The 139,244-nt window shown below is 39.9% G+C and overlaps 16 protein-coding genes, 1 long non-coding RNA gene and 1 other non-coding gene across 26 annotated transcripts in view; 9 read left to right on the plus strand and 9 right to left on the minus strand.

Annotated features, from left to right (window-relative positions):
* The first annotated feature begins 17,497 nt into the window (after nt 1-17,497).
* On the plus strand, nt 17,498-19,584 carry LOC115737852 (L-type lectin-domain containing receptor kinase V.9-like). The gene has a single exon (XM_030670220.2). The coding sequence runs from the start codon at nt 17,580-17,582 to the stop codon at nt 19,473-19,475; it is 1,896 nt and encodes a 631-aa protein (XP_030526080.2). The 5' UTR covers nt 17,498-17,579; the 3' UTR covers nt 19,476-19,584.
* A 13,067-nt stretch (nt 19,585-32,651) lies between these two features.
* On the plus strand, nt 32,652-34,873 carry LOC115737656 (two-component response regulator ORR3-like). The gene is made up of 5 exons (XM_030669884.2): nt 32,652-33,084; nt 33,267-33,373; nt 33,505-33,582; nt 33,995-34,065; nt 34,171-34,873. Exons 1-5 carry the CDS (start codon nt 32,979-32,981, stop codon nt 34,487-34,489), a joined length of 681 nt encoding a protein of 226 aa, XP_030525744.1. The 5' UTR covers nt 32,652-32,978; the 3' UTR covers nt 34,490-34,873.
* A 3,101-nt stretch (nt 34,874-37,974) lies between these two features.
* On the plus strand, nt 37,975-42,384 carry LOC115737654 (tubulin-folding cofactor B-like). Its single transcript, XM_030669878.2, has 9 exons — nt 37,975-38,199; nt 38,388-38,539; nt 38,897-39,015; nt 39,460-39,521; nt 39,742-39,783; nt 40,456-40,589; nt 41,296-41,365; nt 41,803-41,907; nt 42,049-42,384. Exons 1-8 carry the CDS (start codon nt 38,095-38,097, stop codon nt 41,848-41,850), a joined length of 732 nt encoding a protein of 243 aa, XP_030525738.1. The 5' UTR covers nt 37,975-38,094; the 3' UTR covers nt 41,851-41,907; nt 42,049-42,384.
* On the minus strand, nt 42,299-47,218 carry LOC115737653 (pyruvate kinase 1, cytosolic-like). Of its 3 annotated transcripts, none has more exons than XM_030669877.2 (16): nt 47,017-47,216; nt 46,628-46,724; nt 46,433-46,530; nt 45,976-46,131; nt 45,697-45,774; nt 45,465-45,596; nt 44,728-44,808; nt 44,476-44,544; nt 44,184-44,273; nt 43,773-43,917; nt 43,588-43,676; nt 43,361-43,456; nt 43,192-43,259; nt 42,984-43,083; nt 42,837-42,893; nt 42,299-42,673 (listed from the first exon to the last, which is right to left on the minus strand). In XM_030669877.2, the coding sequence occupies exons 1-16, from the start codon at nt 47,062-47,064 to the stop codon at nt 42,515-42,517; spliced, it is 1,563 nt and encodes a 520-aa protein (XP_030525737.1). In that variant the 5' UTR covers nt 47,065-47,216; the 3' UTR covers nt 42,299-42,514. The 3 variants fall into 3 exon arrangements, with proteins under 3 accessions (XP_030525737.1, XP_030525736.1, XP_048138183.1); XM_030669876.2 differs by having other exon boundaries at nt 46,996-47,216; XM_048282226.1 differs by lacking the exons at nt 42,299-42,673; nt 42,837-42,893; nt 43,192-43,259 and having other exon boundaries at nt 43,260-43,456; nt 46,996-47,218.
* A 2,418-nt stretch (nt 47,219-49,636) lies between these two features.
* Nucleotides 49,637-54,214, plus strand: LOC115737655 (DNA-directed RNA polymerase V subunit 5A). Its single transcript, XM_030669881.2, has 4 exons — nt 49,637-50,017; nt 50,791-50,967; nt 52,555-52,668; nt 53,715-54,214. Exons 1-4 carry the CDS (start codon nt 49,745-49,747, stop codon nt 53,838-53,840), a joined length of 690 nt encoding a protein of 229 aa, XP_030525741.1. The 5' UTR covers nt 49,637-49,744; the 3' UTR covers nt 53,841-54,214.
* Nucleotides 54,215-59,434: 5,220 nt separating this feature from the next.
* Nucleotides 59,435-61,679, plus strand: LOC115737784 (pentatricopeptide repeat-containing protein At2g35030, mitochondrial). Its single transcript, XM_030670131.2, has one exon. It carries the CDS (start codon nt 59,738-59,740, stop codon nt 61,655-61,657), a length of 1,920 nt encoding a protein of 639 aa, XP_030525991.1. The 5' UTR covers nt 59,435-59,737; the 3' UTR covers nt 61,658-61,679.
* A 231-nt stretch (nt 61,680-61,910) lies between these two features.
* LOC115737785 (mitochondrial fission 1 protein A-like) lies at nt 61,911-66,074 on the minus strand. Its single transcript, XM_030670132.2, has 5 exons — nt 65,868-66,074; nt 63,989-64,127; nt 62,978-63,099; nt 62,340-62,403; nt 61,911-62,249 (listed from the first exon to the last, which is right to left on the minus strand). Exons 1-5 carry the CDS (start codon nt 65,958-65,960, stop codon nt 62,164-62,166), a joined length of 504 nt encoding a protein of 167 aa, XP_030525992.1. The 5' UTR covers nt 65,961-66,074; the 3' UTR covers nt 61,911-62,163.
* Nucleotides 66,075-68,453: 2,379 nt separating this feature from the next.
* LOC115737814 (probable mediator of RNA polymerase II transcription subunit 26b) lies at nt 68,454-70,725 on the plus strand. Its single transcript, XM_030670167.2, has 7 exons — nt 68,454-68,958; nt 69,154-69,222; nt 69,355-69,440; nt 69,862-69,893; nt 69,968-70,104; nt 70,237-70,305; nt 70,561-70,725. Exons 1-7 carry the CDS (start codon nt 68,566-68,568, stop codon nt 70,723-70,725), a joined length of 951 nt encoding a protein of 316 aa, XP_030526027.2. The 5' UTR covers nt 68,454-68,565.
* Nucleotides 70,726-71,224: 499 nt separating this feature from the next.
* On the minus strand, nt 71,225-74,897 carry LOC115737780 (GPN-loop GTPase QQT2). 2 transcript variants are annotated; one of them, XM_030670118.1, is made up of 7 exons: nt 74,819-74,897; nt 74,255-74,407; nt 73,794-73,923; nt 73,474-73,700; nt 73,068-73,358; nt 71,847-72,052; nt 71,225-71,762 (listed from the first exon to the last, which is right to left on the minus strand). In XM_030670118.1, the coding sequence occupies exons 2-7, from the start codon at nt 74,348-74,350 to the stop codon at nt 71,480-71,482; spliced, it is 1,233 nt and encodes a 410-aa protein (XP_030525978.1). In that variant the 5' UTR covers nt 74,351-74,407; nt 74,819-74,897; the 3' UTR covers nt 71,225-71,479. The 2 variants fall into 2 exon arrangements, with proteins under 2 accessions (XP_030525978.1, XP_030525981.1); XM_030670121.2 differs by lacking the exon at nt 74,819-74,897 and having other exon boundaries at nt 73,794-73,917.
* Nucleotides 74,898-76,249: 1,352 nt separating this feature from the next.
* LOC115737668 (putative methyltransferase DDB_G0268948) lies at nt 76,250-77,669 on the minus strand. 2 transcript variants are annotated; one of them, XM_048282045.1, is made up of 3 exons: nt 77,356-77,669; nt 76,557-77,215; nt 76,250-76,444 (listed from the first exon to the last, which is right to left on the minus strand). In XM_048282045.1, exons 1-2 carry the CDS (start codon nt 77,518-77,520, stop codon nt 76,565-76,567), a joined length of 816 nt encoding a protein of 271 aa, XP_048138002.1. In that variant the 5' UTR covers nt 77,521-77,669; the 3' UTR covers nt 76,250-76,444; nt 76,557-76,564. The 2 variants fall into 2 exon arrangements, with proteins under 2 accessions (XP_048138002.1, XP_048138001.1); XM_048282044.1 differs by having other exon boundaries at nt 76,250-76,513; nt 76,550-77,215.
* Nucleotides 77,670-77,755: 86 nt separating this feature from the next.
* On the minus strand, nt 77,756-84,749 carry LOC115737669 (putative methyltransferase DDB_G0268948). Of its 3 annotated transcripts, none has more exons than XM_030669919.2 (3): nt 84,715-84,749; nt 78,646-78,797; nt 77,756-78,537 (listed from the first exon to the last, which is right to left on the minus strand). In XM_030669919.2, exons 2-3 carry the CDS (start codon nt 78,793-78,795, stop codon nt 77,896-77,898), a joined length of 792 nt encoding a protein of 263 aa, XP_030525779.1. In that variant the 5' UTR covers nt 78,796-78,797; nt 84,715-84,749; the 3' UTR covers nt 77,756-77,895. The 3 variants fall into 3 exon arrangements, with proteins under 3 accessions (XP_030525779.1, XP_030525781.1, XP_030525778.1); XM_030669921.2 differs by having other exon boundaries at nt 84,719-84,738; XM_030669918.2 differs by lacking the exon at nt 84,715-84,749 and having other exon boundaries at nt 78,646-78,820.
* LOC115737667 (pyrroline-5-carboxylate reductase) lies at nt 84,351-90,228 on the plus strand. The gene is made up of 7 exons (XM_030669914.2): nt 84,351-84,704; nt 85,384-85,432; nt 85,972-86,063; nt 86,787-86,859; nt 87,734-87,854; nt 87,972-88,077; nt 89,728-90,228. Exons 1-7 carry the CDS (start codon nt 84,360-84,362, stop codon nt 89,914-89,916), a joined length of 975 nt encoding a protein of 324 aa, XP_030525774.2. The 5' UTR covers nt 84,351-84,359; the 3' UTR covers nt 89,917-90,228.
* A 1,890-nt stretch (nt 90,229-92,118) lies between these two features.
* LOC125315896 lies at nt 92,119-92,972 on the minus strand. Its single transcript, XR_007199166.1, has 2 exons — nt 92,509-92,972; nt 92,119-92,320 (listed from the first exon to the last, which is right to left on the minus strand). It is a non-coding gene; the product is annotated as an uncharacterized LOC125315896 (long non-coding RNA).
* Nucleotides 92,973-102,289: 9,317 nt separating this feature from the next.
* LOC115737670 (BTB/POZ domain and ankyrin repeat-containing protein NOOT2-like) lies at nt 102,290-105,023 on the minus strand. Its single transcript, XM_048282042.1, has 2 exons — nt 104,473-105,023; nt 102,290-103,664 (listed from the first exon to the last, which is right to left on the minus strand). The coding sequence occupies exons 1-2, from the start codon at nt 104,965-104,967 to the stop codon at nt 102,687-102,689; spliced, it is 1,473 nt and encodes a 490-aa protein (XP_048137999.1). The 5' UTR covers nt 104,968-105,023; the 3' UTR covers nt 102,290-102,686.
* A 19,363-nt stretch (nt 105,024-124,386) lies between these two features.
* Nucleotides 124,387-124,609, plus strand: LOC115737857. Its single transcript, XR_004015067.1, has one exon. It is a non-coding gene; the product is annotated as a small nucleolar RNA U3 (small nucleolar RNA).
* A 2,147-nt stretch (nt 124,610-126,756) lies between these two features.
* Nucleotides 126,757-130,681, minus strand: LOC115737791 (nuclear intron maturase 3, mitochondrial). 3 transcript variants are annotated; one of them, XM_048282428.1, is made up of 5 exons: nt 128,198-130,681; nt 127,459-127,622; nt 127,080-127,199; nt 126,921-126,966; nt 126,757-126,789 (listed from the first exon to the last, which is right to left on the minus strand). In XM_048282428.1, exon 1 carries the CDS (start codon nt 130,592-130,594, stop codon nt 128,279-128,281), a length of 2,316 nt encoding a protein of 771 aa, XP_048138385.1. In that variant the 5' UTR covers nt 130,595-130,681; the 3' UTR covers nt 126,757-126,789; nt 126,921-126,966; nt 127,080-127,199; nt 127,459-127,622; nt 128,198-128,278. The 3 variants fall into 3 exon arrangements, with proteins under 3 accessions (XP_048138385.1, XP_030526001.1, XP_030526000.1); XM_030670141.2 differs by having other exon boundaries at nt 126,757-126,966; XM_030670140.2 differs by having other exon boundaries at nt 126,757-126,966; nt 127,080-127,384.
* Nucleotides 130,682-131,798: 1,117 nt separating this feature from the next.
* Nucleotides 131,799-133,442, plus strand: LOC115737813 (BRASSINOSTEROID INSENSITIVE 1-associated receptor kinase 1-like). The gene has a single exon (XM_030670166.2). It carries the CDS (start codon nt 131,863-131,865, stop codon nt 133,282-133,284), a length of 1,422 nt encoding a protein of 473 aa, XP_030526026.1. The 5' UTR covers nt 131,799-131,862; the 3' UTR covers nt 133,285-133,442.
* A 5,653-nt stretch (nt 133,443-139,095) lies between these two features.
* Nucleotides 139,096-139,244, minus strand: part of LOC115737812 (BRASSINOSTEROID INSENSITIVE 1-associated receptor kinase 1-like) — a 963-nt gene continuing 814 nt past the window's right edge. The window contains exon 1 of the mRNA XM_030670165.1: nt 139,096-139,244. This exon is cut by the window's right edge and continues 814 nt beyond it. Within this exon, the coding sequence (XP_030526025.1) occupies nt 139,096-139,244 (149 nt within the window).

The raw sequence follows: 139,244 nt of genomic DNA on the forward strand, positions 1-139,244 counted from the left end.
TCTTTCGATGGGGCTATTGTAAGGGCTATGAAAGTGTATTCCTACCTTGGTAGTGAAGCCGGAGGACAAGAGAATGTTTGTTTTACTTTTCATGATTGTCAAAATTACTTCCAATCAAAGAAAAGGGACCCGATTAGTGCGGGTGATTATCAAAGGCTGATTAACTATCTTAATTGCTTATAATCAGATGTAAGCAATTTTTCTTATACTTTTCAATTGGATGAGGACCAAAGACTGATCAATGTTTCTTTGTATAATGGTGTATCCAAGCTGGATTATGAAGCTTTTGGAGGTGATGTGGTATTTGATACTACTTATCGTATAGAAAAATACAATATGATATGTGCACCTTTTGTTGACTTGGATCGTCATTCGAAAAATGTTCTTTTTGGATGCATCTCTACTAGATGAAAATATTGCTTCTTTTGTGTGGGCATTTCAATCCTTTGTAAGGGCAATGGGTAATAAAGCCCCAAGACTATTTTCACTTATCAAGATCATGCAATGACAAATGCCATTAAAAATGTTCTTCTGAACACTAATTATCATTTACGTACATGATACATTGGGAAAAATGCAACGATCGCACATTTTCTTAGAAAGCCAGGCTTTTACGATAAATATTGGCATAAGCTTTTATATCAATGCGAATCTAAACTCGAAATGGAGAATGGGTTGAAAGCTATGTGTCACGAGTAAAACTTGGGGGACAACAAATGGTTGGATAATTTGTATCGCTTGTGTCATAAATGGTGTCCCGCATTTAGTTGGGATACTTTTTTTGCGGGAATTAAAAAAGAAGTGAGAGCACTAATAGTATCTTTTAAGATATGGCATGTAAGACAATGACTTTGTCCAAATTTGTTAGTCATTATGAGAAGCAAGAGAAAAAATGCACAACGCTGAAGTTATTGATAATTTTGAGTGTGCTCGAGAAAAGTCGCAAATTATGGTTGAAAATAGTAGAATATCGAAACATGCTACACATGTCTATAGTCATGTCATTTATAGAAAATTCTAGACTGAGTTCTTGTATGTTTTGTCTAAATATATTCTGAGATTAGCTATTAATAGGCCGTTGCACACTTATATACTGGGAGTTGAAAGTAGTGAAAGAAAGCATATTATCCTCTCTCTTTTTCCAAGCGATTCTTCCATTACATGTAGCTGCAAGTTATTTGAGATGCAAGGATGGTTGTACAAGCATACTTTATGTACCATAACACATGTTATAAATGTTACCAGCATTCCATCACAATACATTTTGGAGATATGGACAAAAGCTACAAAAGAAAATAGTTAACATCTTACGTAGCTGCAAAAGCTGTAGAAGATGTTGGAGTGAGCTTGCATGATTTGACAAAGTTAAAGACATTGCGCTTGAAGAGGTTGATCCAAATGGCTTTCAATGTTATAAGTATCGGTGTGGATCATGATATCACGGAGAAGATCGCCACCACAACCTTGTTGCCTCTCCATCCTCATATCACGAACAAAATGCAATCTCTCACAAGTAAAGATTATGTTAATTTCTTGCGAAAAAATGATGAATCTAAATATGCAAAAAATTATGGAATTCAAATACTCAATCCCCTTTAGAGAAGGCCAAAAGGTGTATTAAATACTCAGTTAAAGGGCTTTAGTGAGAAACAAAAGAGAAATGAATCTTCATACATAGGAAGCACTTGATCTCAAGTGCATGATGTGAGAAAAGCCCTTTCTTTCCTATTTGTGATTCGTTGATGTATAATTATGTGTTGTTGGGTTCTGTTTTTCCTGTTATGATTAAAGCGCCACTAGTTTGATGGTTAGTTTTGCATAAATGGTTTTGCTACTTCATTTCGTAGGTTGTTTAGATTGTGAAAAGTGTATGCATACTATCCGTTTGATGCAAATACTGCTTTGACATAGTATGGTTGCTGAAAAAAACTGTCTTTTGTCCACTTTTCAAAGAATTCCTTTTTTTTTTAGATGAAGACAGCAGTAGACGTTAATGGTGTTTTATGACATCAACAGCAAAGAAGATTCTTAGTTAATGGGAGAAGCTTCCTACAGATTATTCTTGATGGATGCTTAATTTTTACCCATTTGAGAGCAAATTTGTTACTATTATTTATCTTTATGCTTCAGAAGCACAATTCCCTCATAATATGACCTTTCTCTTATAACCAATAGCCTGGTAAATTGCTAGCATTTTTTTTTATTGGAATTGCAAGCAACTTGACAATGTCATTTTTGTAAATACCGAGGTTGCATGTTGCTTTCTTTTTGGAAGAGCATGCTATTTCCACTTCCTTTTGAGTTCTTTGTATTTCGTTGTCCTTTATTTTCATTTCATGATGTCAAACTAAAAATTTCGGCATTTTGATTGAGTTAGGAAGATGCTGTTCATGGCCAAGTTATTCCGGCTTTGAAGCTCTTGAATCAACTCGGATGTTAGTGATCTTGCCTAAGCATTACAACCGTGACTTGCGAGAGCTCAATTTATCGTGGAAATTATTGATAGTGATGAAACCATCTTTAGCAATTCTTTGGAATCGAGTCAAGTTGCTAGTTTAAACGACCGGTGTTTTCTCGAAGAATAGTTAGTTGTGGGGGGCACTGTCAAGCCATTAGGATATGTTCTGATAAGTTGACTAGTGAGGGCCTGGCTTGCAAATCAATTGCTAAAGATAGATTAACTTAATTTGATTATCAAACTTGGTTTCATCTTTTAATTGCATGTGAACTTATCTTTGTCAAGCGTTTCTTTGCTTGGCTCTTTCCTGTTTCAAATCCTCTTTTTTGGCATAGTAGTAATAGGGTAATCAAATTGAGTCGACCCAATATAGTACCAATTTTGAACGCGAGTTCAATTCAATTAGATTATGGAAAATCAAATGAGCCTATGTCGAATAATCATCATTCACCTCTACATGCTCTGTTGTGACAATAACGCAGAAGCACTAACGGATCTTGCAAATGAGTCGATACAAAATCACCAGAGAAATAAACGATGAATAATGAAGGACACCAGAGATTTACGTGGTTGGTCCGAATGTCGGTACATACGTCCATGGGAAGAGCCAGTAATAATAATCCCTTATAATAGAAGAATCAGAGCTGCAATTGCTCATATGCTCAAATATTTCCCACACCTAAATTAAGTACAAAGCAAACCCGCAAGTAATAGCTCACAATCTCTTACGGAAAACTCACTCGGAAAACTCACAGAGAGCATTTGATATTCTTCTTGTTTGCTCATGTTTGACTGAACTAAGTACATTGTTCACGTTATGCTTTTCTTCTCCATGGGACATGGCTCTTTCTGTGCGGCCTTGTGGTTTACTGAAATAATTAACCCTTGCATTGTGTGCCCTTCTTCTTCCTCTTTTATTTTCACTTCTTTTTAAAGGACAAAGAAGCCCACCAAATCTGAAGCCCACCAAATCTACTAGATTTGACTTGGGCTCATCAAATACTTAATTTCCTTCTAGGTTGAGACATCTAATGTACCTCTTGTTTAGTAAAAGATAAAGACCACAATAATAGTTCTTCAACAACAAGGATTTGGTCAGTATCCTTCAATCGGATGGGTCTCGTACACGGTTCAAACTTGAAACATAAATTTAACAATCTCCATCTTTACTCGACATTTGAAGCCAACTCATAGTACTATCATCCATACCTGCTCTCCCGACGCTGCGACGGGTATTTAACCATCGTAAACATCTATGAAGCTTAAGCAGAGCTTGAACTTGTCCAAAAAAATGAACTCGTCCACATGTCCGTAGGATTCTCCATCGCAAGAAACTTATTCACAATCACATCTTCCCTCATAACATGTTATATCCGACGCAGAAATTTCGATCACCAATGAACTTGATCCTCAAGTGACATATTTAAATTTTATCAATATTAACCGGATGTCCCATGTCAACATCACTAACAAGTCATTAGACCACACCGCCTCTTCAACTCTTTCTATTGTTACCATGTTTCCACTCTCAACCGTCAACGAAACCATTATGTCTCCCAACGACGCCTTCTAACTCATAGCACAACTAACAAAAATAAAGGCATAACTACTTAGAAGTCGACCATCTTTCGGGTTCCTTACGTGACCCAAGTTCAAAAACCTAGTTACCGCCATACTACATAATCTACATTTTGTGAAAAATACCCCAACATCTGTCATCTCCAACAAAATCAGGAGGATCCACTTCATAGCATCACAATGAATACCGAGATTAATTGCATATATTTTTGTACCTGCATATGATAGATCAAGCCTAGCACTATCTATGGCATAATTCATACAACCAACAATACTAGAATGTGAAGTATAAGATAAAAGCTCTACCTCCATTCAAGTACACGGTGACAAACTAGATAATTATAATATGCATCAAGCGAGGTACTTATAGAATATCTCAAGTGCATGTCAAAATGCCTTGACGGTTTTCGGACGAAACTCTTTTGAGCCTCTCGCAACATTTCAGCAGTCTCTCTGCATTTCCAATTCCGAAGTTGTCTCTATTGCACCCAAATTATCTATTTGAGTATCTATATATAACCGCTGCTCTATCTCATCTACCTCCGTTGACCACCTTGAAACTTCATCAACTGTGACCTCAAAGCAACCGTTAGCTGTTGTGGAATTTATCGATTCTACAGATATTATCGCATTCACCGCACTCTAAACATCTCTACGCTCTCCCCGAAGCTCCACTTATTTCTGAACACCATCCAGATCTTTCTCCCCAATTGATCTCTCGCTCCTCATTTGAAACATAAAATCGGGTGAATCTTTCTCGGTGCACCACAGCTTGTATCCCTTGACCCCATGTTCTTACACAAGAAATATGCACTTGCCTCCGACTCCAGCGCACCATCACTCGCACGAGCTTAAGCAAGGTAACCAAACACTCTCGGTTCGATGTAATTAGCAAACTTACCTAACCACGTTTCCTCGGGAACTTTCCAATCAATTTCTAGTGATGATGATCTATTTACTAAGCAACAAGTGGTATTCACCGCTTCAGCTCAGAAATCTTCACCTAATCCAGCATTAGAGAGTAGAGAGCTAGCTCTCTCCAATATAATTCTATTCATCGGTTCCGCAACTCTGTTAAGTTGTGATGTGTCAATAACGGTGCGGCGTCTCACCATACCCTCCTTTGCGCAAAACCGACCGAGTTCATCAGAACATAATTCTAACCTTTTATCGGTTCTTAGGCACATGATCTTTCTTCCCATCCGCTTTTCGATCATTGCTTTCCATAACTTGAACCGACCAAGGAGCTTGCTCTTATGCTTAAGAAGACAAATTCAGACTTTCTTTGAAACATCATCAACAAACGACAATACATACCCGGCACGTCCCTTGGTTGGAATGTGAGAAGGTCCCTATGAGTCCGAATATACACAGCCTACAATATCCGAGATCCGGTGAACTGTCATACTGAACTTCACTTTCCGCTAACTACCCATGTTGCGGTGATCACAAATGTCCAGCTTCTCAATTTGATGACCCCCTAATAGACCCCTCTGACTCAGAACAATCATCTCTCTCTCACTCATGTGTCCAAGTCTCATATGTCATAACCGTGTTGTATTCTGATCCGAAGTATTGTAGGATCTAGCAAACGAGCCAATCACTATCTTTCCCTAAAGGAGACATAATCTGTATTCTATCTTTCTCTTCATAGTAGTAAGCACACCTCAAGAGATCTTTATAAATCCACCTTCAGCGGAAATCCGAGATCCAAACATGTCAAGAGCACTCAACGAGATAAGGTTCTTTCTCAATTTTGACACATGCTTTACATCTGTCAACATTCGCACCACGCTATTGTGCATCTTAATTTGAGCTGTTCCGATCCCCATTACTTCACAAGCAGCATCATTTTTCATAAGCACTCGATAAGCCTCCATGCATTGATAGGTAGTAAATCACTATTTATGAGAAGTCACCCGATAAAAACATCCATAGTCAAGCACCTAATTATCATCTGATGAATTCATGATGACTGTTAATATGACATCAACAATAACATCAACATCACTAAAACTATTATCCGCTATGGTAACAATATTACCATCGCCTGCAGACTCCATCTTAACTTCTTTACCTTATACTTCGAACAAACTCTTCTATAGTGCCCCACCTAATTTCAATGATAACATCGACGATTCCGAACATTGGTTCTCGTTTAAAACGTCTCTTCCATCTATTACCTCTAGACTCTCTTCGTTCGTCACTACCTTGAATAACCAAACCTTGTACAGTATTTTACACTAAGTTATGTGCTCGTAACTTCTTTTGCCACTCTTTATAAAATAGTAGTGTGCCCCTACAACAATGAATTCATAAAGTGCTTAAAAGAATTTTGTAGAGATGCTAATAATATCATACCTTGTTTCTTATCATGCAAGACCTCATTAACGTTCTTCAAATCGATCATGGGTTTATTAAACTCATCTAAGTGGACTCTGATAGATGTGCCTTCGACCATCCGAAGCTAAAATATACTTTTCAGCATATACAAGTGATTATTTAAACCCCGTATTACATTGAAGTTGAGCCCACAATGCTATGACATTCTTCTCCTTGACCACTTCAATCAATACCTCATCCGATAAAATCAATTGGATTATGCTCTTTACCTTCTCTATCAACTCTGCTTTATCGGTCTCGTTCGTCATTTCTGGCAATTTACCCTTGTCATCCAATGCCTTCGCCAAATGTTGGGCTGTTAATAGAGCACACATATTAATTCTCCAAGACTCATAGTTGTACCACCTGTTAAATTTATCAATCTCAAATTTTGCTCCGGACATAATTACAACAATAGAATATCCAGAAAATAATTAAACTAGCAAAAACCCCAAATCAAAATTCAGAATATCCGATCTCAAGCTCCGATACCAATTATTGTGCTAATAACGCGAAAACACTAATAGATCGTGCAAATAAGTCAAAACAAAATCACACAATAAAGGACATCAGAAATTTACGTGGTTCGGTCCAAATGTCGGTACCTACATCCACAACGAGAGCCAGTAATAATAATAAACTATAATAAGAGAATCAGAGTTACAATCGCTTATATGCTCAAGTATTTCCCACATCTAAATTAAGTCCAAAGCAAATCCACAAGTAATAGCTCACAATCTCTCACAAAGAACTCGTTCGGAAAACTCATGGAGAGAATTTGATATTCTTCTTGTTTGACATGCTAGACTGGACCAAGTACGCCGTTCACATGCTGTTTTTCTTCTCCGTGCAATGTGGCTCTTGCTATGCAGCTATGTAGTTTACCAAAGGAATCAACCCCTGCATTGTGTGCCCTTCTTCTTTCCCTTTTATTTTCACTTTGTTAAAGCACAAAAGGACAAAGCAATTCGACAAATCTACTAGATTTTACTTGGGGCCACCAAATACTCAATTTCCTTCTAGGTGGAGATGTTTGTATGTCTTGTTCAGTAAAAGATAAAGACCAAAATAATAGTTCTTCAACAGCAAATATTCAGTTGCTATCCTTTAATCGGGTTAGGTCCTGTACGTGGCTCAAACTTAGACATAAATTTAACATATTTGCCTCAAGAAAGGCAAAAACTCATTATCTTCTAAGTTTCTTTAAAATCATAGTAAAGCAAGCTCTATATAACCATCAAGATTGACTACAATAATTACCTACTATAGTAACATAGAAATTACAATTCCAAAAAGGAAAGGTATGATGACTCCATATAATATTGTTAGTGGCATAATAATGCCTATTATTCTTCTAACTAACTTCAAATCTCCATTTATGATTGTTCATTCTTCATTTTTGCTTGATGCCTCTCCAGAATTGATTGCGTACACATTTTTAGTTGAATAGATCCTACATTCCTCAATATAACCTTCAACTCATTGCACGAACCCCCGATAATTATCTGTCTAAACAAAAAAAAAACTAATGTAAAGCAATATTAAGTATTACATATGTCACTACATGCTCAATATACTAAATTGAAACACTTACATTACAAATTGAGGCATAATATAATCTTCTTCGATTAATCAGATTTTTTTGCATTTTTTTATCGTGAATAATTTCTCTTGAGGACATGGACATATCTTAGATGGAAAATCAACTGACCAATTTGTATATCTTTGTGATGTCATACTAAAATGATAATATCCTATAATCAATCTTAGATTAGATTTAATCATCAAAAGTAATCGAAGCAATAGTTTTAGAATAACATATAAATGTAATATATAAGCAACAAGCTTCGTAACAAGACCAGCAACAACCTTTTTTAGTTTATTTAGCAAAGCTACTTCTTTGCAAAGTGTAGTGTTTTCATTGTTACGCAACCTACATCCATGACATTTGGCATAAATAGTTCGTTAGATTATCAAACTACACCTACCTATATCAATGGAGATGGAAATGGCTTCCGTAACAAACGGCCTACATATGCGTTGTACAACATAAAAATGCAATGTAAAATGCCAGAATTTCCATAATGGCTAATTTGCAACACTAAAATTCATTAAAACTCGTGGTATATTCTTTTTTTGTCGCATTAATTTCATGATGTTGAACGAAGCAAGGACAACATTCTAATTAGAAGCAAAATTAGTGGAGAATATAAGAAAAGGTACTCCTCAAAAGGAGAAAGAATCAACCCTTACATAAGAAGTCCATAAATCAATCATCACGAGGGAGCCCACCAATGATTTTTCGTGAAATTAGCTAATTGTGCAGATAGATATAGATATGGATATATAGATATAAACAAATCATGACTCCGTCGATGTTTCTTACCGCCGAATTAATCGGGGGCATGCCTTACGATGTGCTTGTCACGGATTATCACTCAAAATTAAAAGAAAAGCTTAGTGTGTGCTTATTACACAACATTAATCTATTTAGTTTAGCTGTTTGATGTTGGGCTCTGGCCAGGCTCCCTCTTAGCACACCGGTCCTCGGCATCGCTAGATCGACGATGGCCGATCTCTATCTTTACCGACCCAAACTCTATTGACACCTCATGAAAAAGACAAAATAGAGTAAACCCATAATCGACGAAAACTCAAGCAAACCCGATTTAAACATTTCATCAAACAGATGGTGGACGACTTGGCTAGATCATTTAGACTCAAAACGTAGGCAACAATTCAAACTGGATTACCATTACTAGCGCAGCACATCAATTCCTCTAAAAAACAACACAAACATCACAGATTTCCAAAAACACTTTTGGTTTTCTCCCCGAACAAGAGTAGAACGGGGATTCTTACCTTGCGTGGAAGAGATTCCAATTGTAAACGTATCCCGACACTAGAGACGAAACTTCTAGCGGGACGAGTTCACTTCTAGTACGAGCAGGAAGAGTTTGCTTCCAATCTCTTCAAGCCATGGATGAGCAAAGAGTGACCAACATGCGGTGTTTAGTAGTGATGGTGCGGTGCGCTCTCTCACTTAGTTTTCTCTCGATGGTAAAGCAAGTGAAGAAGTAAGAAAGGCTTACCATAAAAAAACGAAATTCAAAAGAGGAGAGAGAGTGATAGCATTTAATATTTGCTTGTTGAAGGTGTTTTGGCAGAGCAAGGTAGATCATAGAGGAGAGAGAGAAAAGAGGCCGATTTTATTTTTAATAATCGGCTTTGCCAAGTCACCGCCACGTGTCGATTTTCTAGTGGTGCCACATGGGCTCATATATGCCACATGGGCTGATGATGTGGCAATTGATAACCACCGAATATTTTGTCGTTGTGCATTATCTTCTATTCTATACTGGCATCTATTTGCTATCCGATAGAAGCACCGCACAATTCAGTTCTACATTTTCCCTCCTATCAGACTTGGAGTTTTTATTTTTGCATTATTTTATCATGATTAATTATAATCACCTACTCACTCCCTCTAGGTTATAATATTAGCAAAGATCACCGGTTTCCACGGAATTCTTCCTCGAGATTTAAACTTCAATTTGATTGAAATGAAGATGAAACTTGGTTTGCACAACAAATTGAAAGGAGCAATCGAAGTAGTCAATTATACTTTAGACATGATGTGCACAAAACATTACCAGTATTATCTAGTTTGACAATTGCGTCGTAAGATTTGTGACTTCATAACATGTATATTAGGACAAATTGAAGTGAGTTGCAATGTAGGTACAACTTTCTATACATTTGTGGATTCAATTGGGTCTAGGGATTCACCATGGCTCCTCTTGTTCTCCGGAATTAATCCAAACTAGATCTAATGTTAGGAAGAAGTAATGGTTGAGTAGTGTACCGATATAAAATAGTTGCCCTAGCTATAACATTTAGTCAAGGTTGATTATGTCGGAGGTGCAAAGTGTTAGTTTTAAATTAGCATCCCTCCAGTATAATGTCATTAATTAACGGAGTGCCTCTTCAACCTGGGCTGATAATTCCAAACCAAAATAAGGGATATCAAACAAACGAATTGGAGAGTAAGATTATTCGTTCGATGAGGCACCGATTAATTCACAATAAGCATGGATAAATTCAATCGAAACTCCGATACAATGTCAAATAATTCCAACCTAGAAGCTCAATCTATTAGCGGAGATCATAACGATCTTGATGATGGTCTACTACTAGGATGAGTGGTGTAGTATTTGGGCCTTTCTTTAAGGTGGAGATGATTAACATGAACTCAGCAGCGTGATTAGGTTAGAGGTTTGTTTAATTTAATTCCAAATGTTTGAATTTTCTCCAAATTAATTTTTTATAATACTAAGCTTATGTTGTTCAACAATAATTCACCAGTAGGCAGAATGGAGGAGGAAGAATTGCCCTCATGATCGATGTGAATAGGCCCGATGAGTTCAATAGGCCCGCCAATCACATGGGTGTGCATGCAAAGAGAAAATGATCCAAATGGTCCCCGAACTTGGATTCAATGTGCAATGTCTTTTCTAAACTTTAGTGCGATATGTAATATCATTTATGAACTTTTAATTTGTTGAATGCGATACTGAAGTTTTGGCGCATGTTCAATTTAGTCCTTGATTTGAGTTGAATATCTTATGCGGATACTCCATGTGTAACATTATTTTTTTGTCCACCATTCAAACTTACCGGATTGAAAGTTAAATCAGCAAATTCCGTTAATTTGAATTAATGGAAAAATGATATTAAATAATTTCATAGAGTCTAAGAATTAGATTGAACATTTACCAAAACTTTAGGGACCACATGAAATAAACTAAAATTCATGGATGATATTACACATTACGTTAAAGTTTAGAGATCGTAATGAATGAATTAAAATTTTAGGACCGACATTGTACATCGGGTCAAAGTTCATGGACCATTTGTGTAATTATTCCAGCCTGAAAATGATGGTTTTCTTTCATTTTAGGATATTTAGGTCCGGGTAGATTAATCGATCCTAGTTTATATCTTTGAGATTGTCTATCTAGTGCCCTAAACAAACGATTCTCTATTTAATCGATCCCAATTCATATATCAAGATATTCTCGGACAAGGGGATTTATAAGGTAGAATAATGTACTGTATGACTTGTTCTTTTGCGATTTTTATTCCCACCCAATTTGCCTAAGCTTTCTGACCAAAAAAAAAAAAAATTTGCCTATGCTTGTATCGTAGGGTCATAGAATGAGTATCTCAATTAAATATTTATATGCTTGGTATGATAAAAAAAAAACTAACTAGTTTTCATATATAATAACCTTTGAGTATATCTAATTAGTATCTATAATAAAGTATAGTTGCAAGGGATGGAGGGTTAAATATATCAAAGTTCTTCTTCTTTATCTTCCCAAAATGGAGTATACCCGTGATAATCTATTGTCTTAAGGCGCGTTTATTTCACGGAAAAGTAACAATTTGAACATATTTCCCAAAAAATGATAATTTATATTATTTTCCCTCCCCAATTTCCAGTGTTTTGGAGGCGAAAAATGAGTAGTCAATGGAAAATATTTTCAGCCAACAGAAAAACCTTCTAAAACCGAGGAAAATAATTTCCTTTTTATGAGAAAGGGAAATCATTTTCCTCTATATCTTAGGTTTATCTCTTGTGTAACCTTCCGAAATAGAAAATTTTCCTTTTTCTGTCTCCTATGTCACCGTTTCTCCATCTCTCTTCCTCCATCCTCGTACTCTCTCTCTCCCCCTTTCAATCGCCGTTTCTCTCTCTTCCTCCATTCCTGTTCTCTCTTCTCCTCCATCACAGTCTCTCTCTTCCTTGGGTATCCTCTCCGTCGACAACAAGCTTGCCGATGCCGATTTCTTCAACTCCGTCGAGGACAACTTCGACGATTCCGACATCAACTGATTTGATTCCGTAGGCTCCTCGGTTATCACTCTCTTCTATCACCCTCCGCGCTTTGCATCTTTCTGTCCTAGGTTGATTCGCCCTTTCCCCCGAAAGAAGAAAGAAAGAAACTCATCAATCTTGCAATCTAGGGATCTCCCCTAGCTCGGCCGACCCCCACGGCCTCGCCACCTCGAGTTCGCCGGCCGTTTCAACCCCCGTGGCCTCGGCGATGGCGAGGCTCGGCAACCGGTAGCCATGATCGCTTGACAGCTATATAAACGATAAAAATAAGAAAGAAAAAGAAAATATAAAAAATAAAAGAAAACAATTAAAATGCAATTTTAAAAAAAATCGATAAAATACGTATTTGGTGAAAATTGATTTCCCTTACCAAACGGTGGAAAATATTTTCTGGTTTTCAAATTTCAGCCAAACACCAGAAAATATTGTCATTTTCCTAGAAATCGACTATTTTCCAAAAATACCATATTTTCCCCAAAACAAAAGGAGCCTTAGAGAAAGAGGATGAAGAAAAAAAGTATCTCTTTGACTAAATTTTCCAAACTACATAAATAATCATATTTAGAAAAATGTTTTCCATTGCATAAATCAAATGTGTCCTTAATGTTAAAAAAAATGTCAATCTTTATTATCTAATATGCCATTAAATTTGAGTGCACAACCATTGGTAGAGCTAAAAAGGGATGTTCCATTATTCTTTACTTGAATTTTTAGAACGGTTGATAGTGATCCCATAAAATTTTACATATCATAACAACAAGAAATCTTATCTAATTCTTCCTATACTCTTATTTGCCTCCCCAGTTAACAATGCATATAATGCAATTGCAAGCAACATCCCAGCTTGAACACGAGGGGTGTTACCACATTCAAATCAAACCACATCTTCATCAAACGCCGATTAGAAGAATGTGATCCCTCAAGTATTTTACGGGAACCGCCTATGAAACTCGCAATTTTGAGCAATCCTGTTTCTTATGAATAAAGAAATCGCGCAATGCACCGTAGTCGCTCGAATGAAAATCGAAACCCAAATAACGATATTGATATTATCCAAACTCGTTCTAATAGATGGATTGGATCACCCATCAAGAAATAGCGAGACCCATCTCTAATCCTCAAACTATTCGAAAGGATATGCATGTTACATGTTTCATACACTACTCAACTTTTTCTGCATTTCAAATCTTTTTCCATCATGCTTATTCATCTCCATTGTGTCAAGGCATTTTGACATTTTCAATTTCTTTCATTTCAGAATGCTTGGGCATTTACTTTCTTAACATAGGCCCGGCTCGACCTGATGGATCAAAAAACTCTTATGTAAGCCGGAATGATTCGTTAACCTAAGACATAATTCTTACTTACCATTTTTGTATTGGTAAGCAAATATCATGAAACGGTTTATTGCGGAGATTCAGTTGCCTGCTGCTATGTTTGCTTTATCAGCACCTACAAAAGAATCTCCATTTTCTTCATTGACTCCTTTTAATTAAGACCTCAATGAAGGATTTTCCCTTTTTTATAATATTTTTTGGATGGATGCATCAATGGCCGCAAAGTATGTTGCGGAAGTATGATTGAGCCCCAAAATTTCGCTAGCATAATCAAGTCTTAAAACTTATAAAGTTGGCGCAATTAAGTTTTTTCATTAGCTCTGTCCAAGTTGGATAGTAAATGATGGGGAAAATATTATCGATCAGTCATAACCCTGTCGCACATACATCTATTTAGCCTTAAACTTTTTCAATTTTGTCAATTTAGTCCTAAACCTCACACGAAATTCCAATGTAGTCTTTCCAATCAATTTTCATTGAAAATCACTAGCGTTGAGGTCCAATAATCGGTGGTCGTCCTACCCGGTACATAGTCGCATTAGCAATTTGCAATAGAAATTGATTGAAAGGATTATGTTTAAATTTCACTCAAAGGTTTGAACCAAATTTGCAAAAATTGGGGCTAAATTAGCATCTATATAATAAGTTTAAGATTGATTGTTTCCCCAAAATGATGACGAACTACTTCTATCTTTGAGAGTACTACTTTCAAGTTTCAAGACTTTGTCACAGAGTTTGGCTATTCACACCCAACCTCACCCACAATAGTGCTTAGTTATATGCGAGAGAGAACACTTTCGCAAGTCTATATAATTGATGACGGCGACCCTTCCACCTACGTATTCAAAGGGCAGTCCAACTTGAAAGCTACCTCCAAAGAAAATAATGAAAACAATCTTCTTGTCGGCCATTGTATTTGAAGTGAATGCATTTAGGGATGATCAATTCCCAAACCGATCCGGTCCGGTTCCCCTCAAGAACCCCAATTTCCATTTTCCGGAACTTGGGAGCGGACCGGTCACCCTCGGGACTGGGAACCGGACTGGACCGTCAGTCCAATCCGGTTCCGGAATAGTTCCAAGGAACCAATAACATGACAAATTTCTGCACGCGCCCACAGTAACATTGAAAGCTCAACAACAATTCAATATCCCCTTCCTCCATTGTAACCAAAGGGCTTTCTAGGAGTTGCTCCCACAACATTGTTGCAATCCCTAGTTCAACATAAGAGATGGACTAAAGGTGACCTCCAAGTCAGTGGAGCTTCCCATTCATCTATACCATTATCGCGACTAGTGCATATAGTGCTGGAGAATTCGTATGGTGTGGAGGCACTCTTCGTGGTTGGTGGAATGACCAAAGACTGTGGGTCTATAAGAGAACAACTTCCTATTTCTTTGGCTTCTTGGACTACATTCTGATGCTGCTGGGTATTACCAAGTCTGCCTTTATCGTCACTGCAAAAGTGGCAGACGATGATGTATCAAAGAGGTACAAGCAAGAGCTCATGGAGTATGGTGCACCCTCTCCCATGTTCACAATTCCTACAACCGTTGCTTGGCTCAATGCGTTAAGCTTCATTGGAGTTTTACTGAAATTCGCAATGCATGATGAGTCTCTAGGCCAGCTGGTATGCAAAAAAACGAAGCAAATCCTAAATAAGTAAACATTACAGTTACTTTTTAAAAACTTAACAAAAAATTCGACTGGTCCAATCCTATGGCCCTAGAACTGGGAACCGGACCTCCCGGCCACCGGTTCTAATTTTAAGAACCGAGAGCCAGACCGAATCCATCTAGAACCGGGAACCGAAACATCAGTCCGATCGGTCCGATTTGCTCACTCCTAAATGCATTAGATGAAGGAACCTACGTACAGGTAACGAGGTTTTTCCCTCCAATTGTTAATTCTCTCGTCTGCAAGTTAGATCTCGCAAGAAGAAGATGAGTTAGACGCCCTACTTGGAGAAGCAATTACAAAAATTTTGAAGCATTGAAGAGGGAAGAAACGGATTGTTTCGATCGATCGTGGACGACTCAGTTAAGTAAACAGCTACTTGGGACAGAGAAATTAGTAAATAAAGCCAGGCCGTCATCTTTTGTACATCAATTTGGATGGAGATAATGGAGGAATATAGATGCATCGATGCTACTTGATTGAACCATCTCAAAATTTTAGAGCAAGGATTGTACTTTTGTAATAAATTTTGAGACTTTTGGGAAACATACTCTTGGGGTGGGAATGGCATCAGGGGATGGGGACAAGAAAGTTGTGCATAATATTACGAACATGTTTCACTTTTGTCGGTTCTATCATAAATCTTGTAATTTTGCCAATTGAGTCCACCGACTAATTTTGATCTGAAATCGGTGATATGAACGCAGTCTGTCCTATGTGACATGATCGATGCTGACGTGAATAATTTTTATTAATATTTACTATTTTTTCGAACTTTATATTCATTTTTTTATACTTTCATTCTTTATTAATTATCAAGGATTCAAACTCGTCACTTTTTTGAAACGGGAGGCCAAGTTTGTAGCCATTTAGCTAATTTTATGTAGTCGATAAACTAAGAGGTCGGTGATTGTTACAACATAATGCGTAGAAACTAATCATGATCTTACAAATTAAGTCAATATAAAAAGCTCAGAAAAAATAACGAGGAACAATATAGAACACTAGAAATTACGTGGTTCAATCCGAATATCGGTCTTGGAGAATCAAAGTTACAATCGCTTAATATGCTCGTGTTTTCTTGGATCTAGATTACATCCAAATTCAAAATGTTTATAGATAAAATAATTCAATTAGATATAATAATAATAATACCCACGGACACAAATCAACTTGTTTACAACTCATTCGCACGCGATCGAAGAAGAATTCACAGTGTTCTCTCTTCTCTTCCTTCGCGTCGTCCTTTCTTGGAGTCTCGGTACAGGGCTTTTACTTTTCGTGCGGCTACTGCAGGGGTTGAGGAAAACAGAAAAGGAAAAACCCTTGCTTTTGACTTTTCCTGCTTTCCTCATATACCCCTGGGTCCCACTTGCTTTTGTACGGTCAAAAGTCTTCCTTTCTATTTTCAATAAAAGACAGAGAAGTTTCTGCCAGCATATAATAACATGTGCCCCTTTTGTGTTTTTTGTCCTATAGTGCCAATATGAAATCTGCAGAAGAAGTTGACAGTGCAGGCCTAGGTCCAACTCTTGATTCGTTAAAAAGATTTTCTTTTTCACAAATCAATTTAACAAATCAATATATATTCATAGACAATTTAAATTCGAGACATAAATTTAATAGTGACCCTAGAAACATCTCTCTCTATATGGGTGCTTAGGAAGCAAATTAAAGATGGCCAAAATGAACCGTGGGCCCGGAATCGGCCCGTTGACCGAGCACACGGTTCCAACCCGGAACCGGAACCGGCTCTCAAGGGCCGGTTCCGACCCGGTTTAAAAAAAAAAAAAAAAAAAAAAAAAAAGGAGGCCTGGAGAAAAATAACCATTGGGCCTAGGAACCGGGGGTTTCACCTTTTTCAGGAACCGGAACCGCCGGTTCCTGAACCGGAACGGGCGGTTCCAAGGAACCTGCCACCTATAAAGCAAATCCACGTTCGACTTGCTTTGGTCAAACCTGCTATAATCCATGAGGCATTTTGAACGGAGAGAAAAGCACGGTTTATATAAATTATATTTCTTCTGGAAGCCCACCAAAGTAAACCTTAGATTGGTCAGAGAAATCAATTTTTGTTTGTCGGAAGGTATAATGACTTTTGAACCAGCTTAACGTTCTTTTAAGAAATTTGCAGGTGTTTCTTTCCCACTGACCTGTCTGGTAATTCAAGAAAAAAGAGACTGTTAATCCTTTGCCGGTCGAGCAATCTTGGGCTCTTCCTAGATTGAGGACTCCGTCTTTGGCCATGCCGTTCTCGATTTTCATGGCGTTCTTGCTTCTGAAGGTGGCATGTTCAGAAACCGTTCCGGGGAATTTCAGCTTCTATGGGCTGTTGAAGCTCGAAGGCGTCCTGGAGGTAGATTCCAATGGCGCAACCGTCGTTACAAACTCGACGGCACAAGACGCGGGCTACGCGTATTACAGCAGTCCCCTCCAGTTCAAGAATTCCTCGGCTGGTGATGCCTTCTCTTTCTCTACGACTTTTGCCTTCGCCGTTCCTTCCACGGACCTTGCGGATGGGAGTGGATTTTACTTCGTCATTTCGCCCTCTAAGGGGGCTTTTGGAATCTCGCCAAACAACAGTGGCTTGTCACTGAACAATTCCGATGGAAACAGTCCAAACCACACGATCGTAGTTGAACTGGACCAGATCTTCACCAACAATCAATATGGCGGGAAGAATCTCATGTTCCATGCAGGTGACCCGATCCAATCTCGGGTGGAATACAACAGCACCAACAACAAAGCCACGGTCACCTTATCTCCGGTCGGTAAGCCGAGACCTAGCGTCCTGCTACTGACCTTGACGCAAGATATTTCTTCTGACTTGTACGAGTACATGTATGTCGGCTTTTCATCGCTCTCAGAAACATCTTCAGCATCTCATTACATATTGGCCTGGAACTTCAAAATGAACGGTGAAGCCGAAGACATCGAAGCGTCTCGGCTTCCTAAACTTCCTGAAAGCCCTGAAGGAAAAGGAGGATACGGAAAAATAAAGAAGATCTTAGCAGTAGTTCTGTCCCTAGCGGCAGCTACTTTTGTCCTAGTTTTAGTTTTCGGTGCGATCTTGCTTTCGAGGAAGAGGAGGTCTAGGGAAGTGTTGGAAGATTGGGAAGTCCAGTATGGACCGCATAAGTTCACCTACAAGGAACTCTTCGCTGCCACAAAAGGCTTCAAGGACAGAGAGATTCTTGGGAAAGGAGGGTTCGGCCGAGTGTACAGAGGGCTCTTGCTGGCGTCGAACATGCAGATTGCGGTGAAGAGGGTCGCCCACGATTCCAACCAAGGGATGAGGGAATTCGTGGCAGAAATCGCCACAATTGGCCGCCTTCGGCACCCAAACCTCGCCAGGCTCCTCGGTTATTGCAGGCACAAGCAAGAACTGTTCCTGGTCTATGATTACATGCCCAATGGAAGCCTAGACAAGTATCTGTACGGGCAACCAAAGTCGACGCTCGATTGGGGAATGCGATACAAGATCCTGAAAGATGTGGCGGCCGCGCTCTTCTATTTGCACCAGCAATGGACACAAGTGGTCATACACAGGGATATCAAAGCCAGCAATGTCCTGATAGACGGCGACATGAATGGGAGATTAGGAGATTTCGGCCTGGCCAAGTTAGTCGAACATGGGACTGACCCCCAAACATCGGTCTTGGCGGGTACACTGGGCTACATCGCACCTGAACTTGCCCGGACTGGCAAAGCCAACACGAGCACCGACTTGTTCGCATTTGGGGTTTTCATGTTGGAGGTTGTTTGTGGCAGGAGGCCGCTGGACCCACGAGCGCCAGAAGATCAAACTCTTCTCGCCGAGTGGGTGCTAAACTGCTGGGACAGGGGAGACCTTCTGGAGACCGTGGATGGCAGGCTTCAGAACGATTACGCGGCCGAAGAAGCTGAAGTGGCATTGAAGCTCGGGCTCTACTGCTCGCACGTGGTGGCAGCCGCCAGGCCCAGCATGTCTAGCGTGGTTCAGTACTTGACCGGAGTCTCGAAATTGCCCGACAACTTGAGGGACATAATTGAAGCCCGGGACTTCCCCGGAAGCACCAGCGCGACCAGCTCGGACGTGCCTCAGAACATTTCGTTCTCTTCGTTGACAATCTCGGCATCTCTGGTCACCGAAGGGCGGTAAAGATTGCTGGGTTTTGTTTCGAGTTGTCTGTCTCTCAGCTTAGTATGGACCGTCGGCATCTTAACCAGGTGACAAGCTTTTGCTCTGCGTAGCAAGCATGGAACGGCCATGTAGCAAAGAATTTCTCGTGTCCTTTTAGCAGAATTCTATTGTTCCCTCCACAAGAATACATATTTTTTTCCCGTTGGAAATATATTATTCACTCAAATAAAGTGTTAGAATATGTTTCGAGTTTGAGCCCGAAACAAAAATATGAATTGTAAAAATAAAGCATACTCGATTAAAAGAAAGTAAGATATTTGGATATTTTGCGGATATCCGAGAATTGTTTCTTCGTTGGCATTGGCTTTTGACATTTTGGCGTGGAACTCCTAGCTTGGAAATTATCGTGGAAGGCAAATCTGTTGTTGATAATGTCAGGGAAAGAAGAAGCAAAACAATACGTGTTGGATTCACTTCCGAATCTCCTAACATTGCCAAGAGTGACATTGATCAAATCGGACCTTCCAAATCAATTTGAAATTTGGACGGTCCGATTCGATTAATGTCACCTTTTCAAAATTTTTAAAAGTTCTCACTCAAAATTTTTCCTCCTTTTCAAGAGATGACATAGATTAAATCAGGCTTTCTATTTTAATTTGAATGGCTCGATTTGATCAACATCACTCTTAATATTCAATTGGCAATGTTAGGAGATCCATTTCTCCTGACGCAAGCTGTAGTCACAGTCAAGAAAAGAAAAGTCCACGTGGAACTTTGTTGACCGAATCCTATTTCTAATACTCTGGGCGGTGGCTAAGGACTCGATAGGAGAAAATATGATAGAGATGGATTCGTCTTTTTGTGCCTAGCTTGCATGTGTGTGTATGTATATATAAAACGACGTCACGAAGTAAGGAGTCTTGAAGCGCCGTTCTTGAGTGCTTGGTAGCGGGTGCTTTCTTACTCGTGAATTACATCCCGACGAAGATCCATGAGTGTTTGATAGCCGATTAAATCTTGTTATCAGATTTGTGTAACTTTTTTATAAAATTGAGAGATTATTTCGCTAGGAATTATGGGCTAAATACTGTATGCTTCTTAAATGTAATTGTGGCGGGAAAACACCAAAAGTGTTTGAACGACTAGAGTGTAGCTTGTAATCTCCTGTGTATCGCTTGATTTATAATGAAATTCGTTGCTGTTCTCCCCGTGAACGTAGGTCTCTACGATCGAACCGCGTACGTCCGGTGTCCGATTTATTTTCTTGTTCTGTCTATTTATTGATCGATCGCTTGTTCCGCGCAACATAAAGATTGGTAAATTCATTGATTGTGGAATGTCAAGACCACGTTCATCGGAATTTTCTTGCGATTGGTTGAAATTTTCAGACTCTGGTTGTTTCGACTGAGTTGTTTTCATAACGAAAGTACATCCCAAAAAATAAGCTATTGGGCCGTGCACAAGAGAAAATCTTGACACTATTGAAAGGTATGGCCAACAAGGCCAACAAGGCTCAGAGTCCGGCTGCCGGCCGTGCAGGTCTCCGGTCCGACTGCCGGGGATTTTTGGCGGGGAAAATATAATCGGACAATGAAGGCCGGTATAGGTAGCTCAAGCCCTGTGACCTTGTTAAAACATTGTTAACCACCATTGGGCCTTAAAGGCAGATCTTACAGCAAAACAATTTCTCGCAAGGCGCATTGCGTCTATACTTTCCACAACTCGTCGTGACAAAACAGTTTGACCAAAATTAGATGCTTGGACGTCGAAGTAGGGTGCCATGGAAATTCCGATGTGGTTAGAAAAAGCAAAAATGCCTGCGCTACTAATGAGATTTCACCATCTAAGTCGAAGGGAAAAAGATAAACATTAGGAAAAAAAAAAAAGAGAAAATCGTAGCATTTTCGATAGGTGGGATATGAGAAAGTATTCACGTGATGTGTCCATCACATGACGTGATGTAACTAATCGATTGCCATTATCCACTTGACCTCACATGTGCATAAGTCACGGATCGACTTCTCTCGTGCCCCTTTTTAGTGGAGCTAGTGAAAACGGGATTGATCTTCCATACATAAGTCACTCATCGAAAGCTGATGCCGCTCTCTTAATGGGATCATGGCAGGCCGAATCCAATTATTGTATCGAATTGGATTGGACGTCTCGCTCAAGGCATTGAATGCTCGAGCCAAACTGGGCGTGGCATAATCCAACAGGAGAATGATATTCGCCGTACGAGGAACAACACTAGAAATGAAAATTGGCCCGATCTTCTTAGCTCGCTAACCACCGCACGTGGCTATTCCGCAAACAAGGATTTGTCGGCCCGTGACATATGTATATCACTTAATTGGCAGGCTTAAGCCACGTGGCAGCGTCGCCCGGAAGAATCGAGGGGCCTGGGAAGACTCATGACTCGAGAAAAATCACCCAAAAAGGGAAAAAGAAAAGGCTCCTCCTTTCGTAAAGTTCCATTTGTTCCGCGTGGCCAATCTTTTTCTAGGAAAGAAAGAGAGAGAGAGAGAGAGAGAGATTAAATGGCCCAACATCTTATTCAAATGGCAAAATTAACCGGGGCTTTGTCTTTCGACCTTTGCACTATTTGATGATAAGAAAGGATCTAATTGCAAATCATGGAGCTGTTTGATGCCTTTTCCGTTGATTGTTGGAGACGGGTTGGGGTTGGAAGTCAAAAGCTTTGTGGCCTTGGTAAGTGGGATTGAAGCTTAGCTTATGGGATGATTTTAATTTGAATATTTATGCACATTAAAACCATAATGGGAAAGGTGAACTAAAAGTGGAAACGGATCTTTTGGGGGGTCATATAGTCAACAGCCTCCTCATTTCCATTGGTCTTGCAAATATTTTATTTTATTTTATTTTATTTTTCGGCATATTTATCTTATTTTATACGAATATAATTGACCCCTCTGCATGAAAAGTGAAGCATTAGCTGTTTTATTTTCAAAAAATTACCAAGAAAGTCCTTAACCTATTTGCCGGATGGACTGAATTGAAGGTTTAGAATTGAATCGGTAAAAAAAGAAAAAAAATTTAAAAAAATTAAAATATTATATTGTCCGCCGGGCGCTGTCTATGTCAGCACTCGTTAGCCAAAATTCTGTGGATGGACTGAATTGACACAATTGCAAAATGTTTAGGACTGAATCGGGAAAAAAAGAAATTTAAGACTAAATTGACACAATTACAATAGTTTTAGGATTTTGGTAATTTCCCCGATTTAATTTCCTCCCGTAATTAGCTGAAATGTGAATATTAGAAATTTGTCTTTCTTTTCTTAGGAAAGCGAAAGAAATCGACCAATACCCGATAGATCTATACACACACATATCAAGTGGTTGAATATTTAATCACTTTTTTCCAAATGGCTAATTTTTTGAATACTTTAATACTACCTACTAAGATTGCCACTTGTTTGAGTAAGACCACCTTAAAGTTGTAGTATATTTTGCAAGAAGAACTCTCTTGAGAGCCTTTTTCTTTCCAATAATGGCAGGGACCGTTTCGAGGAGTTTCCGCAAGCTACCTAGGTTTCGATTCCCAATTGGGTCTCTCAATAAAATATGTAATCCACTTGGTTGTGGTTCACTTTGGTTTGGACCTATTGGTTTTGTCCAACCTACTATAGAGCTTGTTTAGGTTGTAAAGTATGATTTTAAGATGCCACAGAAGAGAACTTCGGCTAAAATAAGTAAATCAATGAACATACAAATAAAATAAAGTAACTACTCATTCGATGGCATATCCAGTTGTGATATAAACCCCTTAAATAATTGTCCAAACCTTTTGAAAAAAAAAAAAAAATATGGGTGGAAAATATAACGATTTTGAGTTTCTTTTATCGTACCCCCTTTTTTTTGGTTTAGTAATTAGGTGACGCTCGGATCAGCTCTCGAGTTTTCCGAAACAAAAGAAACAATTTTCTCATAAAGATGTGTTGCTTGGAAATTTGACCAAATAGGGTCGTCCACGTCCATTTTTGAAACCCTATCACATCCCGGATACGATGAAATAGGACGGGCATCATTGATTAGTACAATAAGATCTCGTATGTTAAACCCTTTTTTTTTTTTTAAAAGTCCTTGCATTTTAAGCTGCCATGCAGGATTATTGAACTTAATTTCCAGCTTACAAAAGACATACGAAAAGGTCAAAGTCTCTTTCGACGCCTACGTTCAAAATCTCTCCCTCCAAGTTGCAATTTTTCTATTTAAATCCAAAGTAATCGCCTAGATGAGCCATGACACTTAGCTTGTATGAAAATAGAAAGGACAGATCCTTCGTTGTAATTAAAGTATGTTATCAAAGAAGATCTCATAGTCCCAAGCATATCTCTTAAATTAAAACGAGCCAGGTTGTGGGGTTCATTGCATCAAGCCGCCAGCTTCAATATAATTATATATCTTGCCATAACGATAACAACCGGTGCATTTTTCCAGCTCCCCAAACAATAAAAATTTCACGTCTTGGCATATACAACTTGAATTGACCTAGAATTAATATCCTCAAGTGTGATTGCTACATGATTCTGATGTTTGGTCAGAAAGATCATATGCCGGAAATTTCCTATTTGTCACCTTCTTCTGGGAGTATATTTCCAAAGATCGGACTAGGGTCTACATATCTAACCGCCTGTTGGACTTCATCGTTTAATTATCTATTTATATATTGTATTTATCCAATGTGAAATTTCATAGACATAGGCCTATTATACATTAGATATTCTAGTTAAAAGTCAAATGATAATTTTCGCGATCGGTTCCACACTCTCGTTCGCGTGGTATGCGGAATCGGGAACCTTTTCTTTTCTTTTCATTTCTTTCTATGAACATGAACTACACCAAGGGAAGTTATGAAATAAGCATATGACTCGATTTGACTTCAGATCTAATTAAATGGGAGAGAAGATATTAGCACGACACAGATAATTTCATTGACATTTTCACAAATTTCAATTAAGATCCGTTTGTTTCGCTAAAAATGAATGATTTGAGAAATATTTTCCTAAAAATAACAGCTTGTGTCGCTTACAAAAGTAAACAAATGAAGAACGTTTTTATCGTCTACAAAAATGTATAGACATATAATGTAGTCCATGATGAAAACATTTTTAGTTAACTAATTATTTCAGGCGATACAAGTGATTATATCTAAAAAAATAATTTTCAAATCATTCATTTTTCGCGAAACGAACGGAGCTAAATTTGATATTTCCCTAGTGCTCACTTGACAAAATTCAAAACTAGTGTGCATAAATTTTCGTAGGGTATTTAAGCTCTACCTTTCTTGATTGGACGAGACGAATATGTATATTCAAGAAACTAAAGCTAATAAATGTCACTGCTTTATTTGGGTGGCAAAAGAACACCATAAGTATCAAAGTTTGTGTACGACACTTACATTGGTACCAAAATATTTCGTCGGCTCGCATAATTGCTAAATTGAAGAAAAAATAATCACTTAAATACCAATGGCGAGAGATTTCAGTCAAATGATTACGTGTCATTTATTTTTAATTTTCTAATATTCTATGGCAATTTTTTTTTATATAAAAAATCAGTTCACGTGGACTTTTAAACTTCAAAATAAGCTAATTTTATTTAAATATTAAATTAAACAGAAAATTAAGCTAAAAAATAAAAATAAAAATAAAAATTTTTGGATTGTTTGCAGAAGCGAAGGCTTGCAATGGCTGGCGAGAGTGGGGGATGGTCGTCGATCGTAGGCGAGGGCTTGACCTCTCGGATCTAGGTGAGCTCAAGCCTCGCCGTAGGGTCGCAAGGCCTCGCCCACCCATGGCTAGGCTTCACCGACCCCGACGAACCCTTACTCGCCGTCAGGGAGGGTCGTTGGTCACTAGCCAGGGCTCGGCAACACCCGCAAACCATTGCGGGCGATGGAGGGGCGATGGCGACAAGGGCAATCCCTCGCCGTGCCGCCGCAACCCCTCTATTTTATTTATTTATTTATTTATATTTTATCTTTTAAAAAAAATTAGCTTTTTTATATTGTTGATTGAAATCTTCCGGCGAGCCACATAAGATTCCTAGCAAAACTCAATGGAGTTGGCATTAAAATAATCGTTTTTCAAAAAAATTGACATTTAAGTAATCCAAAATAAATTTGTCATCAAAGTGAATGTCGTACATAAACTTTGGCACTTCTAATATTTTTCTGTCTTATTTGGATAGACCTAATATTTTCGGTTAATCATCCACCAAAATCCTAACTTCTCTCGTCCGGTTGCCATCACTTCAGCACCACCACCAATTCGTTGACGTAGATAAAAGTTGTGCTATTACAAGAGCCGCCTCTTTTAACTTGTTTGGAGATGAAGTGGTACGAAAAATAAGCCACCTCTTGTGTTGTTAGAGCCATCTTTAGAATTCTACTTGTTCGCTATAATTCTTCGATACGTAGGCCGACGATCGCAAAGGACACGAGGCTAGTGGACTTTAGAGGTGCCCCCTTTTAGCATTTCCCAAACAGAGTTTAGAAACCGACGCTCATAGCGTCGCACTTCATCTCATGTGATACTTAATTCGCACACTTCTGATTAGAGACTGTTGACATCGAAAATCGTCGTCGCGGATAGTTCCGGCGAAACAAGGACTTTGTGAAGTGATTCGTGCGTAACGACCAAACACATTTCACTTGGGTCAAGCCTAAAAAAGAGTTGTTAATGGTAACTACTCACCACCCAAGGTGATGACTGCTTGAGGGTGGATCACATTGTGAAACAGGTTGGACCAAATGCTCGTGATAGCCAAAAAAAAAATTATCAAAAAATTTCCACACCACGTATATTGAATATGTCTAGAACATTAGGTCACAAATCTCCTTTATAGTCCCGATAGATAGTGCTCTATCTCGTATAATCTAGCTGAGTGCTCTTGCTCGACAGAATCTAAGCACACGATGTAACTTTCGACATTGCATTATGGTATAAGCAAATGATTCATCTTTAAAGTGTCAAATACGAAAGCGGGATTTTTGTTAATGGCGACAGGGACCATGGAACGAGATGGCCTTATTAAGGGGGAAAATTATTCACCGTCGCCCGATTCATACGAGCTCGGTGCACAAGATCCGTCCGATCACGCGAATCCCACGTCGAACCCACGTGATCCGACGGATCGAATGAATCGGGTCGATCGTGCCGAGTGCAAGAAATCGAGGGGTGGCTCGTGGGGGGACCATACGAAAAGCCAACTGGTCATTATTAGTGGTCAAGTTTCAGCGTGACACGCCATGTTAGGCATGACCAGAGATGATGCCCTTCCCCCCTCAACTTTCTTCCAAATCTCACAGTACTCCAAAATCCAACACCAAATCTTTTCTCTCTCTCTTTCCTTCCATCTTCTTTCTCAGTCTCTTCCCCACACCTTTCCTGGTAAAATTGCTCGGGCAATTGTCTGGATACATACAGAAACCGAATGATGGAGGAGCACCCAGCTTTGAAAAGCCGTGTCCAGCGGCCTTGCCGCGTCGTACTCGTGCGTGCTCAAACGGGCAAAACGAGTTGGAGATCTAGGGCAAGAAGGGTGTGAAATGGGAGAATTGCCGAAAAAAAGTCATAAACATATTATAATTATGCCGATTCTATCCTAAACTTTTTATTTTGTTGATTCGGTCGTAAACCTTTTGTATTTATTTCAATTCAGTCTATTTGACCAATCGGCATTGATGTAGCTAATTTTTAATTTTTATTTATTTATTTATTTATTTCTTCCTTCTACCTCTAGCCGGCCACCGAAGCGCAACCTTGCCCCAAATCTAGCGAGGGCTGGGCGAGGCTCGACCTCGCATGGCTCAGCCACCAAATGGAGGTAGAAGGAAGAAAAAAGGAAATAAAAATAAAAATAAAAAAATTGAAAAAATATGGCAATATTTTTAAAATTGGCCACATCCATGCTGACCGGCCAAATAAACTAAATTGACACAAATGCAAAAGGTTTAAGACTAACTTGGCAAAAAAAATTCATGAATGAATTGGCACAATTATAATAGATTTAGAACTTTTTTGATAATTTTTTCAAAGGGACCATTAATCTCGTGGTTATTACGTCACAATTTTATCGATCTTAACTCGCAAAAATAAGTACCTTTTACGTCATTTTCCATCATCTAGTAGCTATTACAGCACAAACAATACTAGCCGTTTTCAAACTACGCTTTATCTCTTTTGTTCATCTCGTGGTACAGGGATTAAATAATTTAATTACATTCGTTAAGCAACCGACATATACCTAATGGTACGATTGGAGTAATGGAATACTGTGATAAATAACTACGATTAATGTGATGCTCAAACACCCTATCATAATTACGAAAGTTCTGTGAATCATATGAATAGCAATAGTATTATAATTGACGTCATATATGATTGCGAAAATTTCCATGATTAAGTACAGCAGTATTCATGGGTACCCTAACATTAATTGTCTAATCGACATCATGTATGCCTAAGCAAAATTCAACAAATTTTCCATACGTAATTTCTCTCCAGTGCAAATCCACAGTATTATTTTGACCGGAGGAATCCATGATGATGGCATAAAAGGAAAAAAGAACAAGAAGAATACAAATAAATGGGCAAGATCCCGAGATAGATTCGATTGGTTGAGGGAAGGAGGCAAGACTCCAAAGAGAAAAAGGCATACTTGGTGGGGTCAAAAGTGATGATGGAGGGAAAAATTCTTGGGGGTGGGGGGGAGAAGAGAGAGCATGTGCGAGGCTGTGCCGGTGCCCTGGTCACGACCACAAAAACACTGTCGTCTGAAAACGTGGGGAACCTCATTGGCCACGAACCGTCCTAACCTCCTCTCCCCTCTCCCAAACTGACTAGTCTCCATCTCTTAGGCCCAACTAGATTATGTTGCGTTTCCATTGGCTGTCTCTAGCTAACCCTAGATACTTCACAGTGCCTTGTGTTGTGTGCGCCTACTGAGGTTGATGTTGTTGATGATGATGATATTTGTCACTGTTCCAGTTGCATGCTCACCGTATGGAAAATGATTCAAAGCCTCGGTTCAATCTTCAGCTAGTTGGGAAATTTGGGGATTGCTTGGGAAGAAAAAGGATGATCAATTTCAATGAGGATAGGAAATATAGATGGGGAGATATATCTTTACGTCGGTGGACGACTTAGGTCTACTCCGCGGTACAGAGCGACACATCAAATCCCTTATAAATCAATCCAACATTACTACACCGTTGAACTTGAACGCTAGGGGTGTACACATTTAGCTATGGTCAACTCGTCTAGAAATGCTGACCAATCAATCTACACGCTAGATCTATCCTCGACTTGATCGCTCCACCAATTTCAAACCGGCCCACCAAGACCCCAACCACAGCCACGACCAACACGAGATGAACTGATAGATCCACGCAAAATCTAAACATTCGATCCTCACAAGGTCAAGAAAATCACATCAACCTACTCAATATTGATCACCACCTGCCACGGAAACCCAATTTGTGCCACACCTAGCAGCAAACATATCAAAGGTCTGTCCACATCGATTATCTATGTGCATGCCATGGTTGTCATTGGATCCTAAATTTATACAACCTTGCTCCAATATTAGTTTATTTGGAAACACAACGATCGTGCGGATGAAAAGAGCACATAATACAACCAAAAAAAAAAAAAAAATGAGACGCACTCACGTAAATGCTATGTGATTCTACTCACACGGACCTAGTTTATAGGGAGACCATATCATTGAATCCACTAAAATGTGTATAGGCAATTGCGTCGGTTCAAATGTTCTTTGTTAGATTAGTCCCTACGAGGAGACTCTAGAAGGGAAAGAACGTTTCCACTAGATCGCTATGCAAATACCAAACAACTATTACACGCGTTAATTTTTCTTGACATCACAAACTTATCTCCTTCCTGCTCTACTCGAAATCACATCGCCCAATGTGGAAAATTCAATAATTTCGTCGCGTGGCGGCACTGACAAGATTTCCTTTGACGTCGAACTTTCAAAAACACATGATTTTGACTGAGATCACTCCGATCTCCCGAATTAAAAAGAAACTTCACAACAATAGCCAGACGTGGCATGCGCTCTGAGTTCGGATTGGTCCGATTAGCCACCATCGGACCGTTCGGATCACGTCAAATTGGTGGGTCGCGTCGGGCCCATAAGATAAGATTTGAAAATCTTAGAAAGGGTGGATTTATATGGGGGCAACATGTGGGGGGGAGGGAGGGGGCTACACTGAATTATAGTCTGTCGGGGAATCTTTGCCGAGAAAAGAAACCATCGTACCCCGATTCTCTGTTTCCTGTCACATTCTTTTGTTCCTCAATTTCCCCCCGCTTTACTAATTTTTTTTCCCACTCTTTTCCGTGTGAATATGTTATCAATACACTAGTTTAAATTTTTTAAAAAATGAATGCCGTTGGAAATTCCAAATTGTTACTCCACGACATATTCACTTCGATCCGATTTTCATTTCGTGAAAGACCATTTCCGAGAGCGCCATGACACATTGATCCCGAGCCATCATAAAAAAACTTCAAACCGACCCCACGACACACTTGCCTCCAAACCAATTTTCATCTCGTAAGAGATCTCGAACTGGTACCCCGACCCCAGTATACTCTCCATTGAAGTATGTGAATGGTGGCAACATGCTCGAATTTTTCGCGTCGGATATGTCGCTCTCCAATTTTAGATCGGTGTTGCAACTGTCTACTATGTGCATCGGCATATATGCAGTTTAACAAGGTATTGATTTGAATTCTAACGGATGGTAGATTTAGATTAGCAAGTATTGATTTGAGTGTTTTTTTGAAAGAAGAAAGTCATTTTTTAGTAAACCTATCGTGGCTTGCCAATTTGGATTTTCAATGGTATTGACCCATAAATATGTTCAACGATTAATTAGGTGCATCCTGAAGATTTTACAATGGCACGCTCCACGTGGACAAAATTAAAAATGAAACGGAATTAGCTAGCGAGCGAATCAATAAATGAAAATCCAATAGAAAGTGTTGTAATTTAAAGGTGATATATAAAGTGATTTGTTGCTATTTTACTACCAAGAAATCAATCTCAACTTCGTTATTCCTTAACCTTGAAGTTCTTACTGTGGAGATTCTCGAAATAATGAGAACAAGAGCAATAGATTTGCATGTCGCTTTGAAGCTAATCAATCAAACCGAAAGTGTGCAAAATTGAAGAACCACCATCTGCTTTTCAAAGTAATCGATGATTGATTCAATTGAACTTTGAACAGATTCACTCATATGAAAGAGGGAAAAAGTAAGCCAATTCATCATAAATTTCATGTCCGAATCTCAATTTAGTTCAAAATTTTTCAGTTTTTTTTCAATTCAATCACGAGCTTTTGAGTAAATTTTCAATGTAGTCCTTCCGGCAAATTTTCAATAGAAATCGCTGACATGCAAATGTGCCAATTAGGATGACCGGCGATGACCGAACCGTCACGTCGGCGATTTTCGATGAAAATTGGTCGAAATGACAATATTGAAATTTCACGCAAAAGTTCAAGATTAAATTGGCAAAATTAAAATATTTATAATTGAGTTAATATCCTAGGTTTATGACTAATTAGATAATTTTCCCGATAAAAGAGAATTACGACCTGTGGCGATTTAATTATTTTCTTTCCAAAATTCTTAAATATGTACGTCGATCATATGCTCTTGTTTGACGATGAGAGCAATATTTTTTCAGCAGACCATTGACTCCATATGAACATATGTATAATTAAATTTTAGGGTTTTTATTCGACAATAACTTCTGATCGTGGGGATTGCTACTGTCTCGTGAAATAAACCGGCTGAATTTCTTCGTTAAAGCTCCTCGATCGAGTATTGCGTTGACCAAGACTAAGACTCAGGTCAACCCTCCTTTCCACATGAAGTTTGAGGCATATTTCATGGATTTTGCCCTAAATTGCACCAAGCTTGTTGATAAACAGGAAATTAAAGAGTCGCCCAAAATTCTATATCTTGTTTATGAAATGTAATCAAGCTCTAAACTTCTAAAATTGGTTCCATCAAGTCCTAAACCTTTTTTCAAAACTTGCAACCAAGCCTTTCGGATGAATTACCTAAATTGCATCCAATTTTCGATAAAAGCTTTGATCGTAATCTAACCTATTGAGAAGTTTAGCGCGTGATTCCACTTTTTGGTGAAAGTTTATAATTCGGTTGAACCGATCAAGAATTTTAGGATGCAGTAATGTTCCCGAAGAATGCCATGAGAATTTTAGGATGCAATAGAGGGTTTGGTTCGTAAAAGTACCAGGTTTTTCCTTGAACTAGATAACATCAATCAAAAACTCGAGTCAGAGCATGTCGCAACATGTCATTTTCACTATCCCTTGCGCCAGTAAATCAAGGAGTCGAGATATCGACTTGATTTTGCTCCACTTCTTTTGTTTTCCCTTGTTCTATAAAAGATCTTATTCTTATCCGTAAAGTCCGGTATTCGAGTCACTCGGTACCCAATTAATCACAATTTTGTTTTATGGGATATGATCGGTTTCAGAGCATATAGGAGGATATGAATATATATGTGCGCGTGTGTATAAATTAAGGAGAAGGTAAGCCGTGGGAAGCAAATCTTACAAGGGGAATCAAGAGAAATTGCCCCTCTCTTTGAACTGCTGCCCCCACCTGCCTCCAAAGATAATTCTAAGCTCCCACATGATCCCAAATTTTCTTCCAACCCCATTTGACAGAAAAGGAAAAGAATTTGGAAAAAGAAAAAGTGGCACCAACTTGCTGACATCACCCGTATCTCTTCGGAGGATTTCATGTGGGGCCCTCTCCCACCTCCCCCCCCATAATCTTCCTTTGGCCCCCCCTTGCTTTCCTCCAAATCTAATGAAGGAAAACAACTTCCAAACTCCCCAATTTTTTTTTTTGACCCCACCCCAAAAAAAAAAAAAAAAAAACTCCCCAATTTCACATTCTCCAAACTTCAATTTTCTCTCAAATTTTTTGTTAAAATTTACCCTTCCTTCCTTGTTCTTTAGTGGCCAAAATCTTATGTCTCATAAAATATGTAAATCATGGTCCACCCCTCCACCTCACCTTTCTTTAAAAAACAAAACAGCCCCTTGAAATTCACTCCCTCAAATGACCCATGTATCTCTCTCTCTCTCTCTCTTTTGTTGTTTTGTTTGATTTTGCATTGCTTGTCCTGTAATTGAAAATCAAGTTGGAAGATTTGGGATGAAAATCTGGTCAGATCTTGCTTTGTGGGGGGTGGTGTGGATTTTGGTGGGTCTTGCTTTTTTTTTTTTTTTTTCCCAATACAAAGCCTCTTCTCTCCTCCCTTGCTCCTTCCATAATAAGTACACAACAAAGAAACAAACCACCAAACAACCACCAAAGGAAAAATAAACTCTCCTTCACCTCCTCCTCCTCCTCCTCCTCCTCCTCCTTCTCCTCCTCCTCCTCCTTCTGAATCTCATCTTGTTTCAGATCTTCTTGCATTGGTCCCAATGGGCATGGCCGCAGCAGAGTCACGGTTTCATGTTTTAGCTGTTGATGACAACGTCATAGACAGGAAGCTGATCGAGAGGCTCCTCAAGACCTCCTCATATCAAGGTGATTTGATTTTTTCTTTTTAAGTTTTATTTGATTTGTTCTTTCCAAACCCAGATCCATTTTCCGCCTGGAAAAATGGGGGAATTCAGTGATGGCGATTGCTCCTTCTTGAAGTTTCCTCCTGTTACTTCCTGGATATTTCGGTTCTTTGCTCTCAAATGCTTGTTCTCTCTCAATGGCAGTTACTACAGTTGATTCTGGCAGCAAAGCTCTAGAATTTCTGGGCTTGCATGAGGATGATGAAAGCAACTCTGATTCACCATCCATTTTGAGGAACAATCATCATCAGGCATGTGTTTTTTTCTTTTGGAGATCCTGGGTTGCTCCTTAGCATGGTCCTGCTCTCAACTTTTTCTTTTGTGGGTTGTGATTCTGACCCCGTTCTTGTTTGTGTGTTTTTTTAAAAAAAAAATTTTGCAGGAATTGGAAGTGAATCTCATCATAACAGACTACTGTATGCCTGGAATGACAGGCTATGACTTGCTAAAGAAAATCAAGGTACAATCTTTTTTTTCCCTCCACCCATCTGAATCACTTTCTTTTCCTGGAAAGTTTTTGGTCTGCCAACAATTGGTAGGACTTTCAAAAAATGATTTTTCATGCGGATTCCACGTTCCAAAATAGATATTGGTTGAGAAAAGGTGTGTACTTTCAGCTGCCCCTTGCTTGGGAATATCAATGATTAATCTCTTGGAGCGAATTATTTGTGAAACCCATTGCCGGACCTGTGATCCCACTGATGCATATAAGTTTCGAGATCTGCACTTTCCTTTCTTTGGTTAACTTCACCTGCACTTTTTGTGGCTGATTCCTATTTACACTCAGTGCCCCTGAGGACAATCTTGTAATACTTTGATTTCAAGTTTGGAAAAAAGGAAAAAATATTTACAGGAGTTTCTTGACTGTGCAGGAATCATCATCTTTAAAAAACATCCCAGTGGTCATCATGTCATCTGAAAATGATCCTTTAAGGATCGGCAGGTAAAAAACAGAGAACCCGTTTTCTCAATGTTCTCAAGAAAGCATAGGGAATCTAGGAGGCTAACTAATCTTCTTCATTTGGTATGATTGCTGTTTTAATTCCAGATGCTTAAAAGAAGGAGCAGAAGAATTTTTCTTGAAGCCAGTGAGGCCATCAGATCTGAAAAGGCTTAGACCCCACATGATGAAAGCCGTATCTAAGGATCAGGAACAAGAGAAACATGAAGACGAAGAAGATGATGAAGAAGGGATTAAGTCACAAAAGCATCAACAACAGCAACAACAGCAGCAAGAACAGGTTGAACACTATCAACAACAATCATCACCAAGACCATCAGGCAATAGCAAGAGAAAGGCCATGGAAGAGAGCCTTTCCCCCGACAGAACAAGGCCCAGATACAGCGACATTGCCGCTGTGGTCTGATCAAGCCGCCCCCGGAAATTCTTTCTCTGTTTTTTTTTTTCGAGGAAAATAGTATACACAAAGGAAGGGCTTTGGATGCTGGATCACGTATACACGGTTGGACAAAAGATGGAGAGACAGCTGCTTCGTGTACACACATTCGACATGGAGATGGGTTGCTGCCAATTTTGCTTCTGACGATATGGAGGATGATCATCAGCACTCATCAGAAAAAGAGGAAAACAAAAGACAGAGAGCGAGAGAGAACAAAAGAGATGAGATACTGTACTCGAGAGAAATTTGACAGATAGCTTGTAGAAAAGATCAGAATCACGAATCATGAACCAATATGTTGTAAATCAAACGGTTTTGAAATCTCTAAGTCTTTGGTTTGATCTGCTCTATCAGTTAAAACTAGGCTTGGTCCATCTATTGCTTGATAGAGCAGTTCGAAAGAAAGGTTAAAGACAATTTTTTTTTTCTGCTGCTGACATTGGTGGCAATATAATTTTGCACATTCATTAGCATTTTCCGATAATCTTTTTTCCCAAACCGACTCTGATAAAAAAAAGAGATTAATTCCTTTTTTAGCTAACCCAACATGTTCATGTGAATTTACAGGGAGTTTCTTTAAAAAAATGTTTCGATTTGCTCATTGAGAAGTACATCTTTTGTAGTTGATTCGAGGCCTCTTCAGGTTTTGACAGTATGGGACCACAGTGTTCCTTTCTTAGGCCAGAGATGGCGTATAGCGATAGCCGCCTCAATGGTCCTTAACCCATACTTCCATCTTTTGACCACGTGTGAAATGAGCCCAATGTGGACCATAGCTTCCATTCATGTACACTAATCATAGTCGGGCCCTCGATGGTTCGGCCGATCGATCAATAGCGATAACCAACAGTGTTGTGTAGATGAATGCGTGACTTGATATTTCTAACTATTCCCGCACTTTTGTTCACGTATATATTAGATTTCGGTCTAAGAGTGAAGCATGGAAACATCTGATTGGAGAGGCAAACAAGAGGTCCGTAGAGATGTGAGTTCGTGACCCGCTGCTCTAATAATGTGAAAAAAAATTATGTGATACATCCGGACGTCTTAAAAATTTAAGTTTTTAGAGAAAGGCATGGACCAACCTTTAAAATTTTAACACATGCGGCCCTAAAATAGCATGAAAGACCGAGAAACTCGTAATCTCATCGTGAAAATGTTAGGGACGATTGGTTTTGAGATGAGGTCCATTCTCTAGATGGAACTAGAAACATACCTAATGAGGGCAAGGTCCTCGAACTAGGAACATACTTTTATCTTTTGAGAGTGTGAAATGAGCCCAAAATGGACCATAGCTTCCATTCATGTGCACTAATCATGGTCTGGTCCTTGATGGTTCGACCGATGGACCAATACCGATAACCTAAGAATTTAAGCTCTTATAAGAATGCGTGACTTGATGTCTAATAATTCCTGCATTCTTCTTTATGTATACATTAGATTTTGGTCTACAAATGGAGTGTGGAAACATCTGATTGGAAACGCAAATAAAAGGTATGTAAATATTTGAGTTTAGGACTTTCTGCTCTAATAATATGGGAAAAAAAAATGTGTTTTTAGAGAAAGAAATAGATGAACATTTAAAATTTTAAGCCAATGAGGCCTTGGATGAGTTGGTCGAGCTTCCTAGGCCTTAGACAGTTAAAGCGATGAGGTTCCAGGTTTAACTTCCAACGACCATGTCTTGAGGACTTACCCGGTGGCATTGACATACCCTCACAACTCCGAGGAATAGTCCATTACACATGGAAAACCTCGATTGTAAAAAAAAAACACCATTAAAATTTTAACATGTGCAGCCCTAAAATCTCAAAAAAGACCTAGATACTTATAATCTTGCCATGGAGAGATGTTAGAGGTGATCGGTTCTAAGATAAAATCCATTTCTAATCAAAAACCGAACCGGCCGAGGCCGGTTTTAACTTTTAAGCGGCGCTCCCCGCCAAGCTACTAGGTTCCCATGCAAAGAGTTTGGGCCTATTTTGACATCAAGGCCTGCCACAATACCTTCCATTTTTTTTTTCCATAATAGAAGTTGAATGAACTAATGCTCTGTTTGTATGATGGAAAACAATTTCGTGAAAAAGTTTTTCCAATTTTTCAATATTTAATTCACCGAAAATAAAGTAGTTAAGAAAAATATTTTTCACCAATAGAAAAAAATACATTACAAAATGGAGAAAATCTAGAAAGGAATAAATTATTTTCCCTTTTCTTTCCATTCCTTTTAATTAATGGTAATAACATTTTTCAATAATCTTTTTATATTTTATACTTTCTTTTTTCATCTTTCTTCTAGTTGCTGGCCACAGGCGAAGGACAAGCTCATCGACTTTGGGCTAGTTCACTACAGTAATTTTCGACCAAACGACGCCGTAGAAAATTAAATGTAATTTTTCCTTATCAAACGATAGAAAATATTTTTGGTTCGTTTTCAGGTCTTATTCATACATCCAAAAATATTAGAAAATGACTTTTTGAAAGATATTTTCTAAAAAGTCACATTTTCTGCTAAAAAAACAGAACCTAAGAGGAAACTCGAGCACATAACTATTGTTGAAAATCAACGATTTGAAAAACTTTATCCAAAAATGATCTTTTATATCAATTATAAAAATAAATAAACGAAAAATGCATTTATCATCGGTGTAAATATTTAAATATAACTTTTTATTGCTAATGAAATATTTACTGAGGGTTGATTTTTCCTAATCGATAACACATTCTTTTCTAAAAAATGTTTTTCAAAAAATGTTATTTTTTCTACGAACGGGAAATGGTTGTGGCAAAGCCATCCCAATGAAGTTTTCGTGGATCGATTTCCCCGCGAAAGGTAGAGAAGTAGGAAAAGTGAAACCAAATGTCTAAAATTTGGAGAAAAATGAAGGACTCTGAATCAAAAAGTCTTTTTTTTTATTAATACCATAAAAAAATCCAAATTAATATGCCTATGATAAATTTATCAAAAATTATTTTTTTAATTACGAAAAATTCTAAACCGATACGATTATGACAAATTTATCCCAAACTTTGACCACTAAAAACCCTAAATTGATATATATGTGATAGATTTACCATAAACTAACTTTTTTTATCACGAAAAATTCAAAACTGATATACTTGTGACAAATTTACCTTCCGTTAAATTGTGTTAATATCACAAAAAATTTCAAACCGATCAATTGATATGTATTATATAACTTAGCACTTTAACGGTTATATTTAACGAAAATTAACAATAAATTTGTCACAGATGTATCAGTTTGGGGTGAAATTATACTTTGAAATTTTTTGTGTTTAAAAAATAATTTGGAATAAATTTATTACAGGTATATTAGTTGGGTTTTTTGTGCAATTAATTTTTTTTCCACTGTGCAGAGGCGTGTTCGCCCATTGAACGGGCCTGTTCCCCATCAAAACTCGAGCGAGCGAGCGAGCGAGCGAGAGACTCTCTGGGTTCAGCACTGTCATTTGGCGAACTCGCTTCTCCATTCGTTGAGAGAGTCCAGATCGAGCATTTTCGATCTTTCTTGATCTGGGTGATTCAGCAGGAGCAGAGCAACGCACAGGGGATGGCGACCCGCCTACAGCAGCGTCCGGGGGACGAGTCCGTGCTTCTCCGACTCTCTCACTCCAACCTCAAGACCTTCTCTTCCGAAATCCGGCTCTCGCTTCAGGTAACTGGGCCATCGGGTCCTCGTTTTTTTTGGTTGGTGATGGCAGGGATTTTAGCTTCAGGGTTTGATTCGCAGTTTCGATGTTGGTGCTTTCTTTCTATGGAGGGAAGCTGACGAGTGTTGAATCTGATGAAGCTGCATTTTTTTTTTTTCTCTTCTTGTTCCTTTATTTTCCTGTTAATGGGCAGACGCCGGTGGAGTCTGTGAAAGAGAAGCTCTGGAGGAAATGCGGGACGTCTATGGATTCTATGTGCCTCGAGCTCTATGATGACACTGGCTCCAAAGTTTCCAACTTGGATGATAACTCCAGGCCGCTTGGTTTCTATTCTCCACTTGATGGGTCAGTTCCCATTTCTGTGATTTGATGTATGCTGGTTGTGCATTTCGGAATGCTTGAGGTTTTCTGGAGTCCCTGTTTGATTGTGGCATGTGGCATGCTAAATCGCCAGCTTTCGTAGCAGTAGGGTAATACTTTTCTGCCCCTCTGTTTACATGGTTAACCAGATCATGTTTTAGGGAAGGAATAAAGCCGCGTTGGTTACTTGTGATTTGTGATTTAGTGAATGTTCTCTTTGTCTCCTAGTTTATCAACTACAAACCAGCAATTTTTCGCTTGAAATTCTTCTTACGTTGGACCCCTGTCTTGTTTGTTTATTATTACTGTATAATAGCTTGGTGTTCTTTTTTTCTTAAAAAGGTATCGGTTGCATATTATAGATCTTGATCCATCATCTGTCACCTCTGGTGGCTGGCTAGAAGATACTTCACTGGTGGAAAAATATCAAATTTCAGATGAAGCTTATGACAAACGCGATGGTGAGTTCTTAGCATGATGTTTTCCCATCCGTTTGTTGAAGTATATTTATCATAAAGCTCATCTAATCATTTTGCATTCACTTTACTCGTATCATACTTTTAATCATGGAGGCTGAAAAAAATATTTAATCAGCTTCTCATATACAAAAGTTATCAAGAACAAGTTGGTGCAAATGCATAACAATCTGTGCTACTACTACTAAATAAAAATGGATATTCTATCGGCCTATACCGTCCTGCCTGGGAAAATGGATGATAGTATTAAGAGCGCAAATGAAGAAGAAGTTGATGATGGCTGATGTTGAAGGATTAATCACAACGGTGCTTGTTTGGGGGACGTATGTACCCTACAGTTCATTGCTTATTGTGCGCATTTGTGTTTTCTGATTTTACTGCTTCATCTTGTCATTGAATGGTTTTGAAGATGCATTTTTTCTTTTCCAGGAACTTTCAAAAAATTTAAGGAAAAAATCGCAACCCAAAATGCATCAGCTTTTGAACCGAAGGTAACCTTTCGAGTTTGACTTAGCTTAAAGGTATCACCTCCTAAGTCGTGTTTCTGAAGAAAATTGATTTTTCCCCTCATCAAATGTACTTTTTATGCCAGTCATGGAAGTTTTTTTTTACTGTTTCCGCATCATGCTTGTCCAATCAATGATCCCTTGTCCTTATTCAACAATATTTCTTGATCAAGCATTTGAAGTTTTCTACTACCGTTATCTACAGATAACAGACAACTACATGGGAGATCTCTGCATGAGTGTCAAGGTCAGTTAGTTTGGTTACTTCTCCTTTGGTGATCAACTGTCTCTTATATGATGCCATTCATATATCTCAGAAAAATATGGTTACAAGTAGGGGAAGCTTTCTTAGTAGAAAGTAGGTGTGGAGTGAATAGAAAATAAAATCAAAGAGCAGTGATCACACTGAGTGCTCTGACAGCAGTATATTAAAAAACCATAATAGCGTCTTATTTTACATCACTAAGAGATCAATGAATCTGGGCTCCTTTTTAAAGCGTTCCTTCATCATACGAAATATTGCATGCAATAGTTATCATCTGCTTTGGTTAGGATAATTCCATATCCAAGAGAAACTAAAACTAGAGAACTTTTTGGCAGTCTTAACTGTTAGTCAATAGTTGCTGCCCATGTTTCTTTTTGTTAGTGTGGTTGATGCAAATTACTTCAATAGGATTGATTGCTGTAAAGGTCATTTCCAGTATAAGATCTGTATTTTGGCCTGTTATTTGGAAGTGAAGTGGAACATATACATTTGTGCTGAAGTTTTCTTATTACAGGCGCAGAGGGCATTTCTTGACTTGTTCCATATCTCTTCTTTGTCTTGTTTCTTGCTGTCTTTCTGTCATATTTTGGACTGTTTGTGCTTTTTGTTAACAGGATGCACATAATTTGTGGTTTGTCTTCTTTGATTGTTAAGGTAGGAGATAGATGTGAAGTTGAGCCAGGGGCTAAAAGAGGAGTAGTAAAATTTGTGGGTAAAGCAGAATCTCTTGCCCCTGGTTTCTGGATTGGAGTTCAATATGATGAACCATTGGGAAAGCATGATGGCATGTATGTACCTCGTAACAATTTTTTGCTTTTGGCATTTACTTGAGTTGTTATGTATACTTGTCACTGTTAATGACCCACTGTCAGTCTGATTAAAACTCTAGCGTTCATTGGTGGAGAAAAGGAGTTATTATAGTAATGACATTGCTAACAAAGTCAATACTGTGCTTGTATTGATAGATAGATGAAAGGATCGATGAACGCTATTAAGCAGCATATCATATCTTGAAGCTTGTTCTGTTATGCCAAAATCTTTGTCCCAAATTGGAAAACATATGATATACTTCTCTTCTTGCTCTCTGTTTTCCACCAAACAAAGCCTTCCTAAAGAGCAAGGCCTGGCTCAATTCACAGGCCGCACCTATGCCCTGCTTGCTTTATTCTGAAAAATGGTTGAATTTCGCAATAAGCTGAAAGCACCTGTTAAAAACAGGAGGAAAAATAAAGGCTCAAGGGTATAATTTTACCCTTGAGGTGTGCCAACTCTATTTTCTTAGATCTCCGAAACTCTGGGTTCTCAGGTCGCAATGATTGATAGACTGAAAGGCATATAAATGCTGTTCCTGCAAAGATTCTCAAGAATAACATGCTATTTTCTGCTCTTCCCTTGCGTGCTTGCTGCCATCTGCTTGTGCTAGCATGAGTAAGTTCTTTTCCTCATGGATGTCCCTGCGCATTTAGATATTTACCGGACATTTTGATGTTGCAGGGTAAAAGGGGCACGCTACTTCGAGTGTCCTCCACTTCACGGTGCAATGGTCAGACCAGACAAAGTCAAGGTCAGGAGACAACTGTAGTTTGATGATGCTATTATATATAATACTTAAAACGTGCTACTACTGCTACTGCTAGATGTGTGAATTATGAGCCAATTGCCGAGCTGTAAAAATTGCCAAAAGTGGGGCATCATTTTCTAAGGATGTGCCCCCATCTCTCTCGAAACATACTTTTTACTTTGAAATTTATTGTTCGTGTGCTGGCCAAAAAAAAAAAAAAAAGAAAGAAAATTCATGTTCACGCGAAGAGACATGTATAAAATGTGAGATGCAATTACTTTCATGTGTTGAATTTTTCTTCATTTAGGGATTAATAGAAATGCTTGCAAATATTCCAAATGAAATTCTCCTTGTTAACTAGAGTTGGGTTCTGTGGCCTTTGCTTGTCGAACTGCCACTGTCCTTAACTTGAATTTTCTCATCGTTATGTGGTGTTCCAGGTTGGGGACTACCCTGAACGAGATATTTTCGAGGAAGACGAGATATGAGCAAGCAAATGCAGTGGTTATTTCTGTTTCTACATAGCACTTTGCAGTTTGCATATTGTAAGATTTCTTTCATTTTTGCCGGTGCTGATTCCCAATTTATATTCTTTGCAGACGTGCTCTTATGTACACAAACATTCTGTTTGTCTGCAATTAGTATTTCGAATCCATTACTTAAGCAATTGTGCTCACATTTTGCAGCAAGTGTGGAGTGTCTGCAACAAGGGGTGAATAGCATACGCTGACCGGCGCTGGACACCGTGGAAAGAAGAGGGTAGGTTGTGATTTATTACTGTCAAAGGCGTTCAATTCGAAAATAGTAGCTATTATTAGGCTTTATAATTTGCTGTTTGAAAGATGCCAGATTTGAAGCTTGAAATAGCTTCAAGATGCTTGTGTATCTCCTCCATATGTTTGAATTCCCTTGATCTCTCCTATTCGGGGTCCTTCGTTCACGATAAAAGTTTTACTCGGCAAATATTCCACAGCATCCATCCAATTCATTGCCCAGTAAATGAACAGAAACTGGGGATAATTCAATAGAGGGGAATAAGAGTGAAACGACGATGAGATCGCGAGGGAGATGCAGATAATGAGGACTTATAGAATCGAAGTGAGACCCCGGGTGGGCAGCAGTGAAACGTCTGGGCTGTGATCTCGACATGTCTCATACCAAGAGCTGGCCTTGAACCTCAACGATCTTCACCACTGCCGAGTCTCCAATTTTCTGGAAGACGACAATGCGGTCGTTAGATTTGAGCAATCCGACCGATCTACCATGTTCAATAGCTAGTCTCAGTCCAGGTTCTTCACCGCCTGAAGTCGCCTGCATCGATGTGCAATCAAGAAAACAATTGACTGCTGCAAGTGTTCCAAATTATGTGCCAAGTGCACCAAGAGATAGACCAATACAAACTATTCAAGTGAAAAGAAAGATGTTCTTTGCACACATTGAAACATATAGAGGAAGAAGAAAGAAAAGCTCTTACAGCATCTGGGCTACCCAAAATTGGGTAAACACCTCTCACTCCAAGCAACTGCCTAACCTGTTTCATCGAAAGCTCATCGGATAAGAGATGTTTCGAAAACCGAACACAGGATCAAACCAGCTTAGGCTGGGAGAACTTATCCATTACCTGCGCAGCGCCAGAGAGAGTCCATTTCAGTGAATTCGCCCGGAGACGAGGGATCACGATCGCAACTACAGGCACAGATGGCCTGTATTTTGCAATTAGCCTACAAATAATGTCACGCCACATTTAATCGTCACATCATCTTTTATATACTGGAAGTCTTGATCCAAGTGAGATATGAAAACTGAAACATAAGCATTTGTTTAAACACCTTGCCGCTCTGCCGGAAGATGTGAAAACAACAATTAGTGCAGCCTTGACCTTAACAGCTGAACGTACCTTCAGACATACCAAACAAGATAATTAGAGCGGCTTTTATGGGTCCAAGTCGACCTGTAAAAATCATCTTTAGACAGCTGGTACATGAAGAAGTTTAGTACCGCTGATGAGGCGACGGATTCTGCATAGGACATGGGTTCTTCAACACATCTGATGATTCTCTTGAAATGGAGGGAATGGTTGTACACATTCTCAGCCTGCAATATCACCTAAGCCCCGTCAAGTAACATTCGTCGGCGTGAGAAAACATAGACCTAGAGGTATAATACCATCCCAGCGACTGCTACTGTTTCGAATGAAACATTCCTCCTATCACTTAGCCACTTACTTCAGCACAAATCTTGCCCACAATTGTTATGGACTCCACTGGATAGAGACCCCGAAGGGTCTCTGCACCTAGCATTATCCCGTCGGCACCTGTTTAATTACACAAAAAAGAAAATTACTGAAGTTTGCAGAGGAGTCATGCATGTGAAAAAATGTTGTACCGTCAGAGTTCACTGTGACACAAACCATCAAGAACAGCATTAGCAACATCAGTTGCTTCTGCCCGAGTTGGACGCAGGTTTCCAGTCATGCTATCAACCACTCGAGTAATTACGACCGGTTTGCCCATGAGGTTGCATTTACTCACGGCATATTTCTGAAACAAGAAGACCTAGGAAACGAGGAGCTGACATTGATCAGCTAGGATAATCGTACTATAGAAGTGAAGAGCATTTCATACATCTGATATACAGTATTGGGAAGTAAATCTCTTATGAAGTCAGATTAATGACTATACTAATAACTCCATCATGGACCCTTTGATATTAATTTTAGCGTCATAAAGAGAATTCATTGACTCATGTATCAATTTCTAGATAAGCAAGAGAAGAGTGTATTTGGTACTGATTAGAAGTATCTACAAATGACTGCCCTGACCTTTTCTGGGGGTAAGTCAATTCCTAAGTTTCCCCGACCAAAGATTATGCCATCTGCTTCCCGCAGTATCTCGTCGAAATGTTTCAAGCCCTGGCATGATTGTAGACAAGTGACACAGGTCAGAGGAAAGGGCTGAATCGAAATGAAGCCATGGTTAACACAAGAACTATTCTTCAAACTCCGCACTAAAAGGAAATGTGAATGCTAAACCTGAATTATAGATACCACAAGGATCATGATTACGGGAAAAACAGAGATTGTAATCATTTATCCTGTCAAAATGTCAGCTCACCTCCACGGTTTCAACTTTCGCGTATATTTGAGTCTCGCTGAGATTCTGCTTCTTAAGGAACTCCCTAAGCTGTAGAAAAGAACTCATTTAAGGCCAGTGCCTAACATAAACAATTCTACAATATGCTGTCTGCTTGTAAATCCTTCCTGTATATGGTTTCTTACTTCGATAAAAACCAAATTTTACCTAGGAGTGACTCCAATATGATACCCGACGAGAAAAAGATAAAGCAAAGGTTGTGATCTAACAGACCTCCTTTACATCTTCCCCGTGACAGGCGTATGAAAGAGAGATAAAATCAACATTGTTGCGTGAGCCCCACTTTGATATAACCTGTCAAGCATGGAAAATAGCAGCAGCGAGATCACTTCAAATGATTTTGGCAGAATTGCAATAGAAAGATATATGGCAACAAACAGTGAAGTCCATAAGTGATCCTGAGGTTATCAAAGTCTCACTCATCTACTGTGGTGTGTGTGTTTTATACTATCTTAAGCCTTGAAGGAAAAGGAACTGGACACTCATAAATCCAGCAAAAACTGAACTGAGACAGAGTGATTTCTATGGTTGATGTAGTCCAACCAGAAGACATAACTAAACAAATCACGGCAAAGAAACTATGATTATGGCGGCAAAATTTGCTGCTGTTTCAGTATAAAAATATCTGCAAATGGACAATGCAATACAGCTTCCATAGGAGCAACTAGGAATTTGCGTTCCCCTTACAAACTGCTAGTTATTTTCTATAAATAAATGAGGCAAAAATTAAGCAGCATTGATTAAATGGTAGACCACCTTGTTCCCGTCAATTCTGTTTCTTATGTAAACAGTATAAACAAGCTTTCTAGTCGTTGAGAAAGAAAATCTCTCAGGAGGCAATCTATACTTGAACAATGGCTAATATTTGGCTGACTAGTACATCGTCCTATACACGAGAAAACTGAAAGTCCAGATCGCAAAGTTGGAAGTTGTAAAGATGTGAGCAGTACCTGCTTGTCATGTTCAGTTAATGTGGGCAAGTTGATCGGGACATTGGATACGTAGACAGTGAACATAGAGCCTGCGAGAGTGGCACTGTTTCTCACAAGGCAAATGACATCTTGACCTTTTGTCTCCATGACCTGCAAAGTTCGTCAACAGAACTAGCATACAAGATTAAGCTACGCAATCACTCTGTAATTTGGAGGGACGGCGAAGAAACTTTCAAAGTTACTAAGCTACCTCGAGCCAGACAGATGCAGTCTCATGCCCTGTGAAGAGATGCTGTCCAAGATAAACCGTGTCACCCTTCCGAACCATCTGCATTGAAGAGGCATATAGAAGATTTATCTAGGCTAGGCATATCCAGGAGAATTACTCTTAGCATTTGCAGTACTACACAGAGTCTAATCCTGTTTAGTGTTTGTCCTCTTGCAGTCTATTTCATGATTACATCCTATTAAAGAGAAAATGACAATCTTCATGTTTAACATATTAATATAGTGCAGAAGAAAAACATACCTTTGCTAACTCTGCATAGTCAACTGGTAAGACTTCAGCAGATAGTTCTTTAGAAAGGTCTGAAGTTACGGTTACATGACTATCAGCCTTAAAATCAATTGGATTCCCAGTTTTGTTGCATACTTGCATCTCTGGACCCGTCGTGTCCAGCATAATCTGACAATAAATCAATACTTGCAATTTTTCAGACAAGGTACCTTCAAACACCTAAGATGTTTAATAAAATACGACAGACTATGCCTTTTATCTTTTGAAACAGGAAACAAACACTAGAGATAACTTATAAGCTTTAAAAAGGGTTGTTGAAACTTGAAAGCGGAGATGCACTTGTGGCGTCATAATGCCCGGTGTGAGAGGACTGCAGTGAACACTTTGAAGGTTAACTACCGTGAAGTGATGGAGTCCCTATTCAGCAGATTACTGTGAGGAAACACAAATGCCAGAACAGGTTACTCACTGCACAAAGCTTCTTAGTGTTTTTCATAGCCATCCTCAAATTCTCAAGAGTTTCCTGATGGTAGTCTCCATCAAGCCAAGAAAAATCGAAACGCGCAACTAACCAAACGAAAATTCGAAATTAGTATCTGTGGACACATTGGGGACTATCTTTAGGTAAATCAAAATCTCTCAATGAGCAGCGGTTAGAACGTACCTGACATTCCCGCCTTGAGGCATGCCTCGATTACTTCCATGGATCGCGAATTAGGTCCGAGAGTGCCGACTATCTTGGTGAGTGATTGTATATAGCTCTGCAAGGATAGAAATCAACAAAGTGAATATTACCCCAAGCATATGTTTGGACGAGATAACTAATAATATAGCAATTTATGGTTTGCATGATATATATGTAAATTCCCTCAACAAATCTATTTCTCAATACACCGAAGCACATGATCGAGGAAGAACAAAGCTGACTGTAAGCACACAATTCACAGAATTTAAGTAACAAAAAGCACATTTGCTATGGATGGAACTTGGAAAGGAGAGAGAGAGAGAGAGAGAGAGACAAAGAAGATGTACAGGTTTAGAAGGAGTTAGAACTGATGAGAGCTTGGTATTCTCTTCAACTATCATTTGGCCTCCCTGCATTTTTTCCTGTTTGGGAGACTCTTTGCCTGTGGAAGTCTTGAACGTCAGAGAGAGAGAGAGAGAGAGAGAGAGAGAGAGATGTTAATGTGGAGTTAGTCTGTGACTTCACCCAGAAATGGAAAATGTGAGTTCGTGACAAGATTTTGGCGGGTTAGAGAGAGAGAGAGAGAGAGAGAGAGAGAGAGAGAGGAAGGTAGCAACTTGGCGCCTACTGGGTAGGTAGGAATTATATATGAGTTTTACCAAATATTCAATGCTCTACCATTCCTTTAATCCTTTCCATTGCCACTGCATAAAGGATTTTGTAAATAATGCCTAACCAGTATCCTGTACACTCTTCAACATGTATTAAATCACTAAATACTAATGAGAAATTTCTCCATCTCCACTAACTTTCTTGTCCTGTATCTCCTTTTTCTTCCCCTCATCAAATCCTCTGTATTCACTTTCTTTATCTACCAAAAAGTTGGCAGATCCTTTCTGGGATTATAAACAAATCTAAGATAACATCACAAAGTCCTTAAAGTTGCAATCTTTTTCCCAGAAATCAAATTTTTAGAACATAAATCTGAAGCATGAAATTGTCGTTAAGGAGAATTCTTGCATCGCCAAGGTAGTTGACCCAACTGTAAAAAGGCCACGTGAGGACCCCTTTTCCAATTTCTCAAGCCAACAACCTCCCATCACCAACTGACCCCACGAAAGTCCAAGCTTTCCTAATTGATGGGAGATGGAACCTTTATCTGATATCTCCCACCTGCTCACTCACTCACTCACTCACTCCATCCAAAAACGACGTCTCTTTGCCCTGCTTGTGCCCCCACATTACCATTGATTGCAATGTGACAAATTGCGGTTGGTGGCTTCGTTCGCTCATGTCATGCTGAATCCCACTGAAAGACTCTGGAAATTCGCCATTTTTACAGCACCAACTAAAAGAATCTGACAGGAGCACTTGTCCGGAGCTGCAGGGAAGACCCTTTTTTCGGGTCACTTCCAACAAGTTTCGAGTTACCAGTGAATGAGAGAAGGGTGGACAGGACGAGAGGAGAGACTACTGCTGAACAGGAGAAGAACAGAACAACAGTGACGATGTGAAGACTGACTTTGAGTCTCTGTCGTGTAAATCCGAGCGGTCACGAGATGAGCAAAAACAGAGAGTGGCCAAAGACCCTAAAGCCAAAGCCATTTCTATCTGCTGTGAGTGGCGAAATGAAAGGGGAGAAAACTGCCAAAAAACAGAGGCTTCCTCATGAAAAAGTCATTTGCTTTTCATATCCAAATTCTTTTAATTGAATGTCAAAACCTTGAATTTTTAGAATGCATAGAAGCGTTACGAAATTTTTCAAGCACATGTATTTATGATCAAGCGAAAGTCAGAACTTACAAATCTCGTTCGAAATTCTAAAAGTGATGAACAATCCTGTCAAAATTCGTATATATTACGAAAGTTTCAGGAGTTAAGAAAAAATTAAAACGGGTTCATTGGTATAGTGTAACAAACTCCTTTTGTTCCGGTGAAAGTAGTAAAAAATACTCTTGCGTCTTCGACTCATCATTAACCCCGAAACAAACTCCAGCTCTTCTAATATGGGCATGTTTGGATAGATTTTTACATTTTTGCTCTTTTTACTTTCTACTTTATTTAAATCTTATCACGATGCACCTTGCCTTTTTTTTAGCCTGAAACACTCTGGAGTTTCACCAAATACAAATATTGACTCGTAAATTTGCAATAATTTTCTTAAAATACTCTGAAATTTGAAGAACATTTTGAATTTTGATGGGAAAAAAACACTTTTTTTTTAAAAAGAAAGTGCTCAGCTCATCAACCTCTTTTTCTTTTTCTTTTTTCTTCCAATCATAGTTGCTCAAGTTTCACCCTCTAGCTGCTTAGCTAACAACTGAAGTTTTGCTTTAGTGAAATCCATTTGGGCGGACCGCACAAGTCTAGAGGATGACAGGCGATCTCTTTAGCTTCTTCTTCTTCTTCTTCTTCTTCTTCTTCTTCTTCCATGTTGTGAACTTGCTAGTTGCAGACAATCGGCGTGCATGTTGCCTTTTCTGTAGGCAAGAATGAAGCAATGATGCGTTGATATAAGTCCTCAATAGTAGGGCTGTCAACTGTTCGGGCCAAAAAAAAAAAAGCTGCTCGGGTCATGCCAGACCCGAACGTCAAGAAAGCGTGTTCATTGTGATCCGACCTGAGTACAACCTTAATCGAAAACATGAGTTTAATTAGTCAATTTATTAGTGAACAAGAAAAAATATTTAAGAAAGCGTGTTCATTGTGACCCCAGCTGAGTACAACCCTAATCGAAGACCTGATTACAACCTTAATCGAAAACACGGTTCGGGTCCGTCGCGTGACGGGAGCAGTTCTCGTATTTGCTTTTAGAATCAAACTCAAGCCAGATTCCAGGGAAATCCAACTGGGGCCAATTCTTTCGGCCGGGTCAATGTACGGGCCCCGGCCTGGTTAATATTGTGAACCGGCCCATCTAGGTCCGGTTCGGCCCGCCAATCAGAGTGTCGCTTCACCGTCCACCGTTCTTCTTAGTCGAGTCGGCCACACTCTCCAAGTCACTCTCCCGCACGCGGCGAGCCACGCACAGCGTACCTCGGTGCCAAAAGGGTTTCCCCTTCTGCTTCGGAGGGAGAGGGCATAGCCGCAAGCGCAATGGAGGTCGACGGCCCGGAAGTGGCGGCGGCGGCGAACGGACAGACGCGGCCGCGGTGCATGAGCAGCTACGTCGACGAGGGCAGCACGGAGAGCCACCGCTACTACCTGGCCCGCAGGACCCTCCTCGAGATGCTCCGGGACAGGGGCTACGCAATTGCCTCCTCCGAGATCGATCTTTCTCTCGCGGAGTTCCGGGCCTCCCATGGCCAGAGCCCCGACATTGACCGCCTCCGCATTTCCAACTCTCTCCGCTCCGACCCTTCTAAGCGAGTAAGCCTTCGATTCCAACTTCTTTTTGATAGGTTCTAACGTGATGGTCTCCCGATATGGGTGTACTCTTAGGCGTCGGGTGCTTTAATGGAGCGAGGTGAAATGTTGCTTTTCAAATGTGAGAGTGGCGTCTGAGACGGTTCGATCGATCGTGCGTTTTGATTGTCAAATTTGATACTTCTCTGTGCAGTGATGAAATTCTTTGCTTGCGTGCCTTCTCAAGTCAGCAAAAAATGGAGATGCTCTGCTTTTTTGGGTTTTGAATCCTTTTCGCATGTTGTGTGATTAATTGATTCCCACTAAGAGCTACCTTTGCTCATAGAGCCTCCTTCTTGTTGGTTTTATTAACATTTACCGCCATCTCTCTTGTTTCTTTACACTGTGTTATAAGCATTTCGCATACTATTTTGTGGCGGGGTCATCTTGTAGTTTTGGTGGAGTCACTCAGCTGTTCCAGAACTTCAAGTTGATCAGCATTGTGCTTTAAAGTTCCCCACCATAGCGTAGTGTTTCGAGTTGTGTCAAAAGCCTTGTCTCTTGAGCATTTCTGCTTCAGTCTTGGGAAACCATCAGAAAATTGACAGCTCTCTCTGGAAGAAGAAATGCGTCATGTAGTTAATTTTTTCCTTTAACAAGAAAACTGAATCATATCTTGTGGCATGTGGTAGCTTCTTTCGCTCTTTCAGTTGGCATTTTCGATTACTTCTACTTTTCATATACTCATTTATTAGAAAATTGTTGTTTCGGTGAATTGAAAAGTGCTCTGACTGCAGGTGTTGGCGTATTTTTGCAATCCTGGTCCTGTAAAAGTCAATAGTATCCGTTATATTAGTGGGCAAATTGCTAACAAAGAAGGTTTGAGCGGGTTGATATTGGTCTTGCAAGGTGAAATGACCAATCAAGCTCTTAAATCACTGGATCTTTTCTCGTTTAAAGTTGAAGTATTCCAGGTATCACGCTGTTCTATTCACTTCTTTTGCCCCCTCGTTTCCGTGCGTTAGACTGTAGATCATATGTTGGCTGCAGCTTGCAGTTTATGTTGATTGGAACCAAGATTTTTTATTCTTTTTCCGAAGTTGATTAAATGTAAGCTTCAGTTCTTTTTAGAGGTAAAGGTGCTACACAGATCACTAAATCTTGTTGGTGCTTGAGGTGGTTGTTGCAAAAAGAAGGCTCATACGTTGAAGTAAAGTTGCGAGATCCAAATGTAGCCCTAATGTTCCTGAAGCCTCTTTATGTTACTTGTTGGAGTAAGATGTGAAGGCGTTGAGTAAATAAAGCATAGAATGTGCCAAGACACCTTATAAGAACTTCTTCCCTTAGATAATGTATGCAGTTGTGTGTTCTAACAAGTAAGTCAGTATTTTTATTAATTGTGATGTTTAGGGATATTCATATTGAAAGGGGAGGAATATGATTTTGAAAAGAGAAAGATGGAGGGAGGAAGGAATGCAGGTGCCTGTTGGAATGGTGCAGGAAACTTAATATTTGATTATAAAATTCAATAAGCAATGTGGATTTTCCTCACCTTGTACCTGAAGCTTTGGCACCTCGCCTAGTCTTAGGCAAGGTGACTTCACCTAGCCATCGCTTACTCGAGCAGCTCACGGCGTCTGGAAGAACTTTAGCAAAGATTTAATTGTGTCTTAGTCTATTACGTGCTTATCCCTACCAGATAAAGGTAAGTATAAGTATGGAAAGATATTTTGGAATCAAAAGGAGAAATAAGGAAGAAAAAGTGACAAACAATGGCTTGTGCTGTCAGAATTAGATTCAACTTTTTTAGCCTCTTTTACATTAGTGACTCCCTTCGCTCAGCAACTTTTAGCGCCTCCCTTCGCTTGTGCAAGTGTCTAGCGCCTTAATTATTGGGGGACTGTCTGCATCTTGAGGGCTCTTGACGTTTTTAAAAACACTGATTGAGATGGCTTCAATTGAGAGGGGATGGGATGGCTGAGAAGCCATGGATGAGAACGGTTACAGCCTATATGGTGAATGAGAACCAATGTGGCCGGCCTGTGATAGGAAGAGAAGGTTATTTTTGCTTTTGCTGCTGGTTGAGTTTGATAAAAACTTACATAGTATTCTGGTATGTGAGTGAAGATATTAGATGGTTAGATTGGTGTGCAAAGCGAAGGAGTAGAAGACTCTAAAGAATAGACATACTCGTCTTCTTTTCTACTCGAATTACTTTTGGGCTGCTAATGCTTTCATGCTTTTGGAGCCTGGCTTTTTCCTCCCCTTTTCATGGAGTCACTTATGTTGCCTGTGTTTGCTTGCTCTTACGCTCACTTGGAGCATTTTCCTATCAATTCCTGATGTTGGCACGACTTCAAGTTTTATTTCATGAATCTATTCTCCTTTAGGTCCAATATTATGTGGATTTATGCTCCTTATAAATCTGCTTTATGATCAAAAGGTTTTGTCATCTGGTGCTGTCTATTATTTAATGTGAGACTCAGGTTTCATCTTTATGTGTATCTTAACTAGTTTGTCGCCTGATGCTCCTATCATCCATTATTTTCTGTTCATGTCAGATAACCGACTTGCTTGTGAATATAACTAAGCATGTCCTCAAGCCTAAACATCGTGTTCTAACGGATCAAGAAAAGCAAAGTCTTTTAAAGAAGTACAGTATACAGGAGAAGCAGGTTAGTGGACTGTCATCTCTTCCAACATACATATAACATATCTTGTCTCATGCTGACATTTTAGCTGTAATATTCAGTTCCATTGCATAAAGCTTCTTTCTGGAAAAGAACACTAGTTGTAGTTCTTGACACTCCAGTTGACCATAGTTTAGACTTTAAGGTACTTAGAGAACTAAATATATGGCTGTGAATGTGGTCATGTGCGAATTTAGGTAAGTCCATCAAGTTGTACAGGGAGGAAACTGTCTGTTTAACTCTGTTTTAATGGTGGTTTTCTTGTTGCTTTAGTTTTCATAAATTGGAGACTGGGAAATAGAGAAATTAAAGGATGTACAATATGTACATCTAGGTGCAGAGAAAATGCATTGATATGTCAGTTTGGATGGAATTTCATCCAATTTTTTTTTAATCTGTTTGAGCTCTTGTGGTTTAGAATTTTATAGCTGCAAAGCATTAGAGTAGCCGCTAGTTTGTGAATGATTTTCCATTTACTTAATGCATGAAGGTGCATTATAACCGATGCATAATTTGATTAACTCTGTTATATGGCCTTATAGGTTATTTTGTTGTGCTTCAAAGATCTAGTAGATCATAATATTGGTGTCATTGATGAAACAGCTTCGGATTTTTTTTTTTGTAGCTGTCATTTTGAGTATTCTAAGTACCCTAATGAGTTTCCAGTTTAGGTCATTACTTGCTGGTCATTGGTCACACACCACATATCTAATAATGGAAAATGACATGATCCAAGTAATAACTGTCTGTCGGCTTTCTAGAAGTTGCCCAACACACAGTATTGTCCTATGAATTGTGTGCTTTATTTAGATTACATAGTTTCTGCATCCACTACTTGCATTCATAGTTACGTGATCCAAGCTTGAACCGTGGAATGTAGCACCACTAGTAAAATGAATTTCCTTATCTGGAATCACCAGCATGTGCTTTTTGAATTCTTGTGGTGGTATAGGAAAAAAGCTTGTGTACTCTCTTTGGTTTGGTGATTGGAGATCGTGCTGATTGTGTGTGGTTATTTTGTTTCTCACCAGCTTCCAAGGATGCTGAAGAACGATGCAATCGCAAGGTATTACGGACTTGAGAAGGGTCAGGTTGTAAAAGTTACCTACAGTGGTGACGTAACTGGCACGCATGTTACGTACCGCTGTATCTGGTGATTCTATGTTCTCCAGAGATTGGTTTCTTTGGTATCGATAAGTAATAGGAGTTTCCTAGCATGGTCACTAGTGGGCAGAGTCAGTCAGCTTTCTGCAGTCATGGTCCCGTCCTGTTTTGAATGATGGTTCGCTCATGGTACCATCCATTGTGGATAATTTTGCATGGTCGAGCTGGTTCTACAGGCCTCTGGCTAGGAGTTGAATTTCAGTTTTACGCGGTAGGTTCCCCTGTAAGTAGCGGCGGCAATTTAAGAATCGCCTGTTTGATCCTGTCTGGTTGTTCTGAAGTTATGTGGCGAATTGACGGAAAGCATGTCCGAGGAAGTTTTACCGATGGTTCTGTTGTGATCTTATGTCTCACCACATTGCTGGCTGACTGCGGTATTACTGTTGGCCAAATACACCATAGCATTCTTCTTTCTTCCTCTAGTCATTATCTATCTATTACCAATCAAGTCAAATCTATTGATTTTCGCTTCTTAGAACAAACAAAGCCAAATCCATAAATTGATAAATCAAATTTTTTTTTCTTTTCTAAGAATGTCTTGATTTAGTTCAATCTAGCAACTTTGATGTCTCTTCGAACCCCACTGCCCTACAAATGCCGACTTCTTTCTACATTGGTAGAAATCATTAGATAGACCAAATGCAATAGCCCCTTAGTCCATTTAAATTGAAATGAAATGCAAAATATGATGTTAAAGAATACTCTATGCGAATCCTTTTTCCTAATCAATGAAAGTCATTTCTTTGTGTATATATCCATGTGTGTATGTCCCGTAGGTTCCCAATTACCTACTAGAAAAAAAAACAGATGCAAGTTCTTCTCGTCAAGCAGTACGTTAGGGTGCATTTGCAACAACTTTTGCCTTGATAATTTTTCAGTAAAAAGTTCCAAAATAGCCGTAAATCTATTGCATTTGTTTCAATCTAGTTCTAAACTTTTTAATTTGTCCGATTTAGTCCTAGACGATTTTGCTAATTTAGTTCTTCTAGCCAAATTTTGTCGGAAATTGTCAATGTGGACACTGTCTATGCCCCGTAGAACGGCAAATGCTGTCGTGAAATTTTTATAATTTTTTTCTTAAATTTTATAAATTTTTTATAATCTTTTATTTTTCTTTCTTCTCCTTTTGTTTTTCCTACAAAGACCGGCAAGGGTCAGCGGGCAAAGGTTGCGGCCCTCGCCTATTGGCCGTTTGGGCAAGGGTCTTAGAAGAAAAATAACTAAAAAAAAAAAATAAAAGAAAAAAATAAAAAAGAGAAGAAAACATGAAAACAATAATAAAAAGTTCAAATTTTTTTAAAAAAATTAATCACGTCGGCGTCGATCATGGCATGTAGAATGGGTGACTTCACGATTTCCTATCAAAATTGATCGGAATTACTAAATTGTCAAATCATCAAAAGGTCTTTCGGTTAAATTAGCCAATTGAAAAATTTAAGATAGAAGTAAAATAAGTGTAATAGATTTAAGACTTTTTTTTTATATAATTTTTCCAACTTCTTATGTATGTCAAATTTTGTGGCTAACGTAGACCAATTTTTTTTTTTTTTTTGTTATGTTGATGATTTTTCATATTTAAAGAAATGTGGGGTGTCGTTTTGAATTTGGAGTGAGAAAATAGAACTATTTGCTTACGTGAAAGGAAAAAACAAAAAATATAAGAAGTTGGAATCCCGTGGGCGCCGGCAGGCGACTTAACGGCTTAACCGGTGGCACGTGTGTGGTGGCTAGCGCATGTTGCTCCCGGGGTTTACCCCGTACTGCCAGCCGTGCGGGGGTTCCCTGGGTCACCTATATATATATATATATATATAAAGAATCGCCTGTGCATCAATTTATTCTTGCGCACCAAGCACTCTGTTGAAGAGCACCTTGTAATTTCGAAAGCACACAAATAAAGACAACTGGTAATTTTCCCTCTTAAACAGACGTTTGTATCGTCGCAGTTTCTTTGATAGTTTCTTGCGCACCAAGCACTGTGTTCAAAGTCATTGCCACAGTGGGGGAATCGCCTAATGACTGGAGAGAATTCGTTAGAACAACGAGTTCGGATTTACTCGAATTCGTCGATGCCGCGATCGCGCTAGCCGCGCTGGATCGCCCCGAGAGATTTTCGGGAACAAAGGGACCGGATTGCGGAGCAGCTGCTCACAATCAAAACGACCCAGATTCCGCGCCCAAGGTGCGATGCTGATCTGCCCATGTCGCGCGACGGTGGAGATTGTTGTGTAAGAGCGGGTAAAGAAAGGAAAAGGAGCAGGGACAACGGTAGGGGTGATGTCGGGTGCGATGGGGTGGACAAGAACCCGGAAAGCTGTCGCGATTTTGGAGGCGCCGAGGCTTTCGGTGATGAGATTGATGAAGAGTCTCAAGTTATTGGTGAAGTTCTAAGGATCAAGCAAGTTTTGGACGCCCGTCGCCTACTTCTCGCAGAAAACTAAGATTGGGATAGCTGTCAACAATCTCCAGAGGAAAAGGTGGATCGAGGCAAATTGCTCGGCTTGCACACGACATCACTATGTATAGAGTAACGTATTTCAGTTCTGTCAGTCTCATTCATTTCACAGCTTCTAAAAAGATAGGACACTTTCACATAATGTGGTGTTTGTGTTGGAACATCAAGCAATCGAACAAAGTTTTTGTTAGTAACTACTTAGGCCAACTAACAAGCACCTCAAACTTGATTAGATCCATCCAACTTTATAGAACACTTGGATCTTCGGAAAAAATTGTAGAAGTACTTCAACCTGTAATTGCCAGCTTCTTCTATAATCCAAGCAATGACATCCGACAAGCATAGATTTTCATAAATATTTCCAGTGCAATTACTTGTAAATTGGATTGTTTTTCTTAATGCAGGGGATGGAAGGCTTTGGTCAAAGAGATTCGCCACAACACGAAGGATGTTGCTGGTAATTATAAAAAAATTAAAAAAAAATTAAACTATTCGGTTGCCGACCGACCGACATCCATATTAGTGCCAGAAGGCCAAAATTCATCGGATGGACTGAAATGACATAATTACAAAAGGTTTAGGACTGAGTCGTCCAAAAAAAAAAAGTTTATGACTGAATTGGCACAATTGCAATATGTTTAGAACTTTTTTGGTAATTTCCCCTATTTATTACTCATCTTTCTTCTCTTTTTCACTTCATTGTTTGTCCATTTAAGATGTAACTCTTTTATACAAAGAAAACTGTCCAAAACATCATAAATCTGTTATACGGCAGTCAATTCAGTTATAAATTTTTAATTGTATCAATTTAGTCATAAACCTTTTGCCAATCTTATAATCTTAAAACTTTTAAGGATTTGTCAATTTGATCATGAACCTTTTAACGATTTGTCAATATAGCTTTTTCGGCAATATTAGCCGAAAATTGCTAATATGACAATTTTGTCGTGGTGCCCATCCTAGGTGGCATGGATAGCGCTAACGTGAAATTTTTTTTAACAAAAATTTTAAGTTTTTTTGAACTTTTTTTTAAATTTTTTGAAACCTTTTCTTTTCTTTCTTTTCTTTTTCCTTCTTCTATTGGCTGGTCAACCTCACCCGTGGCCTCGCCGGCCTCGAGCTAGGCTAGTCCTCACCATATCCGGCAAGGTCAACTTCACTAGTGGCCTCGCCGGTCTTGGGCCGACCAAGCCTAGTGACGGCGAGATCGAGCCTCGCCGGTGGTCGGTCGTCGACCATTGCCAAGGCCCGGTGATCGGCTAGAGCAAGAAGGAAAGAAAAAAAGGAAAGAAAGGAAAAGAGAAAAAAAATCAATTTATAAAATATAATTCGAACTTTTATTAAAAAAATATAAAATGTTATTCTCATCTGCGTGCTCGTCTTGAGCCATGTTAATTAGAACGGTTGACGTTGATTAATCATCCTATCGCCTATTTCTAACTAAAATTGACTGGAAGAACTTAATTGTTAAATCGTTAAAAGATATAAAACTAAATTGACAAATTTTCAAAAGATTAGGACTAAATTGATACGGTTGAAAGGTTTAGGTTAAACCGACAAGTTATCAAAAGGTTTAAGATTAAATTGGCACAATTGAAAGGTTCGGGACCGACCGGCCACTTGTACAATAGGTTTGAGACTTGTTGGACAATTTTCTCTCTTTATTTACGTTGAAAAATCATCTTTATCTTTACTTCAACAATATATTATTATTAATTTATTTCTTAAAACCGCGGTTAACGTCAACTATATAGTGATTCTAGTATTTATATTGATGGAAAAGGGCCATGAGATTTGATTTAGTGGTTTAAGAGGGGCTTGTGTCCAGGGATAAGGAAAAAAATACTTTGGGGGGGCCAACAAATGCATATGGAATATTCATATGAAGGGAATTTCTCTATGTCGTGTCAATAAAAATTATATTAAAAAGTATGGTTAGGAAATATTTAGGACCAAACAAATCATATCATGAAGTAGCGCTATTCCTTTTGGCTAATTAGATTAAAAATCCGTATAGATCCAGTTCGATTTCTATATAAAAAAAAATGACAAATTTCTCGAGATCTAACCCGTGGTTGAAAGTTGCTAATATATCGTGGGACTGTGGTAGCATGACCGTGAGAACAACAGTATCTTGTGAGTTACAAAGTATAAAAAGAATGAACCCACAATAATTTTAAATTTTTTTTTTTTTGTGATCCAAAAGAACCTGTTAGCCTAATTATATAATCAATTCCATATCTCGTAACCTAACCATCAAGTTTAGGTTAATCGTATACCATTGGATAACCGTCATCCGTCTCCGAAGGGAAGAAGGATCGATTGCTCAACTTGCACACAACATCATTAAGTATGGAGTGATATTTTTCGGTTCCATAAATTCTCATCAATTTCATAGCTTCTTCAAAAATAGGACACTTGCACTTAGGCTCCATAATGTTTTTCAAAAAGTTCTTTTTAAAAAAAATGAGGATATTTTTCGGTATTTTGCTAAACTTGAAAACGAACCGTAAAATATTTTCCACCGTTTGACGAGAAAAATCAATTTTCATTGTACCCGCCTTTCAATAATGTATCCTTTCTTTTTTGGCTGGCAACCAGCCACGGTGACGGCCTCCGGTGAGGCTCGAGCCTCGGCCTCGTAGGATCTGGCAAACTCGAGGCTCGCCTCACCGCCTTGACGGCTCGCTGCCGGATATACTACTAGTCCTCCCACGTTCAAAGGCTTTTTGGTCAATAACAAATGAATCAACTCATGAAAAGTTCGCTTCGCAAATTCAGTCTAAATTTGTAACGAAGAAGAGCAGAGTTCTAATGGAAAGAAAGAGGTGCCGTTTTGATGCTTGGAACTTGCTTTTGCTCTGTTTTAGGCCCATCCTTTGAGAGCATCGTCCGAGACGAAAAAAATGGTGTCTTCCGTGATTGTTCGTAAAGGACACGATGATGATGCGATTCCATTCAACATTTGCCAATTCTACGTTATCATGTTGCGGAGAGCAAAACCCATGTCGGATAAACTTCATCCCCGACCGACCTTTGCAGGTGGCGGGGCAACGGAGTAGCGCGGAATGAATTTGAATTCCCTCCCATTTCGCTTTCGCTTTCGCTTCCTTTGATTCGTTTTCCTTATTCTTCCCTCGCTGGCGTGTTGTAAATTGCTCTATTCCATCAGTGAAGTCGTGGGTAATAGTTGAAGGTATCCATGGTTTTTTTGTGGAAACTCGGGGTTGGCTTCTCGGGAGATCAGGCTCGTAGCAGATTGAGATTGCTCCATATGACCTTTCGAGAGTTCATCTGAATTGGTCGTGACCAGGGAAGCGAATGCGGACACTCCTAAATGAGTGGGGGATTTACAGGTGGGTGAAATACTATGATAGCGAAAGGTGATCCCATGGTGTTGGTCGAGTTGTTGCTGTGAACTTGGAAGGGGTTGAAATGTTGGGGTTATGGAGATCGTCACTCTGCTCCAACAAGGCCGCCAAGAGAATCATCCCTGTTCTGGGTGTTTTCAGGGTTTATCACTCCACAAACGATTCTGCCGGTCTCAGAGTTCGTTTGCAGGATACTAGTTTTCAGGGTGTCAAATCGAGCATTGCTGGGTCTACTTGGCTGATGACGAAGCTCGGTAAGGAAGGGCGGATCTTGGAAGCACGCAAGGTGTTCGATGAAATGGCTGTGAGAGACGAGATGGCGTGGACCACTCTGATATCTGCTTATATCAAGTGTGGGTTGATTGAAGAGGCACGTAAGCTGTTTGATAGGGCAGATGCCAAGAAAAATGTGGTGACTTGGACGGCCATGCTTGGTGGGTACGTGAAGTTGGGTAGAATACGTGAAGCGGAGACTTTGTTTGATGAAATGCCCCATAGAAATGCTGTCTCGTGGAACACTATGATTGACGGGTACGCACGAAACAATCAAGTTGACTCGGCCTTGAAGTTGTTTGAGAGCATGCCGGGGAGGAATGTGGTTTCATGGAATACAGTTATCGCTGCTTTGGTAAAGCGTGGGAGGATTGTGGAGGCAAAGACGCTTTTTGATCAGATGCCGAGAAGGGATGTAATTTCCTGGACAGCAATGGTGGCAGGTTTGTCTAAAAGTGGAATGATCGATGAGGCAAGAGAGTTGTTTGATAAAATGCCAGAACGTAATGTCGTCTCATGGAACGCAATGATCACTGGTTATGCACAGAATAAGAGGTCAAAGGATGCTCTTGATTTGTTCGAGAGAATGCCAGAGAGGGATGTGCCATCATGGAATACGATGGTCACGGGGCTTATTCACAATGGAGACATAGAGAGGGCCAGGGATTTGTTCAATGAGATGACCCAGAGGAATGTTGTCTCTTGGACTACCATGATCACAGGGTATGTTCAGGATGGGCAAAATGAAGAAGCGCTGAAGATATTATTGAAGATGATGGCTGATGATGAGATAAAGCCTAATCAAGCAACCTTCGTGAGCATTTTGGGCGCTTGCAGTGACTCGGCGGGTCTTGGGGAAGGAAAGCAAATTCATCAGGTAATTTGTAAAACACCATATCATGATGATAGGTTTGTGGCATCGGCTCTCATAAACATGTATTCAAAATGTGGGGAGTTAGTCACTGCAAGGAAGATGTTTGACGATGGTTTGTGGAGCCAAAGGGATTTAATATCATGGAACTGTATGATTGCAGCTTACGCTCATCATGGATGTGGAAGAGAGGCGATCACTCTGTTCAACCAAATGACAGATTTGGGTTTTAAACCCGACGACTCCACCTTTGTGGGGTTGCTCTCCGCATGTAGCCATGCTGGTTTAGTGGAGGAGGGCCTAGAGTACTTCAGCAGGCTTGTGCGGGACGGATCCGTGCAGTTGAAAGAAGATCACTTTGCATGTTTGATTGATCTGTGCAGTCGAGCGGGTAGGCTGGAGGAAGCTTTCGATTGCATTGAGCAAGTTGCGGACAAGCCATCTGCATGTCTTTGGGGAGCCCTTCTAGCGGGATGCAACTATCACGGGAATGCAGAAATCGGCAAGGTGGCTGCAGAGAAGCTTTTCGAGTTGGAACCAGACAACGCTGGTACATATTCATTGCTGTCTAATATATACGCATCGATGGGTAAATGGAGAGACGCTGCAAGAGTGAGGTTGGAAATGAAGGAGGGGGAGTTAAAGAAGCAGCCGGGTTGTAGTTGGATTGAGGTGGGGAATACGTTTCATGTGTTTGTGGTTGGCGACAAGTCTCATCGTCAAAAGGAGCTTATCTATCCTTTTCTCCTCGATCTTCACTCGAAAATGAAAATGAAGAGGTCTAGTTCTGTACAAAATGATGTTGATCGAGCAGAGGACGATGACTTTTCGGAAGCATGAAAGTCTAGATACTTGCCCTCTCTGTCCAATTGCCACTCTTATGATCTTTGTTTGCTCAGGTTTGGGAAATGGATGGCACTCTCTTTGGTGATTGCATGTCTTTAGCAGTCAGCTGTGTCCAGTCTAAGCTTGATTGCCATTAGAGAAGTAATTTGGAAACCATTGCGTTCACTCCAGCAAATCATACAACATCCCGATTTCTGCTCTATCTAAAAACTATCGAAGTTGCACAGATAGAAGATGCTGACTCTTTTCAAATTTTCTGCTTGATCAAGGCTTTGCACAAAAACAGTTATTAAACACTTCAAGTAGGTAACTCTAACAATGAAGACTGAGACCCTCTAGCAAGAACGTTTTGGAGCATACGTACAAACTATGGAGCATCCAAATCTTGTTTCATAATGCTTCGCTAAAAAACATAAAAAGAGCAACAATAACCCAGTTTCAGAATCCAGGTAAGACCGACTTTTTTCCGGACCGAAGGTTCCACAGATAAATTGGATCGATCACTTCTTGCGAGCCAAAGCTGCTGCGATACCGCCAGCTACAAGTCCGACGGCAGTTGCAGTGATGCCTATTCCGATTACACCATCTGTATTCCGATGGAAGTTATCAGCAAACCCTCCCATATTTTGATGCACTACAACAATTATCAGGACTAGGTAAATATTTTTATTCATACCCTTAGTGATTCGACTTTCAACATTCTTTTTGAGCGTCAAGGCTTGCCTCCAATCAGGTGCAATCTACGTACTCAAAGATATAAAGGAATCAAGACAAGAAGAGAAGCATGTGAATATAGCTTCGTCAAAGAAGAGGGAGCATTTGACAGATGATCATCTGAAGGAGAAGTGCAGTGACCATCCCACATCAATATGAAGCTAAGAACCCTCGACTTTTAAGCACCAGTAGAACTGGAACAATCCTCATAAAAAAATTATCCACGAAAAAAAAAAAAGAAGGGAAAGGCCATGTAGAAGGGAATAGAAATTTTAAGTCCACAAGTTTGCCGTTTAAGTGAGTCAAACCACATTATCAAGGAAAAGCCCAACAGCGAAATCCTTTCAAAGAGGCTGTTGGTGATGATAATTGACAATATAATAATGAGTACTAGCTAGTAATTGACAGATTGATGATGCTAATTCATCTGTATCTCACAATCTCTTACTGAGAAATGTTTAAGGATCCCATAATAAAATGTGTTCATAAGTTTAAGATCCAATAAGCCACAAAAAACAGCTTATTTCAAGCAAGAAACATGAAGCATGCTTGGTACAGAAGACAAGAAACGCAAACAACTGAATCAAATGGTCAACTAACCTCCAAACATCGCTGCAGAAGCTGCAAGCTTTTGGAAAACTCACCACTTCTGTAATATCCAACAGCCAGAAGATACAGCTTCTCCCTCTGTTGTAAAGGGGTATTTGCGTTGGTTAAGGAAGCTGAAAACAGATGTCACCCAATTCAGCAGTTAAACATGCAAGCATTTTATGTATGGTCAGTTTAATTTCTAACATCTTCCCAAGTTTGAAAGTAGCCTAAAAAAAATAGGCAGATTCAACCAACATCAAGGTCAAAGGTTATAGGAATCACCAAAATATACATCTGGCCGACCAGCCCAGGTTTCCTCCTTCAAGAAATTGTTACGTTTTATTTCTTATTTAAACAAAATTCATGAGGTGGACGCAGTAGAATAGGACAGATCTCAATAGATCAATCATCAGGATGGCTTATATAATGCAACCTAAGACATGTGACATCGTCCTACTGGGAGGAAAAGGCCAGACCACCAGAGTAAAGAATTCCAATAAAGAGACATGATTGGAAGTTTCTTTGCCAATGTCATCCAGAGATCATGCAAAGAACATGGTAAAATACAATATTTTTCCTGGGCTGATCATGAAATTCTTGCACAAATTGCTGTGACTTCCAGGAAACAAATTATGATAACAAGACAAAATAGAAAAGACAGTCATGGCACACGTCATTAGATAAATTTTGCATGAAGACTCATGAATGATCTTGGTTAGCCCAAGATACTTCAGCATGAGCTGATTTTTTTTTTTTTTTTTGGTAAGGTGCATGAGCTGATTTTTCATATACTGAAAAACCAAGAAAGGAACAATATATATTCTAGAATGCCATGTGCCATAAGTGAGCTAACTGATGAAAGATACTATTGAACAACAAATTAGTGAATGGAAATTAGAACAGATAACCTAGTCACTTGACTATCACACTAAACAATTGCTGCTGCATAAAAAATACAATAGATGAGAACATTGAGCTAAGAGAAACAAAAAAACCGAAACAGCAAAGACGGAAAACTACCTTCAAGCATGGCTATCCCTCGCTGCACATCTTCTTGTTGTCTAGAATGAACAAGGGCCCATGATAACCTCATTATGCTATCACTTTTGAGCTCATCTGAACCATCATTGGCAGCATCTGCAACGCCTCTCTCACAATCCTGCCAAAGTATAATAAATTGATTCAAACTAGAAAAGCTGCGATAGGCAATAATATCAATCTCACAATAGAGGAGTGTAAAAGTAAAATGAGTTTGGAAGTGCATTTAAGGGGGAGGTTTTATGATAAACCAAGCCACACAGAGATGCATTTTTGAGTCAAAACATTAGGATGCATAAGTGAAGACAAGTTGTGGATCTCAATGACAATCCTAACAAGATGAAAGTAAACTTGTATGAGGAAAACAATCCCCAATATCCATGTACCCAATAGAAGGCAGGCAAACCATAATCACTTATACAAGCGACTCGGCTCCATGTAGCCCAAAATGAAAAGAGACATAGGAAGCTTTCTTGTGGATAATAATCTAAAGAACTTGTTCCCCTGTTCAAGACGACCACCGGTACAACAATGATATAGTGTGCATTCTTTTAATTAGATACCCAAGAAAAATAGTAAACCATGAAGGCTTGGAATATCAACCAAGTTGTCTGATCAATCAAATGCTGAAATTCCGATTTCCATCATTAATTTCAAATTAGTTGGCAGAGAAGGAATCTCTATGTAATAGCATGATAGAGGTTCCAATGAAGTTCACTCAAAAAAATCTTCCAAGAGCTATATCAAAAATGGTGTATCATCCAACTAGCCAAGTTTTTGAATGAGTACATTTATACGTTTTAGACAGTGGGCAGTAATTTTCAGCATGAGATAGCTATTCTCCTTATTTCTATGACTAATTGGACAGTCACCACAAAGACCAAGATGATCACCAACTCAATGTTACCATCCAAGAACCTTCACTGTATAAGATAGTAGAAGGCTTCACCCAATTCAGCTCATACAACAAAATAAGTGCCAGTAATAGTAAATACTAAATTTCTGGACTAGTTTACCAAAACTGAATAAATTAACTGCTACAAAAATTTCTATTTTCTACCATGAGAAGCAACCATCAATTGGAAAATTGATATCCAGGATGGGGAGTGGCTTCAGTTTTTTTTTTTTTTTTCTTATAACATTTGAAATTGCATTTTGATTCACGGTCGAATACCTGAAAGCTTTTAAATTTACAAGTATTGAGATGTATAGTCATCTGGAATTTCTCCTTAATGTTTTAATAATAATAACTTTTGGAGGCAAAAGTACTTAAAATAAGCCAAACAGACTTTTCCCTGCAGCCAGAGTAGGAGGCATTGCTTGAAGGCACTATAAATTCACAAAGAATCAGATCATGGATTCTTCATCGCGCATACCTACGACCGTGTCATAAATCTTCTGAAAACGTCAAGTAGCAGCCCCATTAGGATGTTTAGCTGTGATGCTATCTGGTGATGCATGTTAAATATGGTTAATCATTTCCTAGACATCTATAAATTACCTGAGTTTGACTTTCCTAAATTCTATCAACAGCCATTTGTTACATACCTAGAATCAACCAGCCCCCCAAGTCCAACACAAATCCACGAGGGGACATCGTTCCTCCCTCCAGTTCAAATGAATGAGACACACACACACACACACGGATAAGTCGTTAAACAAAATGAAATCAACAGACGAACCAATCACCGGCTCGAAGCCTGTGTGGGACCACGACCGAGAACAGATAGAACAGTAACACTTGCACCGATTACTGAAAGCCGGAGACCCACCCATTCGAATGCACGAACAATCGAAATGAGGGGGAAAAAAAGAAAAAAACGCAAGCGCGACTTCACAAACGGGGCGAGAGAATGCTTACGATGATGATATCGCGATCGCACCAGGGGATCTCATCGTCGCCCTTGAAGAAGCCGCCTATCGAATCGAAGAACTGCCCGATTTTCGCTTCCATTGCCGGATTTCTCAGTTGAACACGAACCGAATGCGCAGCTAAGTAACGCCCGACGATGCAAAACAGAGAGAGAGAGAGAGAGAGAGAGAGAGAGAGGAGAGGAGAGCTGGGTTTAGCTTCTGATTTCCTTGGAGAGGAAGGAGAGGCCAGTGCTAAGGAAGGGAGGAGACTGACGTGGCATCCTATCATTTCACGGGCCGGGCCGGGCCGGGCCTGAACGCCGCATCCCCAGAACGTTCTGTTTATGGCGCGACCGGGCCGGGCCAGCTCGAGATCAAGGCAATGAAGGCATGTGGCAGTTGTTAGTTTTTTACTTGTTACGCATGTCGGTTCAACCTGGGAAGTGGAACCAAATCGAACCGGCCTTAATAGACCGATTTTGGATCATTTCACATGAGGACCGATTCGGTTTCCAAGCAAAAGAGTTTGGACGACAGGCCTATTCTATCCCGGGAATTGTCGGTTCTACCGAGCTGATTTTATGATAGAACCGGCTACGAATCGATTTCAAAGCCAGTTCTTAGGTAAAATCGGTTTTGAATCTTTTCCAAACCAAAACTAAATCTCTTGTACTTTAAGCATTTTTCTACTTTCGTACGTTCAAGTACTTTATTTAGTCTTATATGGGAAATTTTTACATTGCAAGTACAAAATGACATATGCTGAATTGAAAAGAACAGACATAGAAAACAAAAAAAGGAAAATAGGCCGATTCTCGGGTCAATCCTGGAATTGGCTAGTTCGGTTCCAAAGTCATCCAGTTTGGGTTCCTTATTTCGTAAAATCGAAACCAATTCCAACATGGTAGATTTTTCTTGTTCTTGGTTTGAAACCTAGCCTGCCTGCCCTAATAGTAATCACCTCTAGGCTCTAGTAGTTAACCACTTACCAATCGTGTTGAACAGTAGAAATGAAGATTGGGTAGATTTGGTTCAAGCCGGGTTCTTAAATTAGGCCTACTTTATTAATCAGGCCCGCCTGTCAAAAATTTTATGCACGCTTAAAAGTGGTAAAATAGGTCTAGAATCCACATTTTAAGTCATACTTAATAGTGCCTTAAGTTTTAAAAATAGGCTTAACTGGGTCCAATAAATAAATGCCTAACAACTTAATGGGTCTAAATGAATTGAGAACTAACCTATTTCAAATCCATATGATGAAAAATAGAGAACTTTTTCACCGGTCTTCTAGTAGTAAATAAAGTGCTCAATGCATTGAGTGGAGTTGGAGATGTCAAGATAATTTATAATTTATTTTAAATTTTCTGAGTTTTTTTTATAAGTTCATATTTGTTTCTTTTTTCTTTTAATTTTTTTTTGTCTACGAAATCCGGCGAGGGTCGTTGCCCTTGCACAAACGGGCACTGGGTGGGGACTTTGCGGTCCTCGTCAAGTTTGGGTGAGGGCTTGACCCTCGTCGGACTTAGAAAAAAAAAAGGAAAAAAGAAACACAATCAGACATTTTCTTTTTAATTTGTAAAAATTGTCAATCGGGATGGTGGCCTCTCACATCATCGATTTCTAGTCAAAATTGTCCAAAATGACTACATTTACAAAATTAATATGTTTAGGACTTATTTGTCATAAGTATAATATGGTTAGGAATTTTTTAGTAAATTTCCCATATGTTTTGTCACAACACATGCATATTTTTCTAGTTTTTTACATGCATTTCAATCTTTAGAGTTTTTTTTCTTTTATTTACTAACAAAGTTTTTTTTTGTTGATTTATTTTTTAATTGGACAAAAAAAATCCATTCCAGTAACAAATTCTTATGAAGAGCTTCACGCAAGTTAAAATTTTTTGTATGAATATGTATGTGCAGTTAAATGTTTTTGTATGAATATGCATGTGCTTTAGAAATATTGGTTGGGTCGAGTTTGAGTCCCTAAAATAGTATTCATAAAAATTGTATGAAGAGCACCCTTTTATATTTATTATTTTCTATTTTTTAAAAAATTGAATTGTTGGTAGTTTTATCAGTCAAATAAAAAGGTTCATTTATATGGTAAAAACAATCAAAGAATGGCACGGGAGGAATTGAGTTCAAGCTTTTCCGAGCCCCTTCTCATAAATGGAATCTGGATTGGACATATACTAAGGAAATCAGTTCGTTCGATTAATTCCTATTTCTATATCTACATAATGAAAAATCAATCGATATTCTAAGCTATTTCCGCAGAACAATATTCAAATCCAATTCAATCATCACGTGTCTCGAATGCCATAAGCCTCGGATGAAACACAATAATTGACTGGGATGAAAGTCTGATAATGTGCTCCAAAAATATCTAAAAAATCTCTCTGCTTTTTCTGATATTTCATCTTAAATAAGTACGACATTAATTAAGGAAACAAGTTTCAACATAGAATCAAGATTCGGGTTTGGATATGAACAAGCCGAGGATGTTTCTTTTCACAAGATTTTGAAACCAAAAGATGGATATGGCTTTGGATTGGCAATCCATATCCGCATTGACCTAACTAGGGAAGTGAGTTTAAGTCTCTCCTCCTACACGTCTGTACCATAGTCGGTCTCCCATCAACTTTCCTTCTTGATAGCTTCTTGCTCCGAGCGCGCTATTGGAAGCTTGTCGCCGCCGTGATGCCGGAGTCGCTGGATGACTGGAGAGAATTCTTCCGAAGGACGAATGCCGACGTTTTCGAACTTATCGACAATGCCATCGTGGTAGCTGCGCTCGATTGCCTGGATGATTTTCGGTCGCAAAGGGGATGGATCATGGAACGTTTGTACACGTGCAAGGCTGGGTGGCACGCAGCAGGCGATGAGGTCGGGTCATGTGATGCCGCGAGTAAAGAAAGCATGGCAAGCAGCAACGGTAGGGGTGAGGTCGAGCAGGATGTGGTGGATACGGACGAGGAAAGCTGTGACAGTTTCAGGGAAGCCGAGGCATTCACGGATGAGATTGATGAGCAGTCTCGAGTCGTTGGTGAAGTCCTGAGGATCAAGCAGGTCTTGGACAATAGTCGACTCGAGGTCAATAGCCTACATAACTTCGAATCAGTACCATCTTTTTGCAAGACGATCAGTTCTTACTGATTTCTTGTTCGTCATATATAAATTTTCGGAGACAGATGTGCACATAGACTGTTAAGGGTTACTGCCATATTGATCATTGAGAATCCCGAAGCACGCGAAAATCTTAACTTGTTTTGTTTCTGGTTAGGACAGTCCACTTCGGTGCTGTGTGAATCACTGCGAAGTCTCCGGTCGATGGCTATTACTCTGGATACCCTGGAGGTTTGAGTAACTCTTACTTTATATGGTTCCTAAAACACAATGCTAGATAGGCTTTTTCATTATCTTGCTTTGATATTTGTTGCACGATTTTGCTTGTTGACAGTGATTACTTAAAGTTTTGACCATCTGCAGACGACTAAGATCGGGATAAGTGTCAACAGTCTCAGTAGAAATTGCAGATCGAAGCAGATTGCTCAGTTTACGCACAGCATCACAGGGTACGGTGTTTGTTATCATTCTCATCACGCGTACAAGACCAAACTAGCTTCTGAAAAACATGACATTTACAGTGCTGTCCCGTGAAAAACCAAAAAAATCTCCCTCACTGACTGTTAATCAAGCACATCTTTTCTATTGTTGAACAACAGAATCTTTAGAATCAGTTTGCACTGATAATTCATGATTATTTCTCAGAGACTCTAAATAATTCGGTCCAGTTCTTGTATAACCGAGCTAGAAACGCCCGTGTCTTGGCATACCGAATGCTTGGTTGATAGTATAGCCATAGAGGCTTTAGCAACTTCGTTTTATTCGACGTATAAGTGCTTGGATTCTTTTATAGTATATATCCATTTGATCCTCCAACTGGAGAAGAAGCAGATATCTACTCACTTCTTGCTTCTTATCATTGCAGTGCAGACAATGGAAGGCCATGGTGGATGCCGACGGAAGTAAGCAGTCTTTTAGAGCACTCTGCTGTTGCTTGCTATGCCTGAACTGTGAGCTGAACTTTTTTTTTGTGCAGATCCTTGCAACATTAGGGAAAAGAACTTTGCGATCCAGAAACCGAAGCAGCAGCTAGGGGTTGTCAAGCCCAATAGGTCCTCACAAACTACCCCTTCTAACAAGATCGCGGCGGAGAAGTTTGATAAGGAAAGAAAGGTTCGACTGGAAAAGCCAAATGAAGCCGCCGTGCGCAACAGACAGACTCACCGGTCAAAAGGATGTAAGTAGCAACGGCCGCGAGAAACCAATGATGGATCTCTGTTCACTCAGAAGCTCAAGTACTTGCAGGAGGTTGCAATAGAAATCAAATTCGAAGCCGCCGAGAGGAGGATCCAAGGGCCCAGCGAGAAGCAAACGGTTAGTGATTACAGCAAATAAATCTGGCGATCACAGTGCTTATTTAGCAGTTGTTACATTTTTTTTTTCCATAATGAGTAGTTGTTACTTTATTATCACCCTTCAGCTAGGATTAGTTTCTGTCTTTATTAGCGAGAAAAGGAACAAGTACTAGCCCGCACCTGCTTGTGTCCCGAGGAAAAAAGGGAGTTTGGCTTAGAGAAGGTTTATCGTTTTGGCAACTGATTGAACACTGCTATACAAAATCTTGTCTAGGGATCCATGGTTACTACAGATGTTGGATTTGAAGGTCTTCCATGTACTCTCGAATCTTCGGAATCAGGCAGTAAGTCTGGTCTGTTTCCTGGACAGCCAAGAAGCAGCGGGAGATACACAAGTTTTCAACTTGCACCATCTCCCAAAGCAGGTGGCGAGTCATAAGACTTGACGCTCAAGGGCTGAAAAATCTTTTAAGCAGCCGACGAATGGATGCCGCTAAATCCCCATGGTTGTGAAGAACAATCTTCAGAGGGCTTCTCCATCCTAATTTCTCTTCTCAACAGGCGAAAACTTCGGCGCGAAAACTTCAGAGAAGGAGATCTTGTTGCAGATGTTCTGGACTCTACATTCTGAATTTCCGATGACAGATGATAGCTGCCTATGGCTATCCTCTTCATCAGCCGAAAATATAGTTGGATGTAACAGTTACCTCATAAGTCGCGAGGGGACAATGATCTGTTGCTTGTAGGAAATCAAAACCTGCAATCAGTCCTAGAAATTCATTTCCTACAGCCTTTCAATGTTGCTACAGGATATATACATGGTGCTAACGAGGGAGCGATCTGCAAATGTATACGAACAAATTTTGGATTTAAAATCAACTCCGGGATGATTCTGTCCCTGCTTGCTCCCCAATCTACTCACTTAGGAAAAATCAGAATCTAGGAACACAAACAGTCATTTTAATTACCACAGCATAAAAATGCACAGATATTCCATTACATGCATATGCCACCCCCAGAAATAAACCTCTAAAGTTCTCAGTCAGATATGCACAGCTGAGGCCAAAACACTTCACGCGCCTATGCCGCGACAACGTGACGTCTGTTACCATGTAGATGAGGGGGGTCAACAGGCACGGGAAATCCTATACATTTAGTCAATCGTTAAAATTTTCATCACGAGGGATTTGGTGCTAAAAGGAGAATCTCCCAACTTCCTCATCTTCGTCCTCATCTACTACATCTTCATCGTCCTCAGTGAATCTCTCAAAACCGTCTACATCTTCATCCTCTTCGTCTTCATATTCCTCATCCATCAAATCCTTGTTCTTTCCTTCTTTATCCTTCAACCCTGTGCTCAAAACCACAGTTTCTCCCCCAGTTTTCTCCATATCCTTCCGCAGCTTTTCCATGTTCTGTCTCCGGCGTTCGTCTTCCAAGCGCTGTTTCTCTGCTCGTCTCTTGTCAAGTTCAGCCCTACACAAATAGATATATATGTCATATTGGCAAGCATATCAACGCAAACAACAGAAACTGAGAGTTAAGTCTTAAAGACCGTACTTGTAGTTCTCCATGTACTCCTCAGCACTCGCCTCAATGGTCTTAAAGAATTCAGCCATACCAGCACCAGAAATAGCAGAAACTCCGACAGTTTTCAAGTTCTTGTAGAACTCATCCAGCACAAGCGAAAGACTTCGGGTTAATGTTGATGTGTACGAGTGATCTGAATCTAGCGCTGTTTGAAATACCTCAAAATCTTCCATCCACTACAACACCAAAAAAGATTTGCATACTTTACTAGGTCACCAACTTGTCCTCTTTGGAAAGGGAACAGCAGCTTACATGGTACGCTGTTTATTATTCCGAATTTCTCATGATCAAAATCGAGAACATCATGAACTATCAGATATGCAGTGTACTTTACAGTGGGCATCTATGACACATGTACAAAGAGCCAGACAGAAGAAGGAAAAACATCGGCACAACCATGTAATTCGAAACTTCGCAACCACATGATTCAAACCTTCGCAACCACGTGATTCAAAACTTTGCACAGTATGTCAAGATTTGTATACTTTACTAGGTCAACAATTTGTCCTCTTTGGAAAGGGAACAGCAGCTTACACGGTACACTGTTTATTATTCCAAATTTCTCATGATCAAAATCGAGAACGTCATGAACTATCAGATATGCAGTGTACTTTACAGTGGACATCTATGACACATGTACAAAGAGCCAGACAGAAGGAAAAATATCGGCACAACCATGTAATTCGAAACTTTGCAACCGAGTGATTCAAAACTTTGCAACCACACGATTCAAAACTTCGCAAAGTAAGTCAAGATTGGAACAGAGGGGTGACACTAATTGTTCCTCTCTCTTCCTAGAAATTTTCCTCCAAGTAAATTCACCATCTACAGATGTAACTTGGTTTCCTTCACTCTTTCATTTCAATTCCCCACATCGAGTGACCCAAGTTTTCAATTCCGGATCATTTTACAGCTCAAGTAGAAAGGTAATATACGATTCCAATCTGATGGACATAACCAGAAGCATCAGGTCATCCATCTTGATAATACTTTGCCACTCAAATCTCCCAGCAGGGTAGATGGCTCTAGTGGATAGCAATTAAAGAAACTGAATAGCCCCACATTTCTGGGTAAGATATGAACAACGTCATTCAAGCGAATCAAGCAATTGAACAATAAATCGACAATTAGCGAGCCAGTTTCCAGCTCAAAGTCTAAAATATTACAGGAAAAAAGCACAAGAGAACTTACCTCCAAAGCAAATTGGTGTTGAGCCACGTCAGTTTTATTAAATGCCAACACCAATGGCAACCTGGTTTTGTAGAGGATACTACAAGCATAGAGCATATTGCTCATAAAAGTAACGGGGCTCTCGCATCGAGGCGTGTCAACTACATAAGTAATTACAGTAGGAAAGGTGGAAGCAAATGCTTCAGTTATAATAGCTCCCGAAGCAGACCACGTGAAAATCTCAATTTGACCTGGAGTGTCCACCAGAACATAATCAAGCTGATCTGCTCGCCTCTCAATAACCGATATGACCTGATATTTAGATAAAGAAGACACGTGATCAAAAAACAAAATGGAAACGCATACCAGCTAGCAACAACTGCAAACCAATATAATACAACTGAGGGAAAGTTTTCCTAAGTGTTACCTCATCAAACTTTGTGGCAAACAGGTTAAGTGATGTGAGAATGCCGCCATTAGGCCCAAGATTGTACTGCTTCATCACTTCTTTATACTTAACAGTGTCTCGTATATCGATATTGGCACCGAATGGGAGGGTCATTACCGCAGGATCGAGGTTAATGACATAACCGCGGATATTTGAAGCTTGCGTGTGGCAAACTAGCCTGTGCAGAAATGTTGTTTTTCCAGTGCCTACACAATTTACATTGTCAATAAGTTACTTGCTAGGAACAAAGACAATCGACAATATCCTTGAATTCCAGAAGCCTACGTTAAACAAACTACCTGCCATGCCAATTACAATGATGATGACAGGCTTTCTCTTGAATGGCGTTCCTAGCTGCCCAGACGATGACTCCGCGATGTTTAACTTCTCTAATGAGTGATTAAGTTCCTCTTTTTCTTGTCCCTTCATCTTCAAACAGCATAAAAAGTTAAAAGAACACAGTAAGCCAAAGGGAACACCTAAGCTAACTATTCAGCCAGTTGCAATAAAGTGTCTGCGAATGAGGAACCAAGAAGTCTTGTAACATGCATCTTACAAAAATGGCATCTTAGACCACTAAAGAGTTCAATGTTTAGGTTAATAAGGACGATATTAAGGTAAAACCAATCAAAATGTTTAATGAATCAGTGGCCACCTCTATTTTCCGCCCTCAATGCTTGCTCCTTTCTTTGGGCCTAACAATTCTCGCTACTTCGAAAATCACAAGGAGACAACAAAGACACGGAGAAGAATCGCCAACCTCTGCGCTCGAAGAGTCTAGGGAGTTCATTGGCATCGACGGGCCTTCTTCAGAGGACTTGATATCCATATCCTGAGCACCGGAATCAATATCCATTATCCGAAGACCGCACCGACCTAGCTTCAGGAAAAGACGCTCCGCTCCCCCTCTCAACTGATCAAAACAAAACGGACAAGCTTGGTCATTAGAAGCTCGAGGACCTACCAATTCAGCATTCGTGACGCCAATCAAAACCTAAACACATCGTCCCTCTCCTAACAAACTCTGCGAGCCCGGAAACAAACTCATTACAAGCGTCGCCGTAATCCCCGTCACAAGAGCTTAAGAAAAAGCCGACCACCGCGAGGGGATTAGGTTTCGTCAAACCATCCGCTCCTTCAGGCGGCGACGAAACATCAAGAGCCGGAACCGGACAACGAGGCGATTCCCAACCTCGCGGCGGCGGAATCCTAACGTCGGAGGTCGTCGCAGCAGCGGGGAAGGGAACACGAAGCACACGAGGAGAGACCGAATCGGAGAAGAAACTCCGAAGGCACACAGCGAGAGAGGAGGAGCGGAGCTTACTCGAACCGTTCCTCGTCAGGATCCCCAGTTCCACCGCCGAGCGAGCGAGAGGGTTTTGGCGAACGTTTTGTCCCAGCGAGAGTTCTACTGACCGAGCATCGAAGACTGTAAAAGCCTTTCATGTCCCGGTGACGTCGTGACCCGGAAAGCCCGACCGGCCCGCAAATTGTTGGCAGAAATCTCGTTTGTTCCGTAAATAATAAATAATTTCAAAAGTATTCTTTCAAAAAAGATCGTTTATATTATTTACAAAATATATATATGAATGAAAACTATTTTCATCATGATATAAATTATAGTTAATAATGAACATTAATCATATTGAACGAACGAGACATTATTTTTCAGAAAATATTTTTTGAGCTACTTATTTTTTCGCGAAAGGTTAAGACCGACATATAATTGATTGTCTTGAATTGCCATAAGAACCAAAACCAATTGTTATAGATTATTTTTTGATGGGATTAATAGAGGTTATTTGCAAATAAGATCCTTTCATTCTCTTTTTCAAATTTCATGATTGTGTAGTATAATATGCTTCTATGTTATGTTTCACATGCACTTTGATGTGCATAAGAAGCAATTATCGATGGGTCAATATGCTTGTATGGTTGGAAGCCAGTAAAGACTATGATTTTCCCAGTTCATTGGTGTAACTAAATTTCATGAGCTAAAAATTGTGGATCAGTCACGTGACACAAGACGATTATGTGTTAGCTTATAAATCGAAGAAAACAGAGTACCCATCTTGAGAATAGATTATTGCTCGGCTTCGATTTCGAGAAAAATCTAAAGTTTTGTCATTGCGATTCGTACCATCAAAATATTAAGATTGCTTTGCAGATTGGGTTTTCAATTAGCATGAAAGTTCAAGCTTCCTAAGGTTTCGTTTGTTTAGTGAAACATAAATTATTTTGAAAACATTTACAATGGCTTGTATTGCTTAAAATAATTAATCAATGAAAAAAATTATTTATTAGAAATAGCAATTTATGGCTAAATAGTTTTGTGGGCAATGAAAATAGTTTTTCGTTCGTTCATTTTTATTAGCGATACAAACGATTATCTTTTAAAAAAAAACGTCCTTCAAGCCATTCATTTTGCGAGACACAAAACGACCCGAAGTAAAGGTACAATCAAGAGAGTGACGTGGAAAGCGTTGAACCTCCTTAGGGTCTCATTTGAGAAACTCTTGTCAATTCGTACATCTTCACTTCCTAACTCATCTTTTCACGCGAGTAATCAATTAATAAGTGAATTTAGGACTAATGAAAATTCAACTAATCTCATGAATCAGGTAAGACGCGAGTTAAAAAAAAATGTTTGTGAATAGCTTGAGTGAGCCGTTGGGGTCGATTGTATGCAAAACCAAGCATGGATGCCGCGCGACTCATACCGACGGAGCCCGTTTCTTAATCGCGAAGACAATTTCATAGGGTCGCAGGTTCTGAAATTGACATTTCTTTTATTACCAGCGTGCTGTCGTATAAGGTCCGTCAGAAAATGCAAATGGGCAGTATCAATTTGTGTCGTTTTCAATTTCTCCTGGGATCGGCTCTCTTGAAAAGACCAACCTCACCTCATTGAACTCAGCGCAATTCCAGAGGGAAAATTTTAAACGAGGGCCTGAGCGATAATGCATACCGATCCTATTCACTTGAAAGCAGATCGAACAGATTTGTCCAGACACAGATAAAATTTGCTACACTAGTGCTGCAGAGATGAGCACAAGAATGGCCTTTGATTCTAATCCATGGACGAGTTTCCCACCTTGCCAATCCTGAGAAAAACGGGGAACTTGACGGTCTTCTCCTCCTCGCCGTCCTCGTTCCAAGCCCGCTCGTACCTCTCGACGACGTCGCGGCCCAAAAGCTCCACGCCCTCCTCCCTCGCCTTCAGGTAGGGGGACGTCGACCTTATGAAGGTGAGAAACTCGTCCAACCCCATTGCTCTCTCCGCCACGAACCGGACCGGGCCCGTGTCCTCCATCCCCTCCACCGGCTCGAACGGGAAATCCATGTCCCTGTACTCGTCGATCACCAGCTTATGGGTCGGGCTCCAGTACGGGTTCGAGTCCATCGAGTAGAACTTTTCGTAGATCGAATCGACTGGGCCCGTGACTCTCGGCATTGTGTAGCCGCACGCGGCGATAACGCCGTGCGGCTTCTTGAGCAATCGCTTCGCTTGTCGGTAGAAATTGGGCCGGTCGAACCAGTGGAGGGCCATTGCGATGGTCACCAGGTCGACGGTCGAGTCCGCAGAGACCTTCTGTTGAAGTTCGGCTGTCGACACGACCGGGGAAGTGAGCTCGTAGCGGACGTTAGGGAGCTTCGGCGCGAGCTCGAGCTGCTTCGGACTCACGTCCGTGGCTACGACATTCTTGTAGATTTCTGCAAGCTGAAATTAACAAAGCTGTTACTTATGGCCCCACAAACTAGGGGGATTAATGCAAGAAATTTGGACCAGCTGATTACGAAGGGGAAGTCTGAACCATGGAACGATAGTGAAATAGACTCAATTAACCGCGATGAACTCACGGATCGGGCGGCTTGGCCGCTTCCCGTGCCGACGTCCCAGGCAAGGTCATGAGACGGTGTCTTAGACGCGATGAATTGGAAGAGCTGCGGCGGGTAGCTCGGCCGACCGTCCACGTATCGCTGGGCTTGCTTCCCGAACAACTCGGCCATGTCTCTCTGGGACATATAGAAAGAAACGAGAATGGAGCTGAACCATTTCAACTTCGGACTCGGTCCTCAATTATACGAGCGGGTGGTCCATCCGGGAAAGCAACAGCATCGTGTCCGATTCGTCCACTGCGTCGTTGTCGCATGTTCTTTTGTCCAGACCTTGAAGCTGCAAAAGCGAAATTGGATTGGCATATGTGCCAGATTTGCTTTGATTGATGGTCTGTGGTCAAATTAGATGTTCACTAATCAATTGATTAAGTCAAATTAATCATCATTAAAATAGAACATATGACTCATATGAGTCTCACCAAATGAAGATTTCGAGCTTCATGTTATTTAATTTTGCACGCTATATTTGTAAATCGATCTTCATATGTCGAGCGTTATTGTTCATGCGTCGCCCACCCTTCCGATCTTGAGAAAAACCGGGAACTTGACGACCTTTTCGTCCTCGCCGTCCTCAGCCCAAGCCCGCTTGAACCTCTCGACCGTGTCGCCGTTCAGCAGCTCCACGCCCTTCTCCTTCGCCGTCTGGTACGCCGACCACGACCTTATGTACGTGAAGAAGTCCTCCACCCCCATGGCTCTCTCCGTCACGAACCGGACCGGCCCCGTGTCCTCCATCCCCTCAACCGGCTCGAATGGGAAATCGACCCCCCTGTACTCGCCGTCCACCAGTTTGCGGGCCAGGTCCCAGTACGGGTCCGAGTCCACTGAGTAAAACCGGCGGAACACCGAGTCGACCGGGCCGTTGACCTCCGGGATCGTGTAGCACCACGCAGCGATCACGCCGTGGGGCTTCTTGAGGACGTGTTTCACCTGTCGGTAGAAATTGGGGAGGTCAAACCAGTGGAGGGCTTGCGCGATGGTCACCAGGTCGAGGCTCGATTGACCCGAGATCTTCTGATCCAGCTCAGCCATCGACATGGCCGGGGAGGTGAGCTCGTAGCGGACGTTGGGGAGCTTCGGGGCGAGCTCGAGTTGCTTCGGGCTCGTGTCCGTGGCTACGACATTGCTGTAGATCTCCGCGAGCTGAAAAATTACCACACTTCTTAGGGTCCAACCCCGGCAAATCGAAAGCATAGAATGGATGCCAAAGAAAGGAAATGCGCTCGATATGCCTATGTGAATGAAACTCACGGATTGGGCGGCTTGGCCGCTCCCGGTGCCGACGTCCCACGCGAGGTCGCGCGAGGGCGTTTTGGAGGCGATGAACCGGAAGAGCTGCGGCGGGTAACTCGGGCGGGTCGCGGCGTATTGCTTGGCTTGCTTCACGAACAACTCTGCCATCTTTCTCTCCGTCTCTGACAAGTATTTTGTCGTGCAGATTTGGGATGAGAAGGCTGTTCAACGACCAGACATCGCATATATAGGAGCGAGGCCGTCCGTTATGAAGCATCTGGCGAGTTTCCTTCTTGCCTCGTCGTTGGTCAATACCAAAAGGATATTTTGACAAGTGCTTGTTCAAGTGCTAGAAGAATTCCTGATCCTCTGAAATAATTTTCACGTTTTAATAAGCGAAACTTAAAATTTAAAAAACATTTTTCGGAAAAATGATCGACTGTATCGGGTAGAAAAATTAGTCCAACAAAAAAAGTTTCATTATCGACGGCGATTTGTACCTAACTATTTTGGTTGATGATGAAAATATTTGTCAATCATATGCATTTGCAAGCGCCTACGTATTAGAAAATATTTTCCGAATCTTGAACTGTCCGTGAAACAAATGCACCCAATTTCAGATTTTGTAATTTGAAGCACTTTGACTTATATAAATAAAAAAAAACTCTCGAAACTTTTGCAGTTTCTAAATGTTGACATGTTTATTCATGTATAATAATCCTTTTGGTACTTTCTGAAAATAATATTATACATTTCAGCTACAGAGTAAGAATATGCTAATAGCTAGAATTTATTTATTAAGTGAACAGACGTGAGAATAGTGAGTGTTTAAACAAGTCAATCACGGAAACTACGCCATCAAAAGTTTGATGTTATGGCTGTTGCATTATACGATTAATGAAGCCGACCTACAAAATTAGTGTATAGTTATTTATTGTAAGTTGATTGTATGCTTATAAGATTAGAATCTGTCAAATGATTAGTATAGTTAGTAGAAAGTCGCTAGCCTGACAGTCTAACAAAGACTGTTAATTATTTCGATCATACGGTCTCTTAATCAATTTATGCAAAACACACAGTAATGGTATGTAGATCTACGATTAAGATAGTACCGTCAATCATTACGGGGTAATCGATGCTTCAACCACGAAAATGGTTGACCTAAGGATCACATGTCTTCTAAGGACTCGATTTAAGTCATGAGAGAACTTGTTCGTGCCGCCTTACCTGACCGCAGCATACTCCATGTGGGAAAACTATATGGCCGCTACCGCCCTGGTGGAGCTGCGGCCTGGGCTTGGGAAGCTTGGACGTTTGGACTGAGAGCGGGCGAGGACATTTGTGACTCACTTCGAACATCCCGCAAAGCCGCGGGGACCCTCATCGGAGAGGATCGTCGTGGCGTTGGCCGTCGCTCCCGGCTCATTCTCTAAATTATACAAAAAGAAGTCGTCAACTAAGAAGTGCAGGTAGGCCTTCCCCGCAAAAAGACTCTAGGTGGAGAACGTGCACGCCAAGCACTCTGCTCTTTATTTTATGGGGCTTTAATTTTCTACCGGTTCGCTTAGCCACGTGACGTTTTATAGGACGAGAAATTGCACCGTGGGTTCTGACATCGCATGAAAGTCACTCTTTCTTGCACAAATTGAGTTTGTCATCCTCAGATTCCTATTTCTATCTTTTATTGGTCAAGTAGTGCAATCCGCATGGCTGCTGGCGTCGTTCTCTCTTTGTTTTATTTAAAAGATAAATATATTAAAAGTGCTAAAACTTGTTACGAAAGTGTAATCGAGCCATAAAATTTGTAAAAAGTAAAATCAAGCCATAAACTTGTCAAATTTATTCAATCAAGTCCTTCTATTAACTCCGTCCAACTTGGCTATCGAAATAGGAAAATGATCTATCCTACGGTCAGAATAACAGCCCTCCCTCTCCTAGCCACAAATGTTTTCAAGAAATCTGAAAACTTGCTATTGCAATATGGACATTCTTATTCTGGAAAGCATTTTGCAGTGCTAGGCAAGGCAATTCTAGAGAGTGTCGCTAGGCATTAAGCAACAGAACTTTGAGCCGGACGAGTTCACTTCAAGTCTCTTCGAGCAGCGGTAGAGCAGAACGGCGAGCAACAAGTGGCCTTTAATGATGGGGGTCCGATGCGTACGAAGTGCTGGAGACGTTGTTCGTCCCTTGCTCTTGGTCTCGCTCAGTTTTCTCTTTGATAGAGACGACGATAAGGTAAAGAAGCTAGAAAGGCCACGGTAAGTAGGGCCGTCAAAAAGGCTCGCGCCGGCTTGAAAATCTAGGGCTATCAAAAAGGGCCCGGCACTGATCCCTTCTGTTCATGCACCGAAACCCTTCCTTTTTTTAAAAAATTTTTTTGTTATGGTTGAAGGTTACATGCACGCGAATTTGAGAAGCATCGAATAGCTAATAACTCCAATTCGCGACCTTGAACTTTTCTATTTTTAATACAATTTATTTTTCTTTTTTTTTCCTTTTTTTGGTCGGAATTTCGTTTTTGTTGGATCCAGCAGAACTATATATGTATAGGGTGGTCGATATTGCTACACGCCGTTTTCCTCCGTTTTCTAGCTGATGACAACATCCCCATCATTAGTGGATTCTCGTGACAATTTCCTCCATCTCGTGCTAGAGAAATTTTCTAAAAAAATATATTTTAAAATTGAGCATGTAAAGAAGTCAATCTTGCAACATATGTTATAGCACATATTTGGCTCTTTTAGTCTTTTATTTAATTTCGATTTATATTTAGATAATTCAGGAGCGGAGATGCAAGTTATTTCGAGACGTATGGAACAACCCTACGGGCCCTATGAAAGGGTCGATCGGAATTCAACGATTTTTATGCTTGGGTACTGTCTGTTTATCTTACAATCTCCTTTTAGTACGAGGCGTTGCTTTATGGGATCGGATTTCGCTTTTAGTTCGCAAGAATTGCACTAAGCCATACGTCCATTACTGTCAAGTTGGAAAGCCAAAATGAAGAACAGCTACAGCTTTTTTTCTTTTGGTTGTTACTTGCAATGCTCTATATCCTATTGCTCTAGGCCTTAAAAAAAAAAAAAAAAGGATCCAACCCGAAGAGTTGGAGCATATAATTCGGCCTCTGGCCGGGCCAAGCTAGGTACCATTTAGTTTTGGGCCGACTTGGGCCGGGCCGAGACCCAGCCCGTTGACACCCTTGGTAAGCAAAATAATCCAGAATTGAAAAGAAGAGAGTGTTTTAGGTGACAATTAAATGATAGCATTTATTATTTGCTTGTGCATGTGTTTCTCGTAGAACGGAGGGGAGAGACAAAGACAGGCTCCTATTTTAATTTTATTTTTTAGCTAGTCCAAGTCAAAGGTCACGTGTCGCTTTATTAGTGGATCCACATGACCTCATCCATGCCACGTGGGCTAATGACGTGGTGCTTATAATCCACTGAATATTTTCTCTCGTGAAAGAGAGAACAAGTGATTTCTCTATGTTGGTTTCGACACATTTAGTCAAATTAAATCAACGGAATTGAAGAAATAATGGAGTTCTCGATAGGCTCGCGCTCTTTCTATGCCATTATTGGCTACTGACACCTCCTACAACATTAGATTGACCAAATTATCCTTTGTAGGTCCCACTCTTGATATAAAGTTCTGTTTTTTTTTTTTTTGGGAAAAATAACTTTCTAAAAACAAAAATTCTTGGAATTTTCGGCATGCGGTTTACCAAAAATAAATGAGTTAATGAAAATATTTTCGTCAATGAAACAACACCATCAAAAGTGAGGAAAATAATTTCCTCTTTTTGAAGAGAGAAAATCATTTTCCCTCATCTTTCTTCCCTCCACTTCTTATTGTAATTTTTTTAAAATAATTTTCCTTTTCTTTTTTAATTTTTTTCTTTTTTCCTTCTTCATCGGCTCGCCATGGCCAACGCTTGAGGCTAGAGAGCCTCGGGCTTAGCCAACTCACCGGATCTCGGCTATGGCGGTCACTAAGTGAGCCTTGAGCTTGCCAACGGCCGTCGTCGGTCGGACACGGTGGAGGAAAGAGGAAAAAGAAAAATAAAATAGAGAAGAGAAAAATAAAAATGAATAGATAAAATAAAATAACGAAAAAAAGAAACAAAAATAAAAAATTTATTAAAAGGAGTGCACGGAGGAAATTGATTTTCCTTACTAATTAACAAAAATATTTTCCAGTTCATTTTTAAATTTTAGCCGAATACCGCAAAATGATTTTTTGAAAAATATCTTTCAGAAACACCTTGTTTTTCGGGAAACAGATGAAGCCTAAGATTATTTCTTTCATTTTTTTCTTCCTTCTTTTTTCAATTTACTAAAAGAAAAGCTTACCTACGTCCCTTCCAAACAACTTTTTTTCTTCACCCAAGCCTCTTTTTCTACACACATTACATTTCATTGTTTCCTTTTTGTTTGTCTTCTTCTGAACTTATTCGGTTATTCTCCATATTATAATCTAAAAGAAGCAATAGTTTTATTTACAAATTATTTATTTTATTTCCTCAGATTATTCTTGTGGTCGCGAATTTTTCGACTTTGATTTTTGGATCAAATTGATAAGAATTTGCTTAAAATGAAATATTATAGTTGATGTATGCATTACACATAATGTACTCATAGATTATCTTCTTACTTGTGCTTAATCTATTTTTTTAATAATAGTTTCCTAGGACAAAAAACGAAGAAATGTACAACTCATTAATAGGAAAATTGACTTTTTGTTTTCTCAAAAACACAGTAATTAGTTATCTATCCGCCAAATAAACTATTATTTGGAAAAGAGGTACATCAATTTTGTTCCAAATGGAGAAAGAAAAGGTAAAAAGCAAAAAAGATTAAAAAGAAAGAACGCAACCATTAGTCTTAAATTAAGAGTGCGCCCCATATTTAACATCAATAGATGCTGTTTGAGAGGAGCACGGATAGTTTCATCTCTCGTTAAATTGGAACAAATGAAAAAGAAGAAAAAATGTAAGAAATAATCTTAAATCAAGACTACGGTCCCATAAGGGACAATAGAGTCAATTCAATGTAAAATGAGCGTTAAGAAGGCCCGTTCCTAAACCAAAGGCCCAGTCCAATAAGGGAAATGTGATGGAGAATTTGGAATGGGGGCTAAAGAGAACTCTGAATATTCGACGGAATAGGAGCAGCAAGTTCATAGTTACACCTGCAGTTCAGAAAAGACCGCTCCACGATGTCACAACCTCGCAAATTGGCAACATTTAACATCTCCTTCTTTGTTGATGATGCGTAAATGATATAAATGGTCCTTGGATTTTGGTCTAATATGTAATTTCGTCTCTAATCTTTTAAATTATTCAATAGGATTCGTAAAATTTTGGTACATGTTCAATTTAGTCCACGACCTATATAAAAATGTTCAATACTATACTTGAACTTTAATTAACTGGAGACAGTATTGCACATTTTCATACGGTTCCACGATCAAATTAAATATGTACCAAAAGTTTAGGAATTACATTGAACGAATTAAAATTTTGGGAACCACATTGAATGTTAGGATAAAGTTCAAGCACTATGTTGAATAAATTAAAAAATCAGACACCATGTCGCATATTAGACCAAAGTTTGTGTCATTATGGGAGGGAGGGCCAAACCAGGAAGGCATTCAGCGTCGGTCCAGCCCAGTAAGACATGATGTCCAATGGTCCACAAGCTCGGTCCCATGGAATCTGCTTCGGAGCAATGAAGCCCGACAAGTCCCCCGTCGGCATCTTCTCGAACGAAAACCGCTCCGACGCTGGTCACTTTGCAGCAGTCGGCAACTCACGGTTGGGACCCGGTGAGTCACTCTGTTTTGGGAGCGCAACGTCGCAGGAGACAATGGAGGTGGTGGCGCTGCCGATACCGGCCGAGACGTACAAGCTAGGGTTTATTGGAGCCGGCAAAATGGCGGAGTCCATCGCGAGAGGAGTGGTCAAGTCCGGCGTCTTGCCTCCGTCCAGGATTCGCACCGCTGCTCATACCAATCAGAGCCGACGCGACGCATTCGAATCCTTCGGCGTCCAAGTCCTCTCCGACAATCAAGCTGTTGCGTATCCTCTCTCTCTCTCTCTCTCTCTTTCTCATGAGAAGCAGTAATGGAAATGTGAATAATGGGTTCTTCGGACTACCCGATGAAAATGTAGTCGATGTAATTAGTGTCAAGTTTCAGTTTTTATGAAAAGGGTGTGAAAGTGTGAGCTTTACGTTTGCCATAACATATGTATTTGCTGCCCCGGCTCTGCCTCGGTGTGTTATGATTACAGGGTTCAGTTTATTTGTTGGAACGACATTGCTATTCAATACTGAACAGCTCAAATCTTTTACCAGTGTATGAGGATTCGCTGTCCTAACTCTGCCTCAGGGTTTTGTATTTGCTCACGATGAAATTCACGCTGTTGCTTCATCCTCTAGTTGCCGGCATTGGTTGGTGTAAGTTAGTTGGGTGGAAGATGACAATTAATGCGTCTTCTAGGCTCGAACAAGTTCTTGAGCAAATCCAAAAAAAAGAGAGCAAGCAAGTTGGTTTAGTTATTGTATAACTTGCAGTATAGTGCACCTACTAGTTTTCTTTTTCTTCTCGTTTGTGGATGTGAGAAATGAGTGGATGAACAATTCAAGGTTATTCTACCTCCTGGAGTTTCTTGATGAGTTTAATCTTGATAAGCTTGTTCCCCTTTTCCCTCTCTTTCTAGATTAGAGAAACTGAAATATTCTGTGAAAGCAGGTAGTTGAAGACAGTGATGTGGTCATCTTCTCAGTGAAACCCCAAGTTGGTATATAGCACTTAAACTTTAACTCTGTTGTTCAGTTTGCCACTTTGCTTGTCTTTTCGTTTTCACAAATTCCAAAAGTTGAATAAAAGCACATTTATTAGTCAACATGACCATAAGCCACCAATGTACTTTGGCTTTGAGATGGTAGCTGCCGAACACGTAACATGTGATTTCACAACATGCTAGTTCATCTCAGTTTTCACCAGATTTTGGATGAATTGGCCTTCACTTTTCTTTATCATAGCTTTTGCAGTGATGATCACATGCTTTTCTACAGCATATTCCCACCATAAAGGGATGATTAAATTCTGGTGATGACCTTCAAGTGTCCACAGAAATTAATGATGACGATTTTCTTCTGTATTTTTACTAAGTGATGATAAAATCTGGGGGGAGGATGTTTCAGTTGATATTTGATTTTGAAGGTAGAATGAGGTTTAGTTCTAGAGGTCATGCATCTTCCACATTGCTGAAAATGTTAATTCTAGTAGAAATTATTTGGGATCTTTTCTAATTAACTTTTGTTGCTCTTTCTCTAGTTAAAGGCGTAGTCTCCCAGTTGAGGCCACTGCTATCAAAGAAGAAGCTTTTGGTCTCAGTAGTTGCCGGAGTAAAATTGAACGATTTGCAGGTATTTGCACCCGCTGTCTTTTTTTTATCGCTGCCAAGTTTTAGTTCATCTCATCTTGTACAATGCTATCGAGGATTAGAAGCTCTTACACAATTCAAATCATTAAATCCCTGAAAACTACATCTCTGTCGTTCTTATTTTCTCCACTACCATCTTTTCATCTTATAATGTACATGTCTTTCTTTGTTTGAATAGAAGAAATTGGAATGAAATTTCTACAACTCATTATCTTCATTCAACATGTTGTCCAGGGGTCAATTTCTCATTTAAGCAATCTAATTTATGTCCTGTGGAGCCAATTTTTTTATATAGGGGGTGCATCTTGAACTATAGATTAACCTTTTTTTTTAAATCGGTAATCATGATTTAGATTTAACAATGCTTAGGAATACCTCCATAATGGGATGGATCTTCAGTGTAAAATTCTGTGCAGCTTCTTAAGTAGAGTAAAATGATGCTAGGTAAAGAAACAAAACGTTCAGGTGTGTTGTGTTAATGTATAGTAGTTCTCCAGATGGATAGCTGATAGTTGTGATGGTAAACTTTTTCTAATGAAAATTTGACCCTTTGAAGAATTCTTATGTATGAAAGCTGTTCTATTAATTATCATTATGAATTGAGTACCCTAATCGGGGGCGTTAGCTGTCTGCTCCAATTTTATTCAACTCTTAAAATTGTCTGATTTTGAACTGCCCAGAGTGAGTATTCTTTTCTTTATTCTAGGATTGGGCTGGCCATGATCGATTTATCCGTGTAATGCCAAATACTCCTGCTGCTGTTGGCGAGGCTGCATCTGGTAATGTTTATACTAGTTGTTTGCTGATCCTTAACTCGTATGCATGGAAAGCAATGTTGTTTTGGCTTTTGGACGTCTCATATAGAAGTTTGGCTTTTTTACCATACATGTCTCTTTGGATACATGCTTTCTGTTCTCAGATTGTGTTGCTTCATCAGAAAATCGAAATTCTTTAACATTGCAAATCGATGATTTTCTTCCATCATCTTCTTATCCAGTCTAAGACTTGGTCGCTTCCCTTTAGCTGCAGGGAGTTAAATAAAGCGTTGAACCCTCTTGAGTTGATATTATGAGTGGTCAAGTTCAACAAGCTGGAATTTGTAAGATTGAGTTCTTATCCTGATATCTGCAATCATCTGTATTGGTGTAAAGTGAAGGGCTTCCTTAGTTGAGTTAATGTCGGTTGGCGAAGTTATTTTCAAATTACCATAGCTTCTTAATATGAAAATGTGCAAAATAGATGAATTTTTGTTTTGATGTTGAGGTTTCAAGTGTCATGAGAATTAAGTGGATGCTATCTTCTCATAAATCATCAGGAAAGGAGAAGATCTAATCATCAAGTGGACCATGATACTTGCAGTGCTAAGATACAAGTCATGGCACTGTCGTGATGTGGTCAGGATGGATTACTTTTTCTGTTTTCTGTTCTTGTGATAATATGGCAGTATAGTTGATGCAAGTGGAGTTCTTCCCTTTCATTGTATTACCTTATTATGAAGTGGAGGTTGCTCCGATCCCATATGTATTTACATTTACTTATTTTGTGAGTCAAATTTCCAAAGTGGTCTGTCAGAGTCTACTATGTTATTATTGACAGCTGATTTCATAAGATTGAATTACAGTGAGATTGTCTAATGTCCTTAATGTTGTATAGTTATGAGTCTGGGAGGAGCAGTAAAAGAAGAGGATGCAGAACTCATTGCTACTTTATTCGGATCTATAGGCAAGATTTGGAAAGCTGATGAAAAATATTTTGATGCAATTACTGGCCTGAGGTATGTTCAATAGTTTTTAAAGCATCATTTCCCTTCAAAAATCTGTCAAGGTTTTGTTTAGAAGAGTGGTGAGATTTTAGTTTGATTTGGAGTTTGCCTTTCTGTGTATATATGCAGTGGCAGTGGTCCAGCCTATATCTTTCTGGCAATAGAAGCTTTAGCCGATGGAGGAGTTGCTGCAGGTCTTCCAAGAGAACTTGCATTAGGTCTAGCTTCTCAAACGGTAAGTCATCGTGCATAAAATCAATTTATTGTTTTGCTAATGAGAGATTGTGACACCTCCAGAGTTATAGTCAGATGCTCTGATGCAGCCTGTGCTTAGGCTATTATGAGGACGTCCTCAAGAAATCCTCACTGGACCTTCTTTTGAGAGGGAATCATCATCCTAAGTGATCTTATTTTGTTATTGGCCATGAGATGAGGATTGGCTAATAGAATTGCTTTCTCATAGGCTTGTGCCTTATTCCTTGGCAGGGTGGCCCTTTTTGTATTGCACAATGTGATTACAAATTAATCTTCTGCTTTCTTTAACTAGTATTTATGAAGGGAAACGAATAGAAGAACTTATGTTTGTGAGTTAGACACGTAGAATGCTCTGGGTACTCCAGGAATTATAGTTACAGATAGTGTGGGTCTAAATCCACACTGAGAATAATTTAGTCTACAGCCTTTTGAACTTAGTTTACCAAAAGGCCCAGAAGAAAGAGATTCCCTTTTTCAGACACAGGTGTCTTTCTACCATTCCAGTCCCTCTTTCTCTCCACCCTCACTTCCTTGAGTTTAAAATCTTTTGCCAGTAGTATTCAGTCTAAAAGTGCCACTGCCTTTATCATCTTCACATGTTTCTTGCTCATCATCTTCAATGGATAGCTTAAATGGACACTCTCAAGAGAGATGGATGTTCTAATGAGCTAAAACACTAGAAAAAAAGAAGATGGGTGTTGCTTTTTGGAATGCAAAATCCCTGGAATGGTACATGATATATCTGATTATCCAATAATGAATTTGGACGAACACAATGGACATCAAATAGCAAACCCAAATAAAAAGGAAATTAAGCTCTTTAGTCTTCTATGTTAACAAAGTGAAGTATGCGTGGTGTATTTTCAGGTGTTTAAACATACTTCTATCACATTTTCATTTTGGTAGTTTGATTCATATTGCATAACATTGCATTGCATTCTACTGATCTCTACTTCCTCTCTCTTCGGTCTTTATCGCTTTTGGCTCTTAAGGTATTTCACAGAAAATTCTTATCCTTACAATTTACTCATTTTTTCATGAAACCCAATTGCAAAGGGTTTCTTCATCATTTGACTAGATAGTTAATCTTCCTCCAGCAATTGGGGCTTGACCAATGATGATTGGCAACTATTTGATCAACTTCTTACTCATTTCATGGATGCGCTTGTGATTGCCATTGATAGAAATTCGGTGCGGAGATGGGCTTGCTTAAATTGAAGGATATTTTGGTTCATTCAATGAAAAGGTTGTGTTTTCAGCTATGTTGGATGTCGCAATAGCGCCATCCTTACAAAAGCCATAGGGTAGACGGGTTATCATGTCAGTTCTTTATGCCTTTGCCTCTACACTTATCTAGAGTTCAGTAGCAGTTCATACACTCTGGCCAAAGAGTTGACAGAAGTCACGTTACTACTGGATTACGGACCGCACTAGTTTTATTCCTGACTTAACAACTTTTGCTAGGTTAGATACCTCAATCATTTTAATAGGTCTGCACAATTTCAACTTCAAAAATTTAGCATGGAGTGATTGCCGTGCTTCCTGTTATGAATGTCTGCTTGGATTATCAGTGGCTTGCACTGGCTTTCATTCATTTTGAAGGTTCAACGTTTTGCTGCTGCATTTTCAGGTGTTGGGTGCGGCATCTATGGCCTCTAAAATGGGTAAGCATCCGAGTCAGCTCAAGGATGATGTCGCATCACCTGGGGGTACCACAATTGCTGGCATTCATGAACTGGAAAAGGGTGGATTTCGAGGGATTTTGATGAATGCAGTCGTTGCTGCTGCTAAGCGTGGCCGTGAACTTTCCCCTTCCTGATACTGACTTCCAACTTTTCAGCCCATATTCTATGCTTATCATTCCAGAGTTTGCTAAACAGCTCGAAAGGGTGAGCACGGCCATCCCTCCTGATTCTGACTTGAATACCAGTTCTAGTTTAGGTGAGGTCTCTCTAAAGGTTTCATCTTTTTTCAGCTTTTCAAAATCTATTTAGTTTCATTTCCATCTTTCTGCTTGATTTTTGTCTTATAAAAAGGAAGAATTAGTTATAGGTGCAGCTTGGGATTCCCCTTGCCTGTAATCCCTTTCTTCCAAGTCCTATACTATCAAGAGCTGTGAGATCCAACCACCCAATCTTGTGGTCATATCTTTCACAAGTCGGCAGGGATGTTCTGGTTTTAGAATGCTGACGTCCCCGTAGCTCATTCTCTCTCAATTAGGTTGAGCTGATTGATTGTGGATGAACCTCCTACTCGAAGGATGCAAGCTTCACACATAAACAATATAAACCTGTTTTGAGAATAGATTAAACAGCAAGCTGGTCACAAGGATCGGACTCTATGAAGTCCTCCAACCAGCCACAAACCACATTAGAGTAGATTTCATCAGCTAGAATGACAAATCAACAAATGTAAGCTTCCGCAATCCTTTCAATCAAGCGGAACATATACTTCAAATAGTATCTCTCAAACCATTTCACAAATTATCAATTCATAAGTAATTTTACCAAGTGCTTTGCCAATTTCAAATAATTAAAAGTGTATGTAAATGCTCGATTCAGCTTTATACATTAAAAGTGCTCTCGATGCCGTTTGTCCTCTTCTAAATCATAGAAGATATAAGCACCCTTTACCCCACTGGTGCTAAAGCAAAAGAATGAAAGATAACTCGAATGGAGAACTCAGAATTTTATTAATGAGTAAATGAGGTGAGAAACGAATTTCAAAAATCAATTACAAAGTTACTTCATCTAAAATGTGACTAAGTTAAATTTAATTGTAACAAAACAGCTGCGACAGGCCCTTCGAAAACTCACTCAAAACAGATGAATGCTTGCCATTAAACAGCAGAGCAACGAGGGAGAAATGCGCATGAGGAAAGTGGGTGGGGTGTAGCTTCACGGGCTTAAGGAACGGGGTTTGGAAAATTGCACTACAACTCATATTTCTTTTTGGCCCGTTTGTTACAATATCTCCCAGCCAAAATTGATGGCAACTTTGAGCACAGAAATTGCTAGGCATTGTTGGTATTAGGTGCTGCAATGCAGTTCAAAAAGATTATCAAGGTCATCAGCCAGATGTACATGTTTCTCTGACTGCTTTGGACACTGAAGGGATGACATGTTGTGAGTGAGGATGACAAGCCTCATTGAATTCCAGCATCTAATGCATATTGTTAGCACTTTTTTGCTTGCTGACTGCTGTTAAGATTAGGCACACAAATACAACAAAATAAGGAATGCGAGAAAGAGAAATCGTGACACAATATTTATCCTGGTTCATTCTTAAATTATAGCTACATTGAACATAGAATTCTACTATAATTAGCTCCTCATATTTCTTTTACAACTCTGAATTACAAAAAAAAAAGATTATATAGGCGGCACAATAGCTATTAATGGGCTCAAGCCCACACTACAAGAGCAGGATTCTCGTGCTTGCCTCTCGATCGGGAGTGTGAACCACACCCCCAATAACTGGATGCTAACCCATGAGAAAATAACCTCTTCTTAGCAAAAGTATACTAGCGAAAATAATGCATGTGCACCGTTTTCTATTGATTCTTCAAGCTGGTGTTTGATACTCTTTGGGATTAGAAACTAAAGTTTGTGCTTAAAAAGTACTTCGTTGGGTGCTAGTAAGCAAACTGAGTTTGAGATCCCCGAAAACCTCGATGTGATTTTTTTTGCAGCTGATACCATCTTGGCCACACACGATAAGATTCTCAATGGATATCATCTGAACCGGATGCCGATGGCTGATGAAAAGGAGCAAAAGCAGAAGAATATATTCCTTATTAGGTTTGATTTCCATATGATTTCTTTCGCTATTTGCTTTAGTTTGTCTTCCTATCAAGAATCACTCCAAACATGATAGTCCATCACCTGTTGTCTCCTACCTCTTTCATGCCTGTTGTTTACTAGCTTTCGTCTGCTAAAATGTGCATGAAACACTCGGATTTGGAGAACAAAAGGGGTAATAAATCAGATACAGATGGAAAATCAAGCAAGACCTGCTTGTGCCAAAGTAAAATATCGTAGTGAAGAACTATGTCCGCGGAAGAGTTACATTATACCGACCATAGCGAACTATTACACTCTGTGATACACACACACACACAAACTCCCAAGTAGAAGATTGGTGAATTCTCCTGCAAATCTATGACTCAGACTCACTAGTCGCAACATTCCTCACAGATCCAGCAGCAGCATAGAGCAAACAGGCTGACATGTCAAGAACCACAAAAACAAGTTATCAGAGAACAGTCTGAAAACTTGGAATAATAGCAGAGAGACGAGCACCGTGAATTGGGATTGAATTGCTTTCAAACTCTCTTGAGATCGGACGTTTCGCTCGTCGATGCATATATTCAGTTAAAGCTAAAAGAAAAGGCGATTTCTTGTTGGTTTACCATCCTTCTATGAAGCCCCTTTCTCCTTTCTTCTTCGTGCCGCCGCCGCAGCATAAGAACTTCCTTTTCCTGGTGTGGGGAAGGTTGTCCGTCGGGTACCCTTAAAACGAAAAACAGAAAAAAGGAGGTAAGAAGCTTGAGCTTTCCAATATGCCTCGACTTCTGTTACTCTGATAAATCAATCCTTCGATCAAGGTTAACAAGGACGTGGTCGGAAACTACCTGGCGGAGGACATGGGTCCGTTGCTCTTTGGGCCATTTGGGAAGAAGAGAGAGCAGGAACGAAGGAACTAGTGCCTTTCACCACCCTTTGTGTTTGCTTAATGACGCTGAAAAGTGTGATGTTTCGCTTGCTTGTATGTATAGTTGCAATATACACGTCTACGGATTTATATCGTTTCAAAAGGTGCACGTCGATGCTCCTCGAAAACCCGATTAATTTGAACGCTTTGAGTTTTGTGGGCACCGATTGGAACTCCGCACCACGTGTTGTGCTTCGTTGTGCTGATAAAAAGTGCGAAGGCATCGCCTTTCGGCAAAAAACAGAATCAGTCTATCTAATACTTGTCGTAAAAAGAGAGTGATTTTCCAGACCTAATTGCAGGCAAAAGCATATTTTTAGGACGAATCCTCCAATTGTCAAAAGCACTCGAAAGAGGAATATATAGTGGGAGCTCAATGTACTCCTCGAAGTTGGACATTAACTTCGTATGAATTCTTCTCTTGTAGATCACGCAAAGCGAATGGCCAAAGTCGAAAAGCATGGGTTGTGGAAGTTTTGAGAAGAGAGAGTAATGGTCATTTATGTCCATTGGGAAAGGTTAAGGGCCATTATGGTGATGCTCTTGTTTTGATTTCTATTCTTTTGTTTTCAGGAATAGAAATAGAACATAAATCCGTTTAGGGCTCGCATGGCAACACTTCTATTTCGTAAATTCGTTTGGTAACGGTTGAAAATATCTACTTCTAAACGTTGTTAACAACACAAAATCTTCTATGAAAAATTATTGTTAGTGGCCGAAAAATTTTTTCTTCATTTTTAATTTTTTTAAATTTATTTAAAAATAATTTTATTATTAAAAAATATTATTTCCTTTTTAAAAATAAAAAATTATTTTTTATTTTTTATTTCGACCGACGGAGACGATGACTTGGAGGCAGCGGTCGTTGGAGGTCGGCAAGAAACTGCTGCGGTAGGCGACACGATGGTCGACGGTTGGTAGCGGGGGCGGCGGTGATTAGCTATTGGCGGTGGTGGTCATTGGAGGTTGGCGGTAGACTACTGCGGTGGGTAGCGCGGTGGTCAACGATTGGTCGTAGGGGGCCGCAATGGTTGGCGATTGGCCGCGACCATCGTAGTTGGCGGAGGTCGGTGGCGGGGGTGGTTGGCGGATGGCGGCGACCGGCGGAGGTCGCGGGCGGTTATGGGCGGAGGTTGGCGATGGCCGGTGGTTGGTGGCGGGAGGAGGTTTGCGGTGGGCAGCTGCAGGTAATGGTCGACGGTTGGCGATGGTCACGAGCGGCGGCCGGTGGAGGTTGGCAATGGGTCGTAGTCGGTGGGGGTTAGTAGTGGGTGATGGTCGGCGATGAGCGACGGCGGAGGTCGGCGGAGACGGACGTGATCGAAAAGAGGATGAGGGCGTAATGAAAAGAGGATGAGATGAGAAGAACTTCTTGATTTTTTTTTTTTTGGTCCAAGAAGTACTTTTTGAGTTAAGAAGTAATTTTTTTTTAACTTCTCAAATTAGGGGAAAAATAACTTGAGAAGTGAAAATTCACTTAAGAAATAGAAATTTTTTTCGGAAGTAAAAATTTTTATTAAACGAATTTCTACTTCAAAAGTTACATTATCAAATGGATTTCAGCTCTAGAAGCACTTTTGGAGTAGAAATCCACTTCTAGAAGTATTACCAGTGGCTAAGGAATAGAAACAAGAAGAAAAAAAAAAAAAACTACTTTGTTCTTGAGAACAGAATTTGAAAAAAAATTGTTCATATTCAGAAATTATTTCCGAGAGCAGAATTGTTATCAAACAAGCCCTAACTCTCTCGTAACACGAGATTCGCCCGATCACGACACATCTATGATTAATTTTACTAACGTACTCAATGTCATAAAAGGAAAAGCTGAGCATATTCTCTTATTGAAACATGGATGTCAAGTTTCGATTTAAAATTTAAATCTGAAGAAAAAGCGAACAACTTTTCATAATAAAATAAATTGAAAATGAAGATGTATGCTTTACTTGATTGCAACTCACAAAAAATGCATTAGTCGGGAAAAAGAGGATACCATAAGTGCCTTAGTTTTCGTAATGTGCTTACTTTTAGTGCTAGAATTATTTATAATTGCTAGAAAAGTTTACTATAAGTGTCGAAAATCCGACATGGCATGGTATTGGAAAAATTATAAAAAAAAATGATAAATCTATTGCAATTGTGCTAATTCAGTGAGCACAGTAAAAAGTGTCAAAACTAGATCCAAACCCAAACCAAATCATAATTTCAGGTATTTCCGTTTCGGTTCGGGTTTCGATTAGGGTAATGGGAAAAATAATCTTTCTTTTTGCCGGTTTGGTCGATTTCGTTCGGCTCGGGTCATAACCCCGAACCAAACTGCCGAAACACATTACCCTACACTTAACCCTCAGTCCAAAGTCTCAAATCATAATTTGGGCTTACGCATCGTCTCCTTCGTTGTTGTGCCGCGAAACCCGCCATCGATTGAGAAGCCTCAGGCAAGTACACTCCATCCCCTGCCTCTCTCTCTACTTCTTCTCTTCGGTTGTGGGAACCGCTTCTTGTTGATGATGGCGGATTGATGATTCTCACGCTCCATTGTCAAGTTCTTGAAAACAAATTAATTCCCCCGCCAAGTTCTTTCGTTTGTTGCTGTTTCTATTTTAGGTTTTCCCATTGATCTTGTTCATTGCAATGGGGGCTCAGTTCCTGAGTGCAGGGTCTGTTGTTTCATTTACGCAGCGATATGAGGATTTAGGCAGAGTAGAGGAACTTCATGCTTGAAGGGGGCACACATCTGAAATTACCAACCAAAATAAAAAAAAGGGCAAACCCGAGACTTTGAGTTGAACCACACCTATTCGAACCGGATTTCCGATTCGGGTCATATTTGGGTTGCAATTCGGTTCGGGTCAAAGCAAGGGAACATCCCTCGCGGTTCGGTTAGATACAAGTATCATGAAGCCTGAATAGATTTGAATCATAAATAGGCCTACTACGAAAGTTATGGCACTTATTGTGTCATTATCCCATCTTTTTTGTTCTTGTCACTTTGGAATTTTGACTTTTCTTTCCTTCCTTTCCTTGTCAACTTATTGTTGGTGGGTATGGTTCATACTCCCCATTCACAAGAAAGCATATGGAGCCCATATTTTATTGGCAATTGGGTTTGGACCCATAAATAGCTACTGCTATATATTATCTCTCTCACTTATAATTGAATGATGTAACAGAGAGGTGCGAGTTGCTAATTATAATGGAATCTTCTATTGGATGTAACTCTAATTTAACGGTGAGCCATGACAAACTTTGTGTCTCGATTTTCCTTTCTCGCTTTTACGCTTTATTTCGTTGTGATTATGCGTCGAGTTCTAACAATTGTCAATGATGGAGGTTAAGGATCAAGGAATTTTACATTGGCCAAGTCCTTTGAAGACTTCCTTAAAAGGCTCAAGGGAAGATAGGGAAAAGAACTCCCCAGTATAGTGGAGGGATTTTTCCTTAAGTTCTCTTCCTATTCCTTTTCTCTAGGGAAGAAAAATAATTGGAGGGAACTTAGGGGCTTCCGGCAGGGGAAGGTAGAACCTGGTCAACTTAGATTGGCAACTATTGGGTAGATAGATATAGTAGCTTCCCGTGCCTGGAGTCACGGAGAACTTCGACCTCCTACTAGGTGGACCTGTGCTTTCACACAGTGTCTAGTAATCGACTTGTACACCTAGTACCCATGGTTACTAGACAGTGGGTATCGCAATAAAATTGAACGATTGAATAACGATCAAAGTTCCCAAATTTAATGCGTCAATTAATCGAAAAAGAGTTGGTAAGTCACACAAATAAATTTTGGTAAGCATTATACCAATTGAAAATGCAAGGCAATGATAAGAAAGACAAATAAAAGTAGATAAAAAATTGGTAATTAAGTTGAAATTAATTTGTGATTTTATAAAAATAATGGTGAATAACAAACAAGTAACTACCTTACCCAAAAAAAGAAAAAAAAAAAAAAAAAACAAGTAACTAAAAAATCATATAATTGGTAATTTTGATTTGGGATCTTTAACTCTTACCAACTCTTGAGACATTTATCAACAGGGAACAAAAATAATATACTGCATTGGGAATGGAAAGGGAGGATTATTCTAAATCTAAGATTCCGTTTGTTTCGTGAAAAATGTGTCATTTTTGAAAAAGGTTTTCCAAGAAATCATTTTCAAGAAAAATGAGCATATTTTTCGATTTTTGGCTGAAATCTGAAAACGATTTGCAAAATACTTTCTGTCGTTTGGTAAGGAAAATCAATTTTCACCGTACACACTTTTTAATAAATTTTTCTCTTTTATTTTTTGAAACATCAATTTTTTAATTATTTTTTCTTCTACTTTTATTCTTTTTATTTTTTATTTGCTTTTTTTTTTCTTCCTCCTTTCTTCTTCGGCTGACGATCGGCCACAGCGACAGCCGGCGAGGCTCGAGATCACCTGATTCCAGCGGCCGTGAGCGTCTTGGAATTAGGAAAAGACCGAGAAAACAATGCTGTTGATTGAACCAAAATTGAAAATAGAGATCGTAAGAGGACTTAGCTTTGGCGAGCAAATAACAAGGGGTCGACCAGGAGGAGTCGTCATCTTCGAAAAAAGGCCGAAGGACTTTGGAAATCGCAAGTCGAGCTAAGAAATCGCTTCTTCCATCGGTGATTTGTTTCTGAGCTATGGATTGTCCCCACTCTCTCCGGCGAAGAAGCTTAACACGAGAACGAACTGCTTCGAGCTTCTCGGCCAATATACAGGGCCGAACCAAGCACGATGAGGAGAGGCCAATTGTGTCGAACCGGCAGCGGCACCTATATCAGAGAACGATGGAAGCAGAAAATCGTCCGGAAATTCTCCCGCGAGTGTTTTCTCTTCCCGAGAAAGATGAAAGAGGGGCCTTTTTTCTTCTCCCTCGCGCCGCCTCCCTCAACAAAGAATATGAGGCCAAAAAAGGTGAGGTCTTTTTCTACGTCGGATTTGGCCTTGCGAGGCGAGGCCAAGCTCGAGGTCCGTAAGGCCAAGCCTTGCCTCGCCTCGGCAGCCTTAGTTGAGGCTGAGCTTCGCCGAATCTGGTGAGGCGAGGTTGAGCTCAAGGGCGGCGAGGCCGGGCCTCGCCTAAATGGCCGTCGCCGTGGCGGGCGATCGGCGGAAGTAGAAAGAAATGAAAATAAAAGAATAAAAGAAAAAGAAAAAGAAAAAGAAAAAAAGTAAAGGAAAAAATGAAAATTAGTTAAAATAATTCAAAAATAAAAATTATGAAAAAATTCGAATCTTTAAATAATTTTTTAAAAAAAAGATTGTTTTCAAAATAATTGAAATGAAAAGAAATGTGCAGAAGTGGCGGGGAGAAAAAAGAAGGAAAATGTTTTACTCTTTTCAAAAAGAGGAAAATATTTTTCCCACTTTTGTAAGAGTTTTTTCTATGGGTGGAAAATAATTTCCTTGGCTGGCACATTTTCGTGAACCAAACATCGAAAAATCCAAAAAATATTTTCCTGAAAATTATTTTCGCGAAACAAACGGAGCCTAAGTCAGATCTTCTTGAGATTTATGTTACTGGAAAAGAAAAAGAGAACAAATTTGAATTTTTTTTTGGTCAAATAAAAAAATTTGACTTCAAGAGATGGAATCACACAACAAATGCCAATTACTAAATAATAGCGATGGGCAGAATAAGTGAATAAGAAGGCAAAAAAAAAAAAAATTCTCTATCCAAGAAAATCATAAAGAAATAAAAGAATCAATAGATATGTAATTAATGCAGGATGTCTGCATGAGTTGTTTCATTTATTTCGTTTGGATATCATCATTAATTGAGAGCTACAAAGTCAAACTCATGGTAGCATCTAAGTTGTATGTAAGCCATTCTCATGTAGATGAAGTCACACACAAATAACAAAAGCAAAAAAGCTGAAGGAAGAAGGGAAATGACTTCATCACATGTGATTCTGGTGGTATTCCTAGTTTTCTCGGTTTTCATTACCATCAACCAGTCCCAAATCTGTGGCTTCACTATCAAGCTAATGCCAATAGACCGAGCCGATAAATCTCTATTTCCTGATAACCTTACTCTCGTGGACAGATGTGAGAGAATCCGAGATATCTCAAGCTCGTATCTATCTACTTGAAACCGCCGCTTCATCATGTTCCTTGGAGCAGAATGATACAATTGAATATGAGCTTTACACCTTACAACCTCGAATCACGAGTCATCATCTTGGTTGCTTCATAACATCTATGACGGTTGGCTTGCGTTCTTATGCTCCCTGCCTAATGGTGGATACAGGTAGCGACGACACATGGATGCAATGTGAAGAATGCTCCGAATGCTTCGAGATTAGGTAAGGTAACTTCAGTCGACATGAATCACAATCCTACCGACCCTTACCTTGCAATGATAGCCGTTGTTATCCTAAATTATGTGAAGATGATGATTGCATGTACGAAACAATGTATGGATCCGAGTGCGAACTTTGCTACAGCAAAGGAGCAGTAGGTTTGGAAACCTTTGACTTCCCGGACAGTAAGACAACGGTCAAAAAATTCCCAAACATTGCGTTCGGTTAGAGTTTAATGTAGCATGAATGACATTTCACAGTCTCACTTTCTAAAGGCTATGTGGACATGTTGAGTATAACCATGATAATTCCTGCCAAAAGGCATGGCCGAGGACAGGTCGTTATGTGTCTTTTCCTCTTGCTTGATAAAGTTTTGTACGACGTGCCATCTCAATGGTTCCTGTAATAAAATGCAGGCATTTTCTTGATTAGGAATGCGTAAAAATCATGATAACAATTTTCGATCAAATATTTTTCACATACTTTCCAGGAATAACAGCGCCGGGATATATAAGCACGGCACCATGTAGTTTCGATCCGTGCATCATCACTGACAGAACATGCACATTTACCCAATTTTTTTGGGAGCACATAGCCTATGCCAATTTTTCTATTGGTGGCCCAAAAATATTGCCTAAGTGGCATTGTTTGTATCAAGGCCTAAGCCCGAAAAGAAAGCAAAAAAGAAAGAAATTAAGCACAAACTTCAATCAAGAACAACAAACACGCTTTATCTCTCGAACAACCTCTGGAGTTCAAATTATTTTAATCTTCATTTACTCTTTGAGGTTATTGTTTATCCTAATATTCTAAAACCTTCCGGAAACGATTTGGCTTATGTATGTCGAGCATGCTAGGACTCTCCCGCAAACATAAGCTGACCCTTTTTTGGCATTTGGAAACACATAATATTAAGTGGATATTTGATCATATCGAGATCTGAGTTTTCAAGATCTAAAGGGTTCGAAGTGTGTGGATAGATTTCTATATTTTGCTTTTCACGTAATCTAAATTTTGCGATAGATGCATATTGACTTCTTCTTAAATCGAAAATACTTGAAACTTTCATAATATAATGAGATAGACCCGTACATTCACCCGTTAGATATATTGTCTATATTAGGATTAGTTTTATCCTTCCTTGTGTTAGAACATATAGGCTTTTTCTTCTTTCCCTTTGTCCCACATAAGAAGAGTACTAAACTCTTTACCTCTTCCAAGCATATATAAAGGCTTCTCTTGTACATAGTTCCACACCATTTATTAGAGAACAAATTCATTCTCTAAACCTAACATCGCCTCAAATTGGCGGGAAGAAAAAGTTGCATATTATTTTTTAAAAGACTTAACAAAAGCACGCAGATATGCACCTTCGAAGCATATTGCTTTCAAGTCTCAATCATATGTTTCTATTTACACAAGCAGGTGAACATTTGCAAAGTGCCTGTTACCTTGAAGTGATCTTCTACTCATCTCCATCCTCAACTTATATGTAGTTTAGGAAATAAATCATCCTTGAAGGTGCAACTTAATATCTTAGTACCGGCAAAATGCATACCTTGTACGTGGTCAAGTTATTTCCAAGATTCGTGATATTATATATTATTTGATAGGATCTTTTGTGATTTCTTTTGGCTACAAATGAATCCTTTTTCACTACTTTTTTTTAACTATTTAATTGACTTTTGTACAAGCAAGTAAAGTTGCATTGGGTTCTTCAATTTTTTCTCCAGATTATTGTCAGTTCTTCACATAACCTAATCTGTCTTTGTGTGTGCATGTGAGACTCGTATCAAACTTCAGCACATGAAGAGAATTGTCTGGTTCTCAGAGGAGATTTGTCCAAGAGATACTCAAGGACATGAACTAAATGTTTCCAAAAAAACAATGCCATAAACCCTAATTAAAGAATAGACACCCTATCAAGTCTAGTCAGTCATTCCTTTTAAAAGGAAAGTGCACGCAGCAACAGAGATGAAGTTCGTACCTCTAGGTTCATATAGTAATATTGACCACTATTCATGAAAAATAGGAAGTAATAGTCACCAGAGGTATTGAGATTATTCAACTATTTCCTTATTTTTAGCATCATTATCTGAAGAAAGATTGGCTTTTCCCAAGAATTGCCTCCTCCTGAATAGGAAAGTCACCATTGCATCTTCGAATTACATATTATTGCCATGCTGAGGAGAACGCCAAGACACATTTTCTTAAATATAAGCAGGACCAAGCAACTCTAGAAATTCTGTGTTTTCCGAGCGTGCTCATTTGGACATTAGTCTTGATATCTTCCTTTTGTTAATGACAGAAGCTCTCAACAGCATATATAGCGCCTAGAGAGCTTAGTGCGTGCTACTTTGATGTAGGTTTCGCTTTAGGGCATAGAGTTTTGTGGAGGATGCATGGGAAACACGAAAATCCAACAAAAGATGTAGTTTCTCAAGAATCAACATGTGCTTTTCTGGCAAAAATGAAAAAGATAATAGAAGAATGATCATGTAATGAGGAGAATACATGCATCCATTAACTGTAGTCTAGCTGGAAAGCAAAAGAGATAAATCCCACTTTTTCCATGGTAAAACTATGTCCAACCACCTAGGGTTCAGCCCTTAAGACAACATATAGGATTATAACTGGGGAATCCATTTGTAATATAGAAGTAAGTTTAATGTCAGGACACAAACATTGGCCTTCAGCATTCTCTCATTCAAATAAGTCGGTACATAATGTACTATACTACACAAGCAAATCCCGTAGGTCTTTATCATACGATCTTATCAACCAATATAGATATTGTCTTGTGGCGTGTGGTCACGATCAATTTGCCAATAGCAATATAGATTTCTCCTAGCATTTTACTTAAAAAACCAATATCCATGGCCAATCAGCATTTCCCATAAAGCCCGGTGGGAGGCAAGAAAAGAAATGACAACAGAGAAAGAGACAGCTCATTTACCTCATTATACAATGAAAGTCACGCATGTCCAAACAATTCCAAATATTATGTCCATTATATTATAAAAAAATTAACGGGCAGACCCACCATAAAATAAAAGAATTAGAAATCTTCAAGTTTCTTAAATGGGACTTTTGTTGCTTCTTACGCATCTCCACTTTAAAAAAAAAAATCTTTTTGTGTATATAATTGGTAGGTGAGGGGGACAAGAAAATATAAAGGTCAAAATAATTATATGTGGACATTGAAAGTGATATATATATTCAATAAAATACAAAAGATCTAGTTGACAGGCCTGGGATTGAAAAGATTGACCTGCGTCTCCTCCATCACTGCCAAAAGAGAGTAGCCAAAATACTCAGAGATTCCTCTCGTCTCGTTCCATGAGAGATCTCACATCATCTCCAGCCAAAAAGAAAGAAAAAACTGAACTTCATCATGTGATGATGATCGTTGAAAGACCTATGCAAGCAAGAACATAACACCAGGCCGAAAAGAAAAAACCACCCTAAAGAGAAGAAGATCAAGATACGGAGGAGAGCAAGAGATGAGAATTTACTTAACTCCTATTATATGTGTTGATAATTGAGCTTGAGCCTGAACCTGGGCGTAGCTAGAACTCGTGCGAGTGACGATACAAACCATGAGAACCATACAAATTCATGGTTTCCCTCTGGCTATTTTGGCTACTTTGATCATCTTCATCCATTCTAGACCCCATTTGTGTGCCCAGATTTAGGTACACTCTCGAATCAAGGTTAATGTTGCCCATGTTGTTGCCGCTACTGCCACTGCTATGATCGTCGCCGCATATCGGCGGGTAGATAGTTGTGGTACTAGATGCGTGTGTGTTCGTGTTGGCATTCCCGGCTTCTTCTCGCGAGATCACGAGGGCAGCCGATTGGACAAGCTCCAGGCATAGCCTGAGCTTGTTTGGCTCGATGTGGGCTAAACCCGGGACCGCCCCTTTGAAGAGGAAATCGGAGGTTAGGTTTCGGAGCACGTCGAGAGGTGTCACGCCATCGGCTGTGCGGACGGTGGGATCTGCATGGTGGTCAAGTAGGACTGCCACCATGTCCGGGGAGACCATCTCCGCGGCAAGGTGGAGTGGGGTCTTGCCATTGGGCCCTGCCGGGTGGTTAACATCCGCCGCCCCAAGCTCGAGCAATGCCTTGACGACCTCCCGGCTACAATTCTCAACAGCATAATGCAGCGCTAGCGCTTCGTCTAGATTGAGGCCCTCGCCCATGACCATGAGCTTCACGAGCTCAACATCGGAAGAGTCGAGGGCTCTTCTCATCCGCCGGATCTTTTGGTCCTCGAGCTCAGCGGCCATGCTCACTTCGTGGGGATGGCGGTGGTGTGGCATTATGGATTGCCTAGCCATCGACAACTTCAGCCTGAGCTCTTCAATCTTGGCCACGACGTCGATGGGGAGATGTTTGGCCAAGACTTCAGGCGGGAGGCCAGATTTGGCGACGAGGTGGGAGCAAGTAGTCCAAAGTTGGTGCATCTCCTGCTTTCTTGAGGCAATCAGTACCTTCATTACATCTTCTATAGAGGCCTTCTCTACCATGCTTGCCAATTGCTTCTGCCAAACGACAAGCCATAACCAGACAACATTGGTCAGTGAAGTGTGATTTTTGCACTGCATCATTTGTAGTAAAATTTGAACCCTTTTGAAGTGCAAATCGATGGGAGTATGCTTTCACAAATATGGTGCTTAGAACAAGTCATTCAGTGACAAGTTGTCTTTTCCTTGTTTTGCCCCATTTGCAGAAAAAACCTCAAAGTGGGGAAAGTGAATGTCGGGAAGAATTTGGGAAACCTTTTGTGAAGTGGAAGACAAGACTGATCATCGCCATAGCTAAATGTAGAAAGCTCTTGAGCGTTTGCTACTAAAAGGTAGATCTAACCATTTCAAGAAACCCCAAGTTCTGCATGAAATCAACCCCTTTACATCTCTTTAGCTCTTAGGTTTTACAGTGGAATCAAATTGGTCGAAGGAAGATTTGAACTTACACAGTTGAGTTTGAGAGATCAATGAGATTAAAATGAGAAGAATATATGCGCTCTGATATTCTGCTATTTTGAGGGGGAAAAGAATAGAATTTGATCGGCCAAGATTTGTTTTTTTAACACATCCAGCAAGCGTCACCCACTCCATGATGGATCCATAATTTATTTAAGTTATCTACCAAGAAGAGACCAATAATAATGGCACTCAATAAACAATTCCACCTCCAAATCCAAAAAAAAAAAATCACTTTCTAAATATCCAAAAACCCACAATCAAGCAATGTCCCCAGTAAGCAAAAGCGAAAGAAATCCCTCATGAACGCTAAAGACTTGCTATGGTTACTACTGGGAGACACATCCATGTAAAACATGTCGGAAACCTGAGTGAGCAGTGCGAGCTGTTCGACGCCGAAGGATCGCGCGGCGGCGAGGGTGTCAAGGGCGAGATCGACGGCGGAGGTGCAATGCGTGTGCCAGCACCCTCTGTTGCCGCAGTCAGGCCTCGGCTCGTGCTTCTGCGGTACGATCGAGACCTGCCCGCTGTACAGGAACTGCAGCACCAGGAGGAAGACCTCGTACCCGACCGAGCTCACCGGGATCACCCCCGGCGGCGGAGGCCTCGGCGGGTGGTGGCGCGCCGCCGCCGCCGCCGCTGCTGCCGCCTGGGGGCAGCCGACGGGGTCTGGGAGGGCGGAAGGCGGGTCGGGGCCGCAGAAGAACTTGCGGAAGAAGAGGCTGCGGGCGGCGAGGATGCAGCGGTGGGCGTGGACGAGGCGGCCCTCGACTGTGAAGGTGACGTCGCTGAAGGCCTCGCCGTTGATGAGGAGGTTGAGGTAGTCTAGGGAAAGAGATCTGAGGGAGTCTTCTGGGGTCATTGCTGGGGGAGAAATGGAAAACAAGAAGGATTCTTTCTTGCTTATGAACAGTAGGGAAGTGGCTGTCTGGAGCTATTTAAAACAGGAGATTCTGAGGAAGTGAGGGCATAATATATACATGTGACTCCATCCAACTTGGCTGCCAGGGGGGTTAACTTTCCGCCTGATTGACCTCGTTCAACATTCACCAATACAACAATCTTGGCTAAAGACATGTCCCTTTGGTGTCCTAAGATCCCAAGTCAATCTTTGGTCGCCTCACATCCTCAATCTTATATCCCACCTCCGATCTGTGATTGAAATTTAAAAAATGCTGGAAGGAACTGTGGGGGAGGGGAGGGACCGTGGTCGACGCCGGGTGTCGGGTAAGATCCGGATCGAGAACATAATATAGCAGCGAACATATGAATGCATGAGGTCATGCTAGCCCTTGCCTGTGGTTGGGCGAGGGTCACCGGCCCTAGTCGGTTTCGTAATTTTCCATTAAAAAGTTTGTCTCTTTCGGTGGATTCTTTTAATTAAAATGTGAGACTCACTTGATATCATGAATACTCAAACGGTAATTAAAATTGACGCATTGGATCGACGACGCGTCTCGTATAGCCGCGTCAGCAAAAATGGAGTGAGGGAATCACCTTAAGGGTAACATTCCATCAGATACAAGGTGTACATGACTTTTGACGTACTTCGGCTCTGGTTGGGAGGGGAATGAGCCACTGTTGTTTTGCCCGTGGAAACTTAACCCCTTTCTCCATCGCTTTATAAAGGAGGGGGAAAAGAAAAATTATTGCAGTGATGGACAACACTACACATCAACCACACTGTCTCATGTCTTATGAATTCCGGCCCTCAGATTGGACTTTTGACTTGTCTTTTCACTATCAACACCCACCTCTCTCTCTCTCTCTCTCTCTCTCTCATGATGTTCATGCATGACAAGCTTTATGACTGGAATTGGAACTCAAATTGACTCGACTTCAACACGGATGTGAAGCTTTCTGGGCCTGCACAAAGCCTCTTCTTCAACTTGGTTTCCTAAGTAGAATGTGTCAAAACTCTCGGCAAAAAGCATTTAAAGGCAAACACAGAAAGCTTGGACGGTTTTCCAAAATTTCCGATCTTTATAAATATGCTCGTCTTGATCTTGAAGGTCTGAATCCATTCAATCACTTGAGATCCTGTCTACATCGAACCCCAAAATATTTCTTCTTTGAACTGTGTCGAGTCTTCGATCCATAAACCAAACGCTTCGTTCGGTTGGTTGGAATGAAAAATTTGGTATGAAAGTAAAGGAATTCAAATGAATATCCGGTGATAGGAATGGTGAATAAAACTTGAATGATCCTGTTGGTGTGCTCTCCATCACTTCTGCTTTCTCTTCTCTCTCTCTCCTCTTTGTTGGTTGTCACTCTCTTCCCGCCGCACAACTTCACCTTGGCCTGTCAAAGACTTCAGATCGAGGTTGCCAACGTCACGGCGATCTCAATTTGAGGTCGAGCTGGCCAACGTCGTCCAAGGTGTTAAAATCTAAAGTCTCGACGATGTGGATTTAGGATGATCGATTTCGGGATGGGTAAGTTTCAAGTCAAGAACCTAGACCTATCCCGTAAGAGTTGATTGCTAGTATTTGGAATCATGAACCAAATAGGTTGCAGGGTCGACCGGCAAACTAGGCTTAGCTTTTAAAGAAAGAAACTTTTAGTTAGTAAAGTATTATTTAATAAGAGCATACAAGGAGCACAGTATGTGGTAATAGTGGTCAAGGCATTGATGGATTTCCTAACCTTCCTTGATTCAGAACCCATCTCCAAAAAAGAAAGAAAAAAGGGTAACAGGGAGTTGAACCGACTCAGTTCGACTTCGAACCAATAAGGCTGGTTCGATTCGGTTCGTGACTTGAACCAAACCGGCCTAATGCTGGCGCGGTAGTGGGCTTGTGGCGGCACAAGTGAACTTCAATTGTAAATGGATGGCAGCAGTGTGAGGTGGAAATGAGGTGAACTTGATGATTCGTGTGTTTTTTTATGCTCTGAGCGCGCACGTGCATGTGTGGATGAGAGAGAGAGAGAGAGAGCCAGCAAAACGATGCCGATGCCGGTTCTGGAGCGGGCGATGGTGGTCGCGGGCGGTGGGTGGGTGGCGGCATCTAGTGCTAGGTGAAGTGGGTGGTTCGGTGAGGGTGATGTGCTGCTAGAGCTAGTAGGCTTTTCATGGCTCCTTTGTGAAAGGATGGTATCATAGTCCTTTAATCAGGGTTTAAGGTTTAGAACGCTAATTGCAAGTTTTGAAAAACTAAAGAGTGCAAATTGATATATCATAGTTAAACTTGTAAAGGTTTTTTTTTTTTTTTTCCTATTATACTTGTTAAAAGTTTAGATTCCTTTTAGGTCGCCTTGCTAATATAAGATTCTGCGTCTTTTCCATTTGCAAAGCGCAGGAGAGGCCATTGAAAAACACTTTTCTCATGATCGATGCCTGAATCCAGATAAATTCTTGTACATGTATTAAAAACACAAATCCTTACATATGACATGCCTGAAGTGCTTATGAACAAACCCAGGTTTCGACTGGGCACAGTAGAAGTAAGTAGATCCAAATCTTGTTTAACATGTTTATGGTAGATTTGAGGCCACGAGAGACTAATCTACAAGCGTAACAGCAAAAACATTTGATCATATGTGATTCGAGATGAATTTGATACCCAACATTCCCAATAGGCTCTAAAAATGTTGTGTAAAATTCCGTTCCAAATTGTTGTCGACATGTTATTGTTTGCTCGATCTAGTGGCGGTTCACTCACATGACCACACACACGGTCTTAAAATATGCCGTGATAATTTGAGGTGGTGTGAGACTGTTTGTCAACCTAGCAACCTAAATAATCATATGCCGTGATTATTTAGCAATCAAAATAATCGCCACATTAGACCTATGCTTGTGATCAATCTTTTGCCTGAGATTGCCAATTACTATTAGTGATGGAACACGATTGCATCACAAAAAGTGGCCTTGTACGAAGACACGTTTGTTGCCATTACCCGTCAATAACTTTTGTGGAAGACTTTCTACGCACTGCTCAAGTCGTCTCAAATCTTTCGTCTCAATCTTACATCCTTCATTAGTCGTGCAAACGCAATTTAGTTTACGACAAAATTGTCTTGTCATTGACGTGACGCAACCAGACCGCGTGTTGGCAATGAAAATCACACCTTTGGCGACGAAAGTAATCCATACCATGACGCGACATGTGTAACCAATCTAATGTCGTTTCCCCCATGATATAGTCTAACACAAACGATTCGAATGACAAAATATCTACGTTGACTCTTTGGGAGAGATTTTCCCTTGGTGGATGCGATGTTTCATCACTCGCAGGTCCCTTCCAAGTCCACAAAGAACTAAACTTCGGCAAATGTTGACATGGAGATGCACGTAGAATGCCGATGGGGAAAGTGGATGAGAATCGAAATCATGAGCCTTTTGTGGAGGGTGTATAGAGGGTCAAACAACACAAAATCACTAAATTCTTTCTTCCCCTTGGTCGTTTTGTTGGAGATGGTGGGTGCGGTCGGTGGTGTTTGGACTAAGATCACACACAAAACAAGAAGAAAAACTGTACATTTGTTTCCCACAAATAAAGGCTCTCGGTCACAATGCCTTGAGGGCTAGAAGGTCGGCCGCAAGGAATTTTGATTTTCGTGATGTGACGGACTCAAAAGGTGACACAAGCGTTAGTGAAGGAGATGGACTTGGCCATATTGTACTAAGCCACCACCGCGTGCCTTATTAGCCATTTAGGTCTTGTGGTACATGATTAGCTTTTGACTCAAGATGTGTGGCAAATGTTGTATGTGCGCACATTGGAAAAATTCCAAGTCTTATCGCATTAAAGTTTGCTAGTTATACCGAACAATTTCGCTTTGTTATGAACAATGAGTGAAAGGATTAAGACTCAATTAACAAAAAAAAAAAAAAAACAAGTTTAAGACTCCATGTCGTCGTCCACATAAGTATCGGCGGTCCAAAATTGGTCGGAATGACTAAATTGACACAAATACAAAAGGTTTAGAACGCAATTAGCAGAAAGTAAAATTTAGGATTGGATTTGAAAAATTGCAATAGGTTTGTGAGATTTTGTAAGACCACTACCAATTATTCTAAAAGCTTAAGCTTCTCTTATATTCTAACACTCCCCATCATACTTAGTCCGGACATGAAAATATTAATTGAGGAGGCAAATAAGGGCATAGAAAGATTTGAGCTCATGACATTCTACTTTGATATCATGTGAGATGAGGTAAATATGAGCATGGAATGATTTGAACACAAGACATCATACTCCGATATTGTGTGAGATTTTGTAGGACTATTGTCAATTGTTTTAAAAGTTTAAACTGTTAGATGATATTCTAAAACTCCCCCTTATTGATGACTTTTTTTGGGTAATTTTCCTATCATTAGTTGATAACACAATTTATAAGAAATTCATCCGAACATGCTATGTGCTCGAGTTTGACTAACTGCAATTCTTGGTTGTGTTCGGGTGCAAATTTTTTTGTTTGGGATGTTATTGTAGGTCTAATTATTAATGCGAATGCTTGATTTTGTATACTCACTTTGACCTATGATAGTTGATTGTGCCTCAAAATGTTCGTAACAAAGCGACCTTGGATATTAGGGTATGATGGAATTCATTATTTCGCATGTTTTTTTAGGCTAATTGGGCGACACTTATTAGTTAGGTTATAGGCTTTGCATCGCAATTCATTTTCATAGAAGTCATTCACTGCATGGTTCTGTTATAGACATTCATTAAATTTCAGATTTGTATCTTATAGGATGTTTAATAAATAGGCGCTTTTAGATTATTTAGTTACAAGGAAAACTTAGATTTACATGCATATTTTTACATAGTAGACATAGGTTTGGATTATTCCTATATTAGTATCTCCTTTTGGAAGAGTAATTTATTTAGGGATGTTTTTCCATGGCATCGCATTTGCATATTTATTTTCTTTATTATTCAAACAGTTCATTTAAGAAAACTTGTACGAATCTCTTCGAACTTTCAATTCATTGCACCTGGGCCTCTGTCCCGCGGAAATCAATCCAAACCTTCTTGGGCGATTACTAAATGTGGCCTTAGTATCATATATAAAAGTACCCAACAAAAAGCCTTAAATCTATTGCATTGGTATTAGTGAAGTCCTAAACTTTTCAATTGAACCAATTTAGTCCTAAACCTTTTACATTTGTAGCAATTCGGTTCATCCGGCCAATTTTAGCCGAAAATTGCTGATATGGACGTCGGCCGTCCTACATGGTACAATTAACACTAATGTGGATAAATTTTTAAATATTTTAAAAAAGTTTATTAGTTTTTGTGTTCTTTCTCTTTTTGTTTTCTTTTTTGTATTATTGAGGCCGGCGACCATCGGTGAAGGTAAGGCCATAGTCGGAAGTGAGCGTGGACTGGCAAGCCCTTGCCCAAGCAACCCCTTGCTAGCCACAATAATAAAAAAAATGAAAAAAATAATAATCAAAACTTCATAAAATATTATAAAATTATAAAATTCCTCCATATCAGTATCAATCGTATCCTATAGGATGGCCGGTGACCATATCAATCATTTCTGGCCAAAATTAATCGGATGAACTGAATTGACATCAATATAAAATTTTAGGATTAAATTGGCCCATTTGAAAAGTTTAGTACTGAATTAGTACTAGTGCAATAGGTTGATAAACTTTTTTTTGTACTTTTTCCTAGTATCATGCCTAGGGTAGGATCCCATGAATGGAAAGTTTAAAAATATTCATGCCTATAATGAGCTACTAAACCTGAGAAATAAATTTTTAAGATCATGCAATGAAAAATGAAATCCAATTCTAAGTATGATATGTTCGATTTTTCCTTTTTATGATTCTTACTAAATGTTTCCTAAAATGTGCTGAATATAGAAATGTATTAATTCTCTCTATTATTTAAATATGCATGTAAATCTAAATTTCCCTAAATGCACCCCTGCATATTTTTATGTGATTGAATTTTGTATACATATTAGTGCAAACTAAGGAGAGTACTATTAAAAAATAATTGATTTATCAAGATGCAATTTTCTAAGTGAAAAGTAACTTTATTAATTTGGACATATGACTTTACGAACTAACCCTGATTGATGTGCAAATCTAGAGTGCAACCCATTTCTATATCATAAACATGCCGTGTATGGATTCTGTGAAAATTGGAAATGATACAAAGTTTACGGCCAAATTATTAATTATGCTATGAAATTAGCCTAAGTTAACATGCAAATGAAAAATTCAAGCATACCAAAGTATCCACATTCTCCTTGTAACGATTAACTTGGTTGAGGACCTTCAAATGAAGGCGCATTGGATGACGATTGTGGTCCGATTAAATGTGGGTGGTAGTAGTGAGTCAACAATCAACAGGGATAGAGAGAATTGCAAAATCGAAACACGAGAATGGTGAACAGAGAAGTCTTTAAGTTTTTAAGGAGCTATATCGTTTTTCGATATGTCCATATTAAGTACTCGCTATTTTTTTAAACATCACGTAAGACGTGATATCGGCATTTAGCATTGCTTCAACTGTCGCATCGCTAATCTCATCCATAATTTCGATAGAATGGATCGATCCGGATAAAATTTCATGTAATTCAATGATTTGAATACGCAAAAGTACTGAAAGACCAAGTTAATTATCTGTAATTGAAAGCACTTTGTCGTCGCGGGGAGATGCTTCATATGAATTGATCAGAAGAAATGAAACGAGTTGTTAACTAACGAGAGAGAGAGAGAGAGAGAGAGAGGGCGAGAGATTTATATTCGTTACACATACAGACGGTGCCAAAAATTACATGATTTGACAAGACAAGTAAGCATCGGACGATGGTACGTCGTGTTTAAGACACGACCGTACGAACCCGATGTCGGACACGGCCCCCCAACCACTTTGGCCTCCGCGCTCCGCCTCTCGACACGTCTAACCACTACCCGTCGGAGGGACTCCATCGGTCGCTGTCCCCGTGACATGCATGGTGTGGTGGTGGGCACTGATTCCCACGCACCACCCTGGCCTGCGTCCCTGTCCCGTTTTGGGGATAAAAAAAATCTTTTCTGTAGATTCAATCTGTCATTCTCCACATAAATATTTATTGCGAACATGGCCAACAGACAATGAGATTTATAGAAACCGTGCAATATAGATTGCATCTTGGGTAGTTGCTTTCGGGAATAATGACACGGTTCTCAAATTTAGTTAATATATAATGTGTTCTTTGAACTTTTTAATTGGAAATATGTTAAATTTACTCATTCTATTAATTTAAGTTCAAGGATAACTTTGGATATTTTCTTATAGTTTTAAGATTAAATTGAATAATGTTTTAAAAATTCGGAGATCGCATCGTTTAAATTGAAAGTTCACGAACCATATTGCTCATTGAGCTAAATTTTAGAAATTGTATTAGCCAAATTAAAATTTTATAAATCACATTATATATTAAACTAAAGTTCGTAGACGTTCCTCGCCATTTTCTCTTACTTCAAAAATGATTGGGGACATATATGGATAAATTTTCCTTTTTACTTAATTTGAATCTGGGTAATGGCTGTATTTGGCCAAAAATATCTTAAAGTTTCGGAGCGTACATATGTCGTCATGTGCGTTAATCATCCTTTAACACTGATTAACAATTTAAACAAATACAACGTGTAATCAATATCTTGTCATTTGACTTTTTGTTATTAAGATATATTCCCTTTTTTTAATAATTATTTATTTTTCTTAAAGTAGCTAACTTAATTTTATTAAAGTGGCTACATTCATCACATTTAGATAATTTCTTATTTAAGGAGAGTTTTTTTCATGAAAAATTTAAAAAAGGTAATTGGTTATATCACCTAGAAAAATATATTCAAGAAAAAAAATTTTCATTATAGACATCAATCTAAGACTAACTATTTTCGTGGGTGATGAAAGTATTTTTCATTTATTCAATTTTGCATGCGATACAAGTGATCATTTTTTAAATCTTGAATTTTTCATGAAATAAACGCACCCTTTAGTGGGCCGGTGGTGTCCAAACCAGTTTTAGCGTGCCACAATTTGTCTAACTCCTCAAGGGATCTCAAGGATGGCGCGTTCAAGATTTTATCTCAAAAGTGCTTCCCTAAGAAGCTCCAACTCACAAGCACATGGAGAGGAGAAAACTCCATTACCATGTACCCCAACATGCTGCTGGTCTATGTATGTATTTTTACTGTAGTTGAGAGTAACAAAATGGATTTCTTTGAAAAGCACTGGCGCGAAAAGTTTATTTTACTCCTTTAAAATCACATATGTTGCATGTATTGCTTTAAAAAGTATAGCGGATGATCCTTAAACAAGTCCCAACTTTAGGTTTAGTCCTCAATATACCCTGAATATTTTTTTTTTTTTTTTGGTCCTAGAAAGAACTCCAAACTTTAAGTCCAGTCCCAAATCTACCTCGAATTTTTTATCTCGTAAAAAATCTCAAACTTTAAGTCCACTTCCAAATCTACCCCGAAATATTTTTATATTTTAAAAAAAAACCAAACTTTAGGTGTGGTCTCAAATTTGCCCAATTAATTTTTTTTTTTGTCAGAAAAAGCCCCAAACTTTAAATTCAAATCCAAATCTACCTCAAACTTTTTTTTATCTCGTAAATAACTCCAAACTTTAGGTCCAGTCTTAAATCCGCCTAGTTAACTTTTCTTTTTGTTTCAGAAAGAACCCCAAACTTTAAGTCCAGTCCTAAATCTACCTCGAACTTTTTTTTTTGCCTCGGGAAAAAAAGCGCAAACTTTAGCTCCACTTCCAAATCTAACTCGAACTTTTTTTGTATCAGAAAAAATCTCAAATTTTAGGTCTAGTCTTAAATTTGCCTAATTAACTTTTTCTGTCTCTAAGAAAAAACCATCAATTTTTATTCTAATTTCAAATCTGGCCCCCATTAGCAATTTGTCAAAAAATCATCGTTGTTTCTTCCAATTTTCATATCTTATAATGGTTTCATTTTGGAGAGTTTCAACAATTTTTGATAGTGTGTATTTGTTATCCACATAGAAATGACATATCGATTCATACTTATCGCTCCATTACTTGATGATGTGGACTTTCTATCTATTTGAAAATGCACATCTAGTTGGGATTGGACCAAGGGTTAGAGTTGAGAATAAATTGAAAGTTTGTAATTTTTTAAACAAAACAAAGTTTTGGGCATATTTGAGGCTGAACCTAAAGTTGAGGGTTTTTTTAAAGACAGAAAAATGTTTGGGACAGATTTTGTACTATAACTATAGTTGAGGGTTTTTTTCTTAAAAAAAATTCAGGATATATTTGAGACTTGATCTAAAGTTGGAGATTTTTTGGATACAAATAAAAGTTCGGGACAAATTTGAGATTGGACATAAAGTTAAGAGTTTTTCAAGGAATTAGACCCCCACAAAATGAAAGATTAAGATGTACAACTTAAAACTCAAATGGGGATTTTAATGCGATTTTCCCTTTTAAGCAGAAGATTAATTCGTTAAACCAACAGTAGCGACTGCAAGAATCTGAGGTCTCCTCTCGCGTCTCGCTCATTCCTTCTGTCCTCTCTTTTCTGCTTGTCATTGATCGATCGATCGATCGACCAGTCAATCAATCTCTCTCTCTCTCTCTCTCCGTGGAGTCTTTCTTGTTTAACTGCAGTCTTGGCTCTGTGAACTGTCACTGTTGTCGAAACAGAGAAGAAGAAAAGGACAAGAAAAGATTTAAAAAGAGGTTTTGTATCTTTGTTTTTCTTGTCGCGACAAAGGTGTTTCGTACCATTTTCAACAAAGCTGTGTTGGTTTGGCACCATTCGTGCACTGTTTGACCATGAGAGGACATAAGACTCATCTTAAGATAAGCAGCCCACATATGTCATGACGTCATAATTATCACTTTCTTGGTTTGCTAGCATAGACCGAAACCCGGGTGGGTGAAAATAGGGGGGAGTACCAAAAACCACGTAAATGCACGAATCTAATTCTAAATCTTTTAATATGTGTATTAGTTCACTCCATTTGATCAATTTAATCTGAAAATTTTTAATGTAGATGTTGATCGCTTTACATGACACGAATGACGCTATGGACATTTGTAATGATTTTTTTTTTTTAAATTTCGGCATAGGCCATGGCCAATGAGGCCAAGCGACTCGCCGGCTATGGCATAAGAAGCAGGAAGATTAAAAAAAAAAAGAAAAAATGGAAAAATAACAAAAATATAAAGTAACGTGAACTTGAGTCATGCTACGTAAGAAAGCCGATGTCCACGAGCCATGCCATGTAAGAAGGTAGATGTTTGTATCAGCAATTTTCGACCTAAATTAGTCGGACAGACTCAATTGGTACCAATGTAAATAATTTTAATACTAAATTGATCCGATTAAAAGGTTTGTAATTGAATTGATGTCAATGTAATATATGTATATTTTTTCTTGTACTTTTCCTCAAATGGGGAGATGCTATATGTGGAGCAACTTAAAGTGAAAACTGATTCCCCTCGAATTGCTTAAGCAATTGGGAAAAAATCATTTGGTTTCGTAATTTAAAAATCACTTCCTCTTCTTTTGTGCAGCAGAGTCACATGCATGCTGAAGCTGGTGCATGAGATCCCAGCAATGACCAGATTTTCTCCCGTACGGGGCAGGAATCTTGGGACCCATCAGACAAGCTTTTTTTTTTTTTTTGGTCCAACATCAGACAAGCTTAACTGGGCAAATTTTTTGGATTATGCCCAAAAAAGAGACATTAAGGATGCCCACTTGAATAGAAAAGGTAAAAAGATGATGCTGATCAGTTATCAAATTAGCATGTGGGAGAAGCTGTGCCTAATTCAGAGGCCGTTTGGACATAATTATGGCCGAATCGCAATGTTGCAGTTGTGTTAAAAAGAGCCCGTTTGATATAATTTTCTCCTCAGCAATTTCAATTTTGGAAAAAAGAGATGCCGTGACTTCTGTGAGGCATTTGGCAAACGCTTCACTGCTACAATAGTAACTTACAATTAAGGGTGATCAGTTTTTGATTTAGTCCGGTCTAACCTAGGAATCGGGAACCACACCAATAGGACCGGTTCCCAATTTCTGGAATGGAAACCGAATCGGATTGGACCGATCGATCCAAGACGGTTCTCGAACGGTCCAATGAAACTAGTGAATTATTATTAGAGGTGAGCATCGCGAACTTTAATTTTAATATACTAGTCAAAATTAGGTTTATATTTAAAAAATAAATAATTGGTGGACTATTTCTAGATTTATATTTAATAAATTAAAAAAATTATGAGTCGAGTCCAGGTGATCTGCTTTTTCTAGGAACCGGACAAAAAATCATTGGTTTTAATTTTATGGAACCGGGAATTAGATTTGCGCTCTTGGGAATCGAACCGAACTAGCCCTAGGCGGTTCTTAGTTCGGTGGGTCCGTCTTGCTCACCTCTACTCAGCTACCTCATTAAACTTAAAAGGTATTATAGCATTTTTTCGCCGAAATTTCTTCGCGACAAAATATATTTCAAAATGAAATTTGTTCATCGACTTTTAAATGTGATAAAGGGTCGTGTGGAGATTTAGGACAAGAGAGATCGAGATAGTCAGATAATCAACCAAGAATTATGTAGAGATTCCAAAATGATCAGAAGAACGTGACCCCAACCGAAGTTTGACTCAACGGAAATAGCTACAATTCGGAGGAAATCGACACATGAACTTGGAAGAAATTATACAAACATAGACCAAGCCAAAGTTTGACTCGACGAAATTGCTTCGAGAGTACAATTCCTACAAAAATAATGGACCAATGCACCCAAAACTATGCCAGAGTTTGACTCGACGATAGAGCCCGAATATGCCTTGATACTACATCGGAGTTTGACTCAATGGTCCGGAATCTAAGATAAAGATAAACGCCCGAGTTTGACTCGACGACAAGAATCTGAAAGCTACGACCATGGAAAGTAAAGTGTAGTGCGATAAGTAAAGATAAGATAAATTTATTGATTTGTTCGGGAGGGGCTTTTTTGTGGATTCTTGGTGGTATTTATAATGGTTAAGTAGGTAATTACCCTTTGATAGTTGCAGCTTTTGGCACGTCGATAGCTGCCATGTCCACTATTGCCTTGAACTCGTTTGACCAAGTCTTTAGGTAGTTGCTTAGTCTTACACAAAGCTCTACATACCTTCCGAATACCTTCAAACCTTTACATAGATTTGGTCCTCTTCCCTTATTGCTCGAATGAATCGTGTCCACGTTTTCTATTTTTTAAGACCTTTTGATATGAGTCTTCGGGAGGTTGTTCCGATGCTCAAGTAACTGTCGATCGCCTCGGGATTGCTTGTATTGATTCAACTCTCTTCTTCTTTTATTCATATGGGCTGTACTCATGTCCTGCATTCCTTATGGGCTTTCATACAACTTCTTTAGGATGCAATTTTAACACTCGGATAATCGTCCGTAACTATTTTCTTACCAAGTATTCAAAGTCAAATATTCGTCTTTTTCGGCTCGCTTTTGGTAAACATTTGGATCTTTGGTGAGATCATGCTTCATCGACACCAATATTTATAGTTTGTTTGTCCATCTTTAATATATCTTGCCAATTTGGATATGTGGCATTAACCCGTGCTGGTGTTGACAATTTGTCCAAAGTTTCCTCATTGATCGACACCTATGGAGAACCTCATGTATTTTGCACATGACTTCTTTCTCACATGTGTAGCACATGTATCGATGGGCAGATTATTTTGAGTGCCAGCATATGTCCCTTTTTAATAGTATTAAAAAAACTTTCTTTTAAACCATATATAGGGGAGGTTAGGCCATGGATCTTGGGAAGTGATTCTTGATGTTCATCACTTGCATGTCAATCTGCTAGTTAAAGTATTGCTATATGGACTTGGATGGATAGAGTCTAAATGTGGATTGTATGGTAAGTTGCTAGCCCGATGTGGAGTGAAAACGGCTTCATATGGGTATTTAACCTTGAGGGCGAAGGGAGGTTCCAAGTGGTTATATGGTCAATTTAGCTTATGGAAGCTGGGTTGTCTTGTGGCCTTTCCATGGGTATTTCGGGGTGATTTTGTTGTGTTTCTGTTCATATGCTGCTTACTAGATTGCTGTCTGAACGGACAACAATATGGATAGTTGGTCATTTGATTAGAGGCTTATTTGTTGAGCTTTAGCTCACTCCTATGATTTAGCCCCTTTTTTCGGATGAGTTAGCCATTTGAGAAGTAGTGGACATGGATGGAGGCTTTGGAGCATGCCAATGATGATCGTGGATAGTACTCTGGAGTAGATGTTATCTTTTGACTTCCTCTCAGTGTACTTTTTGTTGTTATAAAGGTGGATGTACATTAACGGATTATCTATTATATAAAATCAATGTTTTTGTGGATCGGTGATTGATCTTACCGTTTGTTTTTATCTGGTTAGTGGACTCTACAAAGGCCACACCCTTTAGGTGTCGTGCTTGCTCATTTGTATGCACTTGTATGTTATTGTATGGCTGTCTTGTTTTGTATCGTCTTTTGCATGCACCCTATGTTATTATACATAATATCAAATTAAAGCAGAGCGCGATTAGTAAAGTATTTGGTGGCGGGCTTGAGATGCCACACATCGATACACATTAACTTGGAAGAAATTACACAAACGTAGACCATGCCAAAGTTTGACTCAACGAAATGGTTTTGAGAGTATAATTCCTACCAAAATAACGAACCAACGCACCCAAAATTATGCGGGAGTTTGAATCGACGATAAAGCCTGGATACTCCTCAATACTACGCCGGAGTTTGACTCAACATCGCAGAATCTAAGATAAAGATAAATGCCAAAGTTTGACTCAACGGCCTATAGCTAATAGAAGTAAAGTGCAGTGCGATAAGTAATGATAAGATAAATTCGTTGATTTGTTCGAGGGCTCTTATGTGGATGCTTGGTGGTATTTATAATAGTTGAGTAGGTAAATGCTCTTAGACGCTTGTAGCTTTTAGCGCGTCAATGGCTGCCACATCCACCATTTCCACAAACTCTACATGCCTATTGACTGCCATCAAACTTGCCCACATTTTCTACTTTTTAAGACCTTTTGAGCCGAATCTTCAGGAGGTTGTTCCAGTGCTTAAATAACTACCAATTGCCTCAGGATTGCCTATATCGATTCAACTCTCTTCTTCTTTTGTTCATATGAGCTGTACTTATGTCCTTCATTCTTTAAGGGCTTTCGAACTGCTTCTTCAGGAGGCTACTTTAACACTCGGATAACTGTCAATAACCGTTCTCCCACCAAGGATTCAAAGGCAAATATTTGTCTTTTCTGGCACGCCTTTGAAAAACATTTGGATCTTTAGCGAGTTCATTCTTCATCTGCGCCAATATTTGTAGTTTCTTTGTCCATCTTTAATATATCTTGCCAATTTAGATACATGGCATTAACCTGTGCTGGTGTTGATAATTTTGTCCAAAGTTTCCTCATTGATTCACTCCTATAGAAAACCCCATGTATTTTGCACGTGACTACTTTCTCACATGTGTAGCATGTGTACCGATGGATAGATTATTTTGAGTGCCAGCAAGCATACAAGGAGCAACACTTCACGTTCGTTTGGTATATATAGTTATATAGCTGAGTTGTGAAATGCCGTCCCTTGTGCGCTCTAAAATACTTGCTCCATTGCTATTATTCTCACATGACTTTCGAACCTAACTTTTGAATTCCAGTTGTTGCGAAACAGAGTGAACCAACACTTGATATAATGCACACGACATGCATTTTTAAGAAGAGCGGTACTATAGTACATCAAGTTTAACGTGTGGACAATCTCCATTTACGGCAATTCGCGTGAATCCAATCTAATAAAGAACTCTCTCGAAACGTCTTGACTATGAAATCTCATAATAATCCTTCTATCTAATGTGATCAAGGAGAGCTAAAATATACAAATATATCTCTGTACCCATCCTCTTTTGAGCCATTTCATCATTATTAGAGTCGAGACCGACACGAATCGGCCTCCAGCCAGAGACATAATCTCAGTACTAAATTTGTGATTCTCGTCCGTGAGCTCATCGCTTTTTACAATCAAACACCAATACCTATGTCCAATGGGAAGGGGCAAAATGATAAAATCGATGCATATGTGCAAACCAGATCCCGTAAATAAGACTTTTGACCAAACAAGAACAGAGATGAAAAAGCAAAAAAACAAAGGGAGAGCTCATCATGAACCAGACAGTAACCGCAAAGCTAGGAGAAAGGTATGGAATAGAAAGGAACGGAGGCGGAAGGAGGCAAGCCAAGGGTCAACCGCAAGGTCCACAACTCATCAACAGAGCCAGAGGCCCCCGCCTGCAAAATCGATCATTGTGGGGGCAGTTTAGCAAAAGAAAGCTTTTGATATAATAATGGTGCGACAAAACTTTAAGGGCGGAAAAGGAAATAATCAGTAAAAACAAGGCCGACAGAGAGTGGGGTGGTCTTGTCAAATCAGCTTCCTTTCAACTCTTTCTCAGACTTTTTTGACACATTCAACGGTTCTCATTCTTGTCTGCTTGCGGTGCTCGGAAAATATTTTGTTAGATCGCCCGACAACTTCACATCTATGTAGCACGGACACGACACGGGACACGGGACACGACACGACACGACACGCCGACACGTCATTTCTCGAAAAATAGAAAATTCCGACACGTTAGGACACGTTGTATATTAAATGAATATTTTTTATATATGCATGATATATTATTATTTTTATAATTTTTTATAAAATAGAAAATTTACTAAAAGAGTTCTTATAATCCAAAGAAAGCTCATGCCATGAATACCTCCGTAATTTGATCCCAACCAGCCTAGAAAATAAATAAAAAATAAAAAAATAAATCCTGTTATATGCACGCTTCCTCTCCTCTCTCACGTCACCTCCCCTTCTCTCTTTACTTTTTAAAAAATCTCTGACACCTTTCTCCTCCTCTCTCTCTCTCTCTCTCTCTCTCTCTCTTCTCTGTTTTGAAAACACCACCGAAAACCTCTCTTTCTCCTCTCTGTTGCCCCCCTCTCTGTCTCTTCACTTCTTGAAAAAATCTCACCCCCCTCTCTCTGTCAGTCCTCTCTGTCTCGCGAAACCAACCACGGCGTCGACCACCATGATTTTTGCTACTCGCTCTGTCTTCCAGCTCGTTCGCTCTCTTTGCTCCAGCGCACACGACGGCCGTTCTCCGCTTGGGCGCTCGCGTCACCGGCTCCCTCTCTCATCTCTCTCATGGCCCGAAACGCTCTTCCCCCTTCCCCCACCGTTCTCTACCCTTCGGATCTGCTTTTCCCCGCCCTCTTTCCTCACCGAGTCGCGTGTCCCCCGGCGTGTCGCTGGCATTGACTACGTGTCGGACCTCCGACACGCGTTGACCGCGTGTCGGACGCGTGTCGGACGCGTGTCCGAGTCCGACGCTTGTCCGACACCGACACGCCGAGGGGTTTGGCGTGTCGGTGCTACATAGCTTCACATCACCTTATATGACATTTGCTTGTTTTATAAGATTTTGGTAATTTTATTGATTCGATTGTTCATTTGAATTTAATCGTCTGTTTACGAAAAATTTCAAACAAAGGTACCAACTGTCATTATTTTTTTAAATAAGAGATTGAAGGGCATCTCTTCTCAAATAAAGGGCTCAAGTGCCCTTTTTATTTCAAAGAAAGTTATGATGGTAAAGCATTTTCGTCCTTTACTTTTTTAAATTTCTTTTTTTTTGTTTATCATTTTTTTTTCCTCTCCCCTCCCTCGCCTATCATCGGCCATAGGCGAGAGGGTGATGATGGCCCTCCTCGGCATCGGGCGAGGGCAACCCTTGCCAGATTTGATGGGGGTGACCCTCACCGGATTCGACGAGGGTGGTTCTCACCCACCCCGGCAAGGGTGGCCCTAGCCTAAGTCCGGGGACCTCTGTCGGTGGTTCGGTGATGGCCCGAGGAGGGAAGAGGAAAAAAAAAAGAAAAGAAACAATAATAGAAAAGGAAAAAATATAAAAATAAATGATGAGAATGCCTTTGGTGTCCTTTTTTGTAATAGTAAAGGCACTTCAGGCCTTTATGTGAAACAAAGTCAATTTCATATCTTTATTTGAGAAAATAAGAGCACTTTATGCCTTTATTTTAGATTTTTCTATGTATAAATGACCAATTCTTGTAGCTGCAATATTCAGACTCCAACTATTTAAGCTGATTTATCATTTAATTTTAGCACTATTTTCTGTTGTCTTCTTGTTTAATGGATTTTGAGTTTGTAGAGGAGGTGATCATAGAGGTGATAAGTTTTAGGGTAGGTCGGTTCTCACCCTATAATTTGGAACAAGACCGGGCATGGTTGGTTCTTAGTTTGTGGAATTGGGAATGTCCCACCTGACCTTGGAACTTGCTTGGATTGGACCAAATGATATGAGACGGTTGTAGGGAAACTCGGGAATCGATAGTGTTTCTCCTTTTTTATTTGTGGGTTTCTTTTGTTTCCTACAAGGAAATAACTATTTCTACAAAGAAAGTCTAATGATAATTCCATAGGAGAATACAATAACTACATCTACAAGTAAACTAATTGACGGTTTTCCGAATAAAATACATAAAGATAACATACTTAGGGTCGGTTTTGTCAATCTAGTCCTACTTTTGGAACTCAGGAATTGGACTGATTCCGTGGGAGTCACCTAGCACCGGCCTATTTGATCTGGTTCTCGATTCAACTCAGGACCGGTGCCCACTCCCATGGACTCTAGGTTCATTAAATCTATTAGGAGAGGATGTTGCTCTTCTTGGTCCGATGCCTTGTACATGTCGGGAATTGATTTAAAGGGTCAATGAATTGGATGGTCTTTGGATCCCTCATTGCTCATTAAGTTTTAAAACCAACCTTCATTCAGCCGACACTGCATATAAGTGCATTGGAATGATGGGTCAGCATACAACTTTTGTCAAAAGAAGTACATGTACTCTCTTTCGGCCATCCCAAGAAGAACGTGTTGCAATATGCGCTTTCTCTTCCTAAAAACTGGCTCGCGCAAGCAATGTTCCAGGACACTACTACATTCATCAATGGAAGCTCAAGAAGAGCCCAACACGCAATGTAGTACATGGCAACAATGCATGAATCTTGGAATAAAACAATTTTCTCTGTTTTCCTTTTGGGTCTGAATTAGGGCACAATTCATTGACAGAGGATCTCTTTCACTGGGCTTGCATTTGGGCGTATCATGGAGTCCATCTCTAACATTCAAACCTTTTTTTGGGGTTTTGATTCTGGCCTTTGGGTCATTTGGACTATGGTGGAGCTCGTTTTCTCCATCCAAGCTCCATCTTGTACATTATCGCTCGGTTATGGATCATTGGTACACATATTTTTCAAAACAAGCAAAAGTAATATCTCCTCCCACACGTTCGGATTCAAATAGTGCGAAATGGTCATGGTCAACAGTTCGAAAATTTCCATTGCTTCAGAAGGATTAGACCAAATTTAGCGTTTTAAACAAATATCGGAGTTGACGTGGTTATTATGCTAATTTGGTTTAGCTTATTGATGCCACGGATATTTTCGTTCAATTTTAATTGTTCTACCATGCATATATGTCCTAATTTGATTTGAGAGTTATGCTTTCAAATCAAACCTGAACACTAAAATATTTACGCTGGCATTTTATATTCGGCTCAAATTTTCGTTGTTTACAACTACGTCTAAGAAATTCACATTGAAAAGAAAAAAATCATGCTAATGAAGATTATAATTTAAAATAGTTCCTTTTTTTTTTTATCATTTTAAAGTATAAACCTAGTAAGAGATAAAATCTTAATCTACTTTCTCTATCCATATTCTAACGTTTAAGCTCAATGTAGATAGAATTTATTTTTGTAATCATGAAAGGAAAAGAAAATAATGAAAAACAAGGATATTTATCGAATTGATCGATTTTTAAATAGATATGCATAATTGCTAATTTGACGTTGAGCACTGAAATATTTGGGAATAAATTCATATTTGGCTCATAGCTTTTCTCCCTTATCGGCAAGTTGAAAAGTAACCGAAAAATAGAAATGGAATTTTTCTAAGCAAAAAAAAAAAAAAGACAAAAAAAAAAGAGAGGAGGAAATGACACGTGTCCTCATACAATTCTCTCTCTCTCTCTCAAGTGGGCTTTGAGAACAGTGTTGGACTTGGGCTCGTAAAAGACAGGTTCATTGGGCTGTAAACAGAAAAGCATCCTTCACTTTGACGTTCACGCTCTGTCGGACGTCCCACATCGGCAGTTGGGTTGAAAGATAGTCGGTATTTAATGGAGGGAGTGAGGGACAGAAGCCACGACCTTACTTGAACAGGATCTGTTCTATAGGCTCGTACCTCTGTATCCTTGATTACTAAGGAGACAGGAACTAAAGTCTGGTGGATGAATCGTGGCCGTGTGATCAGAGCGTGATTAATGGCTTTGCTGGGTCCTTTGCTTGGATCCATCAAGAGCTGTAGAGGATCGTTCTCAGTTGGGCGCGTTCCGGCTGGGATGGTCACACGGCTATCTGACAGACTTCCCTATTTTTTGTTTTTTCTCATCATTCTTGAATCACGGAGCTCATAAAATCATCTGGGACTCAGTGAAAAGGTTATCTCGACTCATGACTGTTAACCTGAGTTCCATTCCAGGTACAGAAGGAAAAGAAAACTCTGTCATGGGTTTTGCATCTCTTGGACAAAAATCTCGCAGGCTTTACGTAGCTTCGACGGGTATTTGCATTAGGCTGTCCCTTTACAATGTTTACATCGTCAACTCATCAGTACATTTGCGCCGACATTTGAATTCAGGATCAGCATTCGGAGGATGTGTAGCTTCTGTGTTCTCTCATCAGTTAAAGATTTACATATCATGAACTGCAAGTCGAAACCGGCAATTCAGTGAGAGAAAACCTTAATGGGTGGAGGTGGATATGCTAAAGGTCTATTGAAAGGCCGGCTAGCTGATGGATCCCCAGTGGCGGTTTAGAAGATGCAAGCCGTGCAAGCCTCCTGCTTCGTCTGTGCGTCAGTTTAGAGCAGAATTGCTAGTCCCAGAGAAAACCATTCGACAGAATCTGCTCCAAATGATCGGCTCTTGCAAGGAAAGCACAATTGCAGGAACTTGTGAAAATGAACACAAAACAGCAAAGAGTACTTCCTTGTATGTATCCATTTCTTGGCTTAGCTCTGGCTCATTGCTAATGGAAGCACCGGCCGCGCAGACAACAGGTTGGATTTGCTGCCCCTTCTCAAGTGGCCAAACTCGGATGCCCATCAAACTAGGTGTAGCAAGGGGGTTTCTGCAGTTTTTTCTTCTGCAATACCTCAACGTGACATGAGCCGTGAGATCTTTCATTCACTTTTTATTTTTCCACCAAGAATGTTTTATAAAACTCCGAGCTATTTTTCCGCAAGACCTCCCCTACAATATCGTCACCGCAGTAGAATTTAACCACCGAAAAAATAAATGCAATAGCCAAATAATAATGAATAATATCAGTCAACCATAAATGGATAAGCTCACACTAACCTGTCAATTTGGAGTCCAATTAGGGATTTTCCTTGAGTAGACAAGAGACTTGGCAAACTAAAACATCTTAGTATGAAACAAGTAGCTAGAAAATTAAAATTGGAATTGGCGCAATTCGCAGAATTAAAAGCCTTTGCACAGTTCGGTTTTCTCTTTATCATACTTGTTTCTTTTTGTTTTTCACAAAAAATTTATATTGGATATGTTTAGATACTTTTTCAGATGACTAGCCTCTTTTTGGGGTTTCATACTTTGGGGCTTTTAAGTTCATAATGATGTCATGCTTGCCTTTGATTAGTTTAAGTAAAATTTGTAATATGAATACCTTTACGCTCTTCAGTTTTCTGTTAAGGTCTATCCCGTAGAGGTACTCAATTTCATCCGAGAAAAGCCATCTTTTTCTCAACAATGTCTTTATCATTTGATCCTTCAATGAGAATTGTGATATTCGGATAATCCATCGTGACATAAAGCCTTCAAATATTTTGTTGGACAAGGAATTCGAGGCTCTCATTGCGGACTTTAGTCTGTCAAAATTCATCAAATGTGAAGTTGAAAATGTGACGAGTATATCGAAGAGAAGGCCTGTTTGGTTCCGTACAGTTTTGAACATTCTCACTGTACTTATTATATATTTGGTACTGAGCATACATTTTTGAAGGTGATGCTCTGTGAAGACTAATGCTTCTGCTTGTGAGCTGTTGCTTTTACGGTTCGTATCTGGCTATATTCATAATGATCTTTCTCTCATTATGAGAAAGAACGCTTCATCATTTGACTGGGTGGATGGAAGAACTTGTGGAAGATAAATAGTTGGATCTGCTGATGGACACAAGTATGAAGGGAGGGTGATTCCAGTGAGAACTGGTTCTCTTACGCACCAAATTTTACCCTAAGAAATGATCCGATATGTCAGAGGTAGTCCAAATTTTTTAACGGAACAGCGTGGACGAAAGATAGGCGAGGAAGAAAAGAGGATGTGGCTCTGATCAGACTGGACACCGACCCTAATTTCAATGGCATCGTCTCTGAGTTGTCATCTCATCTCGCTCCAGAAGTGTTTTCTCGGCCAAGATGATCCTTTTAGGACATTTTCCTCATTTTCTACATTCACTACGGGTTGCAGAGTAAGCAGAGAGGGCTGACATCAGGGTTGAGCAACTCATAAACGAGCTGTATCATGCGTCTGTGTTCCTCGGCAAACACAACCAATAAATCAGAGACAGTCAAATTCCTGCTAGCTGCAGCAGTAAATGAAATGTATCATCCGCCATAGGCAATGTTCAATAACAAAATTAGCTTTGGAGGGATTACCACCTCAGGAAACAGTTACGGTTGACCTTGAACAGCAAATCATCAGGATCTAGGTTGCAAAACACAAATCAAAGGTGGTAAGCAAGAGATGTTCTAAAGTAAACTGGCAAAGAAAAAAAGATAAAAAAAAAAAAAGAAAATCAGGACCAAGAGTGCACATACTCGGTTTCGATGATGTTCTGAGCAACATATGTCACTCAGTTCTGGGTGCAGTCTGGCTAATGCTTCTCTCTTCTTTGCAGCATGGTAATGATGATCCTCAATGTCGAGTTTCATGAATATCTGCACTAGTTCTTCGCATGAATTATGACGAATCCCCTGTGCCTATAATCATCCCCATGTGAGTTTGCCACTCACTCACTCGGGTTGATCATTATGGTTTTCGTCTAGTTCAGTATATCTAAGATGTCAGGTCAGTTTGAGGTAGGCCACATCTTAAGAATTATTTTCAGCTAGTATTAAAAAATCTGCAGCGAGAAATGACGGCGTTAATACATAAGACCGTCAAAATTCAAGACCAAAGGCATATCCAGTACGTTACCTGACAGTCTAAGGTGAGAGGTGCATATCCCATCATTGGGAAGAGTCATCTTGGCATTGCAAATGGTGACACAGGAAGGGCGTTCTCGCCATTTGGCCTACTGGCACTGGATGGGGTGGGACTAGGGAGTAGGGACGTTTACATCTAGGCTTGCAGGTATCAACCTGCACATGAGCGCACACAAAACTTTAAAAGAAAGGCAAGAAGGCACACAAGTCATTTGTAAATGTTGCAGTTCTTGCAGACATTATAGCTAAAACTAACAAACTAGTTTGAGCAATATAATCACCATTAAGGGTAAGATGCTTGAGGTTAAAATTGAGTTCTACGGCTGGACTCAGTCCATCACATCACTCGTCTCCATAGGATTAAACATGCCATATAGTTCAGATTTTCCAACAGCTAGGAAACTGTGCCTGCATTATTCTGATTTAGTGGAATAACCAACGTAAGTGTAGAATTAAAAGTAGAAACCATTTTTGCTGGTCTATTCAATCTGGCACGTTTATAAGGGAACAACGAAGTCAATGGCCAATAAAAAGTAAGGATCCAGCTATAAAAACAAGCACATGATCTGGTGGCTAGAATGCTTACAACACCTAGACTATATTGCATATTAATGCATATCGAACACAATTGAGGCAACCCCACTCGGCAAGAATAAGCAGATCATTTAGAGAGAAAAAATAGACATCTAAGCAAACCCAAATGAGAGCTGATGCTTAGGTGGGGCACTTACCCATACACAGTGTTCACCCCAATTCAGAAGGTCTCAATTCACCATGATACCACTGATGAACGGCCAATCCTATCAAACCGATCATAGATTATCCACGTCCACAAATGAACTAACATCAATGTTTTGAAGCGTGATTTTTCCCATGTACAAATCATCTGTATGGGCAGGACAGACGGGAAGGCATTTGCGATTCAAGCTCTCGTGAATTGCACCCATCCCCGAGATCCACTTCTCCTCGTTCAATGGGTTTACATTTAATCGGTTTTGGAGTAATCGGATCCGATAAAAAACTACATCGGTACGGTCACAGAAATGAGCAATACAGGAATGAAGTGGCCCGCAATCGAAAGCCAATCTAATCAGCGCCAAAGTTAGAACCCCATCAACAGGCTTTGGATCTGAAAGGTTTCTATCTCCCATCATCTTAACCTCTCTTTCTGTTGGAAAGTACAAAATTTCATTTTCACATGCATCTAAGACTTTTAAATCCTTGGAGTAATGCTTAATTGCTTCAAGTTTGGTCGAATCATGCTTCTCTGCTAAAGTTAAAATGCAAGAGAACCTCATGTGATAAGTTACAACTGTTTTTACCATCTTGAAGTTGTGGCAGCAACAGAAATAGTTGAGCCATTTCTTCCCTACACCTGCATACCATTTGACGATATCAGCATCATCTAGAGCAATGAGTAGCTTGATCGGTCTAGGACGACCCATGTTGTTTGTAAATCCAGCCATTTTAACTGCCTTTCGAACAAGTTCAATGGGTGCATCAACTCTAATACACAATCTTGTCAAATCATGAACTGTCATCTCCGCATACTTCTGTTCTCTGTCCTCTTCTTCTCTCCTTTCTTCTTCCCTCAATGCCTTAATAGCTTTGACAGGAGACAAGTGCTTATCTACTTGCTTTTGGAACTTGTCATAAGCAAAGACAAGTTCCTGCGGCAATTGGTCTCTTATGCGTGGTAAAGAAAGAAAATTTCCAGCAGAGAGCACCCGATGCCAATTATACTGCTCCTCCAGAGATCCTAAGAAGTCTTGCACCACTTCATCGGCCCATGTTCTGAAAATCTCATTGACCTCATTCTCAATTTGAATATCAAATTTGAACCCATCTGACCGTTTTAACTTCTTGAAAACATGACTCAAAATCTTCAATCCCAGTTTCTTCCTATTCCTCTCCCTAGCATTTTTCATTTCTAAAGCTTTCACTTCCTTCTGTCTCAGGTACTTCTTCCTAGCCCTAATGGCTTTTTCTGACAATGGGGGATGCAAAACAGAAGGCGGGACTGCCTGAAGTTCCATACCTAAGAACTCAATCTTTTCCATCGTCGGGCTGTGAATTGCAGTTCTCACTCTATCTACCTTCAATTCCAACTTCTCTTCTATATACTTCACGACGTTATTCTTCAAATCCAGAGTAAAGATTTTTGACCCTGACGTTATAAACAGCATCTCGTCCAAATACCTAACTGCGTACACCTTCACGGGCTTGTAAAACACATTCGATGTCGAATCTGAAACATTCTCATTAGACTCGAACTTAAGATTCTCTTTATTCGATCGAAGCCTTAAATCCTGAATTTCCTTGTCAAGTCCGTTGAAGTACACGTTAATCAAAATTGCACACAAGCCGCTCTCCTGCGGAAACCCTCTCCCCAAATAACACCCGCCCAATTCGATGATCACGGCTTCGCACTCAAACAGCCTCCTTATCAAATCGATGAAAAAAGAATCGTCGATTTTCTCTTCAATGAACTTACACAATTTGCTCACATGAACACAATCAAACTTCTTTCTGTCGAATTTCACAGTGAACCACCAACTGGGATTCTGCACCGAGGTCTTCAAGTACCGAACAGCCGTGTGGCGCCCCACGCCGACCCGTCCGCCGTAAGCGAAAGTCGCAAACCTCTCATCATATATGACCTCCAGAACCATCCTAAGGGCCTCGATCAAGACCTTCAGTTTCAAGCTGGGCAGGACCAGGGACTCACCTTTCTTTCTCGAGGGCACCATGGTGACGAGGCAAGCCGCGACATCGAACCGGCCCTCGGCGATCTCGCGGCCCATTTCGGAGAGCGAGAAGCGCCTCGACACCAACTCGAGGAGAGAAGAAGGCGGAGGCAAGGGAGCCGCGTCGGGATGGCTCGGGGCAGCGAGGTTCCAGCAGGCGGCGAGGAGGACGGAGGGAGAAGCCACGACGTGGGGGACGAGGCCGGAGAACTTGCCATTCTTGGCGTACCGGCTGAGAACGAGGGTCTTGAGCTGAGGCGGCGTGAGCGGCTCTGTGGGGTCCGGGGGCGGGGACGAAGTGGAGTTGAGCCTGTGGGTGGGGCGGCGGATCAGTGGGAGTCGGACATTGGAGGAGGCAACTCTTCGAAAGCTCAGATGCATTTGAATGGCGAAATGCGAGAGGGAGGAGACGGGAGAAATCCTCCACTTCCAGGAGATTTTCGGAGTTCACTCGGATTGGCGAGTTGCTTCTGAAGTTATGGCCCTCACGGGTAAATTAACTCCATTTGTCATGTTTATTGAAAAGTTGAAATATTTTATAGGGCAAAATCCAAATGAGAACGCGAAGCGGTGGCCTTATTATTTCAAAGAAGGACTTGATCGAATTCATTTTCATTTTTTGAACTTGTTTTCCTTTTTTTTACTTTTTCTATTTTTCTTTTCTTTTTCCTTTTCCCTCTACCGGCCCTCCGTCGGCTGCCGGGCGAGGGCCGACACCTTTATTTTCTTCAACCCCAACCTCATCTATCTTCTGTAACCCTTCGACTCCGATTGCTGAGGTTGCGCGACCTCGCCATTGCCTCACCTTGCGCCGCGCATCGTTCGCTGCCCTCACCTGGGTTGCGTCGACCGTCGAGGGGCTAGATTTTGGTCGCCTTGAGGTCGAGCGACCTCGGCGGCCATTGTCCGGTGTGGCCCGGCCAATCTCAGGGACCGCTGCGCCTAAAAAGAAAAAAATCTCAGGTAACCACATGATAGCCAACGTGAGAGAGTTAGGGTTTTGATGAATTGAGGCTTTCGGATTGAGGATTTGCAGAGAAACTGTGGAGGGAGAGAGGTGCTACAAATGGTGATGGAAGGAGGGCGGGCGAGGTCACCCTCACCTCACCCATGCTTGAGGTGGTCGGTTCGGCCGAACCGCCGGTTCCGATTCAACGAAAAGGTGGAATCGGTGGTTCCGGGCCGGCTCCGGTTCCGGTTTTACGAAAAGGTGGAATCGGCGGTTTCGGGCCGGCTCCGGTTCCGGTTTGGAACCGTCGGTTCCCAAGCCCAACGGCTCTTTCCCCCGTGCCTCCCCCTTCTTTTTTTTTTTTAAACGGGTCGGAACCGGCCCGGAACCGCCGGTTCCGGGCGGGTTCCGAGTCTCTGGGCCCATTTGGCCATGTCTACATCGGGCCATCAAATTAAAGAGAGAACTGTCTTTTTTGTCGGAAACTTGATGTTTGACTTTGTTACAACACGGAGAGAGAAAATTCCAGGGATGCTTCCGGGGCTAATGAGTTCAGCAGGTGCCTTCCGGGATGCTACCAAGAAACAGCCCAGTTGACGTGAAACTGGGGGCATGGGCTCCCTTTAAAATCAAATCCTTCACCCTTTCAGAGCATGAACCATACAAACACATATCAGCAAATTACTGTTGCATCAGAAAGATGGTTTTCAAATTTACCACCATTGGTCTCACCGAGGATGCCGATGTTTCCTCTCTGTTTTCGCCGCCTACTCCTCCGCCGTCCACTGTTTGCCTTCCACTCAGCAAGACCTTCACCAGAGCGATGGCGGTCGCGGGCAGAGCCGCTGAAAGCGCTTCTTTTGGGTTCACTGCCCCTGCCGTCGAGGTTTGTTGTTGGAGGCCGAAGAAATCCTCCTCCTCCGACGACTCAGACTCAGATCTCCAATTGCTTCGGCCACAGGTACAGCTTCGCAAATTTACTTACGACGAACTGCAAGTCGCGACTGGCAATTTCAGCGAAGAGAATGTTCTGGGCCATGGCGGGTTTGGTAAGGTCTACAGAGGAATTTTACTTGATGGATCCCTGGCGGCAATAAAAAGATGTGCCCTATTCTCCGGCGAAGCTGAAGTGCAGAAACTTGCTGAAGTACAGGTCGGGAGTATGGCCAGGCACCGGAATCTGATCCAAATACTCGGCTTCTGTGATTCGATGGAACCGCAAAGACCTGTCAAGAAAAGAAAGGCAAGAACAGAACCGGTAGAGTGGCTGCTGGTATATCAATTGGCGGCCAACGGAAGTGTGGCTTCCTATTTGAGGGAGTGCACTGCATGGCAACCCGCTCTCGATTGGCCTACCCGGATGCACATTGCCGTAGGAGTAGCGAGAGGGCTCTCGTATCTTCACGAGGATTGCACTCTTCAGATCATTCACCTCGATATAAAGCCTTCAAACATTTTGTTGGATGAGAACTTCGAACCTCTCATTGGGGACTTTGGCTTGGCAAAATTCATGAATCACAAAGATTGGAACCAGGAGATCCAGAAGCCAAAAAGCGCCGGGGCATCACACCAGATGGCTGCGACGGAAGCAGTGAACAACCTTCAGATGGCCTTTTCCAGAGCAGAGTTATATCGTACCGATAAACTATGTGGTACGTATTGTTATATGCCTCCGGCGTACTTGATGCATGGAGAATTCTCGGCAAAGAATGATGTCTATGCATTCGGGATGGTGCTCCTTGAGCTCGTCTCTGGCTTGCCGATTTTCAATTTGTTGCAGCAAATCAATGATCTTAAGCGGTTGAAAGATATCCTGGAACAAAATGAGTTGGGATGTCTGATCGATCCCAACTTGAGAAGAGACTACGATGAGAATGAGGCTAAGAAATTAGTCAAACTGGCTCTCTTCTGCATCCAATCTTCACCAACAAAACGACCCATGATGTCGGAGGCGGTCCAAATTCTCAAAGGAAGCTGCTTAGATGAAAGATGGGAGAGTGAAAAGGAGGAGATAGTAGTTGATATCTGGCAAACTTGTTCGCAAACTTGTTCACAATCTTGCAGCACCCTCACTGGCATCGCATCTCATATTGATCCAGAGGAGCTATCAGGACCGAGATGATGTCTTTGTCCTGCAAGCGAACAGCCTTAGCATTGTAAATTTATGTTAGTCATGTACTGGTCGAGAAACTCGGGCTTCAGTTTTCTCTTGATTTTCTCAATGTGTTGTTGTCATCGCTGTCATTGATCGAGAATTTAAAACATCATCAGACATTTCAACGACCGCGAACCACTTGGTATCATTTCTTCTTGCCCAAAAACACAGACAAAAGTTACATGCAGAGATGCTGAAACAGCTAAAATAGGAGCTATCATGATTCAAAGAGTTGGATGTCATGTTCAGCCCATAACTGATAGGGCGTCAATTTTTCGATTCCATCACCTCTCGATCATCCATAGCCATCAATCCATCATTTGGAAGGAACCAACAATTTGGCCCGCCGATTGTTTGGATTTCGATCAAATTACGTAAATGGAAAAATTGAAGGTTAAAGTCAAATAGCTAAATACAAACACCTGGAAATTGGGACATTGCCTGTGGGACAAATGAATTTGATCTTGTACTCTTCGCATTACATGGACTTTAATATCTCAGCAATCTCTTCCCCTTTCTTTCCCTTTCCCCTCTTTCAAAGAAGCTTCAGGGAAGCAATCCCAGGTCAAGCTTAGTCCAAGTCAATTATCTGAAAAGGAAACTCCACAGCTTCTTGCAACTGGAGAGGTGAAAACGGAGTCTCGAGAAACTTTCACATACCAAACACGGATACTTCCGTACCTCCAGATTCTCCAGCTCAGGATAATCCGAAGAGCCGACAGTTGTCGTCCAATCTGATCTCATCGAGGAGCGCCTATCTTTAAGGACCTCTCTGCTTCAACTGAATGGCCGCTGCTGTTCGGAGAAGGATTGATTTCTAGTCTGTCCCTTCGTTAGTGGCAGAGCTGTCGACAACGCCGATCTGTTGGACCTTGGAGACTGGCTGCCGAGGACACGAGTCGCGCTCAGAGTGGCTAGGGGGCTCGCTCACTTGGGGAGCAAAGTGAGGCATTCAAAGCATATTGCTGGTACGCGCTGGCAAAGAATTTGTGGCAACCCTGGGAACTTTTGGCTCGTTCCGGAGATTATCCTCAAATTCCTCTTCATGAGAAGGGCGATGTTCACGGTATGGAGTCATGCTCCTCCAGCTCCCCGCCGGTGCAGAGCTGTCCTTTCAGCTAGAGTTGGTTACGCTTGATGGGATGAATGTTAGCTGTGATTAATTACTTTATGCAACGATCCAAGATAATCATATTTAGATACGCGAATAACAGATTCATAAAATAGAAGAATTGAGGCACCTTGTTTCGAATCCATCGTTCTTGATGCGGAATTGCGATCATCTAATGCTCAAGAGCTTCTTCTTTATGACCCTCTTTATCACCGGTTTCAATGAGACACCCTTTACGTATCACCAGTTTCAATGAGATGACCCCTCACGTATCGCTTCTAACGACTCTTTATGTGAGATTATGTGGATATTGGGGTTTAGAGGAGGGACTTGAGCTTTATTTATAGAGATTGTAACATATCTCCTCATTATATACAAGGTTTATCTCGGCTCGTCTTGTCCAGCTCCATATTAAACTAAATAGGAAACTATATATCTCTTCTTTATTAGACCAATTAATATTTACAATAACAATTAATAAAGCCCATATAATAATATATTCTAACATTCTCTCACTTGGGTTATATTAATTGAAATTGTACTGTATATGCGCATCTTTATATTGAGCAAGAGATAATTCCTAATAGTCAATTCGATTCCATAAAGTCTCAAGCATCGAATCATGGTAGTAACTGTATAAAAAAAAAAAAAAAACAGATCCATTCATGGTCACAAATGCTTTTTAACTTTATTGATATGGATTTAATATGATAGTGTGGCAAACGAATAACATATCAAATAATAGAGAAACCTTATATGTTATCTTTCTTGTCGGTCACCATCCTCTTACTTTAAGTGTCACGAAACCTGATGTGCCACTAGAGAATATCCTCATAGTTTCAATGAACCCACATATATCCGACATTTATAGTTAACTATATTTTATGTGTAACAAGACATATGCATATGGCAAAAAATAAATGCCCCAACCATTACTCAAGGTTTACACAATACCTTGAGATTTTCAACGGATATGTATTTAATACAAAAATAACACATTCATAAACATTTCATTGAATGTAAAAGAGTTAATACATATCAAAACCGTTACTAAAAGTAACATGATACAAATGTAAACTTTATTAGAGCAAACACTAAAGACCTCTCACTAAACATTTTCATTTCACGATGCTTCTAAGCCCATGTTAATGACATATCATTCAAATACACAAGGACGTAGACCTTTAGTCAGTGGATTAGCAATAATAACATTTGTAGAAATATGCTATACTACAACGTCATCATTATGTACGGATTCCTTTATGGTAAAAAAAATTGACCTCCATATGCTTAGACCCATTGAGACATCTGTTGTTGTAAATGAACAACACTGCAGAGTTATTATCACAATGCAACTATGTAGGTTTGTTGACAAAATCAAAGACGGTCAACTCCCTAATGAGATTACGGAGCCAAATAGGCTGAGTAGTAGCCGAAAAACATGCTATAAAATCCACTTGCATGGTAGAGGATGATACGATTTTCTGTTTTTCACTTTTTATGATACTGTACACCTGCTAGCATAAAGATGTACCCTATTGTTGACTTTTTGTCATCTTGACAATCAACATAATCTAAATCTGAATAGCCTACTAGCTGCATGTTTTGAACATATCTATAAGTTAGCATATAGTCTCTAGTTCTTTTTAAGTACCTCAAATCTTCTTGGCAGCAATCTAGTGATTGTGTCCTAGATTTGACTGATATTTGCCTAGAAGTCCTTGCAAAAGCAATGTCTGGCCTAGTACAAACTTGTGCATACATGATACTACCAAGTGCACTAGCATAAGGTACATTCTTCATCTACGTTTTCTCAATATCCGAATAATGACATTGTGAAAGATTCAATTTATCACATTTGCAGACATGAGCAATGCACGATTTGCACTGCTGCATATTGAATCCCTCTAAAATATGATCAATATATGCCTTTTGAGATAAGCCCAATATGCGGCGATAACGATACTTATGGATCTCAATGCCAAGAACAAAAGACGCCTCACTAAGATCATTCATATTAAAGTTATGTGACAACATATCATTCATATTAAAGTTACGTGACAATATTCTCTTTGTCTCATGCAGTACTTCAATATTGATGTTAGCAAGCAAGATGTTATCGACATAAAGAACGAGAAAAATAAATTTCTTCCTACCGACCTTGCAGTATATACACTGATCTAACTTGTTCTCAATAAACCCAAAAGAAGTAATAACACTATGAAACTTTAAGTACCACCAGTTAGAAACTTGCTTTAAATCATAGATAGACTTTTTCAATCTACAAACCGGATTACTTGTATCATCTCGCCTAAAAACCTTGAGGCTATGCCATATAAACCTGTTCATCAAGGTCTCCATTCGGAAAAACAATTTTAACATCTATATAGTGAAACTCCATGTTAAAATGAGCTACTAAAGCCATGATCACTCTAAAAGAGTTTTTAAACCATTGATTCCTGATGAAACGGTGCGGCTGTTTACGTAGGAGTTGCAGTTATTTTTATTAAATTTATTTTTGGATTTTAATTAATTATTTATGTCCAAGAGTTGCAATTTTTCAGACTAGATAGTTTTCGGACAATAAAGAGTTGTGTAAGAAATTAACTGTTCCTCAAATATGAAGAGGTGTGTCCGAAATTAACTGTTCTTTGGAAACGAAAAGTTGTGTCCAAATGACCCTTTTTGAGACATGACAAGTTGTCTTCCTTCAATTATTATATATTGAGTGATTCTGTTCATTTTCAGAATTTAACTTATATTTTCATTTTCTCAAAAGATACACAGCCATTGTTTCCAATTGTTTCCCTTAAGAGATCCTGGAGATATCAAAATGCTGTCTACTATTCTCGTCAAGACTTTATTGTATCATGGAGGATATTTGCCGGAAACCAGAAGCAATATTGTGGGACAATTAAATCCTTAATGAGAGTGTTATCACGCCTTAAAGTTCGATTCCATTTCATCCTGTTCCCGATGTTATTTTCCAACACACGGGATCCATCTAACATAGGTTCAGGTGCACTAATGCACATTCACCGAATAAAGCCCCATGATGATTCGTCTGGACATGTCATAGAGTAGAATGTTTAACAAATTTGTAGGTCGTAGAATATAAATCCATTGGATTATTGTCCTCAATTCCTTGGTTCATAAAAGGAAAAAAAATTAACAATTATAGAAAAATAAAAAATATTATTCTACATAGGCCGGTCGGTTTTCACATCAGTTTGTTTCCGGTCAAGATTGGCGGGTGAACTCAATTAACACAATTAAAAAGTTTAGGATTTGGACAAATTTCCCCATTTTTGGGGCCAAGTGGGTGTTTAGCCTTTACTTCTAAATAGTGCGATTTCTAAAAAGGGACATAAATCATCATGGCACGTCTTCTGTTGTGTAGAAAAGTATAGCATTTTGTTGTAAAGTACTGAGTATTGTTTTAACTTCACGTGAATGTTGTTTGCAAACATTCTAGAAATGAAATGTCATTTACATTGGTGATGTATGTGCCGGCATTTGGTATTCTGGTATGGATTTGGTGCTCATTGTCGACATACGTATGGAGACCCCATATGATATTCATGTGCAAAGAACGATTATGTGGTAAACTTATGAACGATTTTGTGGTATAACTTATGAACGATTTTCGGGTCTTGTTATCTGGTGAACCATGGCTTTGCTCATCCTCTGTTATTATCGTTTCGGGTCCGAACATAAGGAGTTTAACAGAATACACATGGAGAGCGATTCAAGTTTGCATGGACCTTTACTTTAGGCTAATTGAGTAAAGATTATCAAGTTGGAATTTATGAATTTCTAATTTTTGCTTAATTGGTAACGCAACGGACTTCATCAAATTTGTCTATGTAAAAAGGACTTATTTTGGTTAAAAGTTTATTCCTTGATTTGATAAAACATGGCCAATCATTTCCTAAATTCATGGATTTTGGGTTGGGACGCTAAAATCGTAGAGTAAGGGTGCATTTGTTGGCGGAAAACTACGTGGAAGCGGAAAATACTTTCTGAGAGATCATTTTCCAGGAAAATGATTAGTTTTCCTCTGTTTGGTGATGTGTGGCTAGAAATATTTTCTGGTGTTTGGATCCTATTTGAAAAATGATTCAATCTCATAACTTTATATCAATTAAAAAAAATTGAAATTTAAATATTCATTTACTATATTTCTTTTTTTCTTCCTTACCTTGTTCCTCTACTCCACTACCACTGGCCAACAGCTGCCACAGGCGAGCTCAAGCTCACCGACCAAGGGTGAACCTCGAGCTTGTCGGCCGAAGGCAAGCGAGGCACAACCGTTAGGCTAGGTCCGGCGAGTGCGAGGCCGTGCCTCGAGGTTGCCGGCCGAAGGAAATGAGGAAAACAACAGAATCGTTTCTATTGCTAGATGGATCCCACACGAATTGACTAATTTTTTAGATAATATTAGGAGTTTATAAGAAAATTTAGATTATGGTGTATATACCAAATGGAAATAACCAACATTCTTCTTACTAATAGGGAAAAGCCCTTTTTATAAACAAAAAGAAACAAGGAAAACAAAAAAATTACCGTGGGCAACTCTGGCTGCCATAAGAACCGTTTAAATGCGGTTTAGGTCCCAATGAGCTCCGATATTGCCTTTTTTTCTGAAATGGATGGACCGAATTTGCTCATCTGCTCCGACTACTCCTGATGCCAGGATCCTCTCTGTGCGATTGGAGTTCGAGCATTCTAACTACCTGAGACATCTCGGGTCGGACAGACGGATTGTCTTCCGCACATGATAATGCCAATCGGACAAGTCGCTCTGCTTCTTCTG

The sequence above is a fragment of the Rhodamnia argentea genome, chromosome 7 (assembly GCF_020921035.1).
Source record: "Rhodamnia argentea isolate NSW1041297 chromosome 7, ASM2092103v1, whole genome shotgun sequence".
NCBI lineage: Eukaryota > Viridiplantae > Streptophyta > Magnoliopsida > Myrtales > Myrtaceae > Rhodamnia > Rhodamnia argentea.

Excerpts from the sequence above, each read along its gene's own strand:
- LOC115737852 (XM_030670220.2), top strand. The coding sequence starts at position 17,580 with ATGCCGTTCTCGATTTTCATGGCGTTCTTGCTTCTGAAGGTGGCATGT.
- LOC115737656 (XM_030669884.2), top strand. The coding sequence starts at position 32,979 with ATGGGCATGGCCGCAGCAGAGTCACGGTTTCATGTTTTAGCTGTTGAT. Across the intron at positions 33,085-33,266 it reads CAAGACCTCCTCATATCAAG|TTACTACAGTTGATTCTGGC; the intron begins GTGATTTGATTT and ends TCTCAATGGCAG. Across the intron at positions 33,374-33,504 it reads TGAGGAACAATCATCATCAG|GAATTGGAAGTGAATCTCAT; the intron begins GCATGTGTTTTT and ends AAAATTTTGCAG.
- LOC115737654 (XM_030669878.2), top strand. The coding sequence starts at position 38,095 with ATGGCGACCCGCCTACAGCAGCGTCCGGGGGACGAGTCCGTGCTTCTC. Across the intron at positions 38,200-38,387 it reads AAATCCGGCTCTCGCTTCAG|ACGCCGGTGGAGTCTGTGAA; the intron begins GTAACTGGGCCA and ends GTTAATGGGCAG. Across the intron at positions 41,366-41,802 it reads TCAGACCAGACAAAGTCAAG|GTTGGGGACTACCCTGAACG; the intron begins GTCAGGAGACAA and ends GTGGTGTTCCAG.
- LOC115737653 (XM_030669876.2), bottom strand. The coding sequence starts at position 47,064 with ATGCAGGGAGGCCAAATGATAGTTGAAGAGAATACCAAGCTCTCATCA. Across the intron at positions 44,545-44,727 it reads ACGGGGAAGATGTAAAGGAG|CTTAGGGAGTTCCTTAAGAA; the intron begins GTCTGTTAGATC and ends TCTTTTCTACAG. Across the intron at positions 43,084-43,191 it reads TCTTCCGGCAGAGCGGCAAG|GCTAATTGCAAAATACAGGC; the intron begins GTGTTTAAACAA and ends CATTATTTGTAG.
- LOC115737655 (XM_030669881.2), top strand. The coding sequence starts at position 49,745 with ATGGAGGTCGACGGCCCGGAAGTGGCGGCGGCGGCGAACGGACAGACG. Across the intron at positions 50,018-50,790 it reads GCTCCGACCCTTCTAAGCGA|GTGTTGGCGTATTTTTGCAA; the intron begins GTAAGCCTTCGA and ends CTCTGACTGCAG. Across the intron at positions 52,669-53,714 it reads ACAGTATACAGGAGAAGCAG|CTTCCAAGGATGCTGAAGAA; the intron begins GTTAGTGGACTG and ends GTTTCTCACCAG.
- LOC115737784 (XM_030670131.2), top strand. The coding sequence starts at position 59,738 with ATGTTGGGGTTATGGAGATCGTCACTCTGCTCCAACAAGGCCGCCAAG.
- LOC115737785 (XM_030670132.2), bottom strand. The coding sequence starts at position 65,960 with ATGGAAGCGAAAATCGGGCAGTTCTTCGATTCGATAGGCGGCTTCTTC. Across the intron at positions 64,128-65,867 it reads GCGATCGCGATATCATCATC|GATTGTGAGAGAGGCGTTGC; the intron begins GTAAGCATTCTC and ends ATACTTTGGCAG. Across the intron at positions 63,100-63,988 it reads AGGGATAGCCATGCTTGAAG|CTTCCTTAACCAACGCAAAT; the intron begins GTAGTTTTCCGT and ends ATCTGTTTTCAG.
- LOC115737814 (XM_030670167.2), top strand. The coding sequence starts at position 68,566 with ATGCCGGAGTCGCTGGATGACTGGAGAGAATTCTTCCGAAGGACGAAT. Across the intron at positions 68,959-69,153 it reads TGGACAATAGTCGACTCGAG|TCCACTTCGGTGCTGTGTGA; the intron begins GTCAATAGCCTA and ends TGGTTAGGACAG. Across the intron at positions 70,306-70,560 it reads GGCCCAGCGAGAAGCAAACG|GGATCCATGGTTACTACAGA; the intron begins GTTAGTGATTAC and ends AATCTTGTCTAG.
- LOC115737780 (XM_030670118.1), bottom strand. The coding sequence starts at position 74,350 with ATGGATATTGATTCCGGTGCTCAGGATATGGATATCAAGTCCTCTGAA. Across the intron at positions 72,053-73,067 it reads AACACCAATTTGCTTTGGAG|TGGATGGAAGATTTTGAGGT; the intron begins GTAAGTTCTCTT and ends TTGGTGTTGTAG. Across the intron at positions 71,763-71,846 it reads GAGTACATGGAGAACTACAA|GGCTGAACTTGACAAGAGAC; the intron begins GTACGGTCTTTA and ends CTATTTGTGTAG.
- LOC115737668 (XM_048282045.1), bottom strand. The coding sequence starts at position 77,520 with ATGTCCCAGAGAGACATGGCCGAGTTGTTCGGGAAGCAAGCCCAGCGA. Across the intron at positions 77,216-77,355 it reads GCGGCCAAGCCGCCCGATCC|CTTGCAGAAATCTACAAGAA; the intron begins GTGAGTTCATCG and ends TGTTAATTTCAG.
- LOC115737669 (XM_030669919.2), bottom strand. The coding sequence starts at position 78,795 with ATGGCAGAGTTGTTCGTGAAGCAAGCCAAGCAATACGCCGCGACCCGC. Across the intron at positions 78,538-78,645 it reads GCGGCCAAGCCGCCCAATCC|CTCGCGGAGATCTACAGCAA; the intron begins GTGAGTTTCATT and ends GTAATTTTTCAG.
- LOC115737667 (XM_030669914.2), top strand. The coding sequence starts at position 84,360 with ATGAAGCCCGACAAGTCCCCCGTCGGCATCTTCTCGAACGAAAACCGC. Across the intron at positions 86,064-86,786 it reads TAAAATTGAACGATTTGCAG|GATTGGGCTGGCCATGATCG; the intron begins GTATTTGCACCC and ends TCTTTATTCTAG. Across the intron at positions 88,078-89,727 it reads TAGGTCTAGCTTCTCAAACG|GTGTTGGGTGCGGCATCTAT; the intron begins GTAAGTCATCGT and ends CTGCATTTTCAG.
- LOC115737670 (XM_048282042.1), bottom strand. The coding sequence starts at position 104,967 with ATGACCCCAGAAGACTCCCTCAGATCTCTTTCCCTAGACTACCTCAAC. Across the intron at positions 103,665-104,472 it reads AGCTCGCACTGCTCACTCAG|AAGCAATTGGCAAGCATGGT; the intron begins GTTTCCGACATG and ends GTCGTTTGGCAG.
- LOC115737791 (XM_048282428.1), bottom strand. The coding sequence starts at position 130,594 with ATGCATCTGAGCTTTCGAAGAGTTGCCTCCTCCAATGTCCGACTCCCA.
- LOC115737813 (XM_030670166.2), top strand. The coding sequence starts at position 131,863 with ATGGTTTTCAAATTTACCACCATTGGTCTCACCGAGGATGCCGATGTT.